The sequence below is a fragment of the Lingula anatina genome, chromosome 4 (genome assembly GCF_051362555.1).
Source record: "Lingula anatina isolate TDL-2025a chromosome 4, LinAna3.0, whole genome shotgun sequence".
NCBI classification, from domain to species: domain Eukaryota; kingdom Metazoa; phylum Brachiopoda; class Lingulata; order Lingulida; family Lingulidae; genus Lingula; species Lingula anatina.
In genome coordinates this window covers 12,991,530-13,113,425 of record NC_141770.1, presented here as the reverse complement: position 1 = coordinate 13,113,425, position 121,896 = coordinate 12,991,530, and the positions used below count along the sequence as shown (strand labels likewise).

General features: G+C 37.2%; 8 protein-coding genes and 1 long non-coding RNA gene across 9 annotated transcripts; 4 read left to right on the top strand and 5 right to left on the bottom strand.

Moving 5' to 3' along the window:
- Positions 1-1,289: 1,289 nt before the first annotated feature.
- Positions 1,290-8,252, bottom strand: LOC106179385 (cytochrome c1, heme protein, mitochondrial-like). Its single transcript, XM_013563000.2, has 8 exons — positions 8,123-8,252; positions 7,209-7,250; positions 6,286-6,437; positions 5,142-5,268; positions 4,761-4,931; positions 4,030-4,177; positions 3,414-3,514; positions 1,290-1,948 (listed from the first exon to the last, which is right to left on the bottom strand). Exons 1-8 carry the CDS (start codon positions 8,192-8,194, stop codon positions 1,844-1,846), a joined length of 918 nt encoding a protein of 305 aa, XP_013418454.1. The 5' UTR covers positions 8,195-8,252; the 3' UTR covers positions 1,290-1,843.
- A 166-nt stretch (positions 8,253-8,418) lies between these two features.
- On the top strand, positions 8,419-17,920 carry LOC106179384 (GPI-anchor transamidase component GPAA1). Its single transcript, XM_087010781.1, has 13 exons — positions 8,419-8,487; positions 8,842-9,057; positions 9,319-9,403; positions 10,024-10,129; positions 10,369-10,528; positions 10,708-10,809; positions 11,219-11,415; positions 12,282-12,478; positions 13,332-13,508; positions 13,833-13,974; positions 14,667-14,863; positions 15,462-15,629; positions 15,865-17,920. Exons 2-13 carry the CDS (start codon positions 8,886-8,888, stop codon positions 16,130-16,132), a joined length of 1,971 nt encoding a protein of 656 aa, XP_086866907.1. The 5' UTR covers positions 8,419-8,487; positions 8,842-8,885; the 3' UTR covers positions 16,133-17,920.
- A 6,593-nt stretch (positions 17,921-24,513) lies between these two features.
- LOC106179380 (RYamide receptor) lies at positions 24,514-34,487 on the bottom strand. The gene is made up of 3 exons (XM_013562992.2): positions 33,169-34,487; positions 28,805-29,358; positions 24,514-28,612 (listed from the first exon to the last, which is right to left on the bottom strand). The coding sequence occupies exons 1-3, from the start codon at positions 33,395-33,397 to the stop codon at positions 28,235-28,237; spliced, it is 1,161 nt and encodes a 386-aa protein (XP_013418446.2). The 5' UTR covers positions 33,398-34,487; the 3' UTR covers positions 24,514-28,234.
- Positions 34,488-37,122: 2,635 nt separating this feature from the next.
- On the bottom strand, positions 37,123-42,398 carry LOC106179379 (Fanconi anemia core complex-associated protein 24). The gene is made up of 6 exons (XM_087011012.1): positions 42,220-42,398; positions 41,222-41,361; positions 40,788-40,940; positions 39,819-39,963; positions 38,395-38,426; positions 37,123-38,195 (listed from the first exon to the last, which is right to left on the bottom strand). The coding sequence occupies exons 1-6, from the start codon at positions 42,332-42,334 to the stop codon at positions 38,121-38,123; spliced, it is 660 nt and encodes a 219-aa protein (XP_086867138.1). The 5' UTR covers positions 42,335-42,398; the 3' UTR covers positions 37,123-38,120.
- Positions 42,399-43,941: 1,543 nt separating this feature from the next.
- LOC106173166 (beta-1-syntrophin) lies at positions 43,942-74,579 on the top strand. Its single transcript, XM_087011011.1, has 6 exons — positions 43,942-44,458; positions 54,818-55,227; positions 55,679-55,821; positions 57,315-57,511; positions 71,101-71,294; positions 71,673-74,579. The coding sequence occupies exons 1-6, from the start codon at positions 43,945-43,947 to the stop codon at positions 71,763-71,765; spliced, it is 1,551 nt and encodes a 516-aa protein (XP_086867137.1). The 5' UTR covers positions 43,942-43,944; the 3' UTR covers positions 71,766-74,579.
- On the bottom strand, positions 61,775-63,736 carry LOC147762323 (uncharacterized). The gene is made up of 3 exons (XR_015333903.1): positions 63,569-63,736; positions 62,534-62,630; positions 61,775-62,118 (listed from the first exon to the last, which is right to left on the bottom strand). It is a non-coding gene; the product is annotated as an uncharacterized LOC147762323 (long non-coding RNA).
- A 1,143-nt stretch (positions 74,580-75,722) lies between the features above and the next one.
- Positions 75,723-82,412, top strand: LOC106179375 (ficolin-1-like). Its single transcript, XM_013562986.2, has 6 exons — positions 75,723-76,055; positions 78,067-78,372; positions 79,094-79,227; positions 79,875-79,971; positions 80,348-80,512; positions 80,807-82,412. The coding sequence occupies exons 1-6, from the start codon at positions 75,746-75,748 to the stop codon at positions 81,049-81,051; spliced, it is 1,257 nt and encodes a 418-aa protein (XP_013418440.2). The 5' UTR covers positions 75,723-75,745; the 3' UTR covers positions 81,052-82,412.
- Positions 82,413-83,304: 892 nt separating this feature from the next.
- Positions 83,305-86,970, bottom strand: LOC106179370 (malonyl-CoA-acyl carrier protein transacylase, mitochondrial). The gene is made up of 5 exons (XM_013562982.2): positions 86,851-86,970; positions 85,605-86,589; positions 85,171-85,258; positions 84,376-84,596; positions 83,305-83,949 (listed from the first exon to the last, which is right to left on the bottom strand). The coding sequence occupies exons 2-5, from the start codon at positions 86,553-86,555 to the stop codon at positions 83,554-83,556; spliced, it is 1,656 nt and encodes a 551-aa protein (XP_013418436.2). The 5' UTR covers positions 86,556-86,589; positions 86,851-86,970; the 3' UTR covers positions 83,305-83,553.
- An 87-nt stretch (positions 86,971-87,057) lies between these two features.
- LOC106156400 (DNA replication licensing factor mcm4-A) lies at positions 87,058-99,258 on the top strand. Its single transcript, XM_087011261.1, has 19 exons — positions 87,058-87,202; positions 88,232-88,350; positions 88,567-88,611; positions 88,818-89,003; positions 89,396-89,556; positions 89,900-90,106; positions 90,553-90,787; positions 91,427-91,669; positions 92,047-92,155; positions 92,709-92,840; positions 93,119-93,207; positions 93,459-93,561; positions 94,748-94,924; positions 95,266-95,359; positions 95,972-96,126; positions 96,454-96,571; positions 96,820-97,061; positions 97,552-97,762; positions 98,162-99,258. Exons 2-19 carry the CDS (start codon positions 88,260-88,262, stop codon positions 98,255-98,257), a joined length of 2,694 nt encoding a protein of 897 aa, XP_086867387.1. The 5' UTR covers positions 87,058-87,202; positions 88,232-88,259; the 3' UTR covers positions 98,258-99,258.
- The last annotated feature ends 22,638 nt before the right edge of the window (positions 99,259-121,896 follow it).

Sequence of the window (121,896 nt, the reverse complement as noted above, 5' to 3'; positions counted from 1 at the left end):
ATAAATTCCCTATAAGTGACCCGATCATGCTGATTTTCGAACTTGACCTGCGTATTATAAATATTCATTAGTTCTGTAAGTTTCAAGCCAAAAGGTAAAACAGTTTTCCACTTATCGTGTTATCGGTGCTGCATATATGCTGAAAAAAGTGAAAAAACAGCATAAATTCCCTATAAGTGACCCGATCATGCTGATTTTCGAACTTGACCTGCGTATTATGAATATTCATTAGTTCTGTAAGTTTCAAGCCAAAAGAAAAAACAGTTTTCCACTTATCGTGTTATCGGTAAAAGTGCACGGCGACGACGGCAACGACGGCGACGGCGACGACAGACGCAGATGACGGCTATATGTACAGACACATCTGTGTCTGTACATAAAAATGAAAAAATAGCATAACTTCCATAAAAATGACCCGATAAAGCTGATTTTCAAACTTGACCTGCGTATTATAAATATTCATCAGTTCTGTAAGTTTCAAGCCAAAAGGTAAAATGGTTTTCCACTTATCGTGTTATCGGTGCTGCATATATGCTGAAAAAAGTGAAAAAACAGCATAAATTCCCTAAAAATGACCCAATCATGCTGTTTTTCGAACTTGACCTGCGTATTATGAATATTCATCAGTTCTGTAAGTTTCAAGCCAAAAGGTAAAATGGTTTTCCACTTATCGTGTTATCGGTGCTGCATATATGCTGAAAAAAGTGAAAAAACAGCATAAATTCCCTAAAAATGGCCCAATCATGCTGATTTTCGAACTTGACCTGCGTATTAAGAATTTTCATCAGTTCTGTAAGTTTCAAGCCAAAAGGTAAAATGGTTTTCCACTTACTGTGTTATCGGTGCTGCATATATGCTGAAAAAGTGAAAAAACAGCATAAATTCCCTAAAAATGGCCCAATCATGCCGATTTTCGAACTTGACCTGCATATTATGAATATTCATCAGTTCTGTAAGTTTCAAGCCAAAGGGTAAAATGGTTTTCCACTTATTGTGTTATCGGTGCTGCATATATGTTGAAAAAAGTGAAAAAACAGCATAAATTCCCTAAGAGTGACCCGATCATGCTGATTTTCGAACTTGACCTGCGTATTATGAATATTCATCAGTTCTGCAAGTTTCAAATCAAAAGGCAAAATGGTTTTCCACTTATCGTGTTATCGGTAAAAGTGCACGGCGACGGCGACGACGGCGACAGCGACGACGGCGACGGCGACGACAGACGCAGATGATGGCTATATGTACAGACACATCTGTGTCTGTACATAAAAATAAGCAAAAAAAGAAGGTAAAAGAAGATGCATTTATTGACACTCCGGTTTGGTTCCGACTTCTCTGAACAAGATCTTTCATACAACACGGCAAATATAAGACATTTCTCGTAGAACTATTAATGTGGTTTTAACAGGTACATCACTTCACTCTTAACAATCATTCTAAAAATCAATGCGTCTAGAAAAACAACATTTTTAATTTGTTTTGGCCCATTGTTGTCCATGAGAAAGACCTCCGTACCAGTTTGAAAATAAATATCACTACACATTAAGTAAATGCAGAGGATTATCCGACAAGAGTTGTTTTAAAACCAGCCAAATTCTGATCCAACTTGCATTTCCTTTTATAAGACTTAATACCTGATGCCGTCCAGTCAGTAATTACATTATGTACACATGCCATATTCCAAGGCTCAAATTCAAGCCAGTATCTCTGTTGATTTTATTTCTAGCATCCAAATGATCTGTGTCTGACCAGTCCCAAAGAAAGGCTTTACCATGTCTCGTTTGTTTTGAAATTTGTAAAGCATATTTTCACCCCTAAATTATTTTGCCTAAGTTCACTGATGTTACTTCCCCTTTTTCCAGAAAATTTGCTGTGTGTACAGGGTGTGAAACTTGAAACGCTTGTAGTAAAAGGCTACAGGTGTCATCAGGAATAGGACTACCCCAGCCTAAATAGAAAAGAAATACAAGGTTTGATTACAATATTACATGTTCAAAGATACATAAGAAGCATGAAAAATGTTAGTACCAGTATTTCTTAAACAAAATCCACCTCTAAAAAAAATTATCTTTCGTGCAGTAGGTAAGTCTTGACATTTTTTGTATGCTACAACAAGAAGTAAACTCAAAATAATATCATTCAAGGAGTAAATATAGGTCTCAACTTTCTTCTTCCAAAACGTGCCCATAAACAACATGTATGGCCCATGTGCTGAGCTAATGAGTGCCCTTATTTTAAAGTGCATAGAGGATTACATAATGTACAGTAAAACCACGGCCTTCACTACTCATCACCTGTGCCATATCATATGCTTGCCCAGGGCCCTTTTGTACACAAGACTTTGAGATTGAAAAGACACACAGTTCATATCAAACATTACTTTCATTTCTACACAATACACTGTAGGCAAAGAAGTTATTTTCACAGCAAATATGTTTATTTTTTCTTTTTTTTTTTTTGCAGATAAAATTGTACCACAGTGACTATCATTAAATAACAAGTCGGCAAAGATGTCAAATGTACAGACAAGAACAGGAAAAAAGGTCCATTTTCAACACTTTTTACGTAATACAAAATAACCAATTTACTATTTACTTACAAAATTGATGAGATCAGAAAAATATCAAACAATTTTTATAACAATTTTTATAACAAATTTTTAAACAATTTTTATTGTCCAATTTTCTCCATTTGAAGATACTAAAACACAGTGAGGGACCGAATCTGACAAACTGATCTGTTGTTTTTTTCGTTCATAACCTAATAATAATGTAGTTTTTAACTGGGCATAACTCTTGATCATCATCATCATCATTCCTCCTCGTCCCGTGTGGGACATAAGGCCACAATAGCTCTTGATACTGCATGTAAAATTTAAATGTAATTCCATTTTCATTAAGCTTGAAGTCTTGGCTTTTTAAAAATGTATACTTTGTATGGGTAATAAAGGCAAACAAATAAATTATGGCCAATTTACTGAGGTGACACAGCTTTTCATTGCTAGCTCACAAAATAGATTGGGTCCAGCTTAAGTTTATGGGTCAGCATTAACCGGTACCTATGGGGTTACGCTTGAAGACAAAAGGTTAAATGTTTTTCATTTAACTTGCATAAAGGTGGATAAAATATGCTGGAAAAAAAAAAGTAGAACTTTTGGAAAAATGATCTGATCAGGCTGATTATTGAACTTGACCAGTTGAACTTAAGCAGTTTTCATTTAACGTGTAAAACAGAGCATCCACAGAAGGTTTTCATTTAATTTGTATAACAGGGCATCCACAGAATCGACGATGATGACAGACACAGGTGATGCCCCACCCCCATTCCCCAATTAAAAAGCACTTGGAGGAACACACCTTCCACTTTTACAAGGTGTGACAAGTAGGTTCACCTAGTTCGAGACAATTACCTACCTTTATACCAAATTTTTTACGCTGCTCCAGATCTGGGTCAGAGGCCCAAGACAGGAAGGTCACTACATCCTTGGCTAGCTGGCTCTGGGTGGCAGGGGTGCCTGAAAACAATTACATCAACATTTCACTAGTAACAGACTAGGAGGAAAATGCCTGTCCAACTGATCATGACCGCTTGAAATGCTAGAGGATCTGCATGGTTAATGTGCAAAATGCTGTGTGTAATAATAAGCACACATAAACTGAAAGAAATAAAATACTTTTTGTGGAGTGCCTGCAGATTCCTTGTAGCTTTCAACAACTGATCTCCCAAGTTTGCCCCACGTCTGAGAAGCAAGGACAGAAATACTCATTACTGTAACGTAAAATTTTGAAAATTCTGATAAGCAGTATCCAAATACCCATCTGTTATACAAATGATTTGAAATCACAAGGTCTGAAAACAGATAAGGTGTTGGGCACTCATTGTAAAATGGTACATAGCATTTTGCATGTGAAAATTCTCACTGTTTCAAATATGTTGAACTAAATAAATGTACAAGTCAACATTTGGCTTAGTTTGTCATATGAGAGAGAGAGAGAGAGAGAGAGAGAGAGAGAGAGTTAGTTTTCTTACCATCTTCATACTCTATGATTTCATTGTAAAGTGCTTGTGCCATGCTTATAGCGCCCCCAGCGAAATACGGGTTGTAAGCCATGCCATCAGCTAATTCATAACCAGCAGGAGGATCACAGTATCCAGTCAGCAGGGCGAAGATGTAGCTCTACAAAGAACAATGGAATATACAATTCTTCATTATTAACTTAAATTAATTGAGTAATATTCAGGCTGGAGAGCATGCCAGTGTATTGGCAGTAAAAATTTGTAAAAATAAGAGTTGAAAGTTAAGAAAATGTGCAGTTTATTTGTTTAATGCAGGCTAACACTTGCCAACTTAGCCAAATGCTAAAACTGACTTAAATTGGCTAAACAAAAAGGGCTTGATTTGACTAATTTTAGTCAGATAAGAACCATTTGGATAACAAATTGACAAAAAAAAAGTGGTGATTTGGCTAAGGGAAAAAAATTGCTAGCGCTACCCCGGGCAGGTTGCACAAAACATTTGTACCTGACATGATCTCCTTTTCCTTGGAAATGCCAATGTATCAATACTGGATTTGAACGAGTTACAAGCTGGGTCATCTATAATTTGAATAACGAGGACAATACAAACCCCAGTTACAAACAGGTTTAACTACTACACTTGGAAAAGGTTAAGATTAAAAGGAACCCCATGAGCCTTGTGTTTTGTTATCCTAAATCTGACCGTTTTCTTTGAAAACAACTGTGTCCTATAAACTCCGTACCTCTGCTTCTTCTCTTGCTAGGACAACATGGCCAAGATCTGGTGGATAGGCTCCATTGTTTGCTGCCTTTGCTGCTTCTACATTATCATAAGGCTTAGGGAAAGGATCAGAGAGTTTTCCAGGTCTCTGAAACATCTGCCCTGCATCATTTGGTCCATCCCATACCATAGCCTGAAAATAGAATGAACAGAAGACCCCACTAATTCAACTGAGGGATTTGGATTTCAAACAACTTCATACAACTTCATACACATAATAATAAGTAAACAACAGTAACAAAGAACATGGAACAACAACACACAGAAAAGATTATCAGAAAGAAAGGAAGTAGAAAAGTTTGCATTAAAACATACGATTTCTATCTTTTTTTTTTCTCTATACCTCTTCAGCTTCTCTCTTTGCTTCCCTCTCTGAGTAACACACGTCCACAAGATGGCGGTAGCACAAAGCTTCCATGGTGTGACACGCGGCACACACTTGCTTGTAGACCTGGTAGCCTCTCCGTACACTGGAGGTAAGAATTATTGTAACTGCTCACAAAATGTACACACAATTCTTTAAGTATATTTTTTCATTTCAAAATTCATTAAGGCCTGCTGGTAATAAAATGTGTCTGGTGAAAAACACTATTGAGAACTTTATAATCATTTTTATTGGACGAATTGAGGTCAAATTTACTTTAGAAAATAATGTATTCAATTTCAATTAATTGTTCTGTATCAAATGCCTAGTGATGCCTCTCTACCAGTATAGGCTTGAAAATCATTTGATACTATTATAGTAAAGCATGCTAGCATACCTTTCACTAAATCATTAAGAAAATCCACTCAAAGTGAAAGTATACATATGCCTTTGTCCTGTTTAACAACCTCTAACATCATTAGGCTGTATTCCCAGAGCTTTTAGATCCATCTATCCTCGCGGGGAGTCTCACTAGATTACTGTCAGATAATCCGGCTTAAATATCCGTCCCGCCTACTACAAGCTGTAAGGGGGTAATTAACTTTCGTGTCCGCTCGGCTGACAGCTATTTAGCGTGAACCCCCAGGGAGTTAGGTCGATCTAAAGTAGATCGATCTAATCTCTGGAAATGGGGTCATAGACACACTAGATCTAAGCGTGGATTTCCAGTAACTCATCGAACCACTTCTATCAGTTTCTTATATACCACTCAAATAAAGCCGACACGCTAAGGGACATACCCAACTAATCACTCGTTCTGCCGTAAAAGAGCTTTAAAACAGCACCTTCTACAAATTTTTGGTTGAAATCAACCTAGCTAACTGCCCCAGTTATATATAATACAGCACAGAAAGTAAACAGAAAATACCAATTCAAATAACTTTTCAGATAAATGAAACAATATCCTTTGGTAATTCTCTAAGTTATACCAAAAGAAACTTTGTGGCACTTGGTCAGCCTTTTTTTTTTTTAAACACTAGTCAGGGGGAAAAAAAAAGAAATGAAATAAATAAATAAAAATAATTTATAACGCATTATCTAGTTGGAGAACTCTTAATCTTACCTGGCTTTATCATATGCAGCAAAATAACCCTTGAAGTCCCAGCGGTAATGGGGAGGATGAAGGATCAGCTCTTGCGCATTAGCAGGTCTGAGAAGGGCCATACCAACTCCTACTGAGCCAACCCCTAACACCCCACCAGCTACTGCCAATGCCTGGAAATAGTTATAGTCAATGTTAACAGGGACTGGTAACGTGTGGTTTCATGAAAAAAATAAAGCTGAAAGTTTGTCGTTGCTTATTAAGAGAGAAACTGACATCTTCCCTGACCAAGGATGATAAATCGGCAATGGTCCTTTATTACAACTAGTACAAAATGGCCAATGTTGTTGACAAGTAGTTAATGTTAGGGGTTTCCCCAGGATTTGGGGTACAGGGGAGTCCAAAATTATAATCTGCAATTTGGTCACCGATTTACAGGGAGTCCAACTACAAATATACTGTCAGTCTCCAAAATATCATAAATTATGTACAGCTGTCTTTGAAAATATAGGCTCTCTTTTGAGGCCAGTGCCCCTCCAAATGACAACTTGTAAGCTCTCTGGGGAAATCCTTGGTTACTGTATTTTAGTGAACTACTGTGCATTCATCCAAGATTCAAACAGTTAAACACTAACAGCCAACTTAACTTCTCTGTTGAAAAGACAGAAGAAAAACAATGTTATTACAAAGAACAACTTTTTTCATTTAATTTTTCAATATTTAAAATATGCAGATTTAAAGGTTATTTATTTCAAAAGAATAGATCAAACGTCACAAGTACTCTTACAAAATGGGGATAACTTATACAATGTACCCCATTGTATAAGTTATCCCCATTTTGTAACTTATACAATGTACCCCATTGTTAAAGTCTTTAGAAATTTGTTGAAAATAGTGATTTCCTGATCCAGACTATATTTCAAGCAGGATTTGTTAGCACTTACAATCTTCTTCCTAGAAAACCTTCTGCCAGTTGATATACATGCCTGAAAAGCAAATAAAACTGTTGTATAAAATATGTACAAAAACATTAGAATAGATTCATAAAATATAATACCCTAATATACTATACTGACAACAGAATACATATAATGCACTCAAGACATTTACATTAGAAAAGAAGTATCGGGTAACTGATAGTTTGATGTAATTTTACAAATCATTATGATGTCTAATGTATTAAAACCTTTTATCACATTCCAACTCAAGAAGAACTATTAGTTACTAGCTTTTCTAGAGTTGAAACATGGCATATGATCTGATAATACAGAAACAAATCATAATAATTTGCGGAGTTAGGTCAACAATGTCAATTACCAAATTGTCATTACAGAATGACTGATGTCAACGATCAGAGCTTTTAAGTTAACTTTAAAACCTTACACACTAGTTGACAATGATTTCACATATATCACATGATTGCACATACATCTTTCATGGTTTAGCTCATGTAGACTTTTACCATGTACGTGCTGAGGCACAAAATTCGATAGGTGGGGGGGTGGGGGGGGGGGGGTGGGGGGGGGGAGAAAATGCTTAAGAACAAGCATTAATTTAGCCCGTAAATGGATTGTTGAGGACTGCTTTTTCGGCAGACACAAATTCAAGAATCGAACGTTCGCCAAACGTTCACAGTCAGTGCGTGCAAGGACGTATATTTAATATATTCAATATACGTCCTTGGTGCGTGGAACTGCTTATTCAAAGTATGCATCTCGATCTGCAATATTTAGGTGGACTACGTGACGTGGGTAGGTGGTTAGATTTTTGAGCTGTTGAAGAGCACGATTCATCTATGACTGTAGTAAGATTAAAATGACAACAATTTGCAGTAAAAGAGCTTTTCGCTTAGACTTACCCCCTGCGAACTTATTGATGTTTTGGCTTGTAAAAAGCCCTGTCTCGACGCTTTTGCCAGTAGGGCAGACATTTTGTAACAGTGGCTACCGCAGTTATTAATGTCCGACAATAAATTACATTCAATTTGTTTTTGAATGTATCTAATATCAATATCAATTTGATAATCAAAAGCAATTGAATATTTTATTGATATATTTAGTAAATATTATAGTATTTTTAACCAGAAAATTGAAAATTTGGATTATATTTTAAGAGGTATGAGGTAATAGCCCAATGCGCATTTGAACTCACGCATCCGGTCTTTCATTTCCGGTTTGCATGAGTTTCCTTTGAATCAACTCGCCCCTATATCGGTTAACAAAGGTAATTCGATTTGTGTTTGCGTGATTTCTAGATCTACCCGCACAGGGCCATTGTCCCTGTCCCTGATGCCATGAGTTTGTCAACTGCACGTGATATTATTTTATGTAATATTTTGACAGTAACTGGTTCAGAGTGAGACGGAGCCTGTGGAATTGCAAAAAGCTCGAGTTGCAGTAATGAATATTCAGATATTCCTTACAGTACTTATACACGTACTCAACCTGCATGTTTTCAAACTCATAGAGCAAGAGAGTCCCTGGCAAGCATGCGGTCTATTCTTCACATTAAAAATAGAAAAAAAAACGTGTTTTTAATTTTTTGTTCATAGTGTTAGTAATGCTACATTTTTTTCAGAGTGGTGTCAATACTACTGGTGCCATACTGTGTTAACAAGTGACATGGGTTTGCTAACAAACCCAACTTCCAGGGCCACCATTGTGGGCAGCATAACCAGACACAACAACAAAATATGCTTCTTATGTTATGTAGTCGGGTTATCATGGTTCCTGGCTTTGGCATACCAAGAATTAAATGCAGGGACCTATTTCTCAGAGAATGCTCTCCTTCCTGGTAAGAATAAGACAGGGTGTGTTCCCAGTAAAATAATTGTTTTAAGTAGATCAATCCAATCCCGTGGGGTCTCTTGCTGTATGCAATTAAATGAATGACACGCCTCCTCTAGCAGTTAGGGGCTAATGAATTTTCAGGTGCATTCAGTTTCGTTTAAAGCAAAGTAAAAAAGGTTCCAGTAGCCTAACTATGGTTGTGCTTAGAGACACTACATTTACATTTTAAATGAAAATTAGACTTGGGTGAATTGTTTTATTTTAGGTTTAGTGAGGAGCCAATTTTATGGAGATTCAGAAGCAGAGGGATATTATAGTCAGCTAAAAAGTGAATTGAATAAAGATAAAAAGTAAGTGTCTTAGAGTGCATTCCCAGACATTTAGATCGATCCATCCGGATCGACCTAACTCCCTGGGGGTTCACGCTAAATTGCAGTCAGCCGAGGGCGCACGACAGTTAATTATCCCCTTACAGCTTTTAGTAGGCGGGACAGACGCTTAAGCCAGCTAAGCTGACAGTAATCTAGTGAGACTCCCCACAGGGATAGATCGATCTAAAATCTGTGGGAATGGGGTCTTATTTGCATATGATATTTGTAATATGCACTCTGTGTACTGTGTTATCCATTTGCCACCAATATAAAGTTATAATCATTGATAATAAAAGCACAGTTATTTACTCAAGATTTCGGAGTAGGGTTTAGTAAGGGTAAGGAAAGATGTTTCACCTCTGTTTGTTTGCTTGTTTGTTTGTTTTTCACCAGCTTAACTCAGAAAGCTATAAATGGATTGTGATGAAATTTTCCATAAAATAGATTGACTTAAAAGTAATAGATTATGGTGATGATCCATGAATTAATTAATTAATGGTTGATGATTAGTTAATTATTTATTTTTGGTAGAGGTCTGTGCTCTCTGAGTGCTTTCCTAGTTTTAAACTGATCCTAGTGAAATGTGCCCTGTTCTTTAGCGTCATGCCAGTGAAGTGGATATATAACCAGTTTATGGACCTGGGACTGGATGTATACATACACAATTTCACCTTTAGATACCCACTCAAAATATTTGGAGAAAAGGCAAGTCTGAATGGATATAAATTTTTAATGTGGTTTTACATTTGTATTTTTAAATTGGACTCTTTTTATTTTTTTTAAGGTAAAAAATCTGATTATTTTTTCTCGATGGTTTTGTTAACTTAAGACAAATGTGTGTGTGTGTGTGTGTGTGTGTCCCCTACCACCCCACAACACAGAACATCACGGTTTTGCCAAATTTACCACTGTAATTAATGCTGCTCTTATCTTCCTTTTTACAGCAAATTCCTGGCCAAAATGTGTATGCCATCATGCGTGCATCTCGTGCAGCAAGCACGGAGGCCTTGGTGCTGACCGTCCCCTTTAGAACAGTGACCACTGTAATGGACAAGACACATGGTGGTCTGGCCCTCATGCTGACCATGGCTAATCACTTCAGAAGTAAGGGCTCATTCCCATTGAAACTGTTCTTCTACATTGATTGATTCAGCTCTGAGGGAACTCCTGCTGAATATTATCATAAGAGCAGACTTTAATTGAAATTCCCCAGTGTATTATTTGCAGGTTTTTATTACAAATCCACACCTTTATTTATTTATTTATTTATTTATTTATTTCAGAGTCATCATATTGGGCCAAAGACATCATCTTTGTGGTGACAGAGCATGAGTACATAGGAATGCAGGCCTGGCTGGATGCTTATCACGAAACCAAATCTGAATGTGAGACCCAAACTAAACACTACCTTTTTGTTTGTTTGTTTTTTTTCATCATTCTTGTACCCTTTAGGGTGTCGAGGGGAGAAAGAGTTAGAATTTTCTGTCTCTGGTGAGCTGGAATGTTAGGTTGAGTGGGATGTTGTTCGATTGCAAGATTTCTTGTACTCCATTTACCCACTTCTTCCTCGGCCTTCCTCTTGCCTTGACCTTTCTGGTTTAGATGGGTTTAAGAGGATGAAATTACTACTGTGTTTTCTGGTTTGGATCAATATTACAATATTAAATTTTTCTGAAGTTTTTAAATAGTCCTTAAATAGCCCTTTAAACATCAAAAACCCAGAAAACATAGAATTATAGAAAGTTAAGAAAGTCTGTTATTACAACCTATCATCCCCTAATGTGTATTTTTCAGTGATTTCATCAAACAGCCTGGAAGGACACGGAGGAAGTATTCAGGCCGCCATTAACCTGGAAGTTCCCACCAATAAGATTTCATCGTTTGACTTCAGGCTTGAGGGTTTGAATGGGCAGCTGCCTAACCTTGACCTCTTCAATCTGGTAGTTCGTATAAGTCGTCAGGAAGGTTTTGATGTGCTGTTGAAAGACCAGGTATTAATAGATTTCTGGAATTGTATTTTTTATTTGTTTTACATAGGTTGATGAATAACTTCAGCTTAATCAAATGAATATTTTGATAATTTGTTACAGTAATAATAATTCTGTTTTGATGTTTTGATGCTTACTTGACACCCCCCTTCCCCCCCCCCCAAAAAAAAAAAAAAAAAAAAAAAGGTTTCAGCCTGTGTGGTATTTCAGTAACTGAAGCATTTGTGGTAATTGCACTTATGATACTACATAACAATTTCTGTTTTTTTTAAGGAGTGCTGTTCTTGCACTTATAAAAAACAAGCATGTAACATGCTTTTTTATCTAATTATACTCATGTGCTTTGTGGCTTTTAGTGTTAAATATTTTACAACTACTTGGCTGAATCAAAATGTGCTAATTTAAAAATGATAATTCAAGTTTTTAAAATCTCTTGCAGGACTAACAGTTTAGTCTTATTGATGGCATTGCATCTCCCTCTTGGAGACATAAGCAACTTCTTCATTTTGATTAAATTGTAAATATAGTTACTGAAATCATCATCATCATCATTTAGAGCCTATAGTGTTCCACTGTTGGACAAAGGCCTCAGCATGCTTTTTCCATTGTTTCCTATCCTGAGCCTCAGATTTCCAGTTTGGCCAAGGTTTCTTCTTCCACGACTTCCAGTAGTCATCTAATTCATCCCTCCATCGTTTCACTGGCCTTCCTCTTTTTCTTTGTCCATACCTTGGGGTCCATTCCAAAGTGAAGTTACTGAAATAGATTAAAATAATTGACTTATGTTAAATTAAAAAAGATGACTTAACTTCACAGTATAAGCACACTGGCAGGAGTTCATCTTAATATGTTTATCCACTCTGTGCCAGCATGACCCCTATCATCCAGAGACCTTTGAGGGTTATCTGCAGAACCTGAAGACCATGTTCTTGATGATGTGGACCCAGGCTCCAGGCAGCGCCAATAACAACCACGGGGTCTTCCTCAAGTATAACATAGAGGCCCTGACCCTAGTGGGAAAGAAGGAGAAAGGAAAACATGCTCAGGGATATGGGCCCATGGGAAGGTGATCTGTTTTGAGGGTTTTTTTTGTTTTTTTTTTTCATATGTTATCAGTATTGTTTTTTTGTTTTTTTCTTTTATTTATTTATTTTTGTAATCTTTGAAAAGTTAGAATATATTCCAATTAGTCGATTCATTCAGCAAATGATCAATGATGGTGATAACTGAAAAGACACAAACCTTGTATTTATATACTCAGTTACTTACAAAAATGCATACGTGTCCACCTGCATGCTCGCACACACGTCAGAAAACACATGCACAGATACATTGAAGACTCATATTTTTAGAATCGCCTATCAGTAACTATCATATAGTTAATTTTAGTTTTTAATAAGGTGTACTGTAATTTTATGATTAATTTTAAATGTTGTGATTTTAGTTTCTTATCACTTTAGAATATGAAATAATTGGTTCTTTAAATTAGTTCTTAGTCCTTTAAAATTGTAATGTGTTCTTATACTAGTATTGTGTTATTTAGCTCTTTTAAGTGAATGTTGTAAGGCGCATTGATATTTTTAATGGAATGCGCCATAGAAAAATGAATTATTATATTATTATTATTATTATTATTACATACAAGTAGACAAAGATGCTTTTTTATTAACAAAAAATATTACATATATATTGTCGTTTACATTTTCAGAACCATTTTATGTTTAAGCCCAGCTGGTATTCATGAATTAATAATTACACAGACAATGCTTTCCTACCGTCAAATTTTCAGCTCTACTCAAGAGCCTTCCTCAGGACAAACGGGTCCTGCGCTGATGATCTATGATGAGATGTAATTATTGACCAGTTATCCAGCTGGTATTGTTAAGCCCTACTTCACTGCCACTTTCTTCTTGTTACAGAACAGTAGAGGGCATCTTCCGCAGTCTAAACAATCTTCTGGAGAGATTTCACCAGTCGTTCTTCTTCTACCTCCTCCCAAGTACCAGCAGATATGTCTCCATAGGTCTTTATATGCCTCCGTTTGCCATAATGGTGGCAGGGAGTCTTATCAAAATATCCTTTACTATGATTTATTAGTGATCATTCAAACAGGTTGTACAAAATGTTAAAAGCTTGAGCCTTTTTAGACTCATGTTTATATTATATTACATACATTGAATACTATGTTATCTACACTTTGTGATTATTTGACTTGTTATTAATAAACAGTGCTTTTCAACATATTTTCTTAAAGTTAGGCATGTTTTTTTTTGTCACCTATCTCAAAAAGAAAAAAGGAAAAAAAAACAGATGTGACTTTATAAAATCACTGCTTAAATTGTGATTTAGTGTATGCAATTGCTCTTGAATGATTTTGCTCAAATTACAAAAGAATCATATAGGTTGTTATAACTTAACAGTCTTCAGGCAGTGGCTATGTGGATTAGCTGTACCGAGACGGTGGAGGAAGGTGTTTCAACTGAAAAAGAGAAGAAAGAAACAGATCAGGCTAATGGGGACAGTGTACAGAAAAATGAAGTTGAAGATCACAAGGAGGAAAAGGTAAATAGTAGCTCAGCACATATTTTTTCTAAAATCGAGATCAGGGATTGAAGTAGAACTGGGATTTGATACGTCTTTGTGAGTAACCTTGGCCTTGCTTTTCATAAAACATTTATTTTTTCAAATTTTACACAGGTATATTTGTTACAGATGTAGAATTAAATTTTTACATCTGAAAGTATTCCAATTATTATTGATTATTCAGACATGAGCGTTTTACATGGAATGATGGAATTCTAAGATTTTAGATTCAGTTCTGATGAAACGTAATGGGATCCTAGGCTATTAAATGTTTTGTCTCACAACTAATGTTCAGTGATTAAAAAAAAACACAGAATAATGTCTGATTAGTACTTTATTCTGATTGATTCATTAGAACATGCATTACAGTAATGGAATTAAGTGCCATGAAATAAATTGTCAGTGGTTCCATAAATGTGGAATTTTATCAACAAAGAAGTTTATCAGTTTCAGTGGTGAATGCACTATATGATGAAAAGTCCTATTAACGTAAAGAGTGAATAGCTCTTACATCACTGAAAGAAGTCTTATCATTTGAGCTGGACACAAGCTAACACTGAATAAAAATACTACCTGTTTACATTTCATTACTATTCCTTGTGTGTTATATTATTGCTCTTATTATTATTATTATTTTTTTTTCATTTTTATGTTTAATTCTTTTGTTGCAGGAGGAAGAAAAGAAAGGCCTGCTGAGTGTGATCCCCATTCTCTTCATCACGCAGCTGTTTGGCCTCCTTGCCTACTTCAGTCCTGATTTCTTCGTAGATTTAGGGATGCCATTACACCTACATGTGGCAGAAGCTGTTCATTATGGGATGCTAGCTTTATTTCTGTCATCCCTGGCCATGCCAAGGTTTTTAAAAAGGTAAAGAATAAATATTAAGTCTGAACTGATAGATCCTGTCACGTGTCTTTGGGTTAAGTCTTGAGGCAAGGATTGAAAGGGTATTAGCTGGACTTTCTTTAGCAAATTTCCATGTTTGTTTAAGTAATTTCTTTCTATTAAAACCCTGTTTGAAGAAAAAAAAAAACAGACGAAATGTAAGAGAAAGGTGAATACTTTCAATTTTCTTATGTCTTTTCTTGTACCAAATGTAATTATATTGAGATATAATTTAAATATAATTACAAAAAGAGGGGGGCGTGACTCACTAACAGGAAGCCAAATTGTTGTTCATATTACAGGATAGTAACAAGTTTTATGGAAAAATATCATTTTTAGCAATATCCATGCTGTGCTGTGTTAAGTAATGTAATCTAATGTAGTGTTTAAAAGCATAGTAATTGCATTTAATTTAGTATTGAAGGAAAACATTAACAGATACCTTTAAAAGTGTATAATTTTTTGGGAGAAAATTGACCATCTTTGCTAGTCAGTAAATGAAGTGAGCATTTACATTTATTGTTTACTAATAGAACCGTGTCACTTTCTATTTAATTAATTATTTTGTTCATGATTTCAGGTCACTCTCAGAAAAAAGCCGTCCAGATTGGAAGCTATTGAAGTGTGTCTCACTCATTGTGCAGGGCTTGGTGCTGTTTAGCATTGCACTCATGAATATATCTCTAGCATTTTTTCTGGCTGCCGTAATGGTGCCAGTGTGTGTGGCTATGTGGCCAAGTAATAATAGGTTGGTATCGGATGTTAGGGCTTTTGTGTTGGTCATGTCTTGAATTTGAACCCCATGTTGCTGTGTGAGATTTTCACTGCTTGACTTTTGCATTTATGATGCTGTCAGAGCTATTTTGTACCATGTAATAAAAATGATTTTCAAAAAATAGTTGCATTTTAACTTTTTAATTCCAAAAAAAATTCTTAATTATTATTATATATATATATATATATATTTTTTTTTTTTTTTTCAGAATTGTCCAGATACTCCATGCCTCATTCCTCCTCCTGGTATCTCCATTCCTTCTTTTATACATAACAGTGGTAGCCAATCAAATGATGACAGAGAAAGTAGCAGACGTGGCCTCCCTGCTTGTACAGAGCTGGGATCACATGAAGACTCCACTCATCCTGGGCATGGTAGAGAGCCAGCTATTGGGCAGCTGGACATATTGCGTCATCTGTTTAGGAATTTTTCCAAATTGGTTGGCATTTTGGTGTCTCATATGGATTGGGTCATAACAAACAAGAAAGTGCAAGCCTGGGTTACAATGGAGCTATTTATAATGTTGCAGATGTTTTACAAAAGGATATATATCACTTTATCACGTGAAGCACAGGGCTTAGGAAAAGCTCACGTCTGTATCTAGCACCTCTGTGTCAACAGAAAGGCAGCAAGGACTCCAAATGTTGGTCAAACTGTTGTGAATCATTCAAGTATGAAAGGATTTGTTATATCTGTAACATCCTCGGTCATATCTATTTTGTTGAAAGGCTTGGGAAGATATGCCTTTGTCTTGGCTGTGAGATGGGTTTGGACAGTGCTTAGAAGTGCAATCAATAATTGTTACGTCTTTTTTTTCCTCAACAATCTCAAAAGACAGTCTAGACTTAGTGCATTGATCAAATAATTTTCAGCTTAGTAGCAGTCACAGGTCCCCTTTTCAAAGATCTCAGGGACAGCATAAGGTTATGTAGTTTAGTTCATCAATTTTGTTGGAAATTGAATATTGATTGAATTAAATCAGCTTTTACCTACAACCATGAGACTTTTCAGTTATGAAAAAAGATAAAATGGGACAAAGTATGGATTAGAACTTCTCCTTGGTACACCAATTGTATTTGCACAGAATGATTTCAGAATAATTTAAAACATTGTATTCAGACGAACTATGGATAAGAGTTGCTCCTTATGGTAAACGAAATGTATTCAGACAAAAATGGATAAGAACTGCTCCTTACAATAAACTAGTTGTATTCAGACACAATATGGATAAAATTGCTCAGTAGCTTAGATTGGTCAAACCAAGATTGGCAGTCCTCTAGAAATGGGCCTGAAGTGCATTTCTGGACTTTTGGGTCCAAAAGATGACTGAAATTGTTGGTATTCTGGTACATTTTTCCTTTGCGTACAGTGAAAGAATTGTATGTGGACTAGGTTGTGTAAAACTGACACAGGGCACATCATGTATGTGTGATTAGGAGTAGGAATGCTCAAATGTCCTTGTGTTACCAGTGAGTTCAGCCATCGGATGATTGATTTATAAAGAACACATGCGGAGACAATCCTAAGTCAGTCGCTGTTTTTATACATCTTATTACTATAAGACGGAAGGGACTGAGTTTGCTCTTAAAATAGAGCCATTTTTTGTTATTTGATAACTAGATATATCATGATTCAAAACGATTGAACATCAATATGGTAGAAAACGCCGAAATTGGTGTCACACACGTAGGCGTGTGATGACGTTGAATGGTTAGGAATTGCGCAAGGGACTACGGAAATGAACTCGATCTAAAACCCATTTTGGGTAGAGTTTTGAATTAATGGATAACAACTTCTGTCAAAGTTGCGTTTATGAAATATTTTGTGGTGATGATTTCCTTATTGGGAATGATTTCATACATGTTCGCTGAGCAAATGTAGGTTACAGCCATATTTTCAATAATAGGTTGTCATGTATTTTTTATCTTAACCTTGGTCTGCCAAGACCAAGCTTTATCAGTCCTTTGTGTAGTTTGGGTTACACGATTCTGTTGTAGAACATACTGCTCACAAGGACATAAAATGTTAAAGAGATATAGGCATCATGAACTTTACATTGTATCACAATTTGATCTCCACCGAATGTTGTCTGTAAGGTGTACGGAAAGCAAATAAAAATTGTCAAGTATAAAAAAAATGATTATATATATATATATATATATAAGATGCGCCATGTATTTCAACCAGTGCTTAATAAAGAGCATTGTAAACAAGGAATCTTGGAATTGCTTGTAGACTTAAACTCAATACTGGGTCTTTCCACACACACACACACACACACACACACACACACAAAAAAAAAAAAAAAGTCACCCCAACGACTCCTATTCTGTGTAATATATACACAACCCTGACTTGTCCCATTATTTTTATATATATTAAAATAACCTATATTGAAAAAAAATCGATGAACAAAACGGTTATGCAAATATTACGTGAAATGTAAGTGTCACTGACGTGACTCAAATGTTCATTTTTTTGTCAAATTACCCTATTGAAAAAAATCCCTTGAGAACTCCCATAATATGCAATATAGCGTACACGATGTGATTAATATATTGTCCAGAAAGGTGTATAAACGCAATTTGGTATGAGAATAAGGAAACAATTTCAGATCGTTCCTTTCTATAATTACAAATGGTCTTAATGAATTTCGCTTCAAAGTTGACAGAAAATGTCAAATTAACTTGACATTGCACAGTGTTGCCTTTCGCGTCTAGAATGCGCAGCCTTGGAAGTTTCTTTAGCATAATTGTGTCGGAGATTGGCAGTGCATCATAATCACGCAAAGTAATAAGACTGCCCAATCTCCGTTTGTAAACCTATATCTACTAATTCCCAATTTTTCACGATGAGTCGTACTCGGTCGTGTTTCCGACCACATTAGACCGGCCTATCTCTAAGAGTCTTAGATTTCAAAGTTGAAATCATTTAGGGGTGGTAAATTCTCGTGAAGCCGTGCTCTGCTATGCTTTGGTACCTTACTGAAAGCAGGCAATCGGCTAAGGCTGGTCATACCGAGTTAAATCCAATCAAATTAACTGGGAACACGACTTCAGACCATAAGTCTCAGCAAGGTTAAGGCAGGTGAGACGCTTGTCTCTATTCAGTGTTTTCCGCAAATTTATTGTCCGCAATATACGGGCCCCGGGGGAGTGATTTGGAGCTAGCTGTGCCAGATGATCAGTATCGTTGCTTTTCAAAGATTTGCCGAGGGTGCGTATCCAAATGTCTGAGAAGTCATTCATGAACAAGCGAATATTTGAGTCACGTCAGTGGCGCACACATTTTGCGTAATATTTCCATTATAATGACTTTTATGATTTGCGTAATATTTGCATAATAACTGTTTTATAATTTGCGTAATATTGGCATAAATACTGTTTTTAATTTGGGTAATATTTGCATAATTACTTTTTATAATTTGCGTAATATTTGTACAATAACAGTTTTAACCTATATATACATGTATAAGGAATATATGGTAGTTAGAGAGCCTTTAAATGTAAAAGCATTTCTGTGCTCAATAAAATCATTATTATTAATATCACTATTTAATTATTATTGAATTCTTGTCATATTTGAGGGGACTAGGCCTATAACATAAAACAGAGAAAAATAAATGGGGCAAATCAAAAGTATGCAAAATAATACACTAAGTATGTGCCTCATTGACGCGACTCAAATGCTCACTTTTATGTTAAGTTACCCTTAGGCGAACTAAACGCGTATGACGGGATTCAACTGAAATAATTTATAAGGTTATAAAAAAGCAACAAAAGCAATACTTGTAATGAATAATATTACCAATCAATTAAGCAGATATGTGAAACCCCATATGTACATGAAAATTGCTTAACAAATTTCCATTTCTCCCATTCCAAGCAAGAGCAATACGACGATCTTATATTTGAACCATATATCTGGTGTCAGCGTTATGATTTATGTACCAAGCATTCACAGTATAGTAATTCACCGTTCTTTTTACATTAGTTCTCGCACACTAACATTATAATCAGTTTTTTTTTCATGTATATTTAATACCTCTGTTTGATATATAATGGTGCCATATTCTTACTTTTGGCTGTAATATCAGCAAAATGAACGCTGTGCGCGGCACCTAATCACTGCGTGCTTAATCATTTTGAAGTATTGCAAGTCTTACAGAAACTGAACTGCAGTGCCGGAACGCTCTGGCCTGTCAAGTGGCATTAAGTTATCAATATTTATGGCGACGAATGAAATAAAACTATGCATTATTGCCAAACAAAAGTGTTAGTTAAAAGCATTGGTTTGTCCACTTAACTGAACTGACAATGAAAAGTGTCAAAAACAAAAAAATAGGGAACTGTTTTTATTGCTTTGAACTACGCTACGTCTTCTTTTTGTAGACCATTTTCAGCTTATCACACTTTGTATCTGGCAAAAAAGAGAAATAAGTATTGCTCCCCATCCTTCATAACTTGTTCGTGGCGAAATTTAATGTTTAATCCAAACGGCAGCGCATGGACCACGTCAGTGTTTAAAGTGAATGGAAAAGGTGACGTTTGATAGAGTATTCAGGAGATTTATGTTTGAGAATGGAGAAAAGTCCGTTTTTATTCCCAAACCATGACCATTAAGTGTTTATAACGTAATTGCTCTAGGTAATGAAAGAAATCAAGTCATCTCCGGCAGTTCGAATTTTTTTATGCATCACCTCGAAATAATAAAAGCGATTTTCAGTGACATTTTATGAATGAAGTGATATTGATTTCGCCACATTTTCGTTATAAAACGACTCGCGCGCGCACACACACACACACACACACACACACACACGCACGCGCAGACACACACACACGCTCGACACCGTTTATAGTGCACTTTATATACATGTAAACACACCGTCCTTCCATTTCCCTAATGTCTAGTACAGTAACTCGTTACTCAGGTGAGGCAAGAGCAAGATGACTAACACGATAAGAGGTAATACGACAGAGAGAAAATGACAGTAAATGGACATAAAGCTAAGCCACAATCGGCCATCAAGGCAATGACATTAACCTCGTATCGCCCTAGTTTAGTTATGACAGCTTGGTTTATGCAAGGATTTATCTTTATTGGCATCCATATAATTTACTCATTTGCTCCTAAAGTACGGCAAAGCAAAAGGAAGATAGAAACAATGTCAGAAAACCAGAGGGTTTCACACCGTTTATTTGTCGAACCAGTCCAACAGTCTAACTCTAAACGGTCGCAAAGATGTTGGTGGAATAAAAACAATATTGCTTGACTGTTAATCATTTTTATCTGGAGAAAACACTACAACATAATTATGATCTGCATGTAGAACATCTAAAACAATGACATTCTTGTTTCATTATGGCGAGGACACAACACTGAATCCTATATTGTGATAAGCGTGTGCATCACGTACCATAAGACGCTAAGTAGATAAGGCATCCACCCTTTCAGCTGATTACTATTCCCATTCTTCTCAATCCACAGTTTATCCTCTATAGGCCATTAATTTAAGGCGTTTTCTCGGTTCATTTTACACCAAACATAAGATTTTTTCATGCTTTTTTTAGACTTAAATGTATATTGTGCGCGTTTGAAAATTCCCCAGCCTATTTTCTTTGCTTACGTATCCTGCAAAAGCTACTACTGCATAGCTTTTAAAAATAGTATCCTCAAATAAAAGTACCTGACATCGAAAATTCCTTCTGTGATGTACAGGAAGATATGTCCTTCTATATGACTGTCCAGCCATTAAGAACTAAACCATTTAATTAATCGTGGAATAAATCATCGAATCCAAGTGCACGAACGGGTCAAGCAATTCGTCAGTAGTAGAAATTTTTCTTTCAAGAAAATTCATTTTGGCGAGTAAATTTCGCGCAGAGTACCTTAAAACTTTCGTGCACATTATGTTCTGAGAATGATTTACTAGAACGTCATTAAGAGAAAAATTGCAGTTACGAAAACCAATTGCGGTTACGGCATTAGTGGATGCAAGATATAGGAAACCCAATCCCAATATAGAGGCGCATTTCACATGCTTTAACATAAAATAATAATAATAAATAAATAAATAAGTAAATAAAAAGTAAAAAATAAATAAATAAAATTGAATGTATTCAAAGTTGCATTCAATTTTTTAAAAACATATATGTTTATAGTACAACAATCCACGGCTGTCTCAATTTTACATGTACTTTTAATTCATACCATGTCTATACATCGTGTGGGTAGCCTAAATGGCAACGTATATTTCGGTAACGTACCGATATGTTTATATATATTTTTAATTTTTATATCGCGTTCCGATATATTTTAGTTTGTAGTGATTCAGTCGTGGTAAATTATATATGACGTTTTATATATGATGTTTTTATAAATATTCAAACTGGAACTGCAAGGGGTTTGCTTCATGGCTAATACTACGTTACGTAGGCCTGTGTACCCCAGAAAAATTGTCAGAAAGTTTCATCTTGCCACAAGCACTTGGTGCAATAGGAAACAGGGTTTTCTGTTGCTAACTGAAAAGTATATTGTGATTCTATGATAATTTGGCATTTCTGATGCAATATTTGGACCAAGAATGGAAAACAGTTAACTTAATGCTTATTTTACTGTCAGCAGGGTGTACTCCCCCCCCCCCCCCCCCCTTTTTTAATATTTAGTGACAAGCAAACAAAAGTCGCTCAAAAATTAACTGGTCTATACAGAATATTATCATAATTTTGTACAACGTTATACTTGTAAAAGATTAATTAAAGAACAAAACCAGTGATGATTGAATTTTCAAAGTGGGTAAAACGTTGCCACTAAGTTAACTCAGTTCCCTTTTGGGGTTAAACGATGAATTACTTTTTATTATTATTCATGGTTCCAGGAGAGTGAAACTTTGATACAGACTTCTTCAAGTGGGACCCTTAAATAATCAAACATAGTTTGTAATCTGTACACCGAATATTTTAAGAGCACGCCTGTGACCTCATATGAAGCTGTAAATTGGGTTTGGGTGAGGAGCGAGAATTATTATAGTATTAATTATAAGTATATTTTTGTCTTGTTTCCTTGTAATACTGTCAATATACAATTGTCCTAATTATGTAGAAGTCGAACAGGAATACAATTATCTGCTTAACCTTCTTGGACCTTTTTTTCTAAGAAATACTTCCGTTTTAAGCTGTTTTTTGCATCACAGTAGGTGACAATCAAGAAAGAGCTTACCTACTGTTTTGAAAGTTACTGGCGTTAATTTGTATTAGCTTTGTGTGGCACAAGTGGATCAAGTTTTAAGCCCAATTTTACGCAGTTATGTCTTAAATTTACAAAAGGTTTAATCAATTCTACTCGGGAGCGAAATAGGACATTATGTTTCTGATTAATTAAAGCCTAGGTTACATATGCCAATTGCGTCTTACGATGAAACTGTATACCATGAATGTCTATATGGTGTTCAGAGAGTATGTTTGCATAAAATACCGACGCCATACCATATCTCCGAAATGGCCTTGAGTTCACGTCGAGGAAAGTTGGTTTGTCAGTTGAAAATTTATCATACGGAGCGGTTTCGATCTCAGTACAGTTGCTTAACACCCTCCGAGCAGTTTCATTGTTGATTGATAAGTATTCGGTGCATCCCTTTCCTTTTTTATCCTCACAGTCAAAATAAGGAGACACACAACTTCAAATTCATACATATGAATTATACTAAGTTTCTGATCCCATTCAGAATAGGGAACTAACTTGTCCGAGGGCGACTTACTACAAAGCTTGCCGTCCAATCCGCTAATAGACACTGACTAGATATTCCGTGGGGAAGTATTCAAGTGGGTCGGCCATATTTGACCCTCGAACTAGTTAGTCCCCTCTTCTGAATGTGGCCTATGACACCTTTATAGTTGTTATGCCTCCTAAAACCATGGTAACAATATTGACAACTCCGTGTCACGAGATAATCTCGCGATGCAGCACTGCCACTGCACTATCACTGCAAGCCCACTGCAAGCCCACAGTGTATGGCTAATGTGCAGGGTATGACATAATCATTTCTTCAGAGTTACTCAAGGAAACTGCAAAGTTACACAAGAGAGCAGCTAGGTCTGTTGAGCAATATGAAGCCTGCGTTATATACTATGTCGGACACGACACCGAGAAATTAGCTATATTATTTCAACCACCGAATCAGTCACTTGAACCATGGTGGGATTGTGTAGATACCGACTGCGAACATTTCGTTATTGGCTGCGAATAATTTGTGACCTTTTTTCGTCCATTTCTTACGTACTAGTACGGCAATTTCGTTTCCAAGGCCTGAAGAACCCAGTACAATGTTAGTACAGAATGTGCGGCACGAGGATAAAAAATACTTAGTTGTGTTTATTTATTTATTTATTGTTTAATATGTGTCATCCTCGATGAAAAGTTATGTATTTTCTATCCAAATGCAAACAAGCGTTTGACGAGGCAGCCAAGTAATGATTTTTTAAAACCACTTGGTCTATGACATGAACTGTCATACAAGATATGAAAGCTTTAACACAGACGGTTTTCACCACACTCACCTAATTAATTGATGCCTTGAGTTTCAAAGTGTATTCTATCAGAATCCACATTAATTTATTGCTTAATAACCTCTAAAAGCCAGGCTGTCAGATAAGGACCTGTGGCGGTTTTGGAATTTTGCAAATTTGGATTGTAAAGTAAACAGGTATGTTTGTCATTGGGGCAGCCGTTGGTTTTGATTGTTCGTGGTACTGTTTTGGCCAAGTACGGGGCTCTTACATACCAGTACAATGCAAAATGGCAATATATAAAGCATCGAACAGAGGATCACAAAATGAAGAAGACTATTCATTTTTCTTCAAACTTTTATTGAAAACAATAAATAACAACATTGGGTTAAAACAATGTGTAACAAAATATATTTAAATATTTTATATGCTATCTACACTTCTTCAGATCTTTTAACCGTTGAGCAGGAACAAAGTATAAATGGATTTCTTTGTATATTCAAATGTTCCAATAAAAATTCGCCTTATTACGCATTTTCACACTTTTTCTTATAACAAGCAATAGTTTAGGATAGGGGGTGGGTGGGTCACCTCTTCCTCCCCCTTCTCCCCCCCCCCCAAAGCAACCCTTCAAAAATGAAAACTAATAAGATAAAAAGCCTAAGAAAATCCAGACAATGTCATCTGAAGCAGCTTTCTGTCCCTGTCCCTTACACCCGTACCCCCTAGTAAAATCCTGGATACACTAGTTTAGCAATTGACAGACAGGCGTGTTGGGCCTCGTGTATGACATTAAAAACACTTGTAAAGCTTCTATTTCGTAACTGGTTAAAAGTGCGCTAGCTGTGGCATTTGGTGGTTCACTGAGAATGACAACGTAATCGGGTCTACCATCACTTTTAATTTCCGAATGGTATTTACCGGTAGTACATTAACAAGAGCATTACTGTGATAGCTTTTTGCGAGCGCATAATACCATTTTTCTAAAATTCTTGTTAAATATGTCGATAACAGGTACCTAAGTTTATACGACGGAAGTAGTTGTAAATGTATATAAGGTGGTTGAAAAAATGCTTCTTGAAATTAATGCAATTATTCATTTACTGGTTAATTTGTGGATATTTTGTGGTTAATATGGACGTTAGTGCCAAAAGATCTGCGGGTAGTGTTAGTAAACGCCTATTCCGTTTATAAGGCTTGTACTCGACTGGGAATCCAGCCTGTATCTGGGGACTCCGGAACCCTCTTTATTATGGCTAAGGGATGGGATTTTATATAATTTAAGACCCTTGTAGCCGCTCTGTAAGAAAATTGTTCTTTGCTACTTATTTTCTTGCCAGACTCGTTGTCATGTTGATACAGTGACGGGGCAAACCACTTGAGGCTATTCTCAATAGAAAAATATCACTGGGAAGATTCCATAAAAACAAAGATAAGTGCCTCATACGACTTCATCTACAATAAGTGTCGATACGCGCACATCTTTGTGCAACCATCTAAATCCTCTTCAGAGACAACTTATATTTTCATTTATTTTTTTTTATCAAAGCAACAGCCTCTGCAACAATTTGTAACCAAAATTAAATGTTCTGATAACTAATTGATGGCTACATGCTCTTATGCAACCAAATACTTTTGTAATTTGTGGCAAAGCTATTTACTTATATGAAATATATATATAATTCATTCTTACCCAAATGAAGAATTCTGTGCACTGACATACAGGACCAGTAGGATGTTTTGACACAATATAATATATCCATATTTTGACATAATATAGAATACGAACTTTTTTCATAATTTCATACAAAAATATTCTCACACTGAGAAAAATGATCGTTAATAATGATATAAAATACATGTATATTTAAGTTATAACAAAGAATCTAAGTAGGCTATAGCGATTTTATAGAGATCTTTGTATTTAAGATAAAGCTTTTAACTTCAGTAATCAAGAATAACATAAATGCCCCCCCCAATATAAATGTTTTTTTCTACACTTTCCCATTTCTTCCTTAGATCGGCTGTCTTTTGAAGACCCAGTAGGAAAAAAGACCAAAAAATATATATACACCTTTTTTTTTTTTTTTTTTTTTTTTTTGCTTTTTCACATACTTTTTGCAGACATTCCAGAGTGGTTTAATTCTCTTCTGTTTGCATAAAGTGAGATACTTTTAATGTGATGAATTAATAGATTAAAGCCTATGCAAGGAGTGTTGTCTGAAACTCTAACTAGAATACGAACTTACTTGTACTTCTAATGGCAATCAGGGAGGGGTATCTAAAGCACCACACAGAGAATAAATAATTGCACATTTCATTTGTCCCTTACAGTGATATCGATCAGGTTTTATATTGCTTAAAACCTTCTTTATTTGAGAGGGTAGGGTGGGATGGAGGCGGGGCAGGTGTTCCTTGACTTCCCTCCTGTTGTACTGCTTTGTAAAAATCAGTGATCACAATTTATATCATGTTCATTTAAGTTAGGCGTGAGTGTGATCAATAATTTTACGAGCGCACATTTATTGTATGATACCCAGTGGATCTCTTCCACAATAGTACGCTTAATCAGTAAAACGCAGCGAATCGACTTAGAAATAGCAATAGAATGGATCGTTTGTGGGCGTTTGTACGTAGGCAAATCTGTCATAATATGTGAAGTGTATGAGGTTCATTGTGGCGAAGCAACCTCCGGTATAGTCTCCAGATCTATTTTTTAAAAATCATTTTAATTGTTACCAGTTTATGGCAAGAAAACAAAGACCAATTGAAATAGCGCTCTGCTGATGAAGCTGCATCTAGTAACTTCAAACATTATCACCTTTTCAAATAGTGATTCCTTTATAATAATTATTAAATAATTTATAATTGAGCAAATCCGAAGGAAGCTAAAATTGCTTTTTTTATACAACGTACATAACACAAATTACAAAACCGTTGATGGGCCTTTCTAACAAAACAGGCAGTCAAGGCACTCAAATGTACAGACATATGGTCGACTAAAGACTGTAACTGGCTCGGAGTGAGGCTAAAGAATGAAAATTTGATTTGGCCACTGGAAAGGGATCAAAACCACCACCCTGAAACTCGTTTGGATCCTTATAACAACCCTTTGAATGAATTAAAAGGATTAGCAAAGATTGACAAAGGACAATATACTGATTGCTAACGTGAAAAGGCGATCCACTTTCTTGTAACCAAATATTTCGTGGCAATAATCTATGCATTTTTCTTGTTCATCATTTTAAAAATTAGGAATACGGCCTCTTGGGAAAATGCAAATTAAGGTGACGATATAGCAGTTACGTCTGAAGGGAGTCATTGATATTAACAGAAATATCGCTGTCACTATGAATGCTGTAACCGTAATGCTTAAATACGTACAATTACGGTTCATTTCCCCCAGTCACTTGTGCACTATGTCTAATCCAGTTGCAATAACACTTGCGACAAGACAGACTCACTAAATCCCAGTTACACTCCCATGCTAGTAAATCTTAAATCGACTTGTCGGCCTAAACTTGATCGAGCTCGATAGACATATTCTAAGACATGTTGGTAGTTTATCGTTTTTGAAGCATTTTGAATCAAAACGGCAACACTTGCATGTGTTGATGAGACCCTGAGTCCACGACCAAGTGTCACCTTTGTTTGGCATTAATTTCTATGCTGCGTTCTCAGAGTATCTCGTTTTTAAGTAATAGGCCTTCAAGCACTTAAGCTCAACCCCATGTTTCGAGCTAAGACTGTCATCTCAGAAAACGCCTCACGCACATATAGATGGCTAGCTAAGGCTGTCTTTTATCTATGTTGCGGGTATAAGTAGTCTTTGTGCTGCTGTGATTGGTAGTCCACGTTTGCATCTAGAATAGTGCTGCACTTAAACGTTCTGCTGAGAAAATACAAAGTAATACTTATCCCCGAAGGACATCAAGGGTTCTACCACCTCACAAAGAGGAACACGATATCATGTTCAAACTGTTACAAAAACAAGTTCTCTCGTTCCTTCTTTAAATAATACAAGGTGTGAAACGTATTTCAAGGCTATCATAATGGCGAATCTATTAAAATTCAACATGATATAATACAAGGTTCTCTGGGAACTAGTTCTCTATTTATGCTCGCAAAGCTTACGTGTTTGTCAATACAGGCGGCACTGGGGAGCAAACAGTCTGTGCCAGCCCTTATTGCAGGGTTGCAATCTCTGCCCGGCTGGTGCACCATGCTCGATTGGTTCTGGTCCCCTAGAGGTATTGAGTAAAGGGACTCGCTGTGCGGATTGCCATTGCGCTTGCAGCAACACAGGATCTTCATCAAACCATTGCGGAATTGTGTGTTGAAGAAGAGGTAGAGAACAACGTTATAGCAGACGCTGAAGACGCTCAAGGTGATGCGGACCATGTTAACAGCGCCACCTAGGTTGTCGCTCTCGTCTGCGTCTGTCAATTTCTGTAAATATAAAATGAAAGAACCATTTTAAGGGGTATGACATAAAAAAAATGTCAAAAGCGTTATATTTTAAACGGCCTTTGAAAGGCCGAAACTGCTGCACAAAGATCATATTTTTCTTTCACTTGCACACCAGCGCGCATAGCTGTGTGCGCATGAGAGTTAAAGTGAAAGTGCCAGGGCGTCACTTACCCCAATTATCAACAAAACGAAATACGGTAACCACAACGTCACAAAGATGGCGGCGACCAAGATCAACATCTTCACGATCCTGACTTTTATCTTAGATACCGCCAAATTCCCCTGCGTTCTCGAAGCCCCGGTCTCTCCTTCCAGTTGCAACTGGGGCACCACTTGATGACTTTTCTTCCATAAAAACATAGCTAACATCACATAGTTCGTCAGAATCACGACGGACGGGATCACATAGGCAATAAACAAGAGAAAAAAGCCATTCGCGATGGCATATTCTCTGGTTATGTTTCTGTCCCTGCCGCATACGCCATAACTTTGGTTGCCTTCCCAAACCGTGGTCTTTTTGTACTCTATGAAAGTAGGGATGGAGAGAACAATTGCAAGCAACCAGAAGAGCAGCGAGAGCTTGATGGCAGTGAAGTAAGGCATTTGAGGAAGATCCATACGAATAATGGCGCGTCGCCGCTCCCATGAGACGGCCACCATGCTGTAGATGGACGTCATAATGCAGACCAGAGGCAATGCGTTGACAACCTTGCACAAGAAAGCATCTGTAATTAGGATGAAATTTTTTAAGGCTTAGAAATATTTTGGCTTATAACGAGGTCATGCGATACACATGTACAAAGTAGGACCCTTTATTGTAAAACAAAGGTGTAACTAGAAAAGCACTCTGAGAGCGCAGACCTCCGCCAAGGCAGCGATTTTTGATTGTTATTGATTATTGATCACCGGATCACCACCAAAAACTAATCATCTGTTCTTTGGCCCACTTCTGACAGTTCCTGAAAATTTCATCAAAATCGGTCCATAACTTTTTGAGTTATGTTGATGACAAACAAACAGACAAACAGTGGTGAAATCACCTTGGCGGAGGTAATTGAGCGTTCTAGAAATTGCAGAAACAGATAAGCTCTGGTGACCCTGGTAGTGTATGGAAAACATAATGTGTTGAAACCTTTGTGTGCACACAATCTGATTATCTTGTGCGTGATTTCACTCCATGGAAATTGGAACACCATTCATGCTCCCTGGACTAGGAGGATACGAAAAAGTTGTTTAAAGGTAAACTATCCGCCTTTAAAATTGCCCCTTAGTCATCATATCCTCTATGTGTACATACGAAGCAAAGCTTTTAATCCTATATGACGTGACAGAGAGTCCCCCATGATAGTAAGTCCGGTTCCCATAATTTTGCACAGGTAAACCTCGCCCTAGATTTTGACCCATTTTAGTCAGGCTAACCCTAACCTGTATAATTACACGGAGGGTGAACTCTCCGTTTCACCGACCCTCAGTTTCGCCACATCCTATACAGGTCGTAAAAACGATAAACCCCTCATATAAAAAATACCACATGTCCACATTTCCTTCCGAAGAGGAGAGAGCATAGGGGTTTAAATGACTGGCCCGTCATTGAGAACTAATTTACAAATGGGAAAATTCCCTTTTTAGGAAAATTCCGGATTACATACATATTAATCAAAAGAGTTAATGGAGGCAAAGGAGACAAAGCTGGTGAAAGAAATGCCTACAAAAACTCTTAGGTCTGCCCTTTGTATTAATGTAGTTTTTCTGTTGGCCTTCTGAGTTTCAGTGCAATGTTTTTTTTTTTTCGAATTGTAGAATTTTTTCAAACGTCCGATATATTTTTGTAATACATGGTGCCCTTATATAAATGTGACCCCAAAAAAGTCAATTGTAGAATATGGTCCAAATGTGTTTTGTTTGTTGAAGGCACACTTGAATTCTACGGGCGAAGTTGTCGATAGCAGAACGTAGTACATTTTTAGCATATTCTATCAATGATGATAAAATCTTTGCCAGTAACGTTAGTGACATTGATTGCAGCAGTATATTTTCCAATTTCTCTAGTTCTCAGAAACATATGGGCTGTATAAAATTTGTAAACAGAAAAAAAGACATTCACATTTCCTGGGTTACATTTATACTAATGGGACTAACGGTTGCTTTGAAAAATAGACGGATTAATTTTCGACACAACAAAGATAATTTGGCTGTTATCGATACATATAAGCATAATGTGTTATTGACATATTTATCTTTGCAAACATCAAGAGCAGGAAACACGGCAGTTCGCCTCATCTTGTTTCCAACAGCCTCGTATAATCGCCAGATTTTCTGTATTCTATTCAATGTCAGGAGGAGGCGTGTTAATTTGACTGCATTCAGCTAGAGTCCCCGCGGAGTAGGATGGATCTTCGTAGAACGGTAGTTTCATTGGGAGTGACCCCTGATTGACCGGCATATCGATCATACGCAACCGTGTTCATAAATCTTCTACTCATACACCAGAAGGCGTTGATCAAATCTTATTATTCACTGAAAAAAAAAAAACGTTTCTAAACCTTTCAAACCTTCCGATGCATATCGTTATGCTTTAAATCATCTCTTGAAAGAGTTTTAGTTATTGCCTTCCGATGGATTGTTAAGACACCCCCCGCGGCTTAGTTTGATATTTCAGTTGTGAACAATGTGAAAAGAACGATTCCTTTCAGTCATTTTAACAGTCTTTATCTTGGCAGCATAAAAAAATCACCACTTCCCAAAGAGTTCATTAGCGTGCTCCATTAGCATGAACTGAAGAATGATTTCTAGTATCTGTGAGCCGCAAGCCATAAACGTTTTATTTGTTATAGGTAATAAACCTTTCTATGGGGCACCTGTGCCTTTTAAAAAGAGTCTTTTGAATTTTTTTAGGTATCAATCGCATGGCCTATCTGTTCATTGTCTTATGTGTTCTTTCTTTGATCTTAAAGGCTTCAATAAGATCTTCAATAAAAAGATACTCACCGTAGAAGTGAATACCAGCATTTGCTAATTTAAACAAAAAAAATTAATGTAGTTTTGACTGTTTGCAGACAAATCTCTAAACAAGATATTAAAACTACAGAATAAAGTGTTGCATAAAGGGAACGTGGGTGATGCCAACTAAACCTAACGTAAAACATAAAAATTTATTTGAGATATTCTGTGACAAGTTTTTCAACATATTACAACACCTGCTGCTACTTATGGACTGCAACTAGAGATGTGCCATAAGATATGAACACATTGGCTCCAAACGTGCTCTTGCCTAAAGTTTTGGCATTTTAAATTGTTTGCTTACCAAATAAACCTCAAAATGTGTTTCGTGTCAAACGTGAACGACTTTCATTCTAGGTTTGTGAAAACAAATTATTGTTATTGGTCACCTTAATTACGAAAATGTTAAATAATATAACAAACATTTTTGAACGATATATGTAAATGTATGCTCATTTACATGCACGGGATCTGTACGTGTCACAAATTTTTCTAAACAATTACTATAGATGTACACATAAGAAAGAAGGCAGTAGGCTTTCAGCACGGGTTTCTTTCGCCTTGAGCTTTCTGAAACTTGTGGATAGCGTCCCAGCAAGATATTTTTTCACATTTTAGCTAGCTACTGTTTTTCCAGCTTCTTAATCAACATGTCAATATCCTGTTTTTTAACCATTCCAACGGTCTCCGGTACACGCGAAACAACAAGATCAAAACGAGATAATTACATCCGCACAATACTGAGTCATGTATTGGATGCATTAACAACAGATATAATTAGGCCTTTATTAAACTTGCCACCTGCTTGATGTAACCCCTCGGATATACATAATAAATATGTATTCTAAAGAGTCAGCGGTCTCTGACCTTCCCCTTTAGTGCATGTGTAACTCGCCCACAGATATTATTGAGTATTGTTAGGTCAAGGAACGCTTAATAGGAATTTATACAAAAGGGCGTTTAATTTTCAAACACTTTCTTATTTTTATGCATATATGTGTCTGAGGCAATTTTGGGATACTTCAAGGGAAATGTTTTACCTGAGGAAAATGTATGCAAGGACTACATCTGAAATAATTTTTTGTAAAAGTCAAATAATCCAGATAATAATGTTGCTCTTTATTTGAACTAAACGTTTTTATTGATCAATAATTATCATGCAACATCCTTTGTTCCATCCGCAGTGGTGACAGTTCTAATTGGAGATTATGGCAGCTTATAAATCATATAATTTTTTATTGGTGAAACGCATAAACCTATATATAGACTGTGGGTATTTAAACCACAATTTCTGAATAGCAATGCACTTAGTGTTCAGAACAATAGAAAATTCTCTTAAATCACCCAATTTAAATTGGATTAATAAGTTTTATTAGTTAAAACATACTGTACAAATTACCAAAATTCAAATCTTTAAACAAGATGACATCCTTATGGCCACGAATAAATCACAAGTTGTACAGCAGTTAAGCATAAAGAAATCAGCTGATATAACCTTTCTAGCAAGAACACATCAGTGTCTGGATATAACCTACCTTCAAAATAGCCGTGCGTGTGGGTGAGATCGTGGACGTTCTGCGGAAGTACAACTCCAGCGAAGAGCACATCACTGACTGCTATGTTGCAAATGAAAGCATTTGTAGCATTGCGTAAGGACTTCTGCTTGCCGAACACAACCAGAACCAAAATGTTCATCACGACCGAAAGCACCATCAGCACACCCATAACTACAATGAAGAATATGATGGCCATTGAAAGGGTCATTGTAACGCGGCTTTCCCTTCAGCAGGATCTGAAACCGTGTCACAGCGAAAACTGTCATCGACGTCTTTTATATAGCTAGCACCCCTGCCGTTGTCACTGACAGTTCTGAACGTTTGGTGTAGAAGTTGCCTGCCAAAACACGAGAACCGTCATCTGTGACCGCCGCAATTGGTTGGTTTCAATTCTAGGTTGGAGTCAAAGCACGATGGAAACTGTCATCGGCGTCGCTGCATGACCAATAAAAAACGTAAATGGGCGTGCAGGGCGTTATCAAGGCCTTTAATTGGTTTGGTTGCCATATAGTCATGCCACGTACCTATTAACGTTAACCTTCTTTCTAGTAAAGTGTAGGCGAGTCCAAATACAAGTTGTCGCGTTCTATAGAATGTATTGTGTGTACCTGTTCATGGTAATGCTCGTAATTGGGTTGTATTGTATAGTCCCCAAGGGTGATGGAATTGCTGCAGGATTGAACAGTTCCATAAAAACCAGGGCATAACGTTGTAGATCCGGTTGATCTCGTTTATCCTACGTGGCTATAAATCCAGGCCTTTATATCTTATTTTGCATATGCACACTATATGTTCATTACTAAAAATGCAGTCGCTACATTCAGACTCATATGCAGGGTGCAAAAAAGTGCGCACACGCGCGTGGGGTTGGGGGGGGGGGAATAATTGGGTTACAAAATAAATTGTTGCTTATTGTTGCCAATACAGCCGCTCCATCAATACATAAACAGCCAGTGGATTAAAAGACCACATAATAGCAAGATTGTCTCACAGCTGACGTAAAGCACAGGGCAAGGTCACATTAGCAATTACTTTAAATTATCCTTTGTTTACCAATTCAAAGAATATTCTTGGAACCAGAGGGAACGAATTAATGGCGTGGTACTTCCGGATATTGGGCGACCTCTTATGGTGTAATTATACCGTAGCCATAAATATACATTGTCTTTTCAAATGGTCTTTTGTCATCCTTTTTTTTAAATTTAATTTTATTTTCTTCGTAACTTATGACAGTCATTAGTCTTTTAAAAATCGATGATAACAATTAAAAGTTTTAAAGAATGAAAGCCTGGGCTTAATAAAGTTAGTCACATGTCAGAATTCGGAGATTTCGAGGCATGAATGACCGCGTCAGTCTCTGCTGTAAAGTGATGTTACATTTTACTACAGTTTCCCACCTTGTGTGTTTCTGTGTGCTGCGTAAAACTAAAAGACGCTCTCAACTGACATGACATCCTATTTAATGAATGAAGCATCTTTTTACAATATATGACCCTCAACAAAAGTTGGTAGTTCCAAATAATTCATTGCAGACATACTACTCTATACATATAGAGATGCAGCCTAAAATGGGAAAGCCAAAGTACAACCATTTGGTAAAAAAAAAACTTCACAATAAATGACAAGTCTGTAAGTCATTGCAGACGTATATTACTCTATAAATGCAGAGATTACATGTATATGTGCGAATATCTGTTTATGATGGTGTGTCAATCGAACGAACAGCCCATTTTGCAAGGAAAAGGTCCGGTCTGGATAAAATTTGATCTAGGTTCACAGATGTTTCATAGTAAAAGGACCAATATTTTCAGGAAAAGACCCCCCCCCCCCCCCCCCCCTTTGAACTGCTGGTTACGGACCGACTTGATTAAGAAAAGACCTAGTTACTACAACCCAAACTTCGGCTACAGTCACTCTCGCCCGATGCCTGTACGTTGTGAGATGGTCGATTGTCGCTTTTCATTCAATTTACTGGTGTCGTCCGCCTCTGACCGAGCGGTTGCAGAGAAGGGCTGGGGTTTGCTTAAACGTCTTATGTCGTCCGATCCGATTGTCATTTTTCTCGACAAGGGAAACCACTCTGCGCGTTTCCGATAATGGCGCATCGTTCGTTCGCTTTTAAGCTTTCTTTTTCTTAAAATATTTTTCATTGCGTCAGGCTTCTTTTCTACGGTACCCAACAATCAGTTAGTATTCTAGTTTTTCGTATGTCGGACTGTCAAGTTATAAGACTTATTAACAGAGATGTATTTTTTATGAAGAATATTAAGATTCAGCTGGACAAACGAAGCTGTGCGATCAAAGGCTCCTGGGCTTAATTAAAGCAATCAGGAAACAGTTGTTGCAGTTTCAAGGCAACTGCGTTATGAAAATTCACTGCCACGTGGCAATTCAGAAGGATAAGGCAAAGGCGCAAACGTAGAACGTGTTTATTCATGCATTAGCTGACTGGAGCAAAACTACCACTCTTCCAGCTCATCAAAATGGCGGAGGATTGACAAATTTGGTGTGCCATGCTTGCCACAGTCAAAGAATACGGCATCTGAGGAGAGCACGCACACGCGCACACACACACACACACAGAGAGAGAGAGAGAGAGAGAGAGAGAGAGAGAGAGATCCATGCATAACTTATTGAGTTCCGCTAGTGTCAAACGAACAAAAAATCAAAAGATTTCGAAGTAGGCCTAACAAACAGACAGAGAGGGAGGTGAAAACAAATGAATGAATTACCATCGGCTACCAACCCGCAAAATTAAACGAACTGCTGGCCAGTTCATTTTTTTGAATAATATGGAATTGTCTTCATAAATTGACAAGGGTCAGTGATACATAGGTCTACTTTAAAAGCCATCCAAAAAATATAGAATTCGACCATTTTTCATAGTGAATAATCCCCTTTCCTGCATAATTTCTTTTTCTACATAAAAGCAAGCAGTCCATTGGACGTGAAAGGTAATTAAGTGGTAATTAAATGCACACTATAAATGTAACACGTTTATATGACAAAATACTTTCCACGATGTTTCAACACTTTTCCCTGAATCAAGAAGATATACCATATGCAAAAGTATCCACAGAGTCGCAAAGGAGACAATGAGATTCGTGAATTCCCCTTGTGGCGGTAAAAATTAAGAATTTATATCACCAAAACGCCGTTTACCTTGCGGGTAAAGAGAAAATGACTGAAATTTTTAAGAAAAAACTTTCTTCTCTCTCTCTCTCTCTTTCTCCTTCGTTTGTATATAACATTAGCATTGTGTGTGTCATTAAGGTCTCGAACTAATCGATACTTTGCAATAAAAATCCGTCTACTTTAATTGTCTTCAATGCACTGGGCGGAAAAACGCGACGAACTTGTTATTGGACCAGTCATTAGCGACATCTATTTTCGGCTCGCTTATTAATATATTATCATATCAGGAACTCGACTGGAAAACAAATGACTGTCTATTTTCCCTTTAAATAACACGCAACGCAGCATTTCTTGTTGACAATGATACATCAAAGCGGGATTCCTACTAACAATAAACTAAACAAGCGAGCTGACGTAACGAAATAAATGCGTTTCAAAGAGACTCCAAATCGTTTTCGTTAAAATCGTGAACAACGTCACAGACGCAACCGTAATAGGAAGTTCAACTGTTCTCCATAGACACATGACCTCGTTTCCTCCTTTACTTTCCAAGAAACGCGTCCGCAAACTGATTCAGTGAAACATTTCAAGCAGGGATGTCGACCCTGAGCGCGGGACATATGTAGATGAAGATACCTTAAAATAATTTTAAAAACTTGGTAATGAGACCGATGCACCTGCTTAAAAAGTACTACTCTTTGTGAGTAAATGACGCAAGAGATGCACGCGACCGTTCAATCTGCTTTTGAATTAGCAAAAAGAAGAAAGATGTGTTATGTAGTGACAATAACGACGATGTGAAGCTTTCAGAAATTTATTCACCAACTCTCTCTTTCATACAAATTCACAAGCATTAATACTCTATTTCTCCGTACTGATCACGCACTGACTTGTTTTCATCCATGAGAATGAGAATTTTCCATTCTCATGTTGCATTCCTCCATTCAACATTTCTTTATTAGGCAATTTCTAAGAGATTTGTTTTCTATTAAAAATATTATTTGAATTAATCATGCTTGGACCATATTTAACCTTAGTTTGCATGTGTTTAACATGCGTGGCAGAAACTTACAAAATTTAATATATTGAGAAATTAACCAATCAAGTCAAATTATATGCGACTTTGACATATTCCATCTGTTGACTCTTAAAGAAATTAAACTTACACTCAATAACTCCCTATCCTTTTACGTATTTGATTCCTCTTAAATAATTACCTTTAAAATTGTTTATTTGTTGGGAATTTCTGAGATTTTGAAATGTGACAGAGTTGATAAATCGTAGATCAATTCTTTTCAAGTCAAACCCCCTCAAATTAGGGTTCGCGTCATATACCTTACGACATCACAGAATGTATTAACAGCACAAAGGCTGGAACACATGTATCAGCGGGAAATACAAATAGAGAAAATTCCTTTGGTAAAAAGATGAGTTCTATGATCGGGGTCGCCTATAATTGTCTTTTCCTGATCTTTCTTTGAAATAAATTTCTTCCCCACTATTGATTCCATCACAAAAATTATGAAACATCTATTTCACACTATGATAATTTATTTCACAACAGGCCTCCCGGCTTGTAATACCGCCACAGATATGTGGGATAATCATCATAAGAACTATATTGTGGTATCTGGATATCTGGGAAAGATAACACAATTATCCTTACACAACCTTTTCTTCAACTCTTTACTGAAAGCGACCCATTCCAACCTGGGTGGCGTCCTGTTTTTCACTCATTATTAATTAGTCGGGGATTCCGAAGTTCACACTAATAATGGTGTTGATTTGTGTGATTGTCAACTGGGCCCTGCTTCTTGGAAAAACGACTTGACATTAAAGGCGCTCGTCTTGCCTATGCAAGCAGTCAACTCCTTAAATAACAACATGAATTCTGTGACTATAAAACAATATGAAATATATCTATTTTTCGTTTTTATTTAAAGTAGCTCTGTTGTGCTCTTTATTTCTTTTAAATATAAATTTTTAGTCAATAACTGTATAAACTTCTTTTTTACAGAACAGAGAAGACTTCAGATTTGGAAAAAATTCCTAAAGTGTAATACTACTTACCGCCACATCCGCATTACAAATGTTTCTAATTGCTGAAAAAAATGACACTGTATCAAAATGTTTGTAGAAACTCTCTTTTACTATGAAATTGAGTAAATAAGATAACTTTATATGTAGTAATATAAACAAATTAACACCACTTTTTCAGGGGAATATTGAAACAAGGCAGCAAAGCTGTCAAATGTACAGATAAAAAACAGAAAATAGGCTTCACTGTACTGTCAATTCTGATGCGATAATAAATTATGCTTAACAGCAATGTCAACACCAAACTTTAATTATGCACAACAGGTAAAACAGATGTAAGTAAAATGTGCAACTATCATAAGGCTTCAGGCCCATGAGAGTTCAAGTTCACACTTTGAAAATGCCAAAATAAGAAAAATGAATATTTCACAAAAAGTTGCATAAATTCAAGAAATGTTAACCCTGGTTTCCAATTTGAGCTGTATTTCAATTGTAAGAATCATTCTTGTAAGTTACAAAATAACACAATATGACATGGTTTTCATGTTATCTGTATGTGGATATGTTGAAAAAAGTGAAAAAAAAGCATAACCTTGGAAAAACAGTCAGATCAAGCTGATTTTCGAACTCTACATGTATTTCAATAAGATTGATCACTCCTGACCACATCTGTGTCTGTACATAAAAAGGGTGGAAATTAATGAAATGTTATACAGCCAGATGAGAAAGGCAAGCACAGCATAGGGAATTGTGTGAGGTGTGATAGGATAACAACTCTGATTGCGGTTAATGTTAATTGTGGTAGGTGTAAACAGATAAAAAAAACTTGTGAAATTGTGTGCTAAATGTATGTCATTGCACTAGATGAGATAAAAATAACTCAAAAGACTTCATTGTGTCAGGCAGAAATGTAAGTCCTTAATCTCAGTGCACAAAATAACATGATGCATGGGCGGATGGAAGCTGTCTTTTGGGTCTTCCAAAAGATGCTCAAAATTTTTCAAGTTTACATTGACTATTATCTTATTTTGTCTGTATGAAAATGGTCAAAAATGGAGGATGGATCAACAACAATAACTTAGAAGACTGTTAGAAAATATCTCTGGATCTGCCCCTGTGATGAAAGTTCTAATGTGTTTTGCTTGATGGGGAAACCTCTAACGTATCTGTCAAATGTTGCACAAAATTTAGGAATTGAATTGCACAAACATCTAAGCTAGGACAATTTTTATTCATTTTTTTTCCTTTTGCACTTGTATTTGCCTTAGATCTATCAATACTGTAGCATAGTGTGCCCTAGACTATCAGTATGCTTAAAAAAACTATGCTGAGCAAATGGACTTATGAACTGTTTTATAAATTGACACTGAGATTTCATCATCATCATCAGGCAGTCCTTCATGGGAAAATAATTTTTTTAAAAAAATTTTGAAAACAAAGTATTATTATCTTCTTACATTTGAATCTTTCCAGAAGAGCTTTGGCCTTTATATCCCCCAGGCCAGGAATGAGTTGTACTGTGTTCAAGACAGAGGTATCCAGGGGAGATGTCAGCACCTTGGACAGGAAAGGATTACTAGACTTCTTACCCTCTGCTACCACCTGGAAAATATAAAATGCAACTTTTAATGGCTTTGTGATTGGGTTTGTCCATGGATTAAGAAGTTACTTTGATATTTTAACCAGGAAATACACATTGATAATTCACTGAATTCTAATACTGTAATACGGTAATTACTTCATCTTTTCAATGGGGGAAATTTGTGAATTTTACAGATACTGTACTTTTTAGGTCATAATTTCTTTAAAAATTAGAACATTCCCATTGAGTGGTAGCAACAAAATTAAAAAGCATGCTACTCTATAGTTCTATTCTATGTAGTGAAGGCACCACAAATGCTTTACAGAAATTAAATTTTTGTGATTATAAAATTATGTATTTGAAAGTTCAATTATTTTTGTCCTTTGAAAAGATAAGAGTAATTATCATAACTTATTTCTTCTCTCTCACAAAACATTAAAATGAAACCATTTTATGAGAGAACAGTTCCATTAGCTCTGTATGTATCAATTTAAATTATTGTTTTTCTTTTTATCAAGAGCTTATAAAATATGTGGGTATTACCTCATTCATTTACAGTCATTTACTCCCTGTTGATGGTGACTGACAGTCACAGAAATATTGAAGGTAATACCCACATATTTTATAAGCTCTTGATAACAAGAAAAACAATAATTTAAATAGAAACCATCTTAGTCAAGGGTAAAAATAGAAAATCTGGTGTTTTGGATGCCTGTTTAAAGCTGTTTGAAGTACAAAGATCCACACAGTAGCAGCTGGTGACAGACAAGAATACTACTATGATAAGACCGAAATAACTTAATAATGTGACAAATTGTAACATTTTCATTTAATATTCATTTACCATCTGCCACAGTAGCTGTCCAGCAGCTCTCTGATTGGCTACAGGAAACAAGATGAGCCCAATTTCAAGCACGGCAAACTTTTGCAGAGCTGGGAAATACTGGGAACTTAGAGAAGTCTTCTCTGCTAACACTGTGCCACGTAGACCACTAGACTGAAATGAAATAAGACCATGCACCAATTCAAATCACTTGAGACCACGAAAAATGACTTAATGCTTACAAATTATATCTTATTATGTGAATTCAACACTGTAGATGTTAAAAATAAGGCACGTTAGCAATTATTTCATGTAAAAATGAAAACAAAATTGTAGTCACTGTGGTGAAAACTGCATTTGTATTCAAATAATGTATAACTCACAACAATGATTTCCTTTCTTTTTTAACACGAAAAATTTTGTTCAGTAAGTGTCACAAGTACATGTAGGTGTACCTTTCTTAGTTTGACTAGTTTCCTTCTATAAGTGGTACCGGTCACTAGTTCACTTTCTGACAGATAGATGGTGCCAACATCTGATGCAGGATGGAAATCCACTACACCAAGGTTTTCTTCATAGATAATACGGACTTTACCTGATGAATTGAAATCATAAATACATTGTTAATAGTTTCAACATTTAAAATGGTATGACTTAAAGATGACAAGTTATATGATTTCTTTTTTTTCAAATGTATTATGCAAATTTTGTTCATTAGTTGGAACATCCTTGTATTTCTGACTTATCACCCCAGGAAACAGGGATGAGGACAAAAAAAAAAGACTAAAAAATCACTAGTTTTCAGCAAGAGGGCTTAGCTACACAAGACATCTTACCACAGTGCTCTTTTTTTTTTTTTTTTTTGCTTTAAATATTCATACAACTATAGTAAAAGAAATCTACATTAATACACAGCACAATACATATAGTAAAATATGACTGCCCACAGAAAAAGACAAGAAACTAGGTTAATTATGTTTTTGCAGTTGTTGGTTTGTAAGTAAATAGCTTAAATGAACAATTTTGATAATATTTTCAGGATAGGTCAGTAATGGATTTATTTGATTCAATTTGATTATATGATTCTGATGAGGCTGCTTTGATGATGATCTTTTATGAAAAATACGTTTCTCACCAAAAAAGCGCTGATTTGCAACATGGTGTCATTTTACAGTCGTCTACATATCGACGCTCTGTTAGACATCAAAATATTGGAGGTAAATTATTTCAACATTATGCTGTTGATTGAAGAAAAAATTACTTCATTCTTGTCTATACATCTATCTTTCATGTGTTAGCACATGTAGTACATATAAGCAAACATAATTGTGTGCGTACTCATGATTGTGCTAAATTAGACGTTGTCCAAAGAGATGAGCATTACGATATAGAGACTGTTTGCGGTGACCGACTCCGAGCCCAGCTTTGATCAATACAGAATAAAAAAAAATACCTGTTAAACTCCCAACAATTTCGCTACCAATCCATTTGTTGTTCACAACAATATGCCCGGGTAGCACTTGAAGCCCTGGTCGAACAGGAGTGGACGGTAAGGGTGAAAAGGCCATTTGGAGGACATGACACTTTACGTGCTCCCCGCATGGGAGATACCGGAAGTGAAATTGAACATGGCGCGAAAATCATGATGAACCACCATCGCAAGACAAGCAGAGAGATAGATGGCCTAAAGATAGCTGATGTAATCACGCTCGGCTGTCACCTTGATTGGATAGTAAACGATTGTCGTAAAATCGCTATATGATTTAAAACCGGATACTACACCTTAACTTAAAATTAGTTCAGCAGAGGAAAGACTAGGCCCTACTATGTGAGCCTAAGCTTTCATTTTAATTTAAAAGAAAAACCACTTATATCAGGAAAACATACTAATCCCCAATTACTTCTTTTGGTGCATTTCCCTTTCTTTCCAGGAGTATCAGTGCGTAAGGATTGTGTTACATGTACAACTTCTTGTACATTCATAATTATAAAACACTTTCTTTGAACTTATTTGATGCCACAGAAGGATATACCAAGGAGATGCCACGCTTTTCTTAATAAACTTTAAAAACGTTTCATTCAACGGTTATTTACGCCAAAATGTGAGAGGGGGGGTACTTAGGAGGGGGAGGGGGAGGGGGTTCTGACCCCCTCTTGGATTTCTGAAAAAAAATCACACCAATGGTCCCCTCTTGAAACTAGAATTTTGACTAGCTGAATTATAGTTCTAAACCGTACCAAATGGCACCGCCCGTCCTCTAAAATACAAAAAAAAAAAAAAAAAAAAAAAAAATTGGGGCCTTCCACCGGGCCCCGACCCCATGCCAAGGGGAGGGGGGGAGGGTCGGCTTCACATCTGCGGACCGCCCCCCCCCCCCTTCAAATAATCCTGGAACCGCCCCTGAAAGCCTTTAATAAATAAAATAAATATAAGGAATATATATAGACTGTTACTAAACTTACTAAATAATTTGTGTCAAATGTTCCTTTGTAGGGTCTATAACAGCCCCAGACAAATAAAAACTACATGAAAAAACTACTTCAGAGCTAAAAAGAAATATTGATAAATTGCATTGAGTCGTATATGTAGGTATTTATTGTAAAGACGATGGTAAAAAGGCTTTGTGGCTTAGTTTGTTCTTAGAAATAAAACAGCTCTGTGAACATTTTGGGGGAGGAGCGGCCGACTTCAGTGTCAGTATTGCAAGAAAGGTGTCTACAATGTACATGTACATCTATGTTGAATTTGTGTGATTAATTGCAGGAAGAGACCGCCGTAGTTTTAATCCAAAACAACGATCAATGATAAAGCATTGTCCTTATTATAGATTTACTCATTTATTTAACAAGTAGGGGTCTGTAATTGTTTTTGCAACTTACATTTTTATTGATCGAGAGCTTCCTAATAGACGCTCTGGCAAAATCAATAAATATTGAATATTACTTGAAAATAATAACCCCTGCAAATATGATTATAGCCTTCCAGTCTGATCCACGGCGCCTGACGTGCATAAACCGACTTTAAATAAAGATCAAAATACGACTGGTCCAATAGAATGATAATAAATCATGAAAGAAACCGAATAATGTTTGGAGTGGAAAAAATAGCTTTTCGCTTTCACTTGCCAGGCACTAGCATCAAGTCCCGACTTCCCAGTTTCAGTCTATGCGGTACGTCATGACAGGTGTTTGGGGACGAGGCAAGATGGCGTCAGGGGCTGGCAGGAGTGGACTGCTGGAGGTGTATATTCGCCAACAGTGGTGTAAAGTGCTCGTAACTCTCAACGAGGATTCCCTGATCCTTAGCTTGGATGAAAATACCGAGAATGCCGGACTGAGCAATGGCACGAACGACTCCTCGGCGTCGAAGAAAGGGCAGGCAGCCAGCGCCGCAAATTCTGTGAATACCTCTCCCCCCGATCAGTTACCAGAGAGCATAGCCGGCCAGAAGCGTTTTGTTCGCATCGTCAAAGAAGAACAGAATGGCTTGGGGATCAGCATTAAAGGGGGGAAAGAGAACAAAATGCCTATACTTATCAGTAAAATATTTAAAGGTCTTGCCGCAGATAAGACGGAGGCCTTGTACGTCGGGGACGCGATTCTGTCGGTGAACGCGGAGGACCTGCGCGAAGCCACCCACGACGAAGCTGTTCGGTCCCTGAAGAGAGCAGGCAAGGTGGTGGAGTTGGAGGGTGAGTATGACACGCCAATGGTGTGTTTGTATGTGAGCTTGCCTGTCATAATTTCCTGTTTATCAAAAAGTCTCAGCAGTATATCTGTTGGATTTTTCATTGAAAGGGTAAAGGATAGTGTGTGTGTGTGTGTGTGGGGGGGGGGGGGGGGGGGGAACGCTGCCACCAAGCTTATAGTCATGAAGTGTTGTTCGAGCTTTGTATTTTTCAGAAGGCAACATTTATGCAGGTTTATTATGTAGTCACAGTTGTAGCTATATCCAAGTGTAAGCTCTGCCAAAAAGGCTGATGTCACCATACTGTACCCGTAAGACGGTCATCTTTAGTCCTCCCAGAAACTACCCTTTTTACAGTGAGAAAAAAGAAGAAAGAAAAAATCTCAGGAAGATCCTAAAGACTGTCTTTATATGATCTTTGTTTTCTTTTCTTTACTCCGCCTCTTGTATATTTCTCCCTCTGTCCCAAAAAAACCTTGCCTCGATCAGCATGGCATAATACATGAAGTGCCAATAACGTGGGATTGGTATCACATTACTTGTCTATTGTGAGGGCGTAAACTATTAACCTTGGTCACTTACAGGTGTTACTCCACACCCCTTAGGTAATCATTCCTATACTATATAGATCCAGTATAATTTGCAATCTTAGCAGAGTAAATGAGTCAAATGATCCAGTTTGGGCTTATACTAGCTTATAAAACTTTTGCTTTTGCTTTGCTAGTAATATTTGATTTTAAAAAGAGATGTGGCAATTTTATATAATAAGAAATAAAGGAATTTCTGTCCTTCTCATTTTATGTCTTACAGTTATAAAGTTATTTTGTATGCATTGTTGAAATCGGGTTAGCAACTTAAGGTGGAGGTTTGTGAGCTCCTTATTGCTTTAGTGTTTTCTGTTCATATTCCTGACCATATTTCAAGACTTGAATATTGATCCCATTGAGAATTTTCGTTTTTGGATGAAACAGTATGCTTCAAAGTAATCACAGAGTCACAGTATTATATGTACCAGTAGTGTGGTGGAAAAATGAAAACTGACGTGGAAATAGAGCAACACCTATATAAGTACACTGCACTGAACATGAACCTGGTTTAAAACCTGGAATTTTCTGGGCTAATTATGCCCATATGGAATAGTTCTAGGTAACAGGGTGTCTGAGAAAGACCACTAGTACTGTGGCTCTCCAATCTAGGTAAAAGGAAGAGTCTCAGTCCCTTGGTTTTGTGGAAACCATTGAAATGTACAAATTTTAATAAAAAGACTAATGTTCTTTCTTGGTTATCAGACTTCAGTAGACTTTACTACAGTGTGATCGCTATAATATGCGTGTACACATGCCTGCCTGCATGCTTGCATTGACCTGAAAATGGGTGCCATTTCTGTGTGAGTGTCACTGTATGAACTTTTAAAACGGTTATTAAAATGTAGCAGAAATGCCTAAATAATTGGAAGCCATGAGGTAACTGCCTGAGGTTAACTGCAACTAGTGTAATGCTGGACTAAACCACCCCCCCCCCAAAAAAACTTTTTTGCATCTTTTTTTTTTAGCTGGTTGAACACCGCATTGCATTGGCTTACATTACATGGGTTTGGAAGCTGCAATTATTTACACATCTACTCAGAAGAGTATTCGGCTTATACTGAAGTGTTTACCATGTAGTAAACCCTGGAATCTCAAGCAGTTCCACATCATCACTCCATCACAGCCATCATTCTCAAAGAATGCAGTACTTGGTATCAAAAGAACAAAGTTATATGAATGTAGTTTTGCTCTCAGCTACCAGGGTGCAGTTGAAGAATTATGTCAACTAGCCCCATGTCACTTTGACAGGTGCTTGGCCATTTTGCCCATTCACCAAAGCAAAGGTGGCTATTTTATTATCTGATATAATACTTTGGACATAACTTAGTGAGTGGCACTAAACTTAGATGCTGCCCACTATGCCGAATTATTTAGGGCATTTTAATGTTTTTATTTCACTTTTGTTCTATTCTGATAAAGGTTTCGTTTTTTCCCTTAAAAACCACATATTTTAGACTTTTTGAAACAAGGGTGCTGCCGGGTTACAGGATATACATGTGAATTCTAAATGGAAAAATTCGACTTCAATTCCGATACTGTAAGATGACATGTAGAGGAATGTTTTAAGCTTGTACTGAAGTCAGGTCTGCAATTGCAGGTAAAGCCATGTTGCAAATAAACAATTCTCCTGTTTCAAAGGCAGCATTAAATTTTTGGAAGGTACAGTTTGCAAAGGGAGTCGTTGTGGTTTTTAGCCCGTAGAGAAATCCAGGCAATCCTTGCTCAGTAACAAATAAAAACATACACAGCGTAAAGATAAAATCACTGTGGCTATGGAGTCCTGTACTGGAGGGAAGCTATGTCTGGCATCTGGCATATGTTTTTCTACCCTGCATGAAGTGTTTAAAATGGGAATAAAAACATCAGTGTTAAGTGGAAACATCTTCCAGCAAGTCCAGGTAGGTTTGGTAAGTGTGAGGAAAAGGCTTGTAACATCTACTTTGACTAAATGAGATTTTACACTGGATTGATTTTTTTCCTTACTGTTTTATGAGTCGTGTTGTTTGTATGGTTACTTTGGTTATTGCCATTCTAATTTGCTGAACAAACAGTTTGCGTAACTGAGCTGTACTTTAACATGGGGGGGGGGGGGGTTTGATGAGTGTCTGCATACTACTTCTGATGTATTTTTATAGCTGTATCACATGTAGTTATTGATGATTACAATTAAAAGTTGACTTTCAGCCAATCCTGCTTACTTGGTTGAATTGTTTGGCATATTACCGTAGTTAAAAAATATCTTCTTCACGTTCAATGCTGTAAATATATGCACCATATTTCTGTGAAGATTTGGCATGTAATCGGCTCCAGGAATATCAGAACCACAGCTTACAAATTTTTTCCACCTGTAACAAAGACAATTTGCCAGACGATCTGGGGGAGCCTTCAGGGCATGCAGTTAGTAAAAACACGCTTTGGAAGACTGGATATTTTACAATTACTTGCTGAAAAAATATTTGACCATAGTAAATTGTAAGAAGGTTAGGGCATGATTCGGAAATTTAAAGGAAATGTCAAATAGGCCTTTGAATGCTGAAGAGTAACAATTGCCCACATACTAGTACAAGCATGTATGCACGTGTGCACACACACACACACACACACACACACACACACACACACACACACACACACACACACCTCCAATAACTGAAATTAAAAAAGGGTTTAATATTATCATGTTATGATGTATTCCATGGGGTCATCCTGTAAATCCTAATGTACTCAAATTTGTTTTCAAATGACTTTTTTTTAACCAAATCAGTGAAAATCAAGAAGCTTTCAATTAATTAATTAATTTATTTATTTATTTTGAATATCTTGCCCACAGTATATTTCAAGAAAATACATTCAGCCTTTGTGTAATTACCATTGTGCAACCTTAAAAGGAAGGCAAATAAGTTAATGAATGTGTGTAGGCAAATTGGATCCCATGACAGATATTTCAGGGACGTCACTATTTTATCAGCTCATTGTTTCATGAAGTATTATCAATCATCATTTGTTGCTGTTACCTTGTTACCTTGCTTACTTTCCCTGGCTGCAGACTGGTTTCCCAGGAGGTGCAAGCAATTTCTTCATCTGTCATTGAAACATATTCATTACCAACTTTTTGATTTTGAACAAAATATATTCATTGATGCAGACAATTTTCTATGTCCCATTGAAACTTTGACTCCGTTCACATGAAAAATCTATTTTCTAAAAATCTATTTTCTATTCGCAGTATCTTGTGATCACTCCGAGCGCAGCCGAGAATTAATTACAGCTTTGGAAGTAACTGGCTCGCGCTGCCAGTAATTACGCCGCAGGGTATTCAGGGCACAGACCGTGATCACAAGATACCATGAATAGAAAATAGATTTTTCATGTGCCTTAACTCCCATCCATCGGCTGAGGTGTGTAAATCTGTTAAACATTCAGGGCGAGTTCCCCGCGGAGTTGGATTGATCTGTGTAGATTGATGGTTTCATTGGGAATGAGCCCTCACAGTGTCAGTCAAACCAGAGAACACCTAGAACTGAAGGCAAGATAGAATGTGCAGTTTATAAGGCCCTGGATTCTTCATCTGTCCCTGAAGTGCCGTTTTGTGGCCTTTCTGGAAAAAATTAGTGGAGAAAATGTAGACAGCAAAATCAATGAGGACTGAGATCTGAGGGGAACCCTGGAGAGCAGTGTCTTGCATGTCTGACATGATGTTTCTCGGAAAATCTTATTCTAGATTAAATTTTTTGTCCTTCAGCTGTGGTCCTAATAGTGAAGCTGACATTCAAGAATAATTGTATCCATTTTCTCATATATTTTTTTCCAGAATGGTAAAGATGACATTTTGGCAAAGGTAAATTTTTTTTAATAGATAATTAGCTTTACAAGGTGCAAGATATGCCCCATAAAGAATTGATTGTAAAAACTGTATTTTATCAAATGTTTGTCAATGTCTTCCAGTTTTTGGTCCAGAGTTGCAAAAGGTTTTCTTACTGAAATTGATCACTGAAGAAAGACCTAAAACTTTGATCAACACTGAGCAGAGCTAAATCAGTTGTAGTTCACTCGAAGGTGTATTGGGCTTCTTTTGCTATAAAAAAAATAATATACAGAAAGAAAGAATAAAAAAGAGGTCTGTTTCATACTACGCATAATGGACATCGTCATGTAAACCTTTATCCTGGGTTGGAATACAAGTATGCATGAAAAGTTTGGCTTTTAACTGAAAACCAACTTTTTAAAAACATACCATTTTTGAATCAAAGGTTATGAACTTGCAGATTTTGGGAGCCATTGATTTCAGAGAGGTCAAGTGTCTTTTAGGGTCAGTTGGTCCTTTAGTTGTGGAACGTTTAAACATCTTCTTTCTACCTGACTGGCACTGCACAAGGTCAGGTCACATTTCAATACCATTTTAACTCAAACTGTATCTAAACTTAAACCTTAAGGTGAACTGTATTTAGACCTACACCCATATATATCTGTGTGAAATTTATTTGACATCTTGGTGCTGTTGGTCATGTTAACTTATCTATCAATTAAACTACCCCTTCATTTATTATACTGGCCACTTAATGTTGTTGTAACATACACAAATATCGCACTGTCTTCTTCCCGAACTAAGTCTGAAAACTTCTCTGTTGAAATGGTGTTGGACGCGTCCTCTGACCACCAATATATCAGAATGTGTAGCAGATGTTATCATTAGAGACCAGATGTTATAATAAACTCACCCATCTGCCTGGTGAACTCAAATGCTTCAGCAAGATAAAAATAGCTCCAGTATCTAAAACAAACCTACCAGTGTGGAGTGCAGTTCTGTTCGGTTCTTGGTTCTTGGTTCTGATTCTCAGGTAGAGAGGAGCCATTGAAAGCTTCACATTTATGGATCCCATAGACCAGAAATGTTGGTATTATATGCAAATGTGCAGATTGACAGTCATACTGATACTGATTAATTTCAAGTGTTAATTTTTTTGGATTTGTTGATGTTAACTGTGAACATATATTGTTTATTTGAGCCAGTGCTGTTTGAATTGACCAAATGGATTAAATGATTTTTTAACCCAGAAAACTGAATATCTGCCTGTCTGTCTGTCTGTCTGACAATCTATTTTCAAAACTTGGGTTGCTGTTTCAAGGATTGCTGTTTTTTATACCCATTAAGTCATACACCTCAGCATTTCATGTTTTCTTTCTTTCTTTCTTCCTTTCTTCATTTTTGTATTTATTTATTTATTTATTTATTTATTTATTTATTTATTTTGAGATTTCTTCTCTTGTTATGTGGAGGTTAAAGATACCTTGACTCTAGGATAGAAGATAAATATGTTTTGGGCCATAGCTTGACTGTATCGCTTCACTGTCTTCCCATTCATAGCTCACATAATTTACAGCTGTTAGAGGAAGCTCATATTCACATAATTGCATTTGTGAATGAATGATATTTTGTAGTTTTCATAGCGTGTAGTAGTTGCATACTGGAACGATATTGAAAAGGGAAAAAAGAGACTTTACTAGTCATAAATTGCAAATAATCTACGTGGTAATAGAAATACAAGGTTATTACAGTGTCTAGGCTCACACTAGCATGAGAAATGTTCCCAAAATGCCAAAACTTGGCAAAATTTATATTTGATTAATTTTTTTTTTTTTTTTTTGCAAAAATTTGGGTTTAAAATATTGTTCTGACAAAAACATGCTACAGTTTGCCCAAATAGTTCTTATTCATTTGAAATATTTAATATTATGAATTAAGCAGGTAAATGTTGGTTATATCATTTACATGGTTATCACCTTCTAGTCAAGAAGAAATTTCATTAGAACATTTAAATGGTGATGCCATCAACAAGTATACATCAGCTCAAATACTCTGTTCAATTCTTGCACAGTTGACCAACAAATAAGTTCATATTCTACTTAACTACATTTCCTTTCTACATATCTTTTCTATCCATCTGTGACCCTTTTCAAATATCCTTTCTAAGAAAATAAAAAAGTATATGCTTAAGAATGTTATGATATAATGTAGTTGAATATTACTAGTTGACAGCGTACCTTGATATATATTCAGTTAATGAGGCTTGAAGAAGATTGATCTTAGCTTTCACACAAATGTCATTGACGCCCCCTTTGAGTTTGCCAGCTTAAATTGACCATGGCATCCGCTGTTCCAGGAAAAATGAACAAACTAAAGTCATATTTGTGCTATAAGTGGCAGACAAGGGATTAATTTCTAACTCAGAAAAAAAAAATCAACATTTTTTTTTTCATATAAGACTAATACAACTGATATTATTATACATTTTTTTCATAGGATTGAAAAGAGATGCAAAGGTGACAAAAGATTCTGACATTGATGAGACTATGACTGCATTCCCAGAGATTTAGATCGATCCATCCGATCGACCTAACTCCCTGGGGGCTCACGCTAAATTGCTGTCAGTCGAGCGGGCACCATAGTTAATTACCTTCTTACAGCTTTTAGTAGGCGGGACAGACATTTAAGCCTGTTAAGCTGACACCAATCTAGTGAGACTCCCCAGGGGGATAGATCGATCTAAATATTTATGGGAATGGGGTCTATTTCAACTAGCAAAGAAGTAAATGTGCTGTGAAAATATTGTAATGTAGTGGGGAGGTGGGTGGATGATGAATGGGATGGGGTAGCGCTAGCACTCGCCAATTTAGCCAAATGCTAAAACTAACTTAAATTGGCTAAAGAAAAAGGGCTTCATTTGACATGTTTTAGCCAAATTATAACCATTTTGGTAACAAATTGACAAAAATGTGGTGATTTGGGTAAGCGAAAAAAATTGCTAGTGCTACCCCAGATGGGGGTTAAATGTAAGCTTCATGGCCTCACAGGTAAAGCTGCCTATGTTATTTTAAGTGTTATTTTAGGGATTCCAAAAGGAACATGATTCACTTGTAAAAGAACTTGTGGCAGTTTTGTTATTTTAGTCATAATGTTGATTCTGTTTTAATTAGTCATGACTTGAAGTTGCCAGAATATTGTTATGCAATGAATGGAAGCATTATTTTTTGTCTAGACAGGCACTTCCTGTATGGTTGCAAAAAAATGATCCAATTAAAAAGTCAATAACTCGTCAACAATTCATCATCAGTGCAAACTTGGATAAGAGATTTACCTGCAGTGCTCTCTTGGGCTTCATGCAACTCCAGACTCAAGAGTTCACTAATCTCTAATTCTCATTTCTATCGTTGGTATGTTAACAAGCAGATTTTGTATGCAACTGTTGGGTAAGACTTAATTAAATATTTAGTCCTCCGTACTGGTGAACTAAGTGTACAGAGAGCCCTAATTGTGCTCTTATTGATCAGCTTCTAAAGATGCCTGGACAGATCAGTGTATTGCATGTTAGGAGCACTGTATTACATTGGTTTAGAGGTATGAAGAGACAGAGTCACTGAAGACTTATACCCCGTTCACACTACAGTTGCAAAAATGCACATTTCTATAATCCAAATTTTTCGTGAGGAATTCGATTCGGTATTGCGTTCACACACGCTAAGCGAAACCGAATTACACGTTGAAAATTTCAGGTTTAACTTCCTGTTTTGAACACTCGCGCATGCGCCGCACAGGAAATCTTAAAATACCAACAAATATTTGTGACGACAAATGCAACTCTAAAGACATTCCAGCATTCTTGAGAAGTATAAGATGGCAAAATAAGTTTGTTTCCTCGTGTTGTAGTGAGTGGTGACTTCCAAATACGTTCGGTGCAATTGCTAAAGTAATAAACAAGCGTTCATAGATACCCGCACTTATCTGCACACATGCGCAGTAAGATCTGTACAGGTGTCGATTCCGGTAAGTTATCCAGATCGCGCTTAGAAATCCACCTCGCTTGCAGGATTTTGAAAATGCGCATTACAAAAATCCTCTTGCGTTCACACTACTGCATTTATTCGAATTGTGACCTAATTCGCAATTTATCCAGATAACTGAGCGTAGTGTGAACGGGGTATTAGTACTATTAGCAAAGCGATTTGTTATACCTCTGCAGTTTTTTTCATGTTTTGTTTGGTTTCTTATGCATTATTTGTGCATTCTGATCACTATGATGTATTGCTTGTTTATCTCTCTGTGAAATAGGGTTTATCCTCAAGTTCTCTCTCTCTCTCGGACCATTTGTATGTTTATGTTTTTTTGCTCATTAAAATAAATGAAGAAAAAGAAGGTAAAATTTTCACATAAATAGAGCTACTGGAGTTAGTAGATTGTGTAGAACCTTGTTGCAGCTACTGCTAATTCTGAAGCTCTCTGTGCTTGAAACTTGCATGTGAGCAGAAAAATTGAGAAAAAAAATCTTAATCTGTCATAACAGGGGCTTGTTGATCATAGTTTTTTACCTTAAGCTAAAAACCTTTTTACAGCTTGAATTTTAAACTCAAATGCACTGTAATGCAGACAAGATTATTCGTGAAGACCAAGAACAAATTACTGAGTAGTTCCCAATAAAAGAAGAGTACATCAGGTAATATATTACTCCAGGGCTTTTGCATTCATTTCCAAGCACCTGTCTCTCACAGTAAACGTGCAGGTGAGACCAATTATTGTGGGTCTTAATGTCATTATTGGGTGGAGAACCATTCAACTTGGAAGATATCAATGACATTTCCCCTTTTCATTACATCATTTCGGAGTAAGAATAGCCTAGAATATTAATGCCATGGGCTTTGTTTGTCTAGGTGATGGTTTTACATTGATTAGTCTTGGTGGTATTAAAAATACGACAATTGTTTACATTTCTGAATCACTTCACTTATTTTTACACCTAGTTTTAAAAAAGTACTTTTTCTGGTGCCTTTACTTTAAAATGTACTGATGATTTTACCCAACTATTATTTCACAACTTAGGATATTTTGTTTTCAGATATCACCAGAAAAACATTTTATTCAAATATGTAGTGAATCTGTATTGTTTGGATATGAAGAGTAATTACGGTAATCCACCACATCTTACTGTCCTCTAGTAAATAGTAATACGATAGATGGTATTGATTTTCTGTTGTATGTAGGTTTATAAAATATCAATATTCTTGATTTATCACCCATAAGATTATATTCCTAAAGGGTGTGGCATAAATACAGGTTAAGAAAAATGTTGAGAAACTGGAGGAGGATTAAAATTGACAAGGAATGGAGTTGGTTTTCAGACGTTATTAAAAGGGATGAATTAATCTTGGTATTAATGAACTTCATGCTGATGGATAGGGTATACAAAAAGGCATTATTTCACTCCTGGGAAAGCATGTTTAATTTTATTGAGAAGAACGAAGATCTATTCCATGACCGTATTGATTACATGTCATTTTTTTCAAGATACTAAGGCGAAACCCAATTTGACTATAGGATAAGGCTCAAGTTTCTCTTATCCCTAAATCCTTTTTAAATGTTATCAAATAAATTATAAATGTGCGATTGAAAGTTTTTTTTTCCTTCACAGCAGGTAGTTTTCTGAATATGTTAAGCTGGTAAAGGTTCTGCTTCCATATGGGCTAAGAAGTCTACCCCTCTCTTCCTCTCTCTCTTGCTTTCTCTTTCTTGCTCTTGCTCTCTTGCTCTCTTGGGATGTGTTTGTGTGTGTGAACTTGTAGGTATTTGAAACTTATTTGTGGCTAGCTGTTATTTTATATATCATGAAATTGCAGAGGTATTGCCATCAGTATAATGCATGTAGGAAAAGTTCTTAGTTTTTTATTCCTCATCAAATAAGTAAATTGCATTCCTTCATTTTTTATTTATTTATTTATTTTTTCAGTGAAATACCTTAGAGAAGTGACCCCATATTTCCGCAAAGCCACAGGTCTCAACGATCTAGGATGGGGACAACATACAAATATTGGTGCAGGAGACACATCACCAATAAAAGAGAACCACCCTCAGTCTCCATGGAAAGAGAAAAAGACAATTCCTTTAAAAATGTGCTACTTGTGTAGAAATCTGACTATGCCTGATGCTGATAACAGAACATTAGAAATGCATTCCCCGGATGGGAAGAGTTCGTGTATCATACGTGCGGAGGATGCAAGTAGTGCTGATAGCTGGTACAATGCAATACATACCAATGCAGCACTGTTGACAATACAGACTATAGCAGAGGTTAACAAGCTGCTAAGCACAGGACCTAATGTCCAGCAAGTCAAGCACATGGGCTGGCTAGCTGAACAGGTGAGATGTCTGCTGCTTGCAGATGTGTGTATGTGTGTGAGTTTTTTTTTTTTTTTTTTTTGTCTTCTGTTTAAAGATTTAAATTGGAGCTTGTAAATATTTTTTTGTCTTCTGTTAAAAGATTTAAATTTGAGCTTGTATTTTTTTTTTTTTTTTTTTTTTTGGTCAGTTTACCATCATAAAGCGGCCAAAACCCCTTGGCTGCTAAAACCTAAAATCCTGCCTGTGTTGAGGCGGGGTGTCTTCTTAAAGGTACACTGTATGCCCTTGAAGACTTCCAAATGTCCTGTTCTCTATGTCTACATATCCTGCAAAGCTAGTAATCTTTTCCATTTCAAGCTTTAAAAAAAAAATCTCAAATAAAAGTACCTGACGTTGTTAGTTCCATCTGAAATGTACGAAAAGACGTGGCATTCTAAATGACTGACCAGGTCCTTATCATGAGTTACAGGTCCACAATGAGCAAGGAAATCCCACCTGGAAACCAGTATTCATGGCTGTGACTGCCACAGACTTTCTGCTCTTTGACACGGCCCCCTGGAGTAAAGAGGAGTGGGCCACGCCAGCACAGACACACCCACTTATATGTACTAGGTGAGGCTCGATAGGGAAAAATTATGAATTAATATAATTGGTTATTGCTTTTGATAACTCTTTACTTAAAGCAATAATAACTCTTCCTTTGAGATTCAAAATTCCGCATGAAATACATTGTAAACAACCCATGGAAATATATTCTATTGTATTTTACCACTAAAACGGCCGTTATTGCAGTAAAACTAAAATCTGTGCTTGTCAATAGGGCTTTCGATGCTTTCATCAAGGCATTCGTTGCTAATGACGTAATGGTGTCACGCGGATTCTCGCGTTCATTCGAGACCAAAATAACATATGGCGCCAAACGCATTAATGCGGACGCAGACGTAAGTTGCGAGTTTTTGTACAGTGCGTCGGATAACGAAAAGCCCAGAATGGCACACATTGTGGATATTAATGTATTTTTAACAAAAAGACGAATATATCTCATGAATCATATATAGTGTTGTTGTTGTCTGCTTTTCCCGCGGTTTTAAGTAGGTCAACAGTGACTATGCGATGTCAGAGAGAGCTCCGTCAGTTAAAATCTCTTAAGAGATTTTAACAAAAAACCGTACGTTTAGGAAAAAAACCCTGGATTAACTTTGAATGCAGGAATGGGGTCGCTGACCATTGATAACTACGGGAAAATTGCCGTTTACTCCAGGAAAATCCAATTTTTGGCCGAAATGAAGAGTTATTATGACTTTAAACAGGTTTACTTTAGTTACATCGTGAGTTATCCACTGTATGTGATATCATACAAGAGTGAAATTAGGTCATTAGAATATTGTTACATTACAAATATAAGCACAGTCCTATTGTTTCGCCAGCTATGTGCTGAGTCCATGCAACAACTTGTTGTCCACGTTATGTGACATACAAAGGTGTAATTATCTCACATCTGATTGGACCTACAGCATCCTCAGACCCCCCAATATTGATAAAGTGTTTTGTCCCATGATACACCCCATTTCCATAGATTTTTAGATCGATCTATCCCTGTTGGGAGTCTCACTAGATTGCTGTCAGCTTGGCCGGCTTAAGCGTCTGTCCTGCCTACTAAAAGCTGTGAGGGGGTAATTAACTATGGTGCCAGCTCAGCTGACTGCAATTTAGCCTGAACCCCCAGGGAGTTAGGTCGATCTAAATCTTAATCTTTAGATCACTCTAAATCTCTGGGAAAGCACCCATAGATGTTTAAGTGCTTGTTCTGAGAACCGAGGCTCATGTTGCTCTTTTTAGACCTAGTTATTTTGTGAAATGGGCCAAGAATACTGTTGTAGATGTCTTTTCTCTCATTTTGTCCTCCTGTCCTTTGCCTTTCCTCTGCTGAAATTTCATTGACACTGAAATATTAGAGGATTTCTTAACTCTTCTTTTATATGAAAAGACAATGCATATATACTACAGTTTATTCAGTCAGTATTTTTTTTATTCCAATATTAGGTCAAATGGGGATGGGGATTTATATGCTGTTAATTATTTATTTATTTATTTATGTGTACCAGGTTGGTCCATTCTGGGAAACAGATATCTCCGCTTGGTGGCAACGCAATTCTTACATTTGGTACCAGGACGGGGTCTAAGCAGGGAGTGGAGGCGCACATGTTTCGCGTGGAGTCGCAGCGGGACCTGTCACAGTGGTCGCAAACGGTTGTGCAAGGGGCGCATGCTGCTGCTGCACATGTGAAAGAGGTGAATGTTGGTAAGTTTAAGATTAGTCAGTATATTCACTGTGTATTCTTAACAGCAATATTTTTAGGAATTTTTTTTTATTTTAAAAATTAATGTGGCAAAATCTTATTTTTGTCAAATGTAGAAGACAATATTCAGTGATAAAATATTTTTAAACATGACTCTGACAAAAATAAGAACCACACCAAAAAAAGAAATGTTATTTGTAATTTCGTTCTCCCAAATGTAATATCTGTGGTCCGGGTTTTTCCAATAAATCTTTGTTAAAATGGATGTTTTGTTCCTCTAGCCTCCATAAAGTACTTTGTGCATCTCCTAACAATGTTTTAAATAGTGCCTGTACTGAAGCAGCATATGACATCGTTTAGTCAGCTTATTCAAAACTGACAAAGGAGATCATAAGAACTACACTGATATGAGATACGGGTCACCTTACAGCAGTATTTCGCCCTTCATCTAAGCCCAATGGTTCACGCTGTCTCTGATACTTGATTGATGTTTTAATGAAAAGTTTGGGTGATTATACAGAAAAAACCATTCCGCTTGTAAAACCCAACAAGGCCAAGATTGATTGCCATCTGGGGCTATTGGAAAGCAAGTTGTATGGGCTTGAATGGCAACATTACTGCAAGGAAGACCACATGAAGGACAGTCTGACTGACAGTGACCCAGGGGGGACATGATATGTGCCTGGGGTTATTGTTCTTTATGGGACAGAGTGACAGATTTACTGAGGGGTTAGAAACTGGCATTAAGGTAAACACATCTGATGATAATGACAGACAGACAGACAGTTACATATAGGCAGGAGTGACAGGGAGGTTTTTTTTTTTTGGGGGGGGGGAGGGGAGTAAAAATTTTTTCTGGAGTAGGGTGTTTTTTTTTTTTTCTGTATGTACTGGTTACTTGTTCATATCTGATCTTGACAGGTCACATCTAGTCTGTTTTCTCTACGTGTCATGCCTGTTTAATTTCTGAGCAGCAACTTGTTTTACCAAAAACTTGGTTGCATTCTACTTGCTATTGCCATTGATGATGGCGTCGCTTGGACATAAACAGACAGGGACATAAACATTTTCATTGGTATTTTCACAATTTCATGTGTAAAAACCTTGTCTTTTTAGTGCCATTGTGCAGGATTACTACAGGCTTGTTTGGCTGTTCTGTGGTGTATTAATGGGTTTTATTCCATTGCCTTTATTAGACATTAATTCTCTTGGTGGGCACTTACTGCAGTGGAAGTAAGGTGATTGCAGTAATTGTTCTACATTTTTGTACTTCTTAAAACAATGTTTTGTAAGCATGACAAAAAATGATCTATATTTGAAACTTCTATAAAGAAAGTTGCAAGGAAATAGAAATGTGTATAATATTTGTATAAATATTAAGTCAGAATGAAATTATTCAGATATTGGAATGATTTTGGTGTTTGAAACTTCTGATACATTACCGGATATTGCCATTGCCACCTTGGACAGTTCAGCGTTGTTTTTGGACAATACAAGAAACCTACTGAAATATCAATTGCAGATACAGGATGCACCTTATTTTATTAGCATTGCATTTGCCCACTTAAACTGCATCCACTGTCATGTTTAATTTGTGGTTTTTCGGTCATAATGGAATAATTCTTGTAAATAATGGCATTTGGTTATTTGAAATACTAGCCAAAAACAGTCATTCTGTACGTGCTTTGGGAAATATTTAGCTATTTAGCAGTGCCACAACTGTATCTGCTTCACTGCAGTAGCACATAGACATGAACGCAGGTGCTGGCGGTATCCAGAATATTTTGTTAAAATTCTAGAATCCAAGTGGCGGACAAGAATTATTTGATAGCTCCACTCTCCCCCCCCCCCCCCCCCCCCCCCCCCCCCCCCCCACCACCACCACCTTCAAAAGAATGTAAAATTTCTTTTTCTTTACATGCTAGAAAGCAGTTGCTGCAGATAAGCCAGCTTCTGCATTTTGATCAATTCTGTGAGAGCTTTAATATGCGAGTTCCATCAGACTTCAGGAAGACTTTGAAATTGATTGACTATTCATGAATGCCAGTTGACTTGTCTATAACATTCTAAACTGAGCCTTGCTGCTTGGATGGAGTTTACAGTGAAGTTGTTCTGTGATTAGATACAAATGGAGTGATTTGTTTAAAGAGCTCTTCGGCATGCAGTCAAAACATGGTACTGTTCCACACGTATAACACTATTAGTGTCTGCGGCAAGTTTACAAGCGCCGAGGAATTCTCTAGGTAATTTTATCGCAGAAACGAAGGAGAGAGGTCACCCTGCCCCACTTGGCCTTTATTTCAGTGCCTGTGTCTGTCTGGCCCTGAAAGCCGAGTAATTTTAAAGAATTTTGGTCTGCTCAAGATTGAGATTTAATGCAGTTATCAGCCCTAACTTGTAGGTTTTAGCCCTGAACCTACAGTGACCAGTGTTCCCTCAACCAACATGAATGGACCTCATTTCTTGTATGTACTGTTTCCTACTAAAGATGTCCTCCTTTATTCGCTGACCACAAAGTAGTGTTTTCATTTTACTAAAAAAGGATCTTTTCAAAGATATTTACAGTTATTTTGGTAAGATCCCAGTCCCATGAAGACACCATCTGTCTCATGTATTCTGATGGGACTCTCGCTAAGTCCAGTCAGCGTTATTGAATGACAAGCTCCCTTTTGTTTCCAAGGTATTCATTTAACCGCCAGTTTTCTGTATTTTTACTTAATGTCACATGGAGGCAGTTTAATGGGAGTTGGGTCGCTCTGTGGTGTTTATAGGAATGCACCCTAAGTCTGCTTTTTTCAATAAAAAAATTAATGAAAATCATAGGTGATTATGAGGTAAAACCACTAGACTGGACAGTGGGCAGTAGATCCACCGTGTTAAAAACTTCTATAATAAGTCCTTTGGATGTAGCTGCCTGTAGGTTAATATGTGGCAGCAGGCAGCAGGAATCCCCCCTCCTGTATAGTTTGTACAGTGCAGCAACCCTCTGTTTTCAATGCCTTGTTGGAATTATTCTCAACTTCCAGAAAACTTGCCTTGATTTTTTTTCAACAATTCTGCACATGTGGTAATACAATATTATGTCATTCTGCAGACATAAAAATCCCCTTTTTCCTGCTTTGTTTACAGACAGAGGTAATTTCTAGGTGTGGATATCGTGTCTGAATTATTCTTAATTTCCTGAAAATTTGCAACGATTTTCACAACATTCATTCCATCTGGTTGTAGGAGGTATTATAATTATGTCATTTCAGCGACAGACACCAGGAAATTCTGTCCAGCTTATGCAATCTTCATGGTGATGTTTATCATGAATTTTGCATGATAACAATGTATTGATTATACCCCTTTCCATTCCCTGGATTTTTCCCGTGTATTTTGCCTTCATCATGATGAGGCGCTCGGAGAATATAATGTCATTAAAAGGGATTCTCCACAACAAAATTTAAGGATTGACATACAGCTCAAATTGGAAGAACATCTTGATTGGGTTATTTATTTTTTTTCTTGAATTTATGTTAATGATACCAAATTTGACCGAGTATTGATTATCATAAATTACCAGATTGTCCTGTATGCATAATTTTGATACCCTTTCTTTTAAAAATATAAATTTGATGTTGCAGAAAATTGTAGGTTAGACCAATTCATGTTAATTAATTTTAATAACTTATATAAAAAATGAGATGATGAATTAATTTTTTCTACAGATGCCGTGTATGTAAATTTGTTGTACTTCTACACAGAAATGGAGGTCTTCTAGATTAATATGGGAAGTCAGGTGTTTGTGAAAATTTATAGAGATATTTGCCAGGGAAACATGATCCTGACCCCCCACCCCCACCCCACACACACACACACACACACATTCACACACACACACAGACACACATCAAATATAGTCGTGTGGCTTAGAAATGTACTTTTTCAGAATTTTCTGTATAAAGTCCATTTTAATCTCTGATTACAAGACATGATCATCACAGAATTGTCTCAAAAGTAACCTCTGAAGACATGAAAATTGTTCAATAATTCTTCAATAATTTCTTTATATTTGGAATTTGACATATCCTTAAGTTTATACTGCAAAAGCTTACTAAGTTCACACATGGTTTTCAAAGAACAAAAGGCAAATTCCAATTAACTTTTTTTTTCTTAAAAATGCATTGCCCTCCAAATTTCACCCCTTTTATTGTCTCTTTCAATAATTATAACAAGAGAGAGAGAGAGAGAGAGAGAGAGAGAGCACGGAATATGTTCAGAATTTTATTTCGGTTGCTCTAAATTTAATCCAAAAATTCAAAATTCAGCAAAGCAGTTAAAGAAGAATCTGAGATAAAGTACCAATAAGGGCCATTAACGTAGCCTTTACATATCATTTCCATTTTTCATTTATAAGCCAATTAAATAAATTTGATAATTTTACTGGTGATAATTGATTACGGAGTGTCAATCGTGCAGTACTGGAATTCCTCCCTCGCACCTCAGAGGCCAAGTTATAACTGGCATATGATCTTTAATCTAAACTTTCGGGACAGAACAGGGATAGGCATCGTTTGGTGAAATCATATCCACAAAGGCGCAGATGGCCTTGCAATCACATCCAACCCTGAAATATGATTAAAAATGTGAAGGAACTTATCACAGAAACTGAAAAATTGCTTAAAAGCTATTGAGATTTTTAAAAATAACCACCATTGGAAAACTGAGTCAGACTTCATTTGGAAATTTATTGACCTAACTTCATTTGATATTCACAGGGTTGAAAAATCATGGGTGATACCACTATCATAAGTTGAAAGAATTCTCGCCAACTTTAGTAAATATGCCCCACATTAAAGGGACACTAAAGACTTTGTCTGAGTTGACGTTATCCACGAAAAAAAAAAAAATAGGAAGATTGCTATAGGAATTTCCCATGATAAACAGACAAACCAATGAAGTTAGATAATTACTGAAATTATACATTAAGAAAAATAATTAACTGAACAGAATATAAAAGAAAAATGGAAGTGAGTACATACAAACACACACGCCCTTGGCTCCAGCATTTGTCTCCTATGTTGTTATCATGACAGGGGCTAAGAACGGTGTTACAGTCACTGCTAGAAGTACTGCTAACTGTAAGTATAGTAAAAAAATAATATGAGAGGCTGCATAGAAAAAAAGGTATGAGTATCCATGATACATATTCTATAGGAAAGTTGGTGGTGATTTATATATGTTACATTGCCTCTAAGTTGAAGAAATCCCTATTTTAGGCACTGATACCATAATGAAATTTAAAAGAAAACCATTTGATTCAGACTTGCAGTAAAAGATTTATAGATCTGAAATACAGCTTGAGTTGGAAAACCAGTCTTATTGCATTCCAGTTCTTTGCAAAATGTTTATTTTTCACTTATTGGCATTTTCATCGTGGGACTAAAAACTCCCACAGATGTCAAACCATATGGTAGTAATATTTTCTAAATGTCCTTGTTAGGTACAGTAGATAATTAAAAATTGGTGGTGATTATGCTGTTAATCAATGTGTAATGTTGCATCAAAACTGACCCAAAAAATTTTGTGCACTGTCACCACAAAAACTATGAAATGAAAACTGTGTTACTGATTATTTTGAAACTTGTAAGAATGATTCTTGCTCAAATTTAGAAAAGCAGCTTGAATGGATTATTATTGTATTGAATTTATGTTATATATATTATTGTGTGTGTGTGCATGAAATTTTCCTTTTTACTCATTCTGGCATTTTCAATGTGTGAATTTGGCCTCTCGTGGGACTTAGGTCTTGTGCTAGTTACATATTTCTAACAGCGTTGTTACCTGTTGTGCATTGAATTAAAATATGGTGTTATGGCCAATGTATTATTGTATCAAAACAATTAAATTTTTTAATAATTTTTTTAATAATTAGAACTAGCTAATTAATGGTACAAGCAATTCTTATCACATCTGCTGTTTTAACTATTTTACAATCAAATAAGTTTTCCTTGTGAAAACAATATTCTAAAATCAAATAAAATGTTTTTGACAATGTTGTGAGTTTCTATATTTACCTGTCAGTCCATTCTCGCAATTTGTGCAGGTCCTGCTGTCCACCAACTGCATGATACATACTGCAACAAACAGCAACATTACCAGTCTCACAGCCAAGTGCATCATGGTCATAGGATTGTGTTAGTCAAAACACGCAGAAAATTGGTCACAACAAACTTATATATATATATATATATATACCTGACGGAGTAATTAATAGCCTGGTTGTAACACATTTGAAGTTGCACATTCTGAATTGATGTAGTTGTCTGTTTTTCAGAAATGCAGGCCGTTCACAATGCCAGATGCACTGCCAAATTCGAAAGCGCGTGCAAAAAGCTTAATGATCTTATAAAAACAGAAAAAAGTCACATTTGAATTGAGATGAAATTAGTGGAAAGTTGTAGTTGTCTGTTTTTCAGCAATGCGGGAAGTATACAATGCCAGATGAGCTGCCAAATTTGAAAGTACGTAAAAAAACTTAATGATCTTATGAAAACAGGAAAAGTAACATTTTGAATTGAGAAGAAATTAATGAAAAATTGTAGTTGTCTGTTTTTCAGCAATGCATAATGATCTTATGAAAACAGAAAAAGTCACATTTGAATTAAAATGAAATGAGTGGAACAGTGAATGCATCAGGATGGCTGTGAGAATTTTTGACACGGCACCTCTTCCCCAAATGCTGCAGCTTCTGTTGATCATGAGGTAACAGCCCAAATCAAAATTTTTGATAAAACTGTCTGGAAAAGCCAAGAATTTGCAAACATAGAAGCGATTGGATTTTGATGGTGATTAGTTAATTAATCAGTTTACTTTATAATTAGAATTGAGCTGCCTTGGGGTGGCTTATGCTCTCTGTACAGACACATCTGTGTCTGTACATACTGCCATTGCCTGTGTCTGTCGGCATCGTCGTTGGCATAATTGTCGTGCACTTTCAGTGTTATACAAATAAAATGAAAACCTTTCTACCTTTTGTCTTTAAACTTACAGAACTGATGAATATTCATAAAATACATGTCAAGTTCGAAAATCGGCCTGATTGGACCATTTTTTCCAAAAGTTTTCCTCAAGTTGATCATTTAAAAAATAAAGTAAATTGGTCATTGTGTATTATGTAAAAAGTATTGAAAATGAAAATAACACATTTCAGTACTTGGCATCTTTAAAGATACATACGAACTGACAACGGTGGAGCGTGGATTCCCATTAACACATATAAACCACTTCTACTTGTTTCTTATACGAGTCAAATAAATTCGACATGCAAAAGGATAAACTGAATAGATCCCTCGATCAGCTGTAAAAGAGCTTTAGACTGCTTCTTTCTTTAAATTTTTGGTGAAAAATTTAACCTACTTTCATGACCTACTTTTCTGCCCATTGACATACAGCATAGAATGCTAGCAGAAAAATCTGTTCAAACATCATTTTTAGGTAAAATTATACAATGCCTTTAAGTAATTCTCTTAGTTATACTACTTGAAACTATATGCTGGCATTTGGTTGGCTTTTGTGGCAAAAAATGGACTTTGTATGCATCTTTAAGGTATGACTTTGAATTTCCATGAGCCTATAGACCTTTGCCAGTTACTTTTTTAAAATATTTATGTTACCTGCAGTGCATATTTTATAATTGATGGTGATTATGAGCTGTTAAGCATCATGTTACATTGCGTCAAAATTGATAAAAAATATTTTGTGTACTGCCACTACAAATGGAAAACTGTTACTTATTTTTTGCAACTTACAAGAATGATTGACATACAGATTATTATTAATTATATTTTAGTCATAATGGCAGGGGAAGCTCTTTAATTGCTTGACAGCTTGCTGCCTTGTTTTAGCTGTCTTAGTGAAAACCAATTTTTGGACGCAAGCTCCACTGTGTTAAAAACTTCTTCAATAAGTCCTTTGGATTTAGCTGCCTGTAGGTTAATATGTGGCAGCAGGCAGCAGGAATCCCCCCTCCTGTATAGTTTGTACAGTGCAGCAACCCTCTGTTTTCAATGCCTTGTTGGAATTATTCTCAACTTCCAGAAAACTTGCCTTGATTTTTTTTTAATTCCACACATGTGGTAATGCGATATTATGTCATTTAGCAGACGGATAAAAATTCCTCCCGTCTTTCCCTGCAGTGTTTACAGACAACGATAATGTCTAGGTGTGGAAGTTGTGTCTGAATTATTCTTAATTTTCTGAAAACTTGCCACAATTTTCACCGTGTGGCAGTAGGAGGTCTTCTAATTATGTCATTTCAGCGACAGAATTTCAAGAAATTCAGTCCAGCTTATGCAATCTGCATGGTGAAGTTTATCACTGATTTTGCATGATGTTCTTTTCCATTCCCTGGATTTTCCCAGGAATATTTTGGCTTCATCATGCACAATGGGGCACTTACAGAATATTATGTCATTAAAGGGATTCTCCACTCAATCACTATGGTAGTGTTTGCAAAAAAGGGTTTATCACAGATTTTTTGGCATAAGCAATTTGAGCAAAGAGGTAAATTTTTTTATCAAATGAAGGTGAATTATAAAAACTGAATGTGGATCACAAAGGGGAATGGAACATGGTTTCTGATAAGTGGAAAAAATTATAAAGCATGATGATTGTTCTGAATCTAAATTAAAGTACAAAAATCAGTTGTTAAATGTCAGTCACATCTATCAAAAGGACCGTGATAGGCTTATTAACTCCATCTTGGCAAAAATTCTCAGTTTCATAGAAAACCTCTGAAGTAAAAAGAAAATTGATGTCTTGTTAAAACATTACCTTGCCAAGAAGCTATTTCATTTCTTGGCTCAAAAACGAGAAATTCTCTGTTTTAGTTGATGGCAAATGCCATTATCTTTGACATAACAATATTATGTAGAGAATGTTTCTCAAAGAGCTAATGAAAGTGGAGAAGATTAGCTGTGTTAGGGAATGACTGATGAGTGCACTATAGATGGAAATTATAACTTGGTGCTTCATGAAATAGATATACTAGTATTATGTTTGATCAAGTATAACCATCTGTATAACTGTATTTTTTGTAAACATAAGGCCAAAGACTTACCAGTCTGACCTGCCATCTACAAGTTTTCCTTCATTTTGAGAGAGAGTGAGGCCAATAGTCCTGTAGGTTTTTTAACCAATTTTAAATCACCTGGTGAGGCTGCTGCCATCTAGTGGGTCACAAACAAACTACCATGGGCAGATGGGTTGACAAAGCCTAAACTGCAGATGGAAAGATTCATTTTATGACTGATAATAACTTTTTTTTTCAATTTTTTCACACTACCAGTATTGTTATCAGTATATTTTTCAGCTAAAAATCGAGAAATTAAAATGGTCCTATGGAAACCAGTAATTTTGAAAAGAAATTCTTCATTGGACTGCCTGTGCTCTCGAAGCATTTTGATTGACGGATCATAGTTTTATCGCAGCAGACCAGGTGTCTATCAGTGGACACCAGGCCTGTAGCAGATCTCGTCAACCCTATCTGGTGACAGGAGACAATCATGAAAACTGCAGGTGACAAATCATAATGGACAGCATAGCATTAATGGGATTAGAGGGCCACTTTAACACACAACCATGCATTTCAAATATGAATATGATGCCTTTATCCACATTAGTGTATTAGTTTGCTAGTTTGTCACTGAAGGCCTAATGGGTGTTTTTAATATGCCATTACCTAAATCTACTGATTATTCTCTTCAGCAGGTTTTTTTCTTATGCCCTGCGGTTCAGATGTTCTTAGAACCCATTCCCATACCTAGTTTGATCTAGCAAGATTGACCCAACTCTGAGGGGTTGCTTGCTAAATTGCACTCAGCTCAAGGAGCTCTGATGTCTGGCACGCCTACTGAAGCTGTTAAACGATAGTTAATTACTGAAGTAGACGTGCTAGACATCAGGGCCGCTTGAGCTGCAGGCAATTTAGCAGGAAACTCCTTGGAGATAAGTCGATCCTGCTAGATCGATCTAGGTATGGGAATGGGGTCTTACTATCAGCTGACCTCTTTGTATACTGGACACAGTAAAGACATGCGGCTAGTAGAGAGATGAGTTTCCAAAACTTGGGGGGGTTTCTTCATGTAGGTTCTTGCATAAAGAATGTCTATAAATTAGAAATTCAGTTTTGTTTAGCTAAAGATAAAGGGTATCCAGATATAAAATCTGGGCAAAAATATACTGGAAGATTTATGAAAATGAACAGCATAGTTTAAAATTTGAAAAAGATTTAGAAGTTGAAATTAAACTGAAGAGAGATTTTTAGGTGAAAAGATGTTTAGTTTTCATTATTCAAGAGTGAAATGTGGGACTTGGATATTAACAGGCAGAGTTTTTCATAGCACGAACAAAAAAATGTATGTGTTACCCTTATCAAATCATCGTGTGAAAACACGCATTTTCAATTACTTTACTGCTACCCATTAAGTTACCACGTGTGCTTAGATATCACTAGCCCCGGGTGAAGACGGGACTGGAAAAAGCTGATTGCTTAATACATCTAGGCTACTACACCTTTAACAAGAAACATTACCAAGCTATATTTAACATTGACGACAGAAAGAGAGAAATTACTGATGTAAGTTTCTTTGTAAGTTTTGAAAGAAATGAAAATGGATGACATCTGTTGATGATGGAGTTGTTGTTTTGTTTTATTTATGTATCGTCTGGTAGATTGGATGCACATTTATGGAGACTGTTTATTTATGTTGGTGAACTGAATTGCATGCGCTAAGGTTGCAGGGTTTTTTCCCCTCATTATTTAGAGAAAGAAAAAACTGTAGATCACTTCTGTAGTTAACTCCAGTTAAATAATCAGAATTTTCAGAACGAGACCTAATCCTGGCAAATATGTTGAAATTTGTTCCAAGAATAGAAACAATGCTGTTATAGTTTGTACACAACCTTTTGTGTTAATAATAGTGTTATTCTTAATTTTGTCTATTATTAATATTAAATTCCTTTTATATTGTACATAATCACCATTTCTGTGACAATCAAATTATGATCTCAGATCAAAATGACTGTTTTCCCATAATACTTCATTCCAGCTAAAGGTGATCTCATTTTCATATATACCCTTCAACTAAAAAAAAACCTGGCCATTTCAATGGTCAGAAAGTTTTCATTTATGATAGATCCAGATATTTGATTTACCTGTTGACTGTTTGGTCTGTTCACTCTGACAGACTTGATCACATCTGATTACCTGTTTAGGTGGATCTGTCATAAATGAAAACTTTCTTACTATCAAAACTAAGATCCAATGAAACCATTTTCACAACTGACCTTTCCAAGTAAGAAACAAATAAGTAGATGGTTTTACCTTTGTGGGCAATTGGAACCCAGGGTACATAATACAATCAGTTCAATTACCCACACCCCACCCCCTCCCCCAGTTGATCTCCTCATAATGCCTTCTTCATCACAGTCTGCCCACATATATACCACCGATGCATATTCTTTATTCTTATTTTTTAACAGCAGTGTGGGCTGAAACAACTGGGGAATACTGGGAGATCTTTTCCAATCTTGTTTGATTAGTTGTTCTGTGAGGTCTATTACTTACAAAATGAAGTGTAATCCCATTTGTAGGAAAGGTTAAAGCCTGCTTTAGATTTAGTCGATGGAGTTGGTGTGCACTCCCAAATTTTGGTGAACACACAAAATTTTTATGGGTCTTTCACCCACATTGTTTGATGGGACAACTGATAAGATAGAAGCTATCTCGGGCCCGTGGCCAACAATTTCAAAAGGGGGGTTCTTTTTCTGAAAAATTGGACCTTTTCCAATGAAACCTTTGTGTACGTAGATCAAAATTTACCCAGAATGAACCTTTTCCTGGCAAAAGGGGCGATTCTTTCAACCCCCCCCCTCGAACCCCCCTGGCTACAGGCCTGTATGTTAAGTTCTTTCATTTATTTTTTTACTTATCAGGTTCCCAGAAGTTTTCAGACTTGCAAGACATGTTTCTTGTGTCTGCTTAGCAATGGCAGACTAGTTGTTTTGCCACAGCCAGGTCTGTTAGGATACTTAATCTTTCTCTAGGGACACTGGTGATTAACCTTTCCAGCTACTGCACCAGCTCGGCTCACGCTTCTGTTTAATTATTCCTTGATTGATGACTGAAGGTAGAAACAAAATAAGGCAGTGCCAACAAAACGTTGACCTTAATCTGAGAACATGTAATCTGGAATTCTGCTCCTCCACCCCCCCAAAAAAAATAGAAAAAAAGAATTAATGGATGATTAAATAGAATTAAAAAGTGAAATTAGCATCGATCCCGTATGAATTATGTATAGTGGAGAATTCATTAAAAGGTGTATATATTTGTACTGAAGGATAGGTGAAATGTTTTTTCAAACTTGGTAAGGTGAGAGCAGTCTGTGTCTGTAGCCAGTGGTCCTACAGTAACATTTTGTTCAGACCAGCAGACTTTTCAGAATGTGTGGATTTTGTAGTGTGACATGGCCATTAACAGTTTTCCTACAAGTTTTCAAAAAGAGCTTTCAAATATGTATGTATGTATGTATATATGTATGTTTGTATGTATGTATGTGTTATGTAACTGGTACATGATAATTCTAAATTAAAATAAAAAAACTTGTGACAAAATCAAGGTATTGTAATATTTATATTATTTAAATGGAGGGGGTAGGGGGGATGACCAGTCTTAAATATATTATTGGGACCAGTAGATTTGAGGAAACTGGTGGTCCAAATGGCCAGTAAGCAGAAATGTTCATGATACAGACTGTAAAACACTCCAGTAGTAAACTTGTGGTTAGGGAGCTAACATTTTGCCACCATAATTCAAGGCCAGTAGTTTTCATAGACACAGCAAGAGGGCTGTGATCACTTCAGAAATTTGGAAACTGTTTGTGTTTCTCAGCATGCTTCCAGCAAGGTGGTAATAGAGGCCTGGGTTAGAACACAAGGGATGTTTATTGATCTGTATTACCTGAGGAACACCTGTGAACAGCAGGTCTGAACTGAGAGGAAGCCAGTTGATGAAGACTGACAGGTTTCTGGTGTATACTATTACTCTGTGATGCTTGATAAAGGGAGAACAGCTAACTACATGTACTTCTACACTCTCCTTACTGATGTCTTTTGATTATATGCTCTCTGTCTCATACACACAGACACACTAAATGCTTCTACTCTCCTTTCCACTTTCATTTGAATGCTTTCAGTCACTCCCATTTCTTCTCTCTCTTTCATTCTCTGTCTGGTACACACACACACACACACACTAATGACTAATCATGATCTCTTTCCCTCATTTGATAATTCACCGTTTTTCTATGCCCTTTTTCCATCCACCCTACTCCCCCTTTCTCATAGTTTTATTGTAAACTCACTCGCGTGCATTCATACATGCACAAACAAGGTCTACCAGTATCTTCCAGGTAAAATAGACTGTTTTAATTACAGCACCACCTGTCCAGGACCACCAAGAACCAAACTGGTTCTTTTTGCTTGTAATCAGAAAAAAAGACAAATAACAAAATTTATTTATTTACAGTTTTCTTTTTTTTTTCCCCAGCCGTGGTTTGGCAGAGACAGGAATGCAAGCTGAACATGCATTACGACTCCGGGTTCATGTTATACTCGGCCAACACAGAGAACGACAGCAACAAACCCAACCTTCTGTGGCATCAACCGTTTGAGAAGCTGCGCATGTCCGCAGATGATGGTCATCGCTTGTTGTGGTTGGACTTTGGAGATGGAGGTGAACAGGTGCATATATATATTTTTTTTTATTCATCTTTTTAGAGACTTGCATTTTTTTCCAGATATTTAGGTGAAGGTGCTTTGAATAACTTTTTTTCACTTTTAAAGCTTTTTCTCAATGTAAAGGTGGCAATAATGCTGTCCGTAGTTTGAAACCAAGAAAAAATCAGTTGAAAAACATTCTGTAAAGATTGTATTTTTAGAATGTGTAAAAGATGTACCTTACTTACAAGTTGTGTATGTGGTTTATACTTTGTGGAACATGTACTTGTGTGTGACATGTGTGTGTGCAAGCTACACCACGACTAGATCTTCTGTTTTTCTGATCTGACATGGTACAAAATAAAGTGTAATCAGATAAAAATAGTTAATTTTGTTCTTCAGGAGCTGGATCTACAGAGCTGTCCCAAACCTTTGGTTTTTATCCTTCACACATTCTTGTCTTCAAAAGTCAGTAGACTGGGCCTGGTGGCATAACCTGGTGGTGTAACCCTGGCAACAGTCACCGAGCAACATGGCTGTAGTTATGGCAATCCTTGTTTTCTATACTCTTAGTAGACTAGTGAAAAGAAATGAATATTTTCTTTGAAGAAATCTTGTCTCAGTCGACACTTTATCACAATATCAGTCTATTATGTGATGGGGGTCAAGGTCATACTAAGGTCAAGGTCAGTTTCAACCACACCTTAGTGCTGAAACTGTTTATTAAAGGGACTGTGGTTGAAAATCGGCAAACAACATCCAAAGAAGGGCTTATTTTAAAACAAAATAGGACCCTGATTATGAAGAATTTCTAAAAGCCTATAGGTTTTAATGCAGACTATCTAGTCTTGTACAACTCGGTCATACCATATATGTTACAATTGTGAAAGTGGTACATAAGTGGTACATAAAATGTATGTAGTTTGTAGTCTTTCTGCAAACATTATTTTGCTGTCAGAGGAACTGTTTTAATATAATTATGTATACATATGAATTTTACAGTAGATGAGAGAAAAAGATTATGTATGCCATTTGCTGCAAAGAAAATAAAATATCTTTGTAGAATCATTGCCAAAGTTTGTGGGGATCCTGCTGAAATGGTTACCATGGTTACAACACTGGAAACCGCCAAGCCAAACTCAGCTGCACAGTGATGCAAATAAAAAACTTGTAAATAGTAGACAAAGTGATGGTCAGTTTTCATGATTATCTCACTTGCAGAGAGACTGGTTGTTGGGCTTACCTGGCTGGTTGCTATGGTAACTAGCTGAAAGCAACAGTCCAAATATGGTCATCACTTAATTTTTAGCTGGTTTAGATTGTTGTTTTGCAGTGTCATGATAATATAGGTCATTGATACAGATGGTGTTTAGCAATAATTTGCTACACAAATAATGATATGCTTCGAGTTCCCACCAAATTTATGTGTAGTGATTTATTTTTTCATTTTTTTTTCACTTCGAGTAGTTTGTCAGTGGTAAATTTGCAGCGGATTTTTAGATAAAATTTCTTTTTAAGATAAAGATAAGTTTACGTCACGACAGTGTATTTATTTATTTTCAAATAAACCCAGGGGCAATTACGAAGTATGTTTTAGTACCAGTGACACTGGTTTTACACTTCGTGTAGTAAACATATGGGACTAGTCCAACACGTGTCAGTTCGCCAAATAAGGCACCTCAGTGTTAGAGTTTCAAGAAGTATTTAACAGTATTATTTATGGAATATTTTAGATAGATTTGGTGCAATAACTTGCAGACTATTCATGCAGGAAACTGAGGTCATCAAAGCAAATGTGAAACTTGCGTTAAGTGTCAGTCCTCATGCCTGTAAAATAGCGAGTAAAGAATTGATGATAATTTCACGAATTATTAATTGTTACATGAAAGTGATTATGAACAGATTTATCCTCTTGTTCTTGTTTGCATAAAAACACAGAATTACAGTTGATAAGGGAGAGACTTAATGTCAAATGTTTTAGAAAAATTTTAAATCATGATATGCCATTACCAGAGCAATGTGAAATGTTAGCATTAGATTTCATTCATTTATAGTGGTGGAAATTGGGATATTTGGTGAGGGAGGCATTTTCTGTCCATTTTGTCAGTTGTTAGTACAATCGAGGGGTTAATATACAATCATGAAGTAATATTGATCAATACGTAGTCCACTCAGTATTTTTATGTTTATGTCAAGACCGTATCAATTCATTTGGGTTCATTCTTCCCATCTTTTTTTCTAAGGGAATGGGTAATCCCCAATATAAACAGTGAAAAAAAAACTTGCAGTGAATTATTTAGCATGTCATGAGATACACTTTACACTATTGTAAAGAATGTCACAAACTGTTATTTTATTTATTCATTTTAATGACATATGGTATTGTTAACAGGGGACATTCGTTAATGCCCAGACATTACTCACAGTTCATGGATGTGAATTTCTCTTTTTTTTCTTTTTTTTTTTTTTTAAAGAGAAAAGGAAGCTGAAAAAATGCACAGTTTAGAATGGGATTATGTCCAAATTGATTATGGGAGGGGTCCAGATTTTCATTTAATCAACTTCCTCTGTTCTCATCCTTCACTATTACTCAATGGTTAATGTGATACAAGCGGTTGTTGCAAAGTCCTGCCCTTAAGCAAAAGTTCAACTAATAAATTCAGTTATAATTAAAATCCACTCCTATTCGACCTTACCAAGGTGGTAGTCTTTTTATTTTATTTTTTCCTTCTCATTTAATTTTATGTAAATGTAAACTTTATTAATAAAGGCAGCACATACAAATTATGTTTACTCAAATAAGATACAAGCATAAATTAGGATTTTTAATTTACATTTAAGTGTAGTTATAATATTATTGATTTATGTATAAAATGGGCAAGGGATAATAGAAGTGAATCAGATATTTGTTTTAATGTAATTATATTTTAGTATATCTTTTAAATTCAGAAATGCACTGAGAACACAGTGGAGATCATGGCTTGCAAATCAGCACAAAACTTACTCAAAGTTAAAAAAAAAACAAACTACTATAAGATATTTCAAGGGAACTTGGACCATAATTTTTCATTTGAACTGGTCGAACCTTGCATTTGACACATTTTGTTGATTTCTTTATCATTTAAATGTTTGTACTATTTTATAGAGAAGGGTTTAATATTTATGTTTTCCCGTCTTTGCCATTGGGCATCTATCAGTGATTTTATCATTATGAAAATCTTTCAATGCCTGCATGTTATAAATGAAACAAAATGTACAGAGGCCCCCGTCCTGGACACTTTTGGTCTAATAAAGTTATTATCAATGGTATTACATGTTTTAAATGTCTTTTGTCGTTTTTCTGGTCAATATTCCAAATACTGGTATAGAGCTCTTGCTAAAGTACAACACCAATTTTTATGTACGAACACGCCGTGTGTATCTCCCCTCCCCCCCCCCCCCCCCCCCAACTCTCCTTGCCAACACCATGCCAATTGTGCATTTATTAAAGTAACTCCAGATTGCAGGCTCAAAGCCAGCAATTTCAAAGGAGTTTTGTTTTTTCCAAAAAAGTGAACCTTTTACCGAGAAAGCTTCGTGTACAAAGACACCCCCCCCCCCCCCCCCCCCCACTCAGCCACGGGCCTGTATTGAAACCAGCAAAGCATTTATGCTTTCAAAAGTGCCGTTTGACAAAGAACAAAGAGACCACTTGATGACAATGGGCTTGACGTTATGAACGTGTTTAATAAAGTGTAGCAAGTTGTAAACGTGTCTCAGAATCGTGCATGCTTGCTGCCCCCCCCCCCCCCCCACACACACACACACATACACACACACACACACTCCGGACTCCGGGGCCTTTAGTTTGTCTACACTCGACCACAAAGTTCAGAAACATCGTTATTTTGAATAATTACAAAATAACCATATGAGATACAGTAAATTTTTTAACCAAATATTGATGGATGATGCACCCACCATTCGTAACTTTTTTGGTCGAGGGTAGTTCTAAATACGCAAATGGAGACAGTAGTGGTCGAAAAGTAGTGGTAGAACATGGGTTAAATTTTAAGGTACACATAAACATCAAAAATTCTGCTGTCTTGTTGGCAAATTTCAGTTTGCCACTCTAATGACATTTACAAATAATTACTACAACAGAGATATGAAATTTTTATATATTTAATTACCTTCATCGGTGTCTGTACACATTGCTTTTAGTCACGCCATTACTATCCGATCAGAAATTATTAATGCATTTCACCGGGATACAATTCATCATCAAACGTTTTTTTTTTTTTCAAATGACCACGAATTTTTATTATCTATGTCACTATTATCAACGGAGATACAGAAGAAAGTGGACGCGTTTCAAAATCATTAGTACCAAGGAGTTATAACTCCTTGTTAGTACTTTGCATTTGACTAGGCGATATAGAACATTTCAGTTTGTATTACTTCACAAAATGAATCTGCAGGCACTGTATGACACAATGACGCTTTTTCTTTTCGCTGTGATTAACCCAGCACCTTGCATTGCTTTACAAGAAATGCTTTTTCAAAAAGAAGATGGTTTCAGATTGGCCAACGGCTCTTTCAGTGGTGCGCCGCCGGCAGCTTATCACGTAGAATCAAAATCACATTGCGCCTTCGTCTGTCTAAACCTAGGACTTGCGAAGTGCCTCTCTGCAAACTACCATAAGGAGAGTAGTATTTGTGAAATGAATGACAAGACGATCCACGATGACGATCGGACTGTTCCTGTTGCTGACAGTGGCTGGGTTTATCTAAACCCAAATCTAGGTAAGTCGACAAAGTGATAATTCCTTTTTATATAAGTAGATCCATATCTTTACTTATTTACTGGTTATATTCAATTATCTCTTTAGTTTTCAATATTATCCAGATCAAAAGGTCTTTCTGAAAAATTATTTTTAACAAGCCGTCGAAACATTATTATTATTATCATTATTATTATTAAGAGTCTGAAATCCAATCTGTTCGGTAGACTTTACAATGCAATGTGAATAAAGAATTTATGAAAGCCTAGTAAAAGAAAAGAAAAAATTGTTTTAAACAAATCGATTTAAATAATATAGAATAATAGGGGTTAATTCATCAAATCCCTTTAAAAAGTTATAAATAAAAAATGTATTCATAAAAAGATGTCTTGAACTCCCTTTTAAAACTGTCCAGATGGGCTATCCTGTGTAGTAAATGTGGAAGTAAATTCCATTCCTTTGGTGCAGCACCTTTATAAGAATCTTCACCGTTTGTAACAAGTCTAGCTTTACATGGTGTTAAAAGCAAATGTCCAGGAGAGTGTAACCATTTTTAGGGGAATTTTAAATCAGACATACATTTCAACCGAGCGTGCATTCCCAGTAACGCATATTTATAAACCGCTTCTACTAGTTAGGCCACACTTTTTTAATTTTATGGATGACATCCTGCGCGCGCACGGATTTTCGCCCGTTCTCCAAAAAAAAAAAAAAAAAAAAAGCCCCCCCCCCCCCCCCCCCCCCCCAGCACCCAACGAAGTCGGTTGTCGCAAACGTTGTTATTGAATTTGCAAGGAAATGAGCTTTCTGCGTATGCGTATTTTCGCCACGTGGAAATGCGGCCACTTTGCTGTCAAATTCATCTCTGGGTTACTTTCAAATTACACAACAATAAAAGTCATCAAGAGAACGGGCGCCATCGTTTTGGATTGGTATGCCATTGATATTGGGCATGGAGATATCACCTTTTTACAATTGTGCGAAAGGCTGGCGGCGGCCGAAACATTTCTGTGAAATTCTGTATAAAGCAGCACATTAATACCAGGTTTTCTGTAGCGAAAAAAGGGTCGACAAGGGCGTCGAGGTATTTGGTGGGCTGAAGGTCGGACAGGCCACCTGACAGTTTAGCTGCTTCGTGTGAGTTGAAGTTGACAAAATGGCATCGTCTGAAATGACCTTTAATAGATTTGGTAGTATTAAGCATATCTTTGCATCATTTTTTAAACATTTCTGTGAAGTGTTCAAAATGTTTTAATATTCTGAGAATACAAATAAAGACGCACTGTTTGATTGATATTTGTTTTATTGATTGCTATACCAAATGAATGCATGAAATAACCTTAATAGATTTGGTAATATGAAGTATATCAATTCATCATTTTTTAAACATTTCTACGAAGTATTCACAATGCTTTAATATTTTGAGAGCATGGATAAAGACATATTGTTAGTTTGATACGTGTTTCTGTGGTTAAATTTGTGTTTCCAGCTGTGTACTGACAGCATTCCTTTACTTAAGCAGTTTTTTTTTTTTTTTTTTTTTTTTTTTTTTTGGACTGTTTTTTTTTTTTTTTTTCGCCCTCTCGCACCGATTTTGGGGTACCCAGAGGATGTCATCCATAAAAATAAAAAAGTGTGGCCTTACTAACACGACTCAAATTAAGTCGACATGCCAAGGGATAAACCGAATAAATCACTTCGTTCAAAGATCACTTTTCGGGCAAAAAATGAAACGATATCCTTTGGTATTTGTCTAAGTAATAGTATTTGAAACTATATGGCGGCATTTGGTAGGGAAGATGCAGAAGATACAGACACTGTTATGCTTACTTTTGCTTGACAGTGGACACAAGTATGTGATAGGTTAGATATTTATTGTATAATACATACAGAAACTGGAAATTTTAGTATGAATTTTCAAAGAAAAAGCAATTTTTCAGGGGTGGTTGGGTGAAGGATGTGCGTTTTGAAGGCAAACCGTTTTAACGTTAAACTTAAAATCAAAATTAATACATAAATTTGTTAATTTGTAGGTCCACCACAATCACCGGCCATTTTATCCATTACCCAAACGCAGCTCTACACCATATTGGTCACCTGGGTGGCAGGCCATGATGGCGGCTTTGACCAAACCTTTACCCTAGACATAAAGGAGGCTAGTGATGACGATAGTAACTACGTCACCAAACTGACCTTGGCCGACCCAGGTTACCGCAATAATGTGACGTCACTTCTAGCAGATCTAAAAATTGACGTTAATTACGCATTAAAGCTGACGTCAACCAGTACCAAGCCCGTAGGGGTCAACAACGCATCGGTAACATCCAAGTTCACAAATGGTAAGTTCTCGGCATTTTGTCTGACTCTTGACTATTAAGTGGTTTAAGAGATGAATTAAGAGACTGATTAAAATGGACATTTTCGCAAATGTTGACGAACTCGAAATACTTAAAGTAGTAGACTTGTTTTATGTTGTCGTTTTCACGTGTGATGTTACAATGTGATAGGTGTGGTTTCTTTAACTTTATACCATGCATTCCGTTTTACCGGTACTAGTACACCAATAAACTTTTAAAAGTTATCAATTGATGTGTCTCGTTTTCAAAATTCGTGATCATGTAACAAAACAGTTAAAGGGGTAATAACTGTTCCTTTTGGCCAAAAAAATGAATTTTCCTGGAGTAAACAACAATTTTCCATACTTACAATGGTTAATGAATCCTGTCTACATTCAAAGTTAGTCCCTGATTTTTTTCTAAAAAGTTTTTTTTTTTTTTTTTGTACTAATCTCTTAAGAGATTATTACAGAATATAGCCATCTATGGATGGCAGGCTCAGATATCGGAATAATAGCTATAACTGCTGTTTTTGTGGTAAAATAGAATATATTATATTTCTATGAGATGTTTACAATGTTTTTGTTGTGAAATATAGACATCATACGAAGATCGAGTTATTATCCCTTTAAACACTGTGTCTCGACCACTGCTTGGTTATGTTCGACTCGCCCAAAGTCAACAATTGTATTTTCTTATATATAATATTTTATTATCTTATTAGAAGGCAGAAAGGACTGTGCACAACTCTACAGGAGTGGTGTGATGAGGAACGGAGTGTATCAGATTCTCCCGGCAGACAGTGCAGATTCATTTGAAGTCTTCTGTGACATGACCACTGATGGAGGAGGATGGACGGTAATACTTGAATTTTAACTTTTATTGATTAACCTTGTATTAATTATGTATTCGTTAAGTCATCATCATTTCTGTATTTGCTATTGTTTTTATATATATTTTGATTTTCTAGTGGGCTTTTTTTTTCGGAAACTGTCAAGTCATCACGTTAAGGGTTTTAATTAAAGATGCATACAAAGTCAAATTTTTGTCACAAAAACGGACCAAATGCCAGCATATAGTTTCATGTAGTATAAATAAGAGATTTACCAAAAGGCATTGTTTAATTTTACCCAAAAATGATGTTTGAACAGATTTTTCTGTTAGCATTCTATGCTGATTTTCAATGGGGCAGAAAAGTAGGTCACAAAAGTAGGTTAAATTTCCAACCAAAAATTTAAAAAAAGGAGCAGTCTAAAGCTCTTTTATAGCTGATCGAGTGATCTATTCAGTTTATCCCTTGGCATTTCGAGTTTATTTGAGTCGTATATGAAACTAGTATAAGTGGTTTACATGTGTTACTGGGAATCCACGCTCCACCGATGCTCGATTCGTATGTACCTTTAAGGACAGTTGGGCCTATGATTAATTTTTTCTTTCTATTTAAACACATAAAACATGAGAAAATTAATCGCATCGGAAATATTTTTATTCTTTTTACCTTTCAGTTGTTCCAGAAACGCATGGACGGTTCCGTGGACTTCTACAGAGACTGGAATGACTACAAACATGGCTTTGAAAATCTGAGCGGGGAACATTGGCTAGGTATATCAAATTTTGAATGAGAAAACTGCTAATAGGTTTAATAAGCCTTATTTGTGCACTAGCATTTAATTGCACCCAAAATATGTCCAATTTAAAGATTCGATAAAATTGGTGCCATACTATTTACCTCTATAGACCTAATAATTTGTAAGATAATTTATAATTAGACCTAATTTTTGTCATCTCTACGTATTAAAATATTCTCACCTATAGTTCCTTTAAGAACTCTATTTTTTAACACAAGTCATTGGTCAGAACATACCAAAATGTCCAAAACCATACACACTTCACAAAGATGAATGAACACATGCAAATGCTTTGTCTCAGGCGAAGACCGGTTTACCTAAATGTCTACCTAAATGTCGCCCTATTCCAGGTAATAACAAGATGTATCTTCTCACCTCCCAAGACGACTATGAGCTGCGTGTCGACATGGAAGACGCTGCAGGCATTTGGGCCTTCGCCCAATACGACCACTTTGGGATCTCATCGGAAGCGACAAAATACCGGCTAAAATTGGGAAATTATTCTGGAAACGCGGGTGAGTACCTTTAATAAGTGCTTGTATAAATATGGTAATAAAGACAACCTAAGACGAAATCACTGTAACATTAATTGGCAGCATGCCGACGAGAAGCTACGCCGAATGGAAAAGTAATGTCGCAGTGGTCTAGTTTGACAAGAAGTCGCAAGCATTTTCGTAAAACACATCAATTTCTCCAAAATAGCCATTCTTTGATTTTTTCCTTAATGCTTTAAACACAACCTGTAAAAAAAGAATCTTACTCACAACCGCATGAACAGTGCAGTTATTGCTTGTCACAATAATTTACAGGCGATTCCCTCCATGCTCACCGTGGGTATACTTTTGCAACAAAAGACAGAGATAATAACGGGAACTGTTCGCAGACATTCAAGGGAGCTTGGTGGTATTATTCTTGCCATTCATCCAATTTGAACGGTCAGTATCTCCTCGGACACCATGAAACATACGCTGATGGCGTCAATTGGTATGGTTTTAGAGGAACTCACCATTCCTTGAAGACCACCGAGATGAAGATCCGCCCTGCTGACTTTTAGTTGAGCTCTGGTGTCTGTCTGTTTCAAATCAATACAGCGGGCAAAATTTGGTCATAATATTAACACAAAACAATTAAGAGTGTTTCAATTCAGATTTAACCTGTTATTGCCTACTTTGTCCAAGGTGAATCGAGTATATTGTGATTCCAAGGAAAACATGTTATTGTGAATGAAAATGTATGCCCTTTCGCCTCACCTTTACTGCCGTTGCTGTTGCTGTGTCATTTCAGAGATTATATGTAAAATTATAGAACATTTGACCTATTGTACTAAAACTTACCAAACTGATCAATATAAATAAAATACGGGTCAAGTTCAGTTATTTTGCTTGAAGTATGCAGTTTTTGTGTACTTTCAAATTCCACAGAATGGTTCTTTTAGTGTAGGACTTGGAACTCTCATGGGCATGAGCAGTATGCTGTAACAGTTTATGAATATCCTCAATACCTTAAGTATATTTAAAAAAAACTGGTGGTGAGTAAGCTGTAAAGCATTATGTGAGTTTGAAAGGCAGCCTGATTATATTTTTTTCTTGAAGTTATGCATCTTTTCTGAACTTTATTTTCACAAATTGGCATGTTCAATACGTGACTTTGAAATCCCGTGGACGGAAGCTCAGTGCTATATTAACATTTTCTGAATGTCCATGATACCTGTTGTACATAACGAAAAATAAGTGGTGATTAATTTTCACATACACTAATACAACTTTTACCATTGCTTTCATTCAAGTGCCTGAAAGATCACCACCACACCGTGACTCAGCTTAGTACTAAAATATTTTGTCATAATTCTGCTGTTAAACATTTTATATTGACGATTGCCCCATTTTGTGCACTATCAGCAGAATTTTTCGTCTTTATTTTTTGTGTAATGCATTTTTTTTAATCAGTTGTACTCAATGGCATTTTTAATGTATAACTTTTATCTCTGAAAGGCTCAAGGCCCTCTGCTGTTACTTATTCTAAATTTCCATGTTACCCTTGGTGCAAAGTTAAGCATCATGTAATTGACAAACTAATTTGTGCGTTTTTTTATTATTATTTATTTCTGTACAATTGACAGCTTTGCTGCCTTGTTATACAACATGCTCGTTTGTCAAATCCCTCTTGTCTGAAAGCAGGGCCGTAGCCTGAGCAAAATGCTAGGGGGAGCATTAAGCGGACACGAGGGGGCGAAGCCCCCGAGGGGGGAGGGTGTGGGAGGGGGTGTCCCCCTCCCATGGTGTGGAAAATTTTCTTTAAAAACTGTATGTATAATACTGCATTCTGGTGCATTTTAACTGTTATTTATTGGTCAATCAGAAGTCAGAAATTGTGGGTTCATTTTGCCATAAGTACAGTCATTTTTTCAACACAACACGCCAATTGGCCTGGGGGATAGCTCCCTCAGGGAGGGTGAGCTTTTTGGCATGAACTGAGTTGGCTAAAAACAGTGCACCTTTGTAAACAGATTGTTGAATGATTGTCTAGTGGTCATGAGTGCCTTTTCTCACAGAATTGATACCAACTTTGCAATTATTTTTATACCTTTGCAATTATTTTTTTTTGCACCCCAATTTCCAGGGGGGGGCAGCTGCCCCCCCCCCCCCCCCCCCCCCCCCCACTTTCAAATAAAATACCATATTTCAATTTAAGCAATCTGAAACTGCATATATTCAAATATGAGGCTGTATCATGTATTTATTTTATTTAAAGTTTTACATGTAATTTTTGAAGCAGTTACAGAAAACAAACAACTCTATATCTCAATGCACATTAAGCCACCTCAGTAAGGGCAGGCTACTAGGTCTTCAACTTTTAGCCACTTACTCTTAGAACAAGCTGTTTCACGGAAAAAAGTTGGTAAATTTGAAAAAAGGGCTTTCACAGTATATGCATCCAAACTCTGGAATAGTTAAATAAGAGCAGGAGGCGACAAGGATATTTGTAAGATACTTTTAAAGGCTTATATTTTAGAACAGCTTATTATTGATTATCAAGTAGTTTTTCTTCTTATACATCCTATTTGTCTTAATTGACAATATTTAACTATTAAAATTTTATATAGCTAGATAAACTACATACCTGTAATATTACAATTAAGTTTTAACTTGTCATTTTTAGCTGTAAACTTTGTCATTTTAAATCTTTATTGTTTGTAATATTTAGTTCTTTTATATTGTACTATTTAGCTCTTTTAGATTTTAATATTAAGTTCTTCAATTTAAAAACAATTGTAAGGTGCATAGAGATTTTAATGGAATGCACAATGTTAAAGAATAAGCCATTTTATTATTAAAGTATACTATCCGCATTTTAATTTGTTCCAAACATGCATGTTCTATGTGTACATATCCTGTTTATCTAGTTATCCTTCCAACTCCGGACCATTTCTTAGGTTACGTCAATTAAGTGGGAAAAAAGTTCAACTGTTTTTGGTAATAGACCACCCCCAACCACCCTTAAAAATTGTTGCTGACAGGTCAGACATGGCACCCTGTAATCCTATTCCTCATATCTGCTATACTTCTGTGTCCATGTAGTTTTTATGTGCAGACTGACACACAGACTTCAGTAACGTACCCAGCTGTTTTCCAGGCCCAAGTTCATACGTGTCTGGATATGCCGAGTCTTTGGGTCGTGCGTATAATGTCTGCATAATCTGCTCCCACTTGACTGGGGAATATAACTGTTTCACCAACATTTTCTTAATTACGTCAGGTTTTCTATATCTTTTGGCATTCACGTTACTCTGCACTGGGATGAGAGGAACTCCTATCTTGACTCCATCCAGTTTTTTTTTAAATTCCTGGGCAATGGGTCTCATGAGGGCAGTGTGAAATGCTCCACTGACGGGGAGAGGCTTGACACGGGGGATGTTGAAAACACTCTTTGATTTTTCGATAAATTTCAAAGCCTGGAAAAAAGAGTGTTTCTTATCACTATTGCTTTTTGGTTAATATACATTTTTTTAAAATTTCAATCCAATTTCCACATAAACAAGGACATAAAGATATACAATGCGTGTAACACCTTCATATAGAAAAATATAATATTGACAAAGGTTTAATTCCATCCAAAACTGTTGACTAAAGATAAATACCAGAAACCAACTTTTTTTTTTGTCATCATACGTAAATTTTACGCATTCCCCACACCATTTTGAAAAAAAAACTTGTTACTCAAAAACAGGTTTATAGATTGTGCTTTTGTCATTGTTTTAGGATATGGGCTACCTTGGTGGCAGCCTTTTTTATTGGTACCTCTTTACTAAACACTTTTCAGTGATTTTTTTTCTTTAAACTTTACCCCGTGACTTCTGAGTAATGGCCTTCATCCTCACCTCTATATTTCCTCCCAGAACCTTGGCATTAAAGCACAGGTAGTTGGCAGTGCTACACACTGGGTTGACAATCCCAGCTTTCTGGCGACAGAACTCCATAGCAACTTGCTTGGCCTCTCCTAACTCGGTGTTGGGCCACAAAAATACCGTCATTAGGCCCCCTGGAACCTCCTCAGATGCACGCTGCATTAACTGGGCACGGGTTTTGACCAATTTCAGACCTGAAATAAAACAATTCAGTGCAGCACAGTTTTTTGACCAAGCAAAGACATGAAATAAAATACTTTAGTAACAGAAAACCTTAGTTTTCTTGCTATTTCTGCCTTCTATTCTATTCTATTCTATTCTATTATAATAAATATTAAAGAGATGGAAACTGCAAGAGGATAACAATGAAGGAGTTAAGTTATAACAACACATGGAGTAGGAAGGCACAAATAATCCACAAAGGAGTTTTGCATTCACAATACTTCCACAAATAACTAAGAGCACATGCGCCAAGGACCTGCCTTTGGCCAGGAAACAAAAAACTTTAGAGGCCAGTTTCACAAATTTAAAGAACTTCAGTCAAAATGTGATCTGAGCTTTAAAAGCTAAAACTGGGTCCTCCACCAGTCCAAAATAAACCTGTCATTCTCAAACAAACAAGCAAACAAACAAACAAACAAACAAACAAACAAACAAATAAATAAATAAATTTTCAAAAATGACCTAGTGTATAATGTGCATAGGAACAAAAACTCTGTGTATGTTTTGGGACAGAAATTTCCAAGATGCCCATGTCCTCATCCTTACCATCCTCAAATGTCATTGCCCCTGCGAACACTAGTGCAGCATATTCTCCTACACTAAACCCTGTGGTGGTGATGCACTTCTCCAGTACCTGAAACACACAGTCACAGTTAAAATCAGTTGAAGTTCTTACCAACATATTATCTAGGTCTGTACATAACTATAATATTAGCACAAAGTCACTCTTGTTGTCTTATTTTAGTCCCATCTCATACCAGCTGTTATTGATAGTTTTGAAAAACTCAAGTCAAAAAAAATTCAATCTGATCAACTAAAATGAAATACTAACTAAGCTTTAATAGTGTTTCTCAACTTTTAACATGTGCCCAACTTAACAGAGTCTGTTCTTCAAAATGCTTTCATTTTATATCAAACCAGCTATAAAAATTAACTAAAATACTAGAAAACTAAACCCTCATCTCATGTAAGTAAAGCACCTTGGGGTTAGAATCCTTCATCATTTCCACAGCAGCAAGAGACGTCACAAACACAGCCGGCTGACAGTGAACAGTCTTGTTTAGCTCAGAAATGGGGCCATGGAGGCATAATTCCAACAAGTCATATCCTAAAATTTCATTGGCCATCTCAAACATGTCCTTTACATTTGAGTAGCCGAGTAACTTCTTTCCCATCCCAACAAACTGACTGCCCTGTCCAGGAAATAAAATGATAGAGGTTTCCCGAGGGTCAATGTTAGGTCTATATGCATGTGCAGTTTGATCTTGCTTTGATCGCTGTTCTTCAGCTACATGTATAAAGCTGGTTTCCTTAAGTAACTTTGCTTTTGCTGCATCAAATAATGGTGTCCCTTCCACTTCATCTTCATCATCACTGGACTCCGAATCTGAATGAAAAAACTCTTTCTCATCCATATCTAACATGTTAATTTCTGCCTTCATGCTCTTTTCAGTAGGCCGTGGTCTGATTCTTTTACTTTTCTGTAAAGTGTTCAATTCACCACTAGATTTTTCACGGCTTTCCCTGCTGTATCGTTCCATTCCTCTTTCAGCAGCTCCAGCATCTCTAGATCTTCGCACATTGTAATTATTGAAAGGAGAGGATTGTCGTAGGCCCCAACCCTCCTTGAGTCCCTCCTCGCTCCTGAAACCCTTATAAGACTCCGGTGCTTTGCGCTGATTGTTATTTTCATCATCTGAGATTGCTCTCCTGTCCTGACGAGTGCCTGAACGTTTGGCGAGAGACCCTGACGGTGGCCTGTGCCGACCACGTGGGTAAAGAATGACTGGGCTGGTGAGGATTGTCCTTTTCTCATTGGTGAAATGACAAGGAGACATAAAACTCCCACCCCTATTCCGTACTCTTCCATGTTGTGGAAGTATACTGTGGAATCTCTGATGCAGCAGCCGAACTAAAAAACGCATTGTCATCTTTTCTCAGAACATCGATATCTGTTTTACAGCCCTGGAAATGGATAAAAAAAGTCAATTTCACTTCATAAATCAATTCAATGAATAAATATTTGTAACATGAACTTCAACTCTTTAACTGTATTACATTTTTTTTTGCTACATCTGCATTGTCGTTAACACCAGTCTAAAAATCACCGACACAAACCACTGCTGTAACTAAATTTCAGAGCTTTATGTACAAGTAAATTAACTTCCGACTTTCCCTTCTGACTAAAATGCTGCTAAATAAAAGCAAATTTGTTGAACCACACACCTTGAGGATTCTCTGTGTCATTAAACGTTTTGTTTGGCAATTCTTGCCCAACTTCCCACATGGCTTAAGTGCCCCAGATGGGTACTACGTAATGTCGTTACATATAATTGCGTTAACCTGTTTGTAGATTATTCAGTTAAGGTAGAGAATACCACAAAGATTTATAGAATATGTTTATCTGTATATATTCATAAAATATACAACAAGATGTTCATAAAATTAAAACGTGTTGCTGTTTGTCAGAAAAACAGGTCAAGGTCGGTCATTTCCCGCGAATATCCACACGTGATTTAAAGCGCATTTGTTTGGCGGGAAGAGTGTGATCAGTGGACAAAGCTGTATATCGCAAAAGGTGAGGCAATCTCGTTAGTTGCTGTCTTTTATATGAATATATATCTTACGGAACTTATTGCTGAGTTGAATGCTGCCAGGCAATAGTATTCCGTTAATTTAGTAATACCCTGTAAATTATTAAATGTAAGTTAAATCACAGATCGTAAAACCAGGTGAGATGTTTTGATCATGATATCATTGAGATTATCGTGCCCCGCCGACTGTCTTTCTGCCACTGTCAGTTTTATGATTAACTGAATAGTTGACAGTGCAGAAATATCCATCAGCCTGGTGTAAATATAGTTCAGAGATCGTTATTTGTACACAAGCGAAGCATTTATGGACCTGACACCCAAGGCCCTTGATCCTTGCATGGAAATAAATCGTAGTCTAGTAATTTTCATGAACCATTCATCACTGACATCAGGTTGAGTAGATCATATGTTACTATGTTGACCGGTAGTGAATATTAGCTAGCACACAAGCTTCATAAATGTTTTGCAAATACACAATTAATTCACGATTGATATTAGGCACTTATATCATTTCTGTAATAATTCGATCACTCATCAGAGTATAGCACGAAAATTCATGCAATAGCACTCCTATTGACTATAGTTAGCACAGCCAGTACATATCAGAGTCAATAGGAGTGCTAACGCATGAATTTTCGTGCTAATCAGAGTACTAAAGTTATGTACTAGTAGTATTTACTACACAGTGTGGTACTCAGTTAAAATACGTGTTGATAATTTCAATGTTATACACCACAGTGATCCTGTATTTATTGAGTTAATTTCCATTTCTCTCATATTTGTCACTTTACTAATGTCTCACACTTTATATACTCTACCAGTCAATAATCAGTTGTCAATAGCTTCTAATGGTCTAATTAAGGACAAAAAAAAAAAAAAAAACATTTATCAATATCAAGTATCATACATATGTATAGTTAGTTTTTCAGTTTAAACCACTTAGTTTTAATCTAAATATATCAAGTTTTAAATTTTAAGGGAGACTAATAAAATCAAAATATTACATATTTAAGGAACCCAGTCTTATCGTAGCTGTGAACCATGTCATCGCCGACAACTCCTCGCAGCACGCGCAGTAAGCGTGGTCGTGACTCCGAGGCAAGCAGTCCAGCCTCCAGCAAATCTGCAACTCGTAAGTTTGATGTTGATTGGCATAAAGCCATATCATATATGGTCAATGTCTTAAACTATTTAACTTGTAAGTTTTTTTTTTTGTTGTTCTTTTTTCAGCAGAATGTTCAAACAGTAAGTTGATATTATCCATGTGTTTTTTGCCCATGTCATTATATATAGTACCCTACAGAGTTGAAAAAATATTAATAAGAAATGTGAATTGCTGTATTTTTAGCCTCTAGGAGGAGCGCCAGAGGAACTGGCAGCAATCCAACTACACGTAAGTACAAATGTTTCTTAAATTGAGTTTAAGAAGGACTTCTTACATATTTTCAACTGATGCCACTGTAATTTTTCAATACAAAGTTAAAGACAAATAGAATTACATCAGTGGGATATCACTAAGACAAATTGCCAGTGTCAGCCAGTGATAAGTTTTTTCATCACAATTTTCTAAATGTGATATTTTTATCATTACCCTTTCAGCCTCTCGTCGAAGTACACGAGGCACCCCTGCTAAAGAGGATGTCGTCAGTTCTCCGCCCTCTCAGCGGCGCAGAATGGACACTTCACCACTGGCACAGATGCCCACCTCACCACCTACAGGGGCACCCAAAGATTTGGACACTTCTCTGTTCTCAAGTCCAGGTGCTTCTAATAAAGGAGCAACAGGTACATGATGTGAAACGTGCTTTTTTTATTTTCCTTGCTAATATATTGTCTATATACTGTAGATTTTACCTTTAAATCTGATGCCTTCTCAGTTCGAAAATATAGTACAAACTTCAGGTTGATGATGTTATTTACTTTTTATTTCATATTTCCATGGGTAATATTTTATTGCTGACCAGATTTTAAAATCTGTTTAAAACCATAGTGAAGAATGCTTTATGAGTATCAGCCTGCATCAGGGATCTACACTGTCACTGTCACTGCTGTTTTATTGTGTATTTCAGTCAAAAGACAGGGACTTTTAATAGTAATTTTAATTTGGAAAATAAAGAAATATAAATTATAAGTTTTCCTAAGCTGAATTAAAAGCTCTGCTTCATTTTTTCCCCTAGGAACCAGTGACATTGACTTGAGTTCTCCCCTCAATTATGGAACCCCCAGCTCAAGGGGCACACCCAGAACCCCAGGGGGTGGAGGGACCCCCATCAGACCCCGCTCTGACATCAGAAGTGACAGAAAGCTTCGAACAGTGCCTGTTGGATCTGATAATTTGGTGAGTTTCAATTATGAACTGTATGTGGTATGCGTTTAATGTAGTTTATATGGAATGTAGTCTTACTTGCTTCAAATTCAGCTTGCCTTTACTGTATATCAAACTTCCACAAGAGGCTTGTTTCACAAGAAGTCTTAAATTTTTTGGACTTGACTAAAAACTGATTAGCCTGCTATGAAAAGTTGACTATGCATGTTTGTCTAACAGTGTCATCTTCAGGGACTGCTAAATAAAGAAAATCATATCAAGATGCATTTTTAACTCAATTTTTTTAATAACTAAAATGGGTTTTAGTGGAAGTCAAACAACAGCAGACTTAATTCAAGAGGGCCTTTTTTTTCAGGATGCATCAAAAGCCACTAGTGAGGTGTCATCTGAGGTGAACGCGGGTCCACAACTGGTCATCTGGGGGACAGACGTGGTGGTCAGCCACTGCAAGGAGAAGTTCGCGCAGTTTGTGCAGAGATTTATCGACCACGAGGTGGCTGAAGATGAAAGGATGGAAGGGATGGACATCGAGGAGCCGTATTATCTGCAGAAACTGGAGGAGGTAAGGAGGAGAGGTGGACCCTGGGGAGGAAAATTTGTTGTTTTCAAATAATTTCATTTGCCACAAGTCAATGCTCTTTTCTTGCTTAATGTGAGACACAGGACCTAAGAATTGGTTCCTAATCTGTTAAAAATCCATTTTCAGATTTTTTTCTTTTTTTTTTTTCCCCCTCCTGGGTATGCATACTTTCATTTTAAAAACCTGTGAATATGCTAAGATTGTTGCAAATTTGTTTTTTCCTTTTTTTTTAGGAGGCATGGTCCTGAAAAACATGTTGTTTTTTCATTTATTTCTTTTGCTGCAAGTCAATACTCTTTTCTTGCTTAACTTTTGTCAAAGAGCAGTTTGATTAGAGTTTGACAGATATTTTTATATGTTTTAAGTATTCCTTTTCAAAATTTCGATGAAGTGATATTTGTAACAAGCCTTATAATTCTCCACCCCAGATTTCCCTGATTGGAGAACCATACCTGAACTTCAACTGCGAGCACCTGCGCCAGTTTGACCCTGACCTTTACCGCCAGCTGGTCTGCTACCCCCAGGAGGTCATCCCGACTTTTGACATGGCCGTCAACGAGCTGTTCTTCAGTCGCCACCAAGATGTACAGCTGCCTCATCAGATCCAAGTGAGACCATACAACTGTGAGAGGACTAAGAATATGAGGTCTCTAAATCCAGAAGGTACTACTTTTACCCTTTCAAATATGGTTGTGTGATTGTTTTCCTATTGATTACAAAGTGGTTTGCAGTACAAATGTGTGAAGAGCAACTGAAGATTATGTCCATTGATTTTTGAATTGTTATGCACATATCAGGAAAATTTCAAAGATAGCATTGGCATAGGCATAAGACTAAGTAATAATTTTTAATTTCACCAGCGGAGAAGAAAATGGTTATTTTATGACATACACATCAAGCCTTTGTTTATTTTTAGTTATTAATTTTTTTATTTATTTAGTTTTTATTTATTTTTTACTTTTGTTTACTTTTTTTTACTTTTAATTTTTTTCTTACTTAAACTGAACAGAATATATCTCTTTTAAATGACTGTAAGGTCGTATTCCCATAGATTTTAGATCGATCTATCCCTGTGGGGAGTCTCACTAGATTACTGTCAGATAATCTGGCTTAAATATCTGTCCCGCCTACTACAAGCTGTAAGGGGGTAATTAACTTTTGTGCCCGCTCGGCTATCAGCTATTTAGCGTGAACCCCCAGGGAGTTAGGTCGATCTAGTTTGGATCGATCTAATCTCTGGGAATGGGGTCTAAGTCTCCAACCTTCATAATTTTCTAATTCTCCTCTTCCCTCCCCCTTTAGATATTGACCAACTGATCACCATCAGTGGAATGGTCATCAGGACCTCCACCCTCATGCCAGAAATGCGTGAGGCCTTTTTCAAGTGCTATGTCTGCCAGAACACGGTTACCGTGGAGATAGACCGAGGACGCATTGCTGAGCCCACTCTGTGCCAGAACTGTAACACAAACCACTCCTTCGGTCTGGTCCACAACAGGTCTCAATTCACTGATAAACAGCAGGTCAAACTGCAGGAGTCACCAGGTAATTTGATGAGGATATCAAAGTGCTGATTTAGTTAGTGCTCATGCATAAATCAGATCTCTGTCTTTCATACTTAAAAGCCACACAAAGATTTAAGAACAAAACAGATGTGCAGATAAAGTGACTTTGTACTTTTAGCTGAGCAAAAAATTAACAAAATTTGTTTGTTATTTACTCTGTGTGAAAGAGGACTTAAAAAGTAACTGAAATTAGTATTGAAGTATATTACAATTGAAATTCATAGGCATTTCTTCCACTCTGTTTTGAACAGTCTTTTCTCTCTGTAAAGAAAAAAAAGGAGACTACATGTAGATCAATTTTTATCATACTAAAAATTAGAAGTATTCTGTACTAAATACCATTGTTTCACCTTGCAGAGGACATGCCCCCTGGCCAGACCCCCCACACGGTCAGTGTCTACGCCCACAGTGACCTGGTGGACAAGGTGTCACCGGGAGACAGGATTACCATTACTGGGATCTACAGGTGAGATTTCCCTCCTCGGTGAAATTTTAGGCTTCTTGCAAACTGATGCCTCAAATTTGCAGGAAGGAATTTAACCATGCAAATGAGGTCAGATTTTAAAATTGGAAGGATATGAAGACTTCTTGCCGACTTCTTGCAAACTTGCCGCAAACTTTGAGATGTGTTGCAAATTTGCAGCAAACTCTTTCAATCTTCTCGTTTTCTAGGGGTAGTTCATTTCCAAACATTCTTTGCCATGCATATGCACATTGACTTGTTTTAACAGGGAATGAATTTAGAATTATTTTGAGCATAGTTTTGATGTATGGATAGAGTTGAGAATTTACTTAATGTAATCTTCGTCTGTACACTTTTTTTGCTGAGTGAATAGAACGACAAGAATGTGGTCAAATTTTATACAAATTTTCTGCAATAATGCATTTTTAAAAATGGAAGTTGCAGTTAATATTTTGTTAAAACACATAGGCAATTGTGTTTGTATTTATTTTTCGTCACCTGTCATCGTCTGTTGACACTAGTGTTTGTAACAACTTTAAATGATTTAATACTACAGGGCCACCCCCCTCAGAGCCAACCCCCGGCAGAGCAACGTGAAGTCTGTCTACAGAACACACATCGATGTCGTCCACTACCGCAAGATGGACGTCCACAGACTGAGACAAGAATCCAATGAGGAAGAAGAGAAGTGAGTTTTTAGCTGTTTTGGTATTAATTAGGGCTTTAACTGTATTTATTTATGTTTTTTCTTTTTGGTGTTAAAAAAATAAGACAATAAAAATTAATAGAAATTATTATGTATCAACAACTTGAACCAAATAGTGAAATTTAGTTAAGTATTTTTCAAATTTAAAATATTAAAAGATAGGTACTCTAGTGATGGTAGTTTTGTCTTCAGCCCCTTTCATTCTGAATATAAGATTTGACAGCGTGCTCATTATACTTACATATAATTTGTAATTCCAGTGTTGTTCGTTACACTGAAGAGAGAGTGAAGGAGTTGCAAGAGTTGTCCAAGAAACCAGACATCTATGAACGACTGGCACATGCCATCGGTATGAATACAAACTGGCAGAGAAAATACTTTTGTTTCTGTTTAATTGATAGCTGATGATACACTTTGCTGTAAGACTGGGTTTTGTTTAAGCTGTGTTGTGGAATAAACCATGGTATTCATGCAAGAGCACTTGTTAGATAGCTGGAAATGAAATCTAAATTTTTAATATGCACAACAGTGCCGATGAAGTATTTTAAATATAATTCAGCACTATATCAAATTATTGCCTTGCTTCTGTCTTTCCTTTAGCACCAAGTATTTATGAAAATGAAGACATCAAGAAAGGCATACTTCTGCAGCTGTTTGGAGGAACAAGGAAAGACTTCACAAATTCTGGCCGAGGAAAGTTCAGGTACGTTGAGAGCTGCTGCTTGGAGACTTCATGAAAGTTTTGGAAATTTTCAGCAGCGTTGTCACCCAGCTTCCTCTACAAGTTGTCTCATGGTAATGGCTATAAATATGCCCTCTCCTGTTCAAAACTGATTGTTCCACTTTGTGGAGAATTATGTTCCAGCTGAATGTCTTCCTATAAAAAATTATTTCTCTGAAGTTAGGAACTGTATGTCCTGATGTGTGAATATTGATATATTAGCAATCCTCAGTGTTATATCTTATTGTGCATCTTGACTCATAGTTTCCATTGATATATATATATTTCTAAATTTTCTGGTATGAATTTCTACATTTTTTTAAAGTGTTTATGTATATATCTCTACATCTTGCCTTAAAGTCTCTATTGATGTACTTCTATATTGTCTCTAGGGTCGTAGCTGAATGTCCTGCTGTGCAGATATCCATATTTCTTTAATCCTCAGTTTTATATCCATCTCTCCATGTTGCCTTTATTGATGTATTAATTTCTATATTATCTCCAAGGTCGGAGCTGTGCAGATACCCGTATTTCATTATTCCTCAGTTTTATATCCATCCCTCCATGTTGCCTATATTGATGTATTAATTTCTATATTATCTCCAAGGTCGGAGCTGTGCAGATATCCATATTTCATTATTCCTCAGTTTTATATCCTTCTCTCCATGTTGCCTTTATTGATGTATGTATAAATTTCTATATTATCTCCAAGGTCAGAGCTGAATGTCCTGCTGTGCAGAAACCCGTATTTCATTATTCCTCAGTTTTATATCCATCTCTCCATGTTGCCTTTATTGATGTATTAATTTCTATATTATCTCCAAGGTCAGAGCTGAATGTCCTGCTGTGCAGAAACCCGTATTTCATTATTCCTCAGTTTTATATCCATCTCTCCATGTTGCCTTTATTGATGTATTAATTTCTATATTATCTCCAAGGTCGGAGCTGAATGTCCTGCTGTGCAGATATTCATATTTCGTTAATACTCAGTTTTATATGCGTCTCTCCATGTTGCCTTTATTGATTTATTAATTTCTATATTATCTCCAAGGTCTGAGCTGAATGTCCTGCTGTGCAGATATCCATATTTCATTATTCCTCAGTTTTATATCCATCCCTCCATGTTGCCTTTATTGATGTATGTATTAATTTCTATATTATCTCCAAGGTCGGAGCTGAATGTCCTGCTGTGTGGAGACCCAGGAACCAGTAAGTCCCAACTCCTCCAATATGTCCACAACCTGGTTCCGCGGGGCACCTACACCTCTGGCAAGGGGTCCAGTGCCGTGGGGCTCACAGCTTACATCACCAAGGACCCAGAGACCAACCAGCTAGTACTACAGACGTGAGTGTGTGGGTGACTGTCTGACTGCCAGCTTTTGTTATGTTCAAGAAAAAATAAACTTGTGTTATGCTCTCTTACTACTTCGCTGTGATCATGCTTGCTGCAAAATTTATTACCAATTTGGTAGTAATTTGATAGGAAGATTGAAACATACAGAATTTTTCTTTAAAATTTAATAAAATTTCTACATACATACAAACAGACACCTGGACTTTTTTTTTTCTTCTGTCCCAGCCATTGTTTTATGCATCTAGTTTTGTAATCTTGTAACTGGTTTTCCTGTTTGTCTGTTGAGTCCATTTGTGTTCAAAATTTGACTAATTTAAAACTTTTCATTTCAGTGGAGCACTTGTTCTTAGTGACAATGGTGTTTGTTGTATTGATGAGTTTGACAAAATGAACGATAGCACAAGATCTGTTCTGCATGAAGTCATGGTAAGTGTGACGTTGAGATCTGTTACTCAAGCATCTTTCTGAAGATTTTTTCCCTTCTTGTGCATGTTAAAAAGTAAGTTAATAGAGCTGTAAGGTTTTATTTAGTAATGTTCTAGTGATAATCATTTACTTTGGGAAGAGTAAAACAATCCATGTTTCACTCTTGTCACAAGAGCATCATCAAGCTGAATGCCAATATGTTGTTGGGTTTTGGTATTCCTGTGAACGATTCTCACTCAGTGTAGTAATTGCTTCTGGTAGAGTTTTGATTGAAATATTGACAAACAAGGGAAATTCATCTCTGTACCATATGTTCTCAACTACAGGAGCAGCAGATGCTCTCCATAGCGAAAGCAGACATCATATGTTCTCTGAATGGGCAAACATTTGTACTGGCGGCAATCCCATGGAATAATAATACTAATCACTTACTTTGAAAAAAATATTAAATTGAAACGACTATATTTTGCTTCTATCACAAGAGCTACAGTTTGTATGCTCACATCTTTGGGAATGGTCGATCCATGACGGTTTCACACTTGGTGTAGTAAATGCTTATTGGAAGGTTTTGTTTGAAATGTTGACAAACTGGTTAATTTCTGTATACTACAGGAACAGCAGACGCTCTCCATAGCGAAAGCAGGCATCATATGTTCTCTGAATGCTCGAACTTCTGTCCTGGCGGCAGCCAATCCCGTGGAATCCCAGTGGAACAAGAATAAGACCATCATAGAGAACATCATGCTGCCACATACACTGCTGTCTAGGTAGGAAACGTACACTTTTGAATGATGTTAGAACATCCAAAGCAGATTTGTTTTAAAAAGTTGTTGAGCATGGTTGAAATTTTTTATTTTCAAGTTTTACTTTACAGTGTTGTATGCATACCAGAAAAAAGGTTAATGTTGGACTGTATGTACATCTCTCTTATTTTTCCTTTCCTTTCTTTTCTATTTCTTTATTTATTTTCTAAATTTTATTATTTTAGTTATTACTTTATTAATTTATTTGTTTTATTTTTTATAACATCTGTAATTTTCAAGAGTTTATCTGCTTTATTTCACAAGATAAAATATTTGTATTTGATATTTCAGGTTTGACCTTATTTTTCTCATCCTTGACCCCCAGGACGAATTGTTTGACCGTCGCCTCGCCAACCACTTGGTGTCTCTGTACTATCAGTCTGCTGAACAACAGGAAGAGGAGTTCATTGTAAGTGGTTGTGTGAGTGCATGAATGCAGTGTAAACATTAGTGTTAATATTGTAATTCTGTGTATCGGTATGTTCTTAGTGTGTGGATAATTTATATATTATCTCTTCAGAAATAATATTTTTATAGTTTACAAACTCATTTTCTGTTATTTGTCTGTACATTTGACAGCTTTGCTGCCTTGTTATAGATTACAAACCTCAAGGCTTAGCAGTAAGAGTTACTGTATATTGTTACTCCGTCTTCTAGCAAATGAGTCTCCTGCGTGACTACCTCTCCTATGCCAAGCAGTACATTCATCCTACCATCAGCGAGGACGCTGGACAAGCCTTCATCCAGGCATACGTGGACATGCGCAAAATAGGTAGCGGACGCGGCCAGGTATCTGCATACCCTCGCCAGCTGGAGTCGCTGATACGCCTGGCGGAGGCGCATGCACGCATGAGGTTCAGTCAGGTGGTGGAGGTGTCAGATGTGGAGGAGGCAAGAAGGTGGGTGCTGTCTGTCTGTCTGTCTGGAGGTGGACAGGGTTCTGGTCAGAAATTTGTATGTGAAAGTTACAGAAATGACTTTTCTGGATTTATCCAGATATTTATTTCAAAAAATTATTTTTTAAAATTTGTGGGGAGGGGGGTGCACTTACATTTTCTGGATTTTTGTAAATGGTCCACTTTCATCGTGTGAAAGCTACACAGAGATGTGCAGAGAACAACTTTGCATCTGGGAAGTTTTGAAATCTAATAGACATTTATGTCAAAAGAAACAATTTTGCCTTCATATGACCTGGATATGTCACAGTTTAAGCAAATGATAAGGATAAGAGCTAATGTGCTTTATAATTATAAGAAATCATAAACTGAAATTCCATGATTTTACTTAAAACTTGGCTTTTTGTTTTTTTTTTTTAACATATGTATATATACCCAACTGATATAAAATATTTTGTTTCTAGTATTTAAGATTATCACAAATTTTCTTCAGACTACACAGGGAAGCCCTGAAACAGGCTGCTGTAGACCCCTCCACAGGAAAGATAGATATCTCCATCCTAACGACAGGCATCAGTGGGGCTGCCCGCAAACGACGTGCAGAGCTTGCACAGACTGTCAAGAAGTTGATCCAGGAGAAAGGCAAAGTGCCCACGTTGAAGTATAGCAAGATGTTTGATGAAACACGGGAGAGATCAGATGCAGTAAGTTACCTTTCTCTGACTTTGGACCAAGATGTGATAAGGACAGTTTTATTTTTCTCTTTTGTGGAATCAGCATCATAATTCTTAAATTGTATCTCATAGCATTTCGGAATGTATTGATTATGGGAAAAAATGGATCGCTGCTCACTTAAGACACAAATTAAAAACTATTCAAGTTTAGGCATCTTATAAATTCTGGCTATGCCTGTTTTAGCAGACCTCTTTGCAAAACCAATTGCCAGGAGTTTTGAACGAACCCCCCTTTATGCTAGTCTCCTGTGGGTAAAATTTGATCTAAGTAGACGAAAGTTTCATGGTAAAAGGTCCACTTTTTCGGGAAAAGAGCCCCAGTTGTGTGAGTTTAATCATATCCTTCATGAAGTATTTTTTCACTTTCAGCTCATAACCAAAGAAATGTTCAACGAGGCCTTGCAAGATCTCCAGGATGACAGCTACATTCTACGGACAGGCAACGTCATCAGAATTTTGGAATAAGAAAGAATTGTGGTACTTAACAAAAAACTAATGAGTAAAAAAGTAATTAGGAACTGTACAAATTTCAGGGAATAGAATTCCTTTCAGTTTTACTGTTTCCTGTCATTTTGATTCAACTTATGGCATATTTTTGTCATTTTCCTGCTTTAAAACTTAAAATTTTCTGATGGAATTTTTTAAAGCCATATTTGTAACATAATCATTAAAGATGATGGTAAATTATTATAGCCAGACTGGCCTGCTATGTGTTGCTGTGTCTTGTATATATATATAGCTTATTTTGCAACATGTTATTCCAATTTGCCGTAAGATTCAATTATATTTTAAACAGTTGCATCAGTTGTTTAAAGGAAACAAGTTACATGACTCTTTTGACAGTATTCTCGGGCTGTTATATCATTATGGTAATGTTATAAAGAAGATTTCTGTGAGTTATATGTGTTTATGTTTGAACGAGCTCTTCTAACTGCCAATAACATACTTGCTGAATTTATAGTGCTTTGTGAACCTTATAACGTTTCTCTAATGTACATATACAAGGCATTTGATATTACTGTTAAATATTGAAACGTGTATTTATGGACTGGTTTTATGGCTCTGTGAAGAGTGCTGACTTCTATTATGTATTGTTGTAAAACTCCCAGGGAGGCAAGATCGATTCAGGTTGAGTAGATCCATTAACAAAAAAAAAAAAAAAAAAAAAGAGAGAGTAAGTTATAAAGTTGGCTGATTCTTGGTCCTTAAGGCCAGCAGGCTCCAAAGCCACTCTTTACTTTTATGTATTTGGCACTTTGTGTTTGGCACTGATAATGTTGAAGTTCCTCCTGTACATAATATGGACAATTGCGGTCAGAAGAAGTTTTCTGTTCACTAGTTCACTTTACCTGTGATTGACTCTAAAATGTATGTGAACCTTTATTGTGGATGTGAGTCACGTAAAAAAAGAGATGGGTATATAATATAAAAAATAGATGGGTATATAATAAAGGTGAAAATCTAGAGCTGCTCATGAGTTGGATTTTTACATTATGCGAACAAGCTGGACTTCAAGAGAACAGAATGCTGCACAACTGTTTCACAAGTAAAAGAGAAAGTTAAATTTGAAGGTTATTTTAATTACTCCTTTCTTGATAGAATGAAAATGACTCAAAATCACCCAAAATTGACCCGTCTCCAATTTTTCCAAATTGTGACGAAAATCAATCTACCACATCTGTCATTCATAAAAAAATGTGGAAACACACCTGGATCACTTCATTTAAGCCCCCAATTTCACCTTTAAAGATAGTAAAAAAGCACACCTAAGAGCAGGATTTGGAGAGGGTGAGGGGTAGAGAGAGTTTTGACTCTATTTCTTCCTTAATAATGACACAACCACTCTTCCAGTACTTTACCCTCACTACAAATGACCAAACACACCTACCTGACAATACTGAAGAAAAAAATTTTTCATCCCTACCTGGCCAAAATTGAAGAAAACTGCCATATCCGGTCCTTACGAAAATCACTCAAAATCACCCAAAAATGACACGTCACCAATTTTTCCAAAAAGTCATGAAAATCAATTTACCACACCTGTCTTTCATAAAAAATATGGAAACGCGCCCGGATCACTTCATTAAAGCCCCCAATTTCAGCTTTAAACATTGCCAGAAAGCACACCTGAGAACAGGATTTGGAGAGAGGGGGGTGGGGTGGAGAGAGTTTTTGCTCTATTTCTTCCTAAATAATGACAAAACCACTCTTCCAGTACTTTACCCTCACTACAAATGACCAAACACACCTACCTGACACAATATTGAAGAAAAAAATTTTTCATCCCTACCTGGCCAAAATTGAAGAAAACTGCCATATCCGGACCTTACGAAAATCACTCAAAATCACCCAAAAATGACCCGTCACCAATTTCTCCAAAAAGTCATGAAAATCAATTTACCACACCTGTCATTCATAAAAAATGTGGAAACGCGCCCGGATCACTTCATTAAAGCCCCCAATTTCAGCTTTAAACATTGCCAGAAAGCACACCTGAGAACAGGATTTGGAGAGAGAGGGGGGGGGGGAGAGAGTTTTTGCTCTATTTCTTCCTTAATAATGACAAAACCACTCTTCCAGTACTTTACCCTCACTACAAATGACCAAACACACCTACCTGACACAATATTGAAGAAAAAGATTTTTCATCCCTACCTGGTCAAAATTGAAGAAAACTGCCATATCCGGACCTTACGAAAATCACTCAAAATCACCCAAAAATGACCCGTCACCAATTTTTCCAAAAAGTCATGAAAATCAATTTATCACACCTGTCATTCATAAAAAATGTGGAAACGCACCCGGATCACTTCATTAAAGCCCCCAATTTCAGCTTTAAAGATTGCCAGAAAGCACACCTGAGAACAGGATTTGGAGAGGGGGGGTGGGGTGGAGAGAGTTTTTGCTCTATTTCTTCCTTAATAATGACACAACCACTCTTCCAGTACTTTACCCTCACTACAAATGACCAAACACACCTACCTGACACAATATTGAAGAAAAAAATTTTTCATCCCTACCTGGCCAAAATTGAAGAAAACTACAATATCCGGACCTAACGAAAATCACTCAAAATCACCCAAAAATGACCCGTCACCAATTTCTCCAAAAAGTCATGAAAATCAATTTACCACACCTGTCATTCATAAAAAATGTGGAAACGCGCCCGGACCACTTCATTAAAGCCCCCAATTTCAGCTTTAAAGATTGCCAGAAAGCACACCTGAGAACAGGATTTGGAGAGAGAGGGGGGGGGGGGGGTGGGGGGTGGAGAGAGTTTTTGCTCTATTTCTTCCTTAATAATGACAAAACCACTCTTCCAGTACTTTACCCTCACTACAAATGACCAAACACACCTACCTGACACAATATTGAAGAAAAAAATTTTTCATCCCTACCTGGTCAAAATTGAAGAAAACTGCCATATCCGGACCTTACGAAAATCACTCAAAATCACCCAAAAATGACCCGTCACCAATTTTTCCAAAAAGTCATGAAAATCAATTTATCACACCTGTCATTCATAAAAAATGTGGAAACGCGCCCGGATCACTTCATTAAAGCCCCCAATTTCAGCTTTAAAGATTGCCAGAAAGCACACCTGAGAACAGGATTTGGAGAGAGAGGGGGGTGGGGGGTGGAGAGAGTTTTTGCTCTATTTCTTCCTTAATAATGACACAACCACTCTTCCAGTACTTTACCCTCACTACAAATGACCAAACACACCTACCTGACACAATATTGAAGAAAAAAATTTTTCATCCCTACCTGGCCAAAATTGAAGAAAACTACCATATCCGGACCTAACGAAAATCACTCAAAATCACCCAAAAATGACCCCTCACCAATTTCTCCAAAAAGTCATGAAAATCAATTTACCACACCTGTCATTCATAAAAAATGTGGAAACGCGCCCGGACCACTTCATTAAAGCCCCCAATTTCAGCTTTAAAGATTGCCAGAAAGCACACCTGAGAACAGGATTTGGAGAGAGTTTTTGCTCTATTTCTTCCTTAATAATGACACAACCACTCTTCCAGTACTTTACCCTCACTACAAATGACCAAACACACCTACCTGACACAATATTGAAGAAAAAAATTTTTCATCCCTACCTGGCCAAAATTGAAGAAAACTACCATATCCGGACCTAACGAAAATCACTCAAAATCACCCAAAAATGACCCGTCACCAATTTCTCCAAAAAGTCATGAAAATCAATTTACCACACCTGTCATTCATAAAAAATGTGGAAACGCGCCCGGATCACTTCATTAAAGCCCCCAATTTCAGCTTTAAAGATTGCCAGAAAGCACACCTGAGAACAGGATTTGGAGAGAGGGGGGTGGGGTGGAGAGAGTTTTTGCTCTATTTCTTCCTAAATAATGACAAAACCACTCTTCCAGTACTTTACCCTCACTACAAATGACCAAACACACCTACCTGACACAATATTGAAGAAAAAAATTTTTCATCCCTACCTGGCCAAAATTGAAGAAAACTGCCATATCCGGACCTTACGAAAATCACTCAAAATCACCCAAAAATGACCCGTCACCAATTTCTCCAAAAAGTCATGAAAATCAATTTACCACACCTGTCATTCATAAAAAATGTGGAAACGCGCCCGGATCACTTCATTAAAGCCCCCAATTTCAGCTTTAAAGATTGCCAGAAAGCACACCTGAGAACAGGATTTGGAGAGAGAGGGGGGGGGGGGGGGTGGAGAGAGTTTTTGCTCTATTTCTTCCTTAATAATGACACAACCACTCTTCCAGTACTTTACCCTCACTACAAATGACCAAACACACCTACCTGACACAATATTGAAGAAAAAAATTTTTCATCCCTACCTGGTCAAAATTGAAGAAAACTGCCATATCCGGACCTTACGAAAATCACTCAAAATCACCCAAAAATGACCCGTCACCAATTTTTCCAAAAAGTCATGAAAATCAATTTATCACACCTGTCATTCATAAAAAATGTGGAAACGCGCCCGGATCACTTCATTAAAGCCCCCAATTTCAGCTTTAAAGATTGCCAGAAAGCACACCTGAGAACAGGATTTGGAGAGAGGGGGGGGGGGGGGGGGTGGAGAGAGTTTTTGCTCTATTTCTTCCTTAATAATGACACAACCACTCTTCCAGTACTTTACCCTCACTACAAATGACCAAACACACCTACCTGACACAATATTGAAGAAAAAAATTTTTCATCCCTACCTGGCCAAAATTGAAGAAAACTACCATATCCGGACCTAACGAAAATCACTCAAAATCACCCAAAAATGACCCGTCACCAATTTCTCCAAAAAGTCATGAAAATCAATTTACCACACCTGTCATTCATAAAAAATGTGGAAACGCGCCCGGATCACTTCATTAAAGCCCCCAATTTCAGCTTTAAAGATTGCCAGAAAGCACACCTGAGAACAGGATTTGGAGAGAGGGGGGTGGGGTGGAGAGAGTTTTTGCTCTATTTCTTCCTAAATAATGACAAAACCACTCTTCCAGTACTTTACCCTCACTACAAATGACCAAACACACCTACCTGACACAATATTGAAGAAAAAAATTTTTCATCCCTACCTGGCCAAAATTGAAGAAAACTGCCATATCCGGACCTTACGAAAATCACTCAAAATCACCCAAAAATGACCCGTCACCAATTTCTCCAAAAAGTCATGAAAATCAATTTACCACACCTGTCATTCATAAAAAATGTGGAAACGCGCCCGGATCACTTCATTAAAGCCCCCAATTTCAGCTTTAAAGATTGCCAGAAAGCACACCTGAGAACAGGATTTGGAGAGAGAGGGGGGGGGGGGTGGAGAGAGTTTTTGCTCTATTTCTTCCTTAATAATGACAAAACCACTCTTCCAGTACTTTACCCTCACTACAAATGACCAAACACACCTACCTGACACAATATTGAAGAAAAAAATTTTTCATCCCTACCTGGTCAAAATTGAAGAAAACTGCCATATCCGGACCTTACGAAAATCACTCAAAATCACCCAAAAATGACCCGTCACCAATTTTTCCAAAAAGTCATGAAAATCAATTTATCACACCTGTCATTCATAAAAAATGTGGAAACGCGCCCGGATCACTTCATTAAAGCCCCCAATTTCAGCTTTAAAGATTGCCAGAAAGCACACCTGAGAACAGGATTTGGAGAGGGGGGGGGGGGGGGGGTGGAGAGAGTTTTTGCTCTATTTCTTCCTTAATAATGACACAACCACTCTTCCAGTACTTTACCCTCACTACAAATGACCAAACACACCTACCTGACACAATATTGAAGAAAAAAATTTTTCATCCCTACCTGGCCAAAATTGAAGAAAACTACCATATCCGGACCTAACGAAAATCACTCAAAATCACCCAAAAATGACCCGTCACCAATTTCTCCAAAAAGTCATGAAAATCAATTTACCACACCTGTCATTCATAAAAAATGTGGAAACGCGCCCGGACCACTTCATTAAAGCCCCCAATTTCAGCTTTAAAGATTGCCAGAAAGCACACCTGAGAACAGGATTTGGAGAGAGTTTTTGCTCTATTTCTTCCTTAATAATGACACAACCACTCTTCCAGTACTTTACCCTCACTACAAATGACCAAACACACCTACCTGACACAATATTGAAGAAAAAATTTTTTCATCCCTACCTGGCCAAAATTGAAGAAAACTACCATATCCGGACCTAACGAAAATCACTCAAAATCACCCAAAAATGACCCGTCACCAATTTCTCCAAAAAGTCATGAAAATCAATTTACCACACCTGTCATTCATAAAAAATGTGGAAACGCGCCCGGATCACTTCATTAAAGCCCCCAATTTCAGCTTTAAAGATTGCCAGAAAGCACACCTAAGAGCAGGATTTGGAGAGGGTGAGGGGTAGAGAGAGTTTTGACTCTATTTCTTCCTTAATAATGACACAACCACTCTTCCAGTACTTTACCCTCACTACAAATGACCAAACACACCTACCTGACAATACTGAAGAAAAAAATTTTTCATCCCTACCTGGCCAAAATTGAAGAAAACTGCCATATCCGGTCCTTACGAAAATCACTCAAAATCACCCAAAAATGACACGTCACCAATTTTTCCAAAAAGTCATGAAAATCAATTTACCACACCTGTCTTTCATAAAAAATATGGAAACGCGCCCGGATCACTTCATTAAAGCCCCCAATTTCAGCTTTAAACATTGCCAGAAAGCACACCTGAGAACAGGATTTGGAGAGAGGGGGGTGGGGTGGAGAGAGTTTTTGCTCTATTTCTTCCTAAATAATGACAAAACCACTCTTCCAGTACTTTACCCTCACTACAAATGACCAAACACACCTACCTGACACAATATTGAAGAAAAAAATTTTTCATCCCTACCTGGCCAAAATTGAAGAAAACTGCCATATCCGGACCTTACGAAAATCACTCAAAATCACCCAAAAATGACCCGTCACCAATTTCTCCAAAAAGTCATGAAAATCAATTTACCACACCTGTCATTCATAAAAAATGTGGAAACGCGCCCGGATCACTTCATTAAAGCCCCCAATTTCAGCTTTAAACATTGCCAGAAAGCACACCTGAGAACAGGATTTGGAGAGAGAGGGGGGGGGGGAGAGAGTTTTTGCTCTATTTCTTCCTTAATAATGACAAAACCACTCTTCCAGTACTTTACCCTCACTACAAATGACCAAACACACCTACCTGACACAATATTGAAGAAAAAGATTTTTCATCCCTACCTGGTCAAAATTGAAGAAAACTGCCATATCCGGACCTTACGAAAATCACTCAAAATCACCCAAAAATGACCCGTCACCAATTTTTCCAAAAAGTCATGAAAATCAATTTATCACACCTGTCATTCATAAAAAATGTGGAAACGCACCCGGATCACTTCATTAAAGCCCCCAATTTCAGCTTTAAAGATTGCCAGAAAGCACACCTGAGAACAGGATTTGGAGAGGGGGGGTGGGGTGGAGAGAGTTTTTGCTCTATTTCTTCCTTAATAATGACACAACCACTCTTCCAGTACTTTACCCTCACTACAAATGACCAAACACACCTACCTGACACAATATTGAAGAAAAAAATTTTTCATCCCTACCTGGCCAAAATTGAAGAAAACTACAATATCCGGACCTAACGAAAATCACTCAAAATCACCCAAAAATGACCCGTCACCAATTTCTCCAAAAAGTCATGAAAATCAATTTACCACACCTGTCATTCATAAAAAATGTGGAAACGCGCCCGGACCACTTCATTAAAGCCCCCAATTTCAGCTTTAAAGATTGCCAGAAAGCACACCTGAGAACAGGATTTGGAGAGAGAGGGGGGGGGGGGGGTGGGGGGTGGAGAGAGTTTTTGCTCTATTTCTTCCTTAATAATGACAAAACCACTCTTCCAGTACTTTACCCTCACTACAAATGACCAAACACACCTACCTGACACAATATTGAAGAAAAAAATTTTTCATCCCTACCTGGTCAAAATTGAAGAAAACTGCCATATCCGGACCTTACGAAAATCACTCAAAATCACCCAAAAATGACCCGTCACCAATTTTTCCAAAAAGTCATGAAAATCAATTTATCACACCTGTCATTCATAAAAAATGTGGAAACGCGCCCGGATCACTTCATTAAAGCCCCCAATTTCAGCTTTAAAGATTGCCAGAAAGCACACCTGAGAACAGGATTTGGAGAGAGAGGGGGGTGGGGGGTGGAGAGAGTTTTTGCTCTATTTCTTCCTTAATAATGACACAACCACTCTTCCAGTACTTTACCCTCACTACAAATGACCAAACACACCTACCTGACACAATATTGAAGAAAAAAATTTTTCATCCCTACCTGGCCAAAATTGAAGAAAACTACCATATCCGGACCTAACGAAAATCACTCAAAATCACCCAAAAATGACCCCTCACCAATTTCTCCAAAAAGTCATGAAAATCAATTTACCACACCTGTCATTCATAAAAAATGTGGAAACGCGCCCGGACCACTTCATTAAAGCCCCCAATTTCAGCTTTAAAGATTGCCAGAAAGCACACCTGAGAACAGGATTTGGAGAGAGTTTTTGCTCTATTTCTTCCTTAATAATGACACAACCACTCTTCCAGTACTTTACCCTCACTACAAATGACCAAACACACCTACCTGACACAATATTGAAGAAAAAAATTTTTCATCCCTACCTGGCCAAAATTGAAGAAAACTACCATATCCGGACCTAACGAAAATCACTCAAAATCACCCAAAAATGACCCGTCACCAATTTCTCCAAAAAGTCATGAAAATCAATTTACCACACCTGTCATTCATAAAAAATGTGGAAACGCGCCCGGATCACTTCATTAAAGCCCCCAATTTCAGCTTTAAAGATTGCCAGAAAGCACACCTGAGAACAGGATTTGGAGAGAGGGGGGTGGGGTGGAGAGAGTTTTTGCTCTATTTCTTCCTAAATAATGACAAAACCACTCTTCCAGTACTTTACCCTCACTACAAATGACCAAACACACCTACCTGACACAATATTGAAGAAAAAAATTTTTCATCCCTACCTGGCCAAAATTGAAGAAAACTGCCATATCCGGACCTTACGAAAATCACTCAAAATCACCCAAAAATGACCCGTCACCAATTTCTCCAAAAAGTCATGAAAATCAATTTACCACACCTGTCATTCATAAAAAATGTGGAAACGCGCCCGGATCACTTCATTAAAGCCCCCAATTTCAGCTTTAAAGATTGCCAGAAAGCACACCTGAGAACAGGATTTGGAGAGAGAGGGGGGGGGGGGGGGTGGAGAGAGTTTTTGCTCTATTTCTTCCTTAATAATGACACAACCACTCTTCCAGTACTTTACCCTCACTACAAATGACCAAACACACCTACCTGACACAATATTGAAGAAAAAAATTTTTCATCCCTACCTGGTCAAAATTGAAGAAAACTGCCATATCCGGACCTTACGAAAATCACTCAAAATCACCCAAAAATGACCCGTCACCAATTTTTCCAAAAAGTCATGAAAATCAATTTATCACACCTGTCATTCATAAAAAATGTGGAAACGCGCCCGGATCACTTCATTAAAGCCCCCAATTTCAGCTTTAAAGATTGCCAGAAAGCACACCTGAGAACAGGATTTGGAGAGAGGGGGGGGGGGGGGGGGTGGAGAGAGTTTTTGCTCTATTTCTTCCTTAATAATGACACAACCACTCTTCCAGTACTTTACCCTCACTACAAATGACCAAACACACCTACCTGACACAATATTGAAGAAAAAAATTTTTCATCCCTACCTGGCCAAAATTGAAGAAAACTACCATATCCGGACCTAACGAAAATCACTCAAAATCACCCAAAAATGACCCGTCACCAATTTCTCCAAAAAGTCATGAAAATCAATTTACCACACCTGTCATTCATAAAAAATGTGGAAACGCGCCCGGATCACTTCATTAAAGCCCCCAATTTCAGCTTTAAAGATTGCCAGAAAGCACACCTGAGAACAGGATTTGGAGAGAGGGGGGTGGGGTGGAGAGAGTTTTTGCTCTATTTCTTCCTAAATAATGACAAAACCACTCTTCCAGTACTTTACCCTCACTACAAATGACCAAACACACCTACCTGACACAATATTGAAGAAAAAAATTTTTCATCCCTACCTGGCCAAAATTGAAGAAAACTGCCATATCCGGACCTTACGAAAATCACTCAAAATCACCCAAAAATGACCCGTCACCAATTTCTCCAAAAAGTCATGAAAATCAATTTACCACACCTGTCATTCATAAAAAATGTGGAAACGCGCCCGGATCACTTCATTAAAGCCCCCAATTTCAGCTTTAAAGATTGCCAGAAAGCACACCTGAGAACAGGATTTGGAGAGAGAGGGGGGGGGGGGTGGAGAGAGTTTTTGCTCTATTTCTTCCTTAATAATGACAAAACCACTCTTCCAGTACTTTACCCTCACTACAAATGACCAAACACACCTACCTGACACAATATTGAAGAAAAAAATTTTTCATCCCTACCTGGTCAAAATTGAAGAAAACTGCCATATCCGGACCTTACGAAAATCACTCAAAATCACCCAAAAATGACCCGTCACCAATTTTTCCAAAAAGTCATGAAAATCAATTTATCACACCTGTCATTCATAAAAAATGTGGAAACGCGCCCGGATCACTTCATTAAAGCCCCCAATTTCAGCTTTAAAGATTGCCAGAAAGCACACCTGAGAACAGGATTTGGAGAGGGGGGGGGGGGGGGGTGGAGAGAGTTTTTGCTCTATTTCTTCCTTAATAATGACACAACCACTCTTCCAGTACTTTACCCTCACTACAAATGACCAAACACACCTACCTGACACAATATTGAAGAAAAAAATTTTTCATCCCTACCTGGCCAAAATTGAAGAAAACTACCATATCCGGACCTAACGAAAATCACTCAAAATCACCCAAAAATGACCCGTCACCAATTTCTCCAAAAAGTCATGAAAATCAATTTACCACACCTGTCATTCATAAAAAATGTGGAAACGCGCCCGGACCACTTCATTAAAGCCCCCAATTTCAGCTTTAAAGATTGCCAGAAAGCACACCTGAGAACAGGATTTGGAGAGAGTTTTTGCTCTATTTCTTCCTTAATAATGACACAACCACTCTTCCAGTACTTTACCCTCACTACAAATGACCAAACACACCTACCTGACACAATATTGAAGAAAAAATTTTTTCATCCCTACCTGGCCAAAATTGAAGAAAACTACCATATCCGGACCTAACGAAAATCACTCAAAATCACCCAAAAATGACCCGTCACCAATTTCTCCAAAAAGTCATGAAAATCAATTTACCACACCTGTCATTCATAAAAAATGTGGAAACGCGCCCGGATCACTTCATTAAAGCCCCCAATTTCAGCTTTAAAGATTGCCAGAAAGCACACCTGAGAACAGGATTTGGAGAGGGGGGGGGGGTGGAGAGAGTTTTTGCTCTATTTCTTCCTTAATAATGACACAACCACTCTTCCAGTACTTTACCCTCACTACAAATGACCAAACACACCTACCTGACACAATATTGAAGAAAAAAATTTTTCATCCCTACCTGGCCAAAATTGAAGAAAACTACAATATCCGGACCTAACGAAAATCACTCAAAATCACCCAAAAATGACCCGTCACCAATTTCTCCAAAAAGTCATGAAAATCAATTTACCACACCTGTCATTCATAAAAAATGTGGAAACGCGCCCGGATCACTTCATTAAAGCCCCCAATTTCAGCTTTTAAGATTGCCAGAAAGCACACCTGAGAACAGGATTTGGAGAGAGAGGGGGGGGGGGGGGTGGAGAGAGTTTTTGCTCTATTTCTTCCTTAATAATGACAAAACCACTCTTCCAGTACTTTACCCTCACTACAAATGACCAAACACACCTACCTGACACAATATTGAAGAAAAAAATTTTTCATCCCTACCTGGTCAAAATTGAAGAAAACTGCCATATCCGGACCTTACGAAAATCACTCAAAATCACCCAAAAATGACCCGTCACCAATTTTTCCAAAAAGTCATGAAAATCAATTTATCACACCTGTCATTCATAAAAAATGTGGAAACGCGCCCGGATCACTTCATTAAAGCCCCCAATTTCAGCTTTAAAGATTGCCAGAAAGCACACCTGAGAACAGGATTTGGAGAGGGGGGGGGGGGGGGTGGAGAGAGTTTTTGCTCTATTTCTTCCTTAATAATGACACAACCACTCTTCCAGTACTTTACCCTCACTACAAATGACCAAACACACCTACCTGACACAATATTGAAGAAAAAAATTTTTCATCCCTACCTGGCCAAAATTGAAGAAAACTACCATATCCGGACCTAACGAAAATCACTCAAAATCACCCAAAAATGACCCGTCACCAATTTCTCCAAAAAGTCATGAAAATCAATTTACCACACCTGTCATTCATAAAAAATGTGGAAACGCGCCCGGACCACTTCATTAAAGCCCCCAATTTCAGCTTTAAAGATTGCCAGAAAGCACACCTGAGAACAGGATTTGGAGAGAGTTTTTGCTCTATTTCTTCCTTAATAATGACACAACCACTCTTCCAGTACTTTACCCTCACTACAAATGACCAAACACACCTACCTGACACAATATTGAAGAAAAAATTTTTTCATCCCTACCTGGCCAAAATTGAAGAAAACTACCATATCCGGACCTAACGAAAATCACTCAAAATCACCCAAAAATGACCCGTCACCAATTTCTCCAAAAAGTCATGAAAATCAATTTACCACACCTGTCATTCATAAAAAATGTGGAAACGCGCCCGGATCACTTCATTAAAGCCCCCAATTTCAGCTTTAAAGATTGCCAGAAAGCACACCTGAGAACAGGATTTGGAGAGGGGGGGGGGGGTGGAGAGAGTTTTTGCTCTATTTCTTCCTTAATAATGACACAACCACTCTTCCAGTACTTTACCCTCACTACAAATGACCAAACACACCTACCTGACACAATATTGAAGAAAAAAATTTTTCATCCCTACCTGGCCAAAATTGAAGAAAACTACAATATCCGGACCTAACGAAAATCACTCAAAATCACCCAAAAATGACCCGTCACCAATTTCTCCAAAAAGTCATGAAAATCAATTTACCACACCTGTCATTCATAAAAAATGTGGAAACGCGCCCGGATCACTTCATTAAAGCCCCCAATTTCAGCTTTAAAGATTGCCAGAAAGCACACCTGAGAACAGGATTTGGAGAGAGAGGGGGGGGGGGGGGGTGGAGAGAGTTTTTGCTCTATTTCTTCCTTAATAATGACACAACCACTCTTCCAGTACTTTACCCTCACTACAAATGACCAAACACACCTACCTGACACAATATTGAAGAAAAAAATTTTTCATCCCTACCTGGTCAAAATTGAAGAAAACTGCCATATCCGGACCTTACGAAAATCACTCAAAATCACCCAAAAATGACCCGTCACCAATTTTTCCAAAAAGTCATGAAAATCAATTTATCACACCTGTCATTCATAAAAAATGTGGAAACGCGCCCGGATCACTTCATTAAAGCCCCCAATTTCAGCTTTAAAGATTGCCAGAAAGCACACCTGAGAACAGGATTTGGAGAGAGAGGGGGGGGGGGGGTGGAGAGAGTTTTTGCTCTATTTCTTCCTTAATAATGACACAACCACTCTTCCAGTACTTTACCCTCACTACAAATGACCAAACACACCTACCTGACACAATATTGAAGAAAAAAATTTTTCATCCCTACCTGGTCAAAATTGAAGAAAACTGCCATATCCGGACCTTACGAAAATCACTCAAAATCACCCAAAAATGACCCGTCACCAATTTTTCCAAAAAGTCATGAAAATCAATTTATCACACCTGTCATTCATAAAAAATGTGGAAACGCGCCTGGATCACTTCATTAAAGCCCCCAATTTCAGCTTTAAAGATTGCCAGAAAGCACACCTGAGAACAGGATTTGGAGAGAGGGGGGGGGGGGGTGGAGAGAGTTTTTGCTCTATTTCTTCCTTAATAATGACACAACCACTCTTCCAGTACTTTACCCTCACTACAAATGACCAAACACACCTACCTGACACAATATTGAAGAAAAAAATTTTTCATCCCTACCTGGCCAAAATTGAAGAAAACTACCATATCCGGACCTAACGAAAATCACTCAAAATCACCCAAAAATGACCCGTCACCAATTTCTCCAAAAAGTCATGAAAATCAATTTACCACACCTGTCATTCATAAAAAATGTGGAAACGCGCCCGGACCACTTCATTAAAGCCCCCAATTTCAGCTTTAAAGATTGCCAGAAAGCACACCTGAGAACAGGATTTGGAGAGAGTTTTTGCTCTATTTCTTCCTTAATAATGACACAACCACTCTTCCAGTACTTTACCCTCACTACAAATGACCAAACACACCTACCTGACACAATATTGAAGAAAAAATTTTTTCATCCCTACCTGGCCAAAATTGAAGAAAACTACCATATCCGGACCTAACGAAAATCACTCAAAATCACCCAAAAATGACCCGTCACCAATTTCTCCAAAAAGTCATGAAAATCAATTTACCACACCTGTCATTCATAAAAAATGTGGAAACGCGCCCGGATCACTTCATTAAAGCCCCCAATTTCAGCTTTAAAGATTGCCAGAAAGCACACCTGAGAACAGGATTTGGAGAGGGGGGGGGGTGGAGAGAGTTTTTGCTCTATTTCTTCCTTAATAATGACACAACCACTCTTCCAGTACTTTACCCTCACTACAAATGACCAAACACACCTACCTGACACAATATTGAAGAAAAAAATTTTTCATCCCTACCTGGCCAAAATTGAAGAAAACTACAATATCCGGACCTAACGAAAATCACTCAAAATCACCCAAAAATGACCCGTCACCAATTTCTCCAAAAAGTCATGAAAATCAATTTACCACACCTGTCATTCATAAAAAATGTGGAAACGCGCCCGGATCACTTCATTAAAGCCCCCAATTTCAGCTTTAAAGATTGCCAGAAAGCACACCTGAGAACAGGATTTGGAGAGAGAGGGGGGGGGGGGGTGGAGAGAGTTTTTGCTCTATTTCTTCCTTAATAATGACACAACCACTCTTCCAGTACTTTACCCTCACTACAAATGACCAAACACACCTACCTGACACAATATTGAAGAAAAAAATTTTTCATCCCTACCTGGTCAAAATTGAAGAAAACTGCCATATCCGGACCTTACGAAAATCACTCAAAATCACCCAAAAATGACCCGTCACCAATTTTTCCAAAAAGTCATGAAAATCAATTTATCACACCTGTCATTCATAAAAAATGTGGAAACGCGCCCGGATCACTTCATTAAAGCCCCCAATTTCAGCTTTAAAGATTGCCAGAAAGCACACCTGAGAACAGGATTTGGAGAGAGAGGGGGGGGGGGGTGGAGAGAGTTTTTGCTCTATTTCTTCCTTAATAATGACACAACCACTCTTCCAGTACTTTACCCTCACTACAAATGACCAAACACACCTACCTGACACAATATTGAAGAAAAAAATTTTTCATCCCTACCTGGCCAAAATTGAAGAAAACTACCATATCCGGACCTAACGAAAATCACTCAAAATCACCCAAAAATGACACGTCACCAATTTCTCCAAAAAGTCATGAAAATCAATTTACCACACCTGTCATTCATAAAAAATGTGGAAACGCGCCCGGACCACTTCATTAAAGCCCCCAATTTCAGCTTTAAAGATTGCCAGAAAGCACACCTGAGAACAGGATTTGGAGAGAGTTTTTGCTCTATTTCTTCCTTAATAATGACACAACCACTCTTCCAGTACTTTACCCTCACTACAAATGACCAAACACACCTACCTGACACAATATTGAAGAAAAAAATTTTTCATCCCTACCTGGCCAAAATTGAAGAAAACTACCATATCCGGACCTAACGAAAATCACTCAAAATCACCCAAAAATGACCCGTCACCAATTTCTCCAAAAAGTCATGAAAATCAATTTACCACACCTGTCATTCATAAAAAATGTGGAAAAGCGCCCGGATCACTTCATTAAAGCCCCCAATTTCAGCTTTAAAGATTGCCAGAAAGCACACCTGAGAACAGGATTTGGAGAGGGGGGGGTGGAGAGAGTTTTTGCTCTATTTCTTCCTTAATAATGACACAACCACTCTTCCAGTACTTTACCCTCACTACAAATGACCAAACACACCTACCTGACACAATATTGAAGAAAAAAATTTTTCATCCCTACCTGGCCAAAATTGAAGAAAACTACAATATCCGGACCTAACGAAAATCACTCAAAATCACCCAAAAATGACCCGTCACCAATTTCTCCAAAAAGTCATGAAAATCAATTTACCACACCTGTCATTCATAAAAAATGTGGAAACGCGCCCGGACCACTTCATTAAAGCCCCCAATTTCAGCTTTAAAGATTGCCAGAAAGCACACCTGAGAACAGGATTTGGAGAGAGAGGGGGGGGGGGTGGAGAGAGTTTTTGCTCTATTTCTTCCTTAATAATGACAAAACCACTCTTCCAGTACTTTACCCTCACTACAAATGACCAAACATACCTACCTGACACAATATTGAAGAAAAAAATTTTTCATCCCTACCTGGTCAAAATTGAAGAAAACTGCCATATCCGGACCTTACGAAAATCACTCAAAATCACCCAAAAATGACCCGTCTCCAATTTTTCCAAAAAGTCATAAAAATCAATTTATCACACCTGTCATTCATAAAAAATGTGGAAACGCGCCCGGATCACTTCATTAAAGCCCCCAATTTCAGCTTTAAAGATTGCCAGAAAGCACACCTGAGAACAGGATTTGGAGAGAGAGGGGGGGGGGGGGTGGAGAGAGTTTTTGCTCTATTTCTTCCTTAATAATGACACAACCACTCTTCCAGTACTTTACCCTCACTACAAATGACCAAACACACCTACCTGACACAATATTGAAGAAAAAAATTTTTCATCCCTACCTGGCCAAAATTGAAGAAAACTACCATATCCGGACCTAACGAAAATCACTCAAAATCACCCAAAAATGACCCGTCACCAATTTCTCCAAAAAGTCATGAAAATCAATTTACCACACCTGTCATTCATAAAAAATGTGGAAACGCGCCCGGACCACTTCATTAAAGCCCCCAATTTCAGCTTTAAAGATTGCCAGAAAGCACACCTGAGAACAGGATTTGGAGAGAGTTTTTGCTCTATTTCTTCCTTAATAATGACACAACCACTCTTCCAGTACTTTACCCTCACTACAAATGACCAAACACACCTACCTGACACAATATTGAAGAAAAAAATTTTTCATCCCTACCTGGCCAAAATTGAAGAAAACTACCATATCCGGACCTAACGAAAATCACTCAAAATCACCCAAAAATGACCCGTCACCAATTTCTCCAAAAAGTCATGAAAATCAATTTACCACACCTGTCATTCATAAAAAATGTGGAAACGCGCCCGGATCACTTCATTAAAGCCCCCAATTTCAGCTTTAAAGATTGCCAGAAAGCACACCTGAGAACAGGATTTGGAGAGGGGGGGGTGGAGAGAGTTTTTGCTCTATTTCTTCCTTAATAATGACACAACCACTCTTCCAGTACTTTACCCTCACTACAAATGACCAAACACACCTACCTGACACAATATTGAAGAAAAAAATTTTTCATCCCTACCTGGCCAAAATTGAAGAAAACTACCATATCCGGACCTAACGAAAATCACTCAAAATCACCCAAAAATGACACGTCACCAATTTCTCCAAAAAGTCATGAAAATCAATTTACCACACCTGTCATTCATAAAAAATGTGGAAACGCGCCCGGACCACTTCATTAAAGCCCCCAATTTCAGCTTTAAAGATTGCCAGAAAGCACACTTGAGAACAGGATTTGGAGAGAGAGGGGGGGGGGGGGGAGAGAGAGTTTTTGCTCTATTTCTTCCTTAATAATGACAAAACCACTCTTCCAGTACTTTACCCTCACTACAAATGACCAAACACACCTACCTGACACAATATTGAAGAAAAAAATTTTTCATCCCTACCTGGTCAAAATTGAAGAAAACTGCCATATCCGGACCTTACGAAAATCACTCAAAATCACCCAAAAATGACCCGTCACCAATTTTTCCAAAAAGTCATGAAAATCAATTTATCACACCTGTCATTCATAAAAAATGTGGAAACGCGCCCGGATCACTTCGTTAAAGCCCCCAATTTCAGCTTTAAACATTGCCAGAAAGCACACCTGAGAACAGGATTTGGAGAGAGGGGGGGTGGGGGGGGGGTGGAGAGAGTTTTTGCTCTGTTTTTTCTTTAATAATGACAAAACCACTCTTCCAGTACTTTACCCTCACTACAAATGACCAAACACACCTACCTGACACAATATTGAAGAAAAAAATTTTTCATCCCTACCTGGTCAAAATTGAAGAAAACTGCCATATCCGGACCTTACGAAAATCACTCAAAATCACCCAAAAATGACCCGTCACCAATTTTTCCAAAAAGTCATGAAAATCAATTTATCACACCTGTCATTCATAAAAAATGTGGAAACGCGCCCGGATCACTTCATTAAAGCCCCCAATTTCAGCTTTAAAGATTGCCAGAAAGCACACCTGAGAACAGGATTTGGAGAGAGAGGGGGGGGGGGGGGGGGTGGAGAGAGTTTTTGCTCTATTTCTTCCTTAATAATGACACAACCACTCTTCCAGTACTTTACCCTCACTACAAATGACCAAACACACCTACCTGACACAATATTGAAGAAAAAAATTTTTCATCCCTACCTGGTCAAAATTGAAGAAAACTGCCATATCCGGACCTTACGAAAATCACTCAAAATCACCCAAAAATGACCCGTCACCAATTTTTCCAAAAAGTCATGAAAATCAATTTATCACACCTGTCATTCATAAAAAATGTGGAAACGCGCCCGGATCACTTCATTAAAGCCCCCAATTTCAGCTTTAAAGATTGCCAGAAAGCACACCTGAGAACAGGATTTGGAGAGAGAGGGGGGGGGGGGTGGAGAGAGTTTTTGCTCTATTTCTTCCTTAATAATGACACAACCACTCTTCCAGTACTTTACCCTCACTACAAATGACCAAACACACCTACCTGACACAATATTGAAGAAAAAAATTTTTCATCCCTACCTGGCCAAAATTGAAGAAAACTACCATATCCGGACCTAACGAAAATCACTCAAAATCACCCAAAAATGACACGTCACCAATTTCTCCAAAAGGTCATGAAAATCAATTTACCACACCTGTCTTTCATAAAAAATGTGGAAACACGCCCGGATCACTTCATTAAAGCCCCCAATTTCAGCTTTAATGATTGCCAGAAAGCACATCTGAGAACAGGATTTGGAGAGAGGGGGGGGTGTGGAGAGAGTTTTTGCACTATTTCTTCCTTAAAAAGACAAAACCACTCTTCCAGTACTTTACCCTCACTACAAATGACCAAACACACCTACCTGACAAAATATTGAAGAAAAAAATTTTTCATCCCTACCTGGTCAAAATTGAAGAAAACTGCCATATCCGGACCTTACAAAAATCACTCAAAATCACCCAAAAGTGACCCGTCACCAATTTTTCCAAAAAGTCATGAAAATCAATTTATCACACCTGTCATTCATAAAAAATGTGGAAACGCGCCCGGATCACTTCATTAAAGCCCTCAATTTCAGCTTTAAAGATTGCCAGAAAGCACACCTGAGAACAGGATTTGGAGAGAGGGGGGTGGGGTGGAGAGAGTTTTTGCTCTATTATTTCCTTAATAATGACAAAACCACTCTTCCAGTACTTTACCCTCACTACAAATGACCAAACACACCTACCTGACACAATATTGAAGAAAAAATTTTTTCATCCCTACCTGGTCAAAATTGAAGAATACTGCCATATCCGGACCTTACGAAAATCACCCAAAAATGACCCGTCACCAATTTCTCCAAAAAGTCATGAAAATCAATTTACCACACCTGTCATTCATAAAAAATGTGGAAACGCGCCCAGATCACGTGATTAAAGCCCCCAATTTCAGCTTTTAAGATTACCAGAAAGCACACCTGAGAACAGGATTTGGAGAGAGAGGGGGGGGTGGAGAGAGTTTTTGTTCTATTTCTTCCTTAATAATGACAAAACCACTCTTCCAGTACTTTACCCTCACTACAAATGACCAAACACATCTACCTGAAACAATATTGAAGAAAAAAAATTTTTCATCCCTACCTGGTCAAAATTGAAGAAAACTGCCATATCCGGACCTTGCGAAAATCACTCAAAATCACCCAAAAATGACCCGTCACCAATTTTTCCAAAAAGTCATGAAAATCAATTTATCACACCTGTCATTCATACAAAATGTGGAAACGCACCTGGATCACTTCATTAAAGCCCCCAATTTCAGCTTTAAAGATTGCCAGAAAGCACACCTGAGAACAGGATTTGGAGAGGGGGGGTTGAGAGAGTTTTTGCTCTATGTCTTCCTTAATAATGACAAAACCACTCTTCCAGTACTTTACCCTCACTACAAATGACCAAACACACCTACCTGACACAATATTGAAGAAAAAAATTTTTCATCCCTACCTGGCCAAAATTGAAGAAAACTGCCATATCCGGACCTTACGAAAATCAATCAAAATCACCCAAAAATGACCCGTCACCAATTTCTCCAAAAAGTCATGAAAATCAATTTACCACACCTGTCATTCATAAAAAATGTGGAAACACGCCCGGATCACTTCATTAAAGCCCCCAATTTCAGCTTTAATGATTGCCAGAAAGCACATCTGAGAACAGGATTTGGAGAGAGGGGGGGGGGGGGTGTGGAGAGAGTTTTTGCACTATTTCTTCCTTAAAAAGACAAAACCACTCTTCCAGTACTTTACCCTCACTACAAATGACCAAACACACCTACCTGACAAAATATTGAAGAAAAAAATTTTTCATCCCTACCTGGTCAAAATTGAAGAAAACTGCCATATCCGGACCTTACAAAAATCACTCAAAATCACCCAAAAATGACCCGTCACCAATTTTTCCAAAAAGTCATGAAAATCAATTTATCACACCTGTCATTCATAAAAAATGTGGAAACGCGCCCGGATCACTTCATTAAAGCCCTCAATTTCAGCTTTAAAGATTGCCAGAAAGCACACCTGAGAACAGGATTTGGAGAGAGGGGGGTGGGGTGGAGAGAGTTTTTGCTCTATTATTTCCTTAATAATGACAAAACCACTCTTCCAGTACTTTACCCTCACTACAAATGACCAAACACACCTACCTGACACAATATTGAAGAAAAAATTTTTTCATCCCTACCTGGTCAAAATTGAAGAATACTGCCATATCCGGACCTTACGAAAATCACCCAAAAATGACCCGTCACCAATTTCTCCAAAAAGTCATGAAAATCAATTTACCACACCTGTCATTCATAAAAAATGTGGAAACGCGCCCGGATCACTTCATTAAAGCCCCCAATTTCAGCTTTAAAGATTGCCAGAAAGCACACATGAGAACAGGATTTGGAGAGAGTTTTTGCTCTATTTCTTCCTTAATAATGACACAACCACTCTTCCAGTACTTTACCCTCACTACAAATGACCAAACACACCTACCTGACACAATATTGAAGAAAAAAAATTTTCATCCCTACCTGGCCAAAATTGAAGAAAACTACATAATCCGGACCTAACGAAAATCACTCAAAATCACCCAAAAATGACCCGTCACCAATTTCTCCAAAAAGTCATGAAAATCAATTTACCACACCTGTCATTCATAAAAAATGTGGAAACGCGCCCGGATCACTTCATTAAAGCCCCCAATTTCAGCTTTAAAGATTGCCAGAAAGCACACCTGAGAACAGGATTTGGAGAGGGGGGGGTGGAGAGAGTTTTTGCTCTATTTCTTCCTTAATAATGACACAACCACTCTTCCAGTACTTTACCCTCACTACAAATGACCAAACACACCTACCTGACACAATATTGAAGAAAAAAATTTTTCATCCCTACCTGGCCAAAATTGAAGAAAACTACCATATCCGGACCTAACGAAAATCACTCAAAATCACCCAAAAATGACCCGTCACCAATTTCTCCAAAAAGTCATGAAAATCAATTTACCACACCTGTCATTCATAAAAAATGTGGAAACGCGCCGGGACCACTTCATTAAAGCCCCCAATTTCAGCTTTAAAGATTGCCAGAAAGCACACCTGAGAACAGGATTTGGAGAGAGAGGGGGGGGGGAGAGAGTTTTTGCTCTATTTCTTCCTTAATAATGACAAAACCACTCTTCCAGTACTTTACCCTCACTACAAATGACCAAACACACCTACCTGACACAATATTGAAGAAAAAAATTTTTCATCCCTACCTGGTCAAAATTGAAGAAAACTGCCATATCCGGACCTTACGAAAATCACTCAAAATCACCCAAAAATGACCCGTCACCAATTTTTCCAAAAAGTCATGAAAATCAATTTATCACACCTGTCATTCATAAAAAATGTGGAAACGCGCCCGGATCACTTCATTAAAGCCCCCAATTTCAGCTTTAAAGATTGCCAGAAAGCACACCTGAGAACAGGATTTGGAGAGAGAGGGGGGGGGGGTGGAGAGAGTTTTTGCTCTATTTCTTCCTTAATAATGACAAAACCACTCTTCCAGTACTTTACCCTCACTACAAATGACCAAACACACCTACCTGACACAATATTGAAGAAAAAAATTTTTCATCCCTACCTGGTCAAAATTGAAGAAAACTGCCATATCCGGACCTTACGAAAATCACTCAAAATCACCCAAAAATGACCCGTCACCAATTTTTCCAAAAAGTCATGAAAATCAATTTATCACACCTGTCATTCATAAAAAATGTGGAAACGCGCCCGGATCACTTCATTAAAGCCCTCAATTTCAGCTTTAAACATTGCCAGAAAGCACACCTGAGAACAGGATTTGGAGAGGGGGGGGGGGGGTGGAGAGAGTTTTTGCTCTATTTCTTCCTTAATAATGACACAACCACTCTTCCAGTACTTTACCCTCACTACAAATGACAAAAAACACCCACCTGACACAATATTGAAGAAAAAAATTTTTCATCCCTACCTGGCCAAAATTGAAGAAAACTGCCATATCCGGACCTTACGAAAATCACTCAAAATCACCCAAAAATGACCCGTCACCAATTTTTCCAAAAAGTCATGAAAATCAATTTATCAAACCCGTCATTCATAAAAAATGTGGAAACGCGCCCGGATCACTTCATTAAAGCCCCCAATTTCAGCTTTAAACATTGCCAGAAAGCACACCTCAGAACAGGATTTGGAGAGGGGGGGGTGGAGAGAGTTTTTGCTCTATTTCTTCCTTAATAATGACACAACCACTCTTCCAGTACTTTACCCTCACTACAAATGACCAAACACACCTAC

What these genes read in the sequence shown, in the direction of transcription:
- LOC106179375 (XM_013562986.2), top strand. Translation starts at nt 75,746, where the DNA reads ATGACGCTTTTTCTTTTCGCTGTGATTAACCCAGCACCTTGCATTGCT. An exon ending in TTATCTAAACCCAAATCTAG is followed by an intron (nt 76,056 to 78,066) that starts GTAAGTCGACAA and finishes GTTAATTTGTAG; the next exon opens with GTCCACCACAATCACCGGCC. An exon ending in AACATCCAAGTTCACAAATG is followed by an intron (nt 78,373 to 79,093) that starts GTAAGTTCTCGG and finishes TTATCTTATTAG; the next exon opens with AAGGCAGAAAGGACTGTGCA.
- LOC106173166 (XM_087011011.1), top strand. Translation starts at nt 43,945, where the DNA reads ATGACAGGTGTTTGGGGACGAGGCAAGATGGCGTCAGGGGCTGGCAGG. An exon ending in TGGGCTGGCTAGCTGAACAG is followed by an intron (nt 55,228 to 55,678) that starts GTGAGATGTCTG and finishes CATGAGTTACAG; the next exon opens with GTCCACAATGAGCAAGGAAA. An exon ending in TGTGAAAGAGGTGAATGTTG is followed by an intron (nt 57,512 to 71,100) that starts GTAAGTTTAAGA and finishes TTTTTTCCCCAG; the next exon opens with CCGTGGTTTGGCAGAGACAG.
- LOC106179379 (XM_087011012.1), bottom strand. Translation starts at nt 42,334, where the DNA reads ATGGCCTTTTCACCCTTACCGTCCACTCCTGTTCGACCAGGGCTTCAA. An exon ending in AACTAGTCAAACTAAGAAAG is followed by an intron (nt 40,941 to 41,221) that starts GTACACCTACAT and finishes ATTTCATTTCAG; the next exon opens with TCTAGTGGTCTACGTGGCAC. An exon ending in TTTGTAATGCGGATGTGGCG is followed by an intron (nt 38,196 to 38,394) that starts GTAAGTAGTATT and finishes TTGTTATTTAAG; the next exon opens with GAGTTGACTGCTTGCATAGG.
- LOC106179385 (XM_013563000.2), bottom strand. Translation starts at nt 8,194, where the DNA reads ATGTCTGCCCTACTGGCAAAAGCGTCGAGACAGGGCTTTTTACAAGCC. An exon ending in CATCAATAAGTTCGCAGGGG is followed by an intron (nt 7,251 to 8,122) that starts GTAAGTCTAAGC and finishes TTTGCTTTTCAG; the next exon opens with GCATGTATATCAACTGGCAG. An exon ending in CAAAGAGAGAAGCTGAAGAG is followed by an intron (nt 4,932 to 5,141) that starts GTATAGAGAAAA and finishes TTCTATTTTCAG; the next exon opens with GCTATGGTATGGGATGGACC.
- LOC106179384 (XM_087010781.1), top strand. Translation starts at nt 8,886, where the DNA reads ATGGGTTTGCTAACAAACCCAACTTCCAGGGCCACCATTGTGGGCAGC. An exon ending in CATGGCTAATCACTTCAGAA is followed by an intron (nt 10,529 to 10,707) that starts GTAAGGGCTCAT and finishes TATTTATTTCAG; the next exon opens with AGTCATCATATTGGGCCAAA. An exon ending in ATGCCAAGGTTTTTAAAAAG is followed by an intron (nt 14,864 to 15,461) that starts GTAAAGAATAAA and finishes TCATGATTTCAG; the next exon opens with GTCACTCTCAGAAAAAAGCC.
- LOC106179380 (XM_013562992.2), bottom strand. Translation starts at nt 33,397, where the DNA reads ATGACCCTTTCAATGGCCATCATATTCTTCATTGTAGTTATGGGTGTG. An exon ending in CACGCACGGCTATTTTGAAG is followed by an intron (nt 29,359 to 33,168) that starts GTAGGTTATATC and finishes TCCTAATTACAG; the next exon opens with ATGCTTTCTTGTGCAAGGTT. An exon ending in TCGTTTTGTTGATAATTGGG is followed by an intron (nt 28,613 to 28,804) that starts GTAAGTGACGCC and finishes TTATATTTACAG; the next exon opens with AAATTGACAGACGCAGACGA.
- LOC106179370 (XM_013562982.2), bottom strand. Translation starts at nt 86,555, where the DNA reads ATGACAATGCGTTTTTTAGTTCGGCTGCTGCATCAGAGATTCCACAGT. An exon ending in TGAAGGATTCTAACCCCAAG is followed by an intron (nt 85,259 to 85,604) that starts GTGCTTTACTTA and finishes TGTGTGTTTCAG; the next exon opens with GTACTGGAGAAGTGCATCAC. An exon ending in TTCTGGGAGGAAATATAGAG is followed by an intron (nt 83,950 to 84,375) that starts GTGAGGATGAAG and finishes TCTTTTTTCCAG; the next exon opens with GCTTTGAAATTTATCGAAAA.
- LOC106156400 (XM_087011261.1), top strand. Translation starts at nt 88,260, where the DNA reads ATGTCATCGCCGACAACTCCTCGCAGCACGCGCAGTAAGCGTGGTCGT. An exon ending in TTCTAATAAAGGAGCAACAG is followed by an intron (nt 89,004 to 89,395) that starts GTACATGATGTG and finishes TTTTTCCCCTAG; the next exon opens with GAACCAGTGACATTGACTTG. An exon ending in ACCATTACTGGGATCTACAG is followed by an intron (nt 92,156 to 92,708) that starts GTGAGATTTCCC and finishes TTAATACTACAG; the next exon opens with GGCCACCCCCCTCAGAGCCA.